At 46.5% G+C, this 118,915-nt stretch overlaps 1 protein-coding gene and 2 long non-coding RNA genes across 11 annotated transcripts in view; all 3 read left to right on the forward strand.

The window, feature by feature from the left end:
- The window catches only part of LOC121232461, a 12,955-nt gene extending 8,588 nt beyond the window's left edge, over window positions 1–4,367 (forward strand). Inside the window, exons 2-3 of the long non-coding RNA XR_005930919.1 lie at window positions 2,945–4,230; window positions 4,281–4,367. This is a non-coding gene — a long non-coding RNA (uncharacterized LOC121232461). The remainder of the gene's footprint in view (window positions 1–2,944; window positions 4,231–4,280) is intronic.
- Window positions 4,368–29,409: 25,042 nt separating this feature from the next.
- On the forward strand, window positions 29,410–36,687 carry LOC121232462. The gene is made up of 3 exons (XR_005930920.1): window positions 29,410–29,468; window positions 33,053–33,348; window positions 36,414–36,687. It is a non-coding gene; the product is annotated as an uncharacterized LOC121232462 (long non-coding RNA).
- A 13,793-nt stretch (window positions 36,688–50,480) lies between these two features.
- Window positions 50,481–93,993, forward strand: KATNAL1 (katanin catalytic subunit A1 like 1). Of its 9 annotated transcripts, XM_030042195.2 has the most exons (13): window positions 50,481–50,784; window positions 55,720–58,475; window positions 59,218–59,301; window positions 60,240–60,415; window positions 69,215–69,375; window positions 71,329–71,497; window positions 78,618–78,742; window positions 79,245–79,350; window positions 84,137–84,295; window positions 85,171–85,297; window positions 86,264–86,398; window positions 88,732–88,858; window positions 90,389–93,993. In XM_030042195.2, exons 4-13 carry the CDS (start codon window positions 60,254–60,256, stop codon window positions 90,585–90,587), a joined length of 1,470 nt encoding a protein of 489 aa, XP_029898055.1. In that variant the 5' UTR covers window positions 50,481–50,784; window positions 55,720–58,475; window positions 59,218–59,301; window positions 60,240–60,253; the 3' UTR covers window positions 90,588–93,993. The 9 variants fall into 9 exon arrangements, with proteins under 9 accessions (XP_029898055.1, XP_029898059.1, XP_029898058.1 ...); XM_030042198.2 differs by lacking the exon at window positions 55,720–58,475 and having other exon boundaries at window positions 50,723–50,784; XM_030042196.2 differs by lacking the exons at window positions 50,481–50,784; window positions 55,720–58,475 and adding an exon at window positions 51,091–51,140.
- The last annotated feature ends 24,922 nt before the right edge of the window (window positions 93,994–118,915 follow it).

Consider the following 118,915-nt stretch of genomic DNA (forward strand, 5'->3'; position numbering starts at 1 on the left):
AGAAGCTGGCTAGTGAGTCAAAACAAGCCTAAAAGACCTGTACATGGCAGAGATTGCTTTATAGGAATGAGGCCCTGCAAATGAATTGTTTGTGAAAACTTTGATACCCAAACTGCTGTTGCTGCAAAGAATTCATGCAACAGAGATGTGAGTATGCGTTCCTGCTGCACTACTGACTATTCCTGTGTATCTCCTCTTTCCCTGCCCTTCGAGGCTTTGCTCTGAATATAGTGATGTATACTGTTCCTGGGGAGTCTTGGGAGAGAATCTAGAGGGTAAAGATTTGCTTCAAAGCAGATCTTCAAACATCTGTTTTTACTTATGGCACAAATATTTAGCACACTACAGCACATAGCTGCCGGTAGCTTCAAGGCAAACGCAAATGCTAAGAGGTATTAAACACTCATAAACATAAACAAGATAGCCTGGAGTAGCTTATCAGTTAGGTGGTAATGGGTGGGGAAAGGGTCGTTGTATATTTAAGGCCCAATCTTTTTCCCACTGATTTTTTTTTCCGTGTTAGTAACGGGCCAGGGAGAGGAAAACTCTCGTGCGTTTTAGCCCAGCAATATTGCTCAGATCAGCGTCAATCCTGACTCGCTCCTGCAGCGGCTCCTGCTTGCTGCGGCATCAGGGCGCGAGGGCAGTCTCTGGCCAGCCACCCTCCGAGTCGGGAGAGGAAAGAGACAACTGGTAATTTCTGGCAGCTCCATTTCTGACAGCAGTGCCACCTACTACAGCAGGTTACTCCTTCAGCAGAACGGAGATTTCGGCCGAAGGGTAAGGGGTAACCTCCCTGGCAGCAGAAGCCTTGCTAGTCGGCCATACAGGAACATCACAGGGAGCCTCTGGCCTCAGAAGACCATTCGGTTGGAAAACAGATGAGCAGATGAAGACATTATCACCTGCCGTTGCTTGATACCACTCTACCACCAAAGGCTAGAGTGGAGCTGAGACACTGGAAGGAGGACACTTGTACCATTGTCCAAGGGACAGGTATCACGATTAAGCTGGTAGAGTTGGTGGTGTTTTAGTCCCCCACACTCCTTCTAGGAAAACGAGGAGATCATTTGGCTGGTTAAAGTCCCCGAATCATCTCCTGTTAGGATCAGACAACCACCAGTTCTGGTGCAAAGAGGAGACAGAAACATGGGGCAGAAGCCGTAAGGACATGAGGCATGGCAGCAGTGCTGGTCTTGATGGGCATAAACCATTATGGACAACATCTCAATATCTCTAGTTCACAGTCTTCTGTCTAGTCTAACCCCACCTCCTTGGAGGTTTCAACTAAAATGCCATTTGGAGCAGCTCTGTCCTGGACATACGGTGTCTTCTGCCAACTCTGCTGCGGGGACAGTAATCTTTGCCAGCCGAGCAGTCATAAACAGCTGGGTGGGTCACCTCTTCAGTCACCTCACCGTCATTTGCTACAGCTCATTTGTCAGAGCCCTAAATCACAACACAAACACTAAAAATCAGCCCGAAATGGATATGCCTAGACCACAAACCCTGCAAATTCTCCGAAAACATGCAGTCTAGCCCAATAAATAGTGCCTTACCCAGGAGAGCTAATTTTGGTTCTCCAAGCAAAACAGTGTCAACAAGAAATGCACTTTTACACCGATATTTTTGGCAGTATGGAAACATCCCTGTATATCACAAGGTACTTACTACATGGGCAGAAGTTTCCAATGTAGGACCGTGTTCACTTCTGCGTTTCTGGAGGTGAAGAGGGCTTTTCAGTCATGTTGAGCTAATGCGACTGAGCCAACAGGAATTAAAGCTATGCCCTTTTCTGCCTGTTGAGACATGGTGAAAGAAAGCAGCCACCTTAAATCAAAGGGTCCAGATTCAGGGAGGTGCTCCAGCCAGAAATCAGAAGACAGTTTACAGATACTTTGATAACTTGAGCTTTTATCATTCCACAGGCCCCCGAGATCAGTTGGTGAGGGCTGAGTTTCCTCATATGGTATTTGAAGGCAAAGTCAATCTACATTTGCTTCCCAACAGGCAAGCCCAGGCAGCTACGGCGTGTTATAAAAAGAGGAGATTAAATGCAAGTTTTGCAGTGCTACTGTCTGAAAAGATACGATCGGTTCTATCATTAGGAGCTTATGAGTTAGGATTTTAAATCTGATGTAGGCAGCTTTGAAGCACCAGTTTTGTCAAGAACATCCCATGCTTTGTCCTATCTTGAAAACTGAATTGTTTAGCTATTAAAAGAGATTAATGTAATCTCTCTGTCTATGAAATTGGATTTTGAAACTGCTTGCTCACTGTACTATCTCCAGCGTAGTGTATGAAACCTCTGCTCCTGTTCACGTCGCTACAAATTGCGGGTCACACCTTGTTTGAGCCCAGCGCGTACTGGCATTGCCAACAGGACAAAGTGCCTGGCAGGCTGCAGGAGGAGGAGGAGGAGGAGGAGGCACACGGTCGGCAGGGCAGGGGACGCTGTTGTTGCCCGGAGGCCACCAGTGACGTACCGTGTTGCTTTGGACCCCTCGGTGCGAGTAAGCCCGGTAAAAGGGACGCTGAGGTGGTCAGGGCAGAGCGGACGAGCTCGGAGCAGAGGTTGAGGGAGATGGTTGGGTTTAGTCCGGAGATGGGGAGGTGGAGAGGTGATCCAACGGGAGCCTGTTCCAAATCTCCTCGATGGGAGCTACGGGACTGACAGAGCCCAACGCCTCCTGTGAGCAGAAGATGGAAAAATGAGGGGCAACAAGCCCAGGCTGGAGCTTAGGAGATGAGAAGGGACATCAGGGGAGAACATCTCCCAGGGAGGGGGTCTCTCCATCCTGGGGGGCTTTCAAGACTTGGCTAGACAACGCCAAGGCTGACCTGACCTAGTGCGACAGTCCTGTGCTAAGAGGGAGCCTGGATGAGCTTGGGCCTTCAGGGGACCCTTCCAACCAACATTTCCGTGTTTCTGTGCTTTTCCTAGTGACGGAGATGAATGCTGTTCAGCTCCGTGGATCCGTGTCCTTTTATGCTAGCTAAGGATCTGATCCTGCAGTCTGAAAATCCTGAAACAGCGTTTAGAAAACATTTCAGAAAATTGGTTTAGAAACCTTCTTTCTTCTGCTCACACATTCAGCTGCGGTCTGCTGCAGAAAGCTCTGGAAACAAATTGTCTCAAACATCTGGCTTAAAAAAAATTAAAAGCAAGCGCAGGATTTTTCTCAGCTGTGAACCACCATCTCCGTGGTGGTGGCTTGCAGATGCAAGCTCTCAGTCACCCGGGGTCGGAAAGCAAGACTAGGCAGTCCCGCACATTTGCGGCAGTACCCGTTCTCAGGGCAATCCCACATCTTGCGTGGGGCCACGGTGGCCACAATTTTGAACTTTGCAAGGTCAATTTGGGCTCCAGGAAGACAAACACGGGAGATGTGCATGTGCACAAGCTGAAGTCCCATGCTTCTACCTAGAGCAAGAGGATCCCTTTAACTTCAAGGGGAGAATTAACTGCGAGGACCAGCTTGTAACAAAAGCTAAAGTGGACAAGCTGGGCAAAAAGCAGCAGAGAGTCAAGCAAAGGACCTCTGACAGTTGTATCACTACATTGTCCCACGGCACAAAGATTCTCCTGTTCCTCCTGTAGGACGGAATGTGCCATCAGAGGTGGGGATGACCACCCACCCCATCCTATTTATGGACTCCTTGCAAGGTATGTAATGGGATCCTCGAAACAGCGTCTCTGAGCTCCACGCTGAGGAGGACGCTGGGACACAAGTGAGAAGTACGAAGAAGACTCTGCTGGCCCTACACCTGCCTTGGGAAACCAGGGAGCTCAAAAAAGCTGCCTTTGCAACCTGGGAAACCAAAGCTGAGGCTGGTTCTAGTGAACCGCGGGCAGCAAGGAAAGGCAAAGCAGCTCTGCTGAGCGCTGCGTGCTTCGCCTCCTGCTCCTCCACCACGTGTTTTTCTTTTCTTGGCGTACTCCCCCACCTTTCTAAGGAGGGTAGTTTAAAATGGGTGTCATTATCCATGCATAGAGGGGGGAAAAAAGCAAGCAAGGTTTCCTTTGCTGGTTTAATAAGCTGGCAGCTTTCAAGAAACTCACAGTCAAGGTTAAGAAATCTGAGCCCCTCCATGTTGCCTCCCCCTCTCACGGCCAGCAGCAGCACGTTGTGCTCCCCTCCAACCCACCCTCCGCCTCGGAAACTGGCTTGTGGGCCCGTGAACATGGTCTAGCCATGAATACTGACAGCCCAGTTGCTTCACCCAGAGGTAAATGGTAGAAGAAAAGAATACTGACAGTCCAGTTGCTTCACCCAGAGGTAAATGGTAGAAGGAAAGATATCCCGGGGCGGGAGGCAATCACTGCAGGGACTTCTGCTTGTCATCAGCCAACCTAGACCATGCCTCCTTGCAGCAGCTTCTGTTCACTTGAGGTTCCTGGCTACAATGACTTTATTACTGCTTCCACCATGGTGTAGCCATGCACACCGCTCCATGGGCACTTCAGCAGGCTCCTCTTCTGCTAACAGACGGATCGTGAAGCGTCCTCTTGTTGTCTGAAGCAATTGTTCTCTTTGGCTCCTTGGTATCCTTAGCCAGAGATTAGCAGCTCCACGCACCAAACTTTGTAATGTTTGCTAGCCCCTTGCATCCTCTGGATGTCCCCTGCCAAATTCTCCTCTCCTGGGAAAAGGAGACCTGTTTGCAGAGTAAACTCATCATGGCAGCACTGGCTTGAGCTTCTGACAAGCCATCCTTCTGCAGTACTGCGGTCTTAGAGCGGATAGTGGGTAAAAATAAAAGCATAGGGTTTTAAAATGGCTATTCATCCCTTTTTGCAGCAGCTAAAAATTGAATTTGTTTTCTGTCTTTCCCAGAAGTATCCTTGCAGTGGCCTGAGAAGCACCCTGGCAGTAGCAAGGTTGTTGTTAATGACTGATTGCTCCAGGGCAGTGGAGGATTTGGTGCTCTTGATACGGGGAAGAGAGCAGCGGAGGAAGAAGTCAAATGAGTGGGTGCCTGTGTTTGGTTATGCTTCTGCTGATGCATCTGGCAGACGCTGCAGAAATGGCTAGATGACTAATGGAAGTGTTTGTATAATATGGAGAGCCCCACACCTCAAAGCACCACAGGCACAGACCATGTCACCACCAGTAGCAAACTGCCTGACACTGGTGGAAGAGACAAAGAACTAGCGCCTGTGTCCTCTGCTTTCAGGAAAAAAAAAAAAAAAAAAAAAAAAAAAAAAATCTTTTGTATTTTCTCTTTCTTTTGGACTTTGAACAGTTTTAGAGACTGTTTATACACAACTTGTTTTGTCCGGTTGGATGCATCTGGGTTACTTGTTCTGTCTGTCTGTTCTCTCCGGTTTCAAGCACTTCTCGACTAATTGCTGTTTCCTTGACCAAAAGCTATACTTCTGCCTTCTGAATTCCATATGGAATCGACAGCACGCGCACACACAGCCCCAATAAGACCCTCAATACCCCCCCGGGGCTCTGAGATGCCCTCAAGGCCAGATCCAAACCTCAAAACGAAGACATGGCACAAGAGTGCTGCCTCAGGGCTTCTCTCCACCCGAGACCGCGCTGGCAGCCTGCACGCCTGCGCGACCCTTCTCCCCCCAAACGATATTCAGCCCGTGACGACTTGCTCCCGGCAGCTCCGTTTGTTCCCCTCGCGTGGCAATCGGCAGCCCCACAACCTCTGCTCGCCGTCCCAGGCACGCCGACGGCGCAGCTCTTCGCAGCAGCGGTGTTGCGGTAGGTATGCCGGTCCCAATTAAAACAGACTGGACGGAGACAAAAGGGATGGCGAAGGCGGCATCGGGGAAGGATGAGGTGGAACAGCTGCAGCTCCCCCGGGGCTGCACCAGCACCAAATACGGCACCTCGCTGGAATGTGCTGCGATTAGAAAGCCCACCTGCATGTGCTACGTTTTCGGCTGGCAGGGACGCTGGCACGAGGGCTGGGGGGAGCTGCTACACATAGTGGGTTGTGTGCGTGCTTTGGAGCCGGAGGAGTACCCAGTCAGTCCTGGGAAATGACAACATTTTGTACGTACACGCAGCTTTACACGGTCTTACTGGTATCTGAACTTCTGCTACTGCTTAAAAGACAGCTCGGTCCTGACGTACCTACGGAGAAGATCTCGGGTATTGTTTTTTAAAGCAGTGAATAGGTCAGAATGCAATGCTACTAGCAAAAAGCCCAAGTGAGCACGATAAGTTACATCTGGCTCTGCCTGCTCCCGGTGCCACGATCCTGCCCATATCCATCCATTTTTTCTTACAGTTAACTCCTTTGGAGCATGTGTGGTTTGTTCCTTGTTCAGAGCCCAATGCAGCATGATCCTGGTTATGAGTATTGGCTCTTGGGGACTGTAGCAGTGACATTAATGAAGTTAGTAGAATCCCTGTGACAAAATACCTGGTTATATTTTTAACCAAAGCCATCCACATATCTACAGAATTATTCGTTAATGCTGCTCTCTCCTTCACTAGCGTAGCGTAACTAGGATATAATGATAGATTTGTATCGATAAGGCTTCTAGACTGAAGCGTTAAATTGTATTTGCCATCAGCAATGTGATCTTAAATGTATGAACTGAAAACTCATTAGCCACCAACCAACAATATTGTCTAAGCACCAGAAAACATGGAAAAGTTCTTGACTCTGACCCAGTAGGGCTGCCACTTAGATATTTTTGAAATTTAATTAAGCAAATGTCATCATTCCTAACACAAACCATCTTGCGGTGAGCATGCTTTTGAATGCTCAGAGCAAAGCAGAAAGGAGCACTGGAACCCTGAGGAGTTAGGAATTATTCCCATATTAGGTACTATTTCCACAATGAGCTGCGTTCCCAGTTTATCCATTTTCATTATGCCAATTTATTGCATATTATGTACTAGGGATGTGTGTTTAGATTAAAACCTCATTTCTGTAGGTGCTACACGACCAAGTCATGAGAGAGTCCCTGCTCCTGCAGACTCCGATGTAGTGTCACAGTGACCTGGAAGCAGAGGATAAAGGATATGTACAACGGGGAGAAGGTGCAAATTGATGTGTCCAGCAAAAAAGCACATTCTTCAGAGCAGGCAAAATCAAGCTCTTCAGGAGGGAACTTGTACAGCATGAAAGTGTACATGGGCTATGCAGACCTCTCATTTATATTTAAGGGTGGATGTAGTGCTTGTGAAATGAGGCAGATGAATAGCCTAAGAAATTTCAGTCCTCTCCATCTCGAGAACAAATGTATCGGGTGGCCGTGTTCCTCCACAGTGACCTGCCAAGTCTAAATTTTAAAGGATCTGGGAAAGAGAGGACAGTTCGTGCTCTGCACCCATTGCAGCCTGAGCTCTCTGTTCCCACTGCCATCAACAGCAGTGTCTTCACCACTGCCATCTCCCCATCCTCTGAAAAAGGGGCTAAAAGAACCAACACTTGCAGACCTCAGATGTGACAACAACCCCCCCCCGCACTGCCTCCAGTGATTTATAACCGTTAACTTGCATTTTCCAAAGAGATTTTGGCACGGAGGAGCCGGAACATCACTGTAAGTGTGTGGAAGTCTCAAGTAAACAACTCTGTTTTGAAAACAGGGCCCAACCATATAGGTCGAAAGCCACGAAGGACGTCAGGACGTACCTACACCCCGCCAAGCGAAGGTGTTCTGCAGAGCCCAAGCTGCCCCCGGGGCTAGGTTCAGCGTAGCCAGGTCGGTCAAAGCCTGGCTAAACGAGCTTTGCTCTTTTGCTGCCACGTAACCCAGACTTAATGCAAATATATACTCCCCTTCCACCCCTCATTAGCACCTCTGCATGGCACTGCAGAGCAGCACATGGTGATACCAGCCGAAAACTGCTGCTGTGGACACATCTGCAAAGCCTTACACCACTCCATCCGAGTGGACCGAGTGGACCTCGGTCACTCCTTACTTCACAGAGATGGCCTGAGGATCCATTTTAAAGGAGCTGGTAGGGCCCACGGGGCAGGTGGGACAACTCAAATAGCTTTAAATCCCGTGGCGGGGAAGGCAGCTGAGATAGCAAGCAGAGGTGAGACCAGACACTGGAATCTGAAGGTGTCAGGCAACAGATTAATGAAGGGACTTGTTTAAGTGTCTTGGTAATGTGGCAATGAGAAACCTCGTATTACTGCTTCAGCAAACAGTGCCTATATAACATGGCATTGTGAAATCTTGAAATCTTTGTACACAAAAACAGTTAGGAGAAGCAAGCGATAAAAGGAAAACTTGGCCATATTTCTGAATATACTCTCTTCTTTGGAAAATAATGTTGACACAGCTGGAGCAGGCCTGCTACATCCAGCTCTCATGCACATGTCCTCATTCCTATGGCTTAATAATCATAATGAACTATGAGGGGAAGGTAAATAGTCTTCATTCCACATCTCCGAGGATAACAAGAAGAAGGAAGAGATTTCAAACATTGGTAATGACTTGTAGAGCTACACATTGCTTAAAACATCGACCGCGAGCCAAGAAATACCCCTCAAGGCTGCAATCAAAAACTGTTTTTGGCTCTGCACTGTGAACAGAAATTTTATTTGATCAACAGAGTTATTGCAACAGACTTGCTGTTTAGAGTCTGGAAGCTTGTCTCTAAAGCGGCACCCCTCGCTGCAGCTAAAGCCTCCTGCACGGCAAAGCTCTGGGCTCGTGAAACGCAGCTCTGGCTAACAGCTTCAGGTTAATCGTGACGACGACCGAAGAGCGTCTTCGACGCTTCTCCCTTTGCTAGCTTAGAAGCCTGCGTAACTTTTAACTTTTCACGGGGAAATAGGAGAGATGTGAGAGCGGCAAAAATACTCCTCTCTCTTTTTTGTGAGTGGATGTTGCTTCGGGAGAATGAAATCAGCTGAACTGGGTTTTGTGAAGAAGTTCAGCCTTCTGCTCTCGGTAGGTGTACAAGTACAGGGGCAATCCCTGGTCTATAGGCCTTGCAGGCTAAGAAGAAAACAGACATGTATGCGTGTCCCCCGCCAGAAAAAAACACCCGCCTGCCAGAGAATACTGGCAGGGAGAAAAGGGAGGAACTGAAAATTATTTAACAGAGTTTCTCAGAAAATTACAGACTTCTGAAAATATTTTAGATTTTTTTGTTGCAATGTAAGAAGTAGACAACATTTAAGTTGAAATTTGGAAAAATGAAGGTCTATTATTCATATATATATACCTGCCATCATAAATGTGTTTCCTGCTGGTATCACTAAGGAAAAAGATGAGTGATCTGAGAAAACCAAAGAATGATACTGGCTACCTGTGAATACCACACACTGAACGCTATCCAGCTATTTACTTAGGGATATATGGACAACTGGCATCTCCATGCTGGCAGTTTGGTGATCTGGCAAAACAGAACCTTCTCCAACCATGGGAATAAGATTAAAAAAAACATAAAATCACAGGCTCCTGCTCAGCAAAAAGAAACCAATTGGGGACAGGGACCCTTACCTGTGTCAGAGGCACAAGAGCTCTGATGCAAACCAGGCATGAGCTCCCTGAGATCCTCGGGATAGAAGAAGGAATTTCCGAAAAACGGGCCTAGGAGAGAGCTCTAGAGCCCAGAGGAGAAACCGGGTCCTCACACAGGCCATGAGAAAAAGGGCCAGAATACAGCAAAACTAAACAAGCTTGAAACAGATGTATTTTGAGTGTGTGATGTGTGCTGACTGGCACCCCAACACCGGAACAGGTTGCCCAGAGAAGTTGTGGATTCCCCATCACTGGAAACGTTCAAAGTCAGGTCGGATGATCCAGTGAAAGACGTCCCTGCCCACAGCAGGGGGGGGGTGGACTTTGAAGGTCTCTTCCAACCCAAACAATTCTCTGATTCTCTGATTTCCTACTTAAGCACTGAAACAAGAAGCCTAAAATTTGCTGGTTCTGACAGCTTGAACTACCATTAAAAGCAATGTGGGTTTTCCAAATATAATTTCTAGTATTTTTTTTTAAACAGAAAAGCACTAACACTACTTTTTTTTACAAAGAATGGGGGAACTGAAGGAGTTTGCAATGAGTTTTAGAGTCTGTGACTTTCTTATACAAATCCAGGCAGTATGAAAAGAGGCGATGATAAATTGTTATGATCAAAGATTTACCTTTCTAAGAAGAGGGAAGATAGAGTGGCAAAGTACAGAACAGGGGAAACTCAGGGGAAGAGGAAAAGCAAGCACTTTGTCCACTGTTGCCTCCGGGCTTTATGTCTGACAGAAACAAAACAAACCACCTATAGGGAAATGGTATGTTTATTTCCAATGAGAAATACACAGCTTAACAACCCAGCTAAAGCCACAGGGCAGTGGGAGAGCACGACGACAGTTCGTATCCTTGTTATATGGCCAAGGCGAGCATCTTGCTTTCTGCAGAGTGGCCTTGGATGGGCAGTGAGACATTTTCTGTACAGGGGAGATGATAGAGATCACAACCGTTGTACAACACTTACTCACACCCGATCCCCGCTGCAAAAACCACGTCGCGTCTCCGCGGCGTGGTGGTGTCGGCAGGTACAAGCACGACCAGCGAGCTGACAGCGGTGAGCCCTGGGGAAAGAGTGGAGCGGCCACCCCAGGCTGCCAGGAACAACTGCGGGAGCAGTTGTCCTCGTTTCGGCTGGGACAGAGTTAGTTTTCTTTCTAGGAGCCGGTATAGTGTTATGTTTTGGATTTAGCATGAGAAAAATGCTGATAACGCACTGATGTTTTCAGTTGTTTCAGTGTTTAGACTAAGTCAAGGATTTTTCAGCTTCTCCTGCCCAGCCAGCAAGAAGGCTGGAGGGGCACAAGAAGCTGGGAGGGGACACAGCCAGGGCAGCTGACCCAAGGTGGCCAAACGGATATTCCATACCGTGTGATGTCATGTCCAGTATATAAACTGGGGGAGTTGGGGGGGGGGGCATGGATCGCTGCTCGGGAACTAACTGGGCATCGGTCGGTGAGGGGTGAGCAATTGCATTGTGCATTGCTTGTTTTGTATATTCCAATCCTTTTATTATTATTATTGTCATTTTATTATTGTTATTGTTATCATTACTAGTTTCTCCCTCTCTGTTCTATTTAACTGTTCTTAACCCACAAGTTTTACCTTTTTTTCCTGATTCTCTCCCCATCCCACGGGGTGGGGGGAGCGAGTGAGCGGCTGCCTGGTGCTTAGCTGCTGGCTGCGGTTAAACCATGACAGCAATTAAAGCCCCTCAGAAAGGCTGGCACCTACTACTGTGAACAAAAAGTTCGTTTGTAATTAAAGTCAAATCCCAGGAAGGGTGCGTGTTGCATCACTTGGAAGCAGAGGCAGATTTGGGGCAAACTGGGGAGATCAGTAACATTGACACTGTACCTTTCCTTTTGCCTCAATAAGCCACAGAGGTGGTAATCGGTAATTACCACCAAGGTAAACACGGGCATTTCACACCTCCTCCGCTTCCTTGCTGGCGTGCTGAGGACAAACAGGGCGGCACTGGTTCCCATTCACGCCTCTGTGTAACCATGGACCTGTGGCTGGGCTCCAGCATCTTCAAGACTTCATCTGAGATCAGGTGCTGGCCTGGTCCCGGGCCAACTCCAGCAGCGCAGGATTGCGAAGGTATCTCACAGGCTTGCCCCTTCTCTTGTAGCAGGGGCAGGCACCGAAGCAGGGGCTCCCTCCGTCATTCATGGAACTATTGAGACCTGAGAAGCAGCTGGGACTTGGCCCAACGCAGCGCACATCGGTCAAAGACAGACACCGCAAGTAAAGCCGCGGTTATTTCTACTCCTTCAGTAAAAGGGTGTCCCCTTGCTACGCCCCGCTTTCCTACAAAGGCTTTGCACGGCCACCTTCATCCTCCGGAGTCCACCTTCATCCATCCATCCACCTTCACCCTCTGGAGTCCACCTTCATCCATCCATCCACCTTCATCCTCTGGAGTCCACCTTCATCCATCCATCCACCTTCATCCTCTGGAGTCCACCTTCATCCATCCATCCACCTTCATCCTCCGGAGTCCACCTTCATCCATCCATCCACCTTCATCCTCCAGAGTCCACCTTCATCCATCCATCCACCTTCGTCCTCCGGAGTCCACCTTCATCCATCCATCCACCTTCATCCTCCAGAGTCCACCTTCATCCATCCATCCACCTTCGTCCTCCGGAGTCCACCTTCATCCATCCATCCACCTTCATCCTCCAGAGTCCACCTTCATCCATCCATCCACCTTCGTCCTCCGGAGTCCACCTTCATTCATCCATCCACCTTCATCCTCCAGAGTCCACCTTCATCCATCCATCCACCTTCGTCCTCCGGAGTCCACCTTCATCCATCCACCCACCTTCATCCTCCCCTTCGCCAAGGAGGGAAGGGGCCTCGTTACAACACGGTGGCTCCCCAGCACAGGTAACATCTGATGGTTCAGGAGAGCTGGAAGCAAATACCAGTCCTGAAGCAAACAGCCCCATCCAGTCCAGCCACGCAACATGACTAAACAGATCCGCACAGGCAGAGCCGAGCAGGCTGCAAGTGGAAATCAAACACAGAGCACGCTGCAGGTTGGCAAGCCCCGTCTTTTTTTCCCTTTTTTTTTTTTTTTTTTTTTTGAGTGGAGGCTCATCCTTCCCTTTTATTTAAGCAGCACTTCCAATGGGAAGAAAGGCTGGAAGAAACTACTGCCTCATCCCGGGGGGCCTCTCACCAAGCTCCATGGTGCAGCTAAGAGGAATTCTGCTTGTTTTCCTAAAAATGAGTACAGCCGATGCCTTTGCAAAAGGACAGAGAGGAGGAGCCGTGCATGAAGGGAGAAAGCAGAGATAGGTAGGCTGCCCTGGGGCAGGGAGAAGCTCCTCGGCTTGTGTAACTTGCCAGGGTAGAGAATTGCTCTGACAAGTTACGCAGGCTTCTACAGCAGCTATGAATTTGAACCTATAAAAAGACCAAGTATCAACAACTTAATCACATGCCTGGGTCACACGGCAGCAAGGGCAACAAACAGTAGCAAATGTTGATTTTTTTCTTTGTTTTGTTTTGTTTTGTTTGTTTTTTAATATAAAGTGGGAGTGAGCAGTGAAACTTAGGTGGGGCTCTCCACTACTCAGTGGGAGGAAAAATAACGTCTTTGCAACAGCTCCTGCCTTGTTTCTGCTCTCCCTCAAAAGCACCGGGCTCTCCGGGCTCTGCCAGGGCTGGGAATGCCGCAGATTTTCCAGGACTCACAGACCCCGGGTTGTTCTGCAGCCCAGACCAGCTTTGACACTGTCTCGCCACGTCTCACGACTGAACCGAGCCGGAGCGGGCTGAGGGCAGGAGCTTTGGCTGGGCGCCCGGCACAACCGTGAGCGGCCGGCAGCGGCGCTCGGCAGGGCTGTCTTTGGGGAAAAAGACGAAGGTATCGGGAGCGGGAGGTGTCGAGGGGAGGGATGCTGGGAGGAAGGCGGCCGGGGGCAACCTGAGTCACGCCAATGTGCCGGCGCTCGCGCGACGGCGCGGGTCTCTCAACCTCCCTGCGGCCGGGAGCACGGACTGGATGAAGTGGTACGCGGCCGACGGGGCTCCCATCCACGCCGACCTCTTCCCAGCGGCGGTAGGAAAGAAATCCTGTCCGGCGCGCGCATCCCGCAGCCAGCGGTGAGGCAGGGCTCCCCGGAGAGGGAGGTCTCACCAGCAGCTCTGCGTCAAAACCAGATCACTTGCTGCCTGGTCGGATTTTACTGGTCACGGCTGGTTACTTCTTTCCAAAGACACACGTCAAAAGCATGTTGTCTGAAAGTGTCTCAAAGTGAAACAGTTTGTTTTAACTCACAGAAGCCTCTGGGTTTCGTACGGTTCTGTCTCCACCTCTCCATTTTCTGTGGTGGCAGAGACCCCAAAGACTCAAATCAAGCAACAAACTACTTCGTTGTTTTGACAATTTTCAAAACCCCTATCTTTTCTTTACTCACTTCTCTCACGCAGTATCTAGTTATAGATCTGCGGGTCATACACTTGGGGTCCGTTTTCAATAATCCTGTTCCCGTTAGACATAGATGACTGCAATGGGCCAAAATGACAGAAGGTCAGCGAACGGTCTACCTGCCTCTTTCACCACAGGGAGTACAGCAAACCAGCCCTCCCAGACAGAAAGCAATCAAAGCTTTGCTGTCTTACACCATGACGTCCTTGTGTAGATGCGGCTTTTCCTGGCAAAGCTAAGCTTTACTGATTAATCCTGTGTGCACACATGTAAAACCAGCGTAAGTGTGCGTACCCGAAGCTGGAAGAGCTGCGTGGGGCCAGGCTCCTGCCTCCTCATACGCCGACCCACACGGCTTGGACACGCTTGGCTCGGCTCTTTCCTTTTAACTCCTCTGGTACAACTAGAGCAGCACAGACTCAAATGTGGCTGCAGTGATGCTGCCAAAAAGATACAGGAAGGGAAACTAGATTTAACAGAGTATGGCACCTTCGTACTAGCATAACTCTTCACACCGGTAGTCATACCAGCATCAGTCTCCTTGTGAAAATACAAATTATCTCCCCAGTTGAAAGTCCTGTACGGGCACGGGCACTGTGGGGAGATAAGACCCCTGCACTACTCGGCAGGAACAGTTTGTGTCTTGCAAAGTATCCTTCTGGTTTAGAGGAGCCAGCACCGTAAAGGAGAGTATTTGTTTTCCTTTTAAAAATAGCTTGTTCTAAGGAATGCCTTTTTCGACCGCAGGAGGATATAAGACTGAGGGGATACAGGACCTAATAACCCACCTGGAAATACTTTGTATGGAAAAGCAATTCAGCGAGTTTGAGGATCGTGCCAAAGAATTATCAGACAGGCCTCACTTGATATGATTTGGGTTTGTGGGCAGCTTTTACAGCCCAGCAGGATTTCCCAAAGCTGAGGTGCTTTTAAGCTGCCCGTGTATGTGACCGGCCCTTACTGCAGCCCTGGCTGTTGGCCAAAGCGATTCTGTTTGTGGGAGAGTGAACGAGTGAGGATCATTACGGCTTGGAAGAAGCTCAGTTCTTGCTCACTGAGGACTCTGGAGATGCAGAATGGGACAAAAAAATGTAGAGAAATGTACCAGAACGTGGGAGCTGGTAAGGAGGTGGCATGCTCCTGCAAATTTTAGCTATTTAGGACATGGTCTGCAGGCTGTGGGACAACTCGTATGCAGAAGTAGGGGAGCCTGGATGCAGGAGAATAAGAGGCTTCCTGCAAGATCTGTGTATATCTCCTGCTCTGAGGCGATCGCACCTCAGCAGATCTTTATTTTGACCATGGAGTGGGGGATTCCAGCGGCTTCTCCACAGCTGTGACTCTGCTTCTCGTCCTTCATGGTCACAAGTGACCATATGGCCTCAGGAGCAGCAGCATAGCGTTAAAAAACGTGACAGTTTTCAGAACTCTACGGCAGAGCGTCTGCTGCACTCTCGTCAAGAGGAGGGAAAAACAGTTCAAGGAAAAGGTAAAGACGGGGGGACACCACCACCACCCCCCCCCCGGTATTTTTTCAAGGTAAAAAAGGATTAGTAAAGAAACCATCCAGCTTCCCACAGAACAGAACAATTGAACTCTGACATCCATGGGCCTCCCGGCTAGCATTTCCAAATGAAAATTTATGGATTTTTAGCAATTTTATTTTGGGGGGGGAAAAAAAGAAAGGAGGAAAGAAGGAAAGAAAAGTTCGTTCCATGGAAAGCTGCCATTCTTCATTGAATCAAAAATAGAACTTCTTGGAAGTTTACCAACCAGGCATTTTTGTGTGGAAAACACTAACTCTGCAGATTGGGCACTGTCCAAGGAAAAATACACACCAGTTTTGGACAGGAATAGAGTTAGGGGTCTAGATGTGTTCACTCTCAAATACCTGCCAAAAAGTCCCTGCTATGGCAGGACGTGAGACACTCGCAACGCCTGTTATTTTTCTGTAGCACGTTGTAGGTCTGGCTTTTGGTCTCTTGACTATGCATCCACAGGGGTTTTGGGAGGTGTCGGTGAGTCCTGGCGTGCAGCTTGCCCATTATAGTCAGTGGAGATCCAGTCAGTACACTTACTGGAGTCCCGGGAGCTTTTTATCCGAGTTTGACACCTGCACTCGGACCGATGACTTACACCCCGCACTGCAGCGAGGGGACTGAAGGGACGGGATGTCGGAGTGTGGTTTCTCAGGGCTGGTAACAGGATCATTTTGTTTAGTTCATGTGTCTTTTTCTGAAGAATAAATCCATGTTTAGTGTGAGGCAAGGCACACAAGGAGCAGGAAACAAGCAGGGGAGCTGGCCATCCCCTGGGCTGTGATGGCATTTGGCGTTTGCTTGAATTTGGGGGTTGCTAAACTGATAATCCACTAAGGTCAGTGTTTCACGCTTGATATTGCTGCTTGCCATGAGTCTTTGGGCAGTGGATGAGGATGGGATATGGGAGCACAGTTTTTAGCCTGAGGAACTTCGTCCTCCCACTGAAAAGTCCCAAACCTCCCCTTGCTCTATATTCATTCAATCTCAGGCATGGTAAAGAGAATTTTGGTGGTTTTTTTTTCTAGCCTTCTTTGAACTTTCCCTCTTTCTTCAATGCTTGTCTTCACAGTATCGGAGCACCCACCTTTTCCACCTGCTTGTCTGCATACACCTGCCCATGCAGTTCCTCTCCCCTGCGTTTCACCTTGCGCTGAATGCGATGCTGTTCTCAGTGAGTCAAATCCAACGAGGCATAGAGATGACCCAACTTTCACCTAGGGAAGGCACGGTGCTGAAACTCCTCTTTAGTTCTGCAGCATGAGCAAATCCTTTATCCGGATGGGTTTATGTTGCCTTGCTCCACCTGTCCCCAGTCTCACATCGTCGCCCTTGGAGCCACACACTGTATATACCCCCGCGAGAAGGGCCTTCCACCTGGGGCTGCATTGAGAATACCTGATTGTTTCACTTTTTTATTTAGAGGGAGAAGCCTGTGTTCATATTCTCGCCTGGGGCGCAGCACAGCTCTCGAGCAGGACTAGTATTTCTGGTTTCTTCACAATACCGACTTTATCAGCCAGAAGAAAGCTGAACTCTTGAGTTTTTTCCAAAGAGGGTCACAACGAGCTTGGCTAGAGCCTTGTGCCAGTTGGCTGTGTCCTCTGAGTGCCCGGGGTTGGGTCTGCACCAAAGAACACAGCCACTGGTGCAAGCGGTCCCCCTCACTCATAAACATATAGAGCAGCTCAGTATCCTCTTCCTTCTGCACTTTCATGCTCCAGTTGCTCGGAAGGATGCCAGAAATTGGACGGGATTCAGTAGACCCAATGTCTATATGTCTGTCTATGTATGTAGGTAGGTATGTATCTGTGTATGAAAGGTGGGCTAAACACAGTTATTACTTTTGGGTAGTATAAAGCTAGCATTTTTGCTGGTGGTAACTTCCACAGGGTAACGAGAAGGCACAGCAGAGCTGACCCCAACACGGCGTCATCACTGACAGGGCAGGAGAACTGGCCTCAGTCATACTCTTATCAGCTCAAAGCTGCATTCCCTGGTGGAAGTCAAGTGAAAGGTTATGTGCCTGTTTGGCAGCCTGTCACTCAGATAGGGATAAGCTCAAGGAAGACTAACCCAGAAGCTAATGAGAAGGAGGAGACTGGGAATGTACTGAAAAATGCCCCGAGAAGGGAAGAAGAGGACACAGGGGAGCCAAACCTGTCCCTCTCTCCAGCTGTTGAAGCATTGAAGCTTGCAGGGACAGGGAGTCAAGTGATCCGTGCAGGAGCGCAGGCAGCTCTCCTGCAGAGCGGGCAGATGCTGCGCTAGGTCGGGACGTCGCATGGCAAGAGGCTGGGTGCAGGGAGAAGGACGGGAGGTTTCCGAGAAGCAGTACAGCCCGCAGCTCTGAGAGGCTGGGTCTGGCACGAAGGTGTGAGCAGACTGGGATTTTAGTTGCTCTGGAAGAGGTAGAACATAGTGACGGAGCAGAAGAGTTAAACTAAGTGTTTTTTTTATCAACTGAGAAAGCACTGGAAGGTGGTGGCTGACCCTTAGGAATAGGGTGAGTGAGCCAGAAAGCAGCTGTGGTAAGGGGGTGGAGGTGCTATTAATGCGTTCTGTCAAAGCCTGGCACGTGCTGCCTCGTGTCTGGGCGTCTAAAGCTTAGGGAGCCGATTCTGTCGTCTTTTTTTAGGCTGGCAACTTACGCTGGCGTAGGCAGGCCTGTCTCAATGTTGTGGTAATGGCAGAGGAGTTCTGGGAGAAATGGGGGGTAGGAAGAAGGTTTGTGAAGCGGCCCATGCATTTCTGAGGTGTGAGGATAAGCGAGAGCCAGTTGGGAATAGGTGGTGTGGTTTTGGGGACCGTGGGTGGGTAAAGGCTCTGGAGGACAGCAGTGGGGTTTTGAGTGATTCTAGGCAGGTAAAGGCATACCCAGATGTACAGAGATTTTGATAGCTTTGGAATTTGGCTGGAAGCAAGGATTCTCTGTCTGTTTCTCTCCTTCCACGCCTCTCCCAACCCTTGCTTGATGCCAATTCCCTTAACATAAGATTTCCGTTCCAACCTACACATCCTTCCCAAGCCTCTTCCCCGGCAAGATCTCTTCTTTTCCCTTTCCCCCTCCCCGTGTAGTGACTCTTTCTGCCCTCCGTGCACTGCTGGGAATAGGCAAAGGGCTGGGCATCTTCCCTTCAGCCGAGGGCGGTAGGCACGGAGAAGCTGTTTACATCAGAAACATCCATTTTTGTCTTTCCAGGCATAAGCAAAATAGGCAGTCTGCCATCTCAGGAGGTGACTTCGTCTATGCCTTGAGACGGCTCTGGGCGAAGGAAAGGGAGCCCTGCTTTTGGGAATTGCTGCTGGGGCTCCTTCTGTGGCCTCGAAGGCACAGCCACACTTGTGGAAGCCACAGTAGCTAAGGAATGCTCATGACAGCCACGTGCAGAGGACCCCGAGGGTCAGGAGGCTGTGCAAAAACTCTAGATAAGACCAGCTTTCCTCCAAAATGCCTGACGTCCAGGAACACAGTAACCAAGAGTTCGTTCATTTAAAGTGCAACAGTACGGGAGAGTACGGGACGGATCCAAAGGGAGATGTCAAGTCTGGGACCTTGGCTGGGACCCACGGGACACCAGGGCAGGCCTGCAGCAGGGCTAACAGTGTCTGTAGAAAACAGACTGGTTTAGCTGGTAGAAACAGCTGGTAGAAAGGGATGCCGCTGCCTGTCTGCCAGCCCCTCACCAGCGCGGGGATGTCGATGCAAGGGGGTCTTGCACGGGCAGAGATGACCAAGCAACCTGAGCTAGGTGTGAAGTGAGGCATCACAGGAGAGCGGTGAGACGGTCTGGCATGTGCCTACGCAACCCCCCCCAAACCAGCAAACTCTCTACCCGATGGATTTGCTGTAGCTCAAAGGAGGATTATTTACTAAGACCACCTTTTTTTTCCTTTTTAAAGGAAAAAGTGGTGCCTCATCAAAAGACAGTGTAAAAGGCAAACAAACCCAATACAGTAAAGCCGCTGTGTCAGGAATTACAGAACAAACCCACATCCCATCAGAACTAACCTGCTTTTAGCTTTGCATCCAAAAGTATTAGTCCATTTATTGCCCATTAAAAATTCCCTTTGTCTCTTCTCAGTTGTGGTGCATGCCTGAGATGTTAAAGCTGGCATTGTCAGTCTTTAAAGTAATGTTTGAGATCTATTTACTCATTAACTTTCAAATGCAGGACACTTTCAAAACCTTTTCCTAAGGGCATCCCTGTGTTCTGTTTGAGAGAGTTACTGTTGTTTTCCCACCTACCCTGAAGGGCTGTTTACGATACCATCTCTCCCTTTTAATCCTCTTTTCCTTTCATGTCTAACAAACAGTGTTAAACAGAACACAGGGGGAAAAGGCAGATCTCACACATTATAATCATCTATAGTTAACTGAAGAAAAGAAATGCTTCGCAATTAGAGGTCTCATTTTGTAAATTAATGCTCAAGAAGCTTTTTCCTATATATTTTCCAGATAAAACCTCTGTTCTTCCAGGCCCTGGGTTTGTATGGATAGTAACTCGGATAAAAGGTTTCTAGAATTGATCCTGTGAGTCGATCTGCACTCTGTACAGTGACTGGGCTGCCACAAAAAGGATTTTTCTTAGGCGACCCTACACAGGGGGATGTCTTGAGATGTACACACGGGAATGTGGGCAGTACTGAGATGTTGAACTATGACAGAAAATGTTACGTTTCAAACTCGGCCGCTGTTTCTGGCGGGTTTTTTTACAGGATGCCTTGATTTCTCTAGCTGGTTTTGCCCTATATTTGAGCACTGGAAGACTGTGAATATATTTATCTTCACAACTTTTCCTGGGGCGGTGTGGGACTCCATGTTACACAGATCTGAGAGGCTATCGTTTGATGAGCTCTTCTTTCAGCAGCAGCGCCAACACAAGCATCCCCTGGTTTCCCCTTCCCCTCTCCCACCGCTCACTCACCCCTCAGCTGTGCCAGTTTCAATGCTGTGTGGGAAACAAATCGCAGAACACATCCAGGTTAAAAATAGCTGAAAAAGAGAGAGAGAGAGAGAGAAATGAATTCCAGAAGCTGGACTGACGTACTACACGTACATCCAAAGCCAATACAACGGAACCTTTTTAGCTCAGATTCAATCTGTCTGTCCGGCTCCATCAATAATTTTTACCTGATTTCACATAGGACAGAAAGGTAGAAGTTTCAAAAGCTATCGATTTCCTTTCTAAATTTTGTGGAAATTGATGGCTGGGTGAGGGATAGAGACCTTGATTAGAGAAATGCGGCCAGCAGCCAACTGGCTAGTGAGTGTGTGTACCCTGGCTGACCGTGTATGCATTAGCTGGTCAGCCAATATATACGTACCTGACTCAACGAGGAGTCTTAGAGCATATAGGGAGGGGAGAGTTGGGCTTGTTGCAGCTATTTTATTTTAGGAGGAGAGGGGAAAAGGGAGGCAACGATGAAGCAAGGGTCACAGACCCACAGGAAACCAAGAGCCATTAGTTCCACTACTCACAAAGCAATTTGTTTCAAAAACCCCCGAAATTCTATAAAATAAGTCCTCTTCTGCCAGTGAGCCTGTAAATCAAGTGAATGGTTTCTCATCCAATTTGGGAGGAAGCTGAGAGCTCAGGCTCGGATTCCTGTTCAGACTCCAGCAACCACTTCTGCTTTTAGCACTCCGAACACCAATGGAAACCACGGATACTGATTTCTTTCCCATACTCAAATATCACTTAAAGCCCTTGTTTCTCCCGAATAACTCTTTTAAGCTCTTGATTAATCTCTGTTCCTACCTGCCTCCTTTCTAATCTACAACAGCTTGCCAAGAGCTTTGCTCCATTCTCTTCTTTCGTATCCTTCGTGCCTCCCCACTGGCCGATCAACGGCTTCAAACCTTGGTACAAAATATTCAGCGTATTGCATCTGAAAATGATGAGTATTTTGGTGCAAACCAAAGTTGGCTCTTCCTGCCCACCTCTTTGCAGGGGAAAGAGACCTTGGGTCTCCTCGTCACTTTTGCTGATCTGCAGAAGGGGCTGGGTGGGATGGGAGCCACAGGGAGGAACAGGAGCCCTAAGACCCCCTGTGAGCCATGGCTGTAGTCCACGGACAGGAGTGGAAAGGTCTTTATGTTCCTGTGCTCATGTCTTCTTTTCAGGAGCCCTCCCAAATGAGGCTCTTGCCATCAGCGCTCCGGCACTTCAGGACGTGCCCTCCGCCACGTCGAGGAGACCGAGTGCCGAGCACGCAGCGTGGGGTCGCACACGAGGGATGCAAGCTGAGCTGTGCGGCCGCTTGCCTCTCTTCTTGGGAAGGGAGTAGTGGACTGTCTCCGTGTCAGAAGCAGGCACCGTCTTTGGTAGGGAAAGCTTTAATCAGAACAAGTCTCTGATAGAAACTAGGTCTATTCCTACCACCCGTGGGTTTCTGTAGCCTTTGCTTTCCCCAGTAGCAGAAATTATCATCACCATAGGCAGGTCTTCTGCTTCTCCAGGTGGGAAACCAGAAGTTTTGGGCAGCCGGGGATTTTCCTGGTGCGGGAAGTCCCTGCGTGGCAATAATCCAGTGTAATGGGCTCTGTGCCATCCCCGCTGCAGACGCCCAGGAACGTTACTGGGAGTTGCACCCAGTGTGATCTGTTTGCAGATATACCAGTCTCACCGCAGGTATGGAGCAAGGTGTGATGGGAAAGACCTGAGACGGCTCCCAGGGGATCTGCCTGCGTTAATTCCCTTGTCATTGCGTACCTCTGGGTCCGCTCCAGTCCGCGCACTGCGGTAGCTGCTAGAGGTCAGCTCAGCTCCTGCAAGAGGAGCGTCTTCATAGACCTTCCTAGCACTGATTTCACTTCCAGAACCAGTTTCTGTAGGGATCTTTTTTTTTTTTTTTTCCCAAATGGAAGAATATAGCCATTATGCAAAGGTGCCACTGGGGACCTGTTAAGGAGATCTATAGCAGAAGCTAGGGCTGCCTGGCTGGAAAGGAGTGCTAGAAGGTCCCATCCCCTCTCCTCACCAGACGCAGGAGCGTAGGAGGTGCTGGTGAATCCTTACCGACACGGAGCAGCCTCATGCGGAGCGGAGCAGCCCTTACATTGCTGTAAGTGATGTTAGGATCTGGCTTTATCCTTGGGCAACTGCAGAATTTGGGGAAGTGGTGGCAGGGGGGAACGATCAGAAAGCTGGCAGAAATTGTGTAATTGGTGTATCAAAGGCCCTTCTTCTCTCTCCCAGTCACATTGTAACAGTACACTATTTTATTCTACGTGTCAGTAAACAACAAAATCATTACTGATAAAACTTGCCTTAAGCAACAAGACACATGTGAACAATAAAGCACTAAGAGCCACATTTTCAAAAGTGTGTGTGCAGAAATGTCTATTGTACAATGTATAAGCAGCATGTGGTCTGGATGTGGCAAGCAGCAACGGGAGAGGAAAAGGGGAACAGATGGAACCTGTACATGAGTGACAAGAGCGGACGTAGGCTCAGATCGAGTTTTGTAGTGTGCAGAGGCTGAGCTTTTGAAAAGCCTTAAATAATAACCGCATTTTAAGGAGGACTGCACTAATGGGGTATGCAGATAAATGCGCTGAATGGTGAAACTGCAGAGGACCCAGCAGTGGAGACAGTGATATATACAGAGCATAGGAAAAGTTCGGTCTGACACGCCAGCCACGCGTACAATCAAAGGTGTGCACATTTTAGAAATGTCAGCCTCCCTGAAACCTCAATGACTTAGCAATAAAACATCAGGAAATGATAAGTCGGGGTCAGGAAGGTCTGAGAATTCCACACAGCTGAAATAAAGATTGAGCAAGAAGAATTAGCATCAAGAAATGAGATTCAGATGTTTAAAGCTGATTGTCTGAACCAAGTTAATATAATGCCCCATGTTTCACTTCAAAACATTTGGATCGTGCAGCTGGGAAGCCCTTCCCATGATTGTGAAATCCAGCAGCTCGCTGTATCTGAGAAGGCTGGGATAGATGTGTCTGCCTGGACACGAGCAGGCTATAAATGATGAATTGGTATTACAGCCTTTACGGTCCCAGTCCAGTTTTACCAGTTCCCTGGGCCACTAGCACAGAAAACAAGCCCGGCAGCAAGGCTGAAGCTCCCACCTTTGCATATTCTGGACTTGCCCTCTCTCCATCCACCTCCCCATGGACTGAAAATGCTCGCTTTCTTTTTCCCCGCCTGCGAAGCGCTCTGACAGTCAGCATCCCTTGCTCTCTTAATTTCAGCATATTCACATGAACACCTATTCAACCCTCCAGCGTTTCCAGAGGAAATTATCCTCTCTCCTTCCCTTCCACCAAGTCTAGTGTTGGAGTGCACGGCTCTCGAAGATTATATTTACAAACCCGCAATGGAATGGAACGATCACATTTTCACTCCTCTTTGCACATGCACAGAGGAAGCCTTTACCCGTGTTAATGCAGTCCAGCACCACAGCCACCTGTGTGGGACACTGCAAGTCTGCAAAAATTGCACACTTTCAGCGCTAAGCTTTTTATTCAGGCAAATCTCAGATGGGTTTGTATCAACTTACAGATACACGTGTATTGCATAAGCTCCTTCAGCCTTACAAAGTAACCCGAGAGTCCAAAAGTGCCCACCCGAAAAACCGCACCTCGTGGGGAATGAGAATCCCACGGGTATGAGGGTTTTGCAGGCTGGCAACTCATTTGGTTCGTAGCTTTGTTAAATTATATTGCTGGTGGGAGCGGCTCTTTCCTGGGACAAGATAACACATTCAGCAGTCCTTGGGTGAGAAACTAATTAACTGGAGAGGAGTGTAGATTCTGTAACAATACTCCCCCGTCCACTATCTGCTCATGGTGACCAGTTCTCAACCGGGGTGATGGTGTACAGAAAAATGAGACAATACAGATAGTAAGCTCTCATATCATAGCTCTTTTCCCCTGCTCTATGTTTTTTCATGGCAGCTGGACATGCGTAATGCTGTTATGGGCCAAAACTCTCTCTGGTACACGTCTAGTGAAGCTAAAGACAAATTGGACACTGTGATTTATGTCGTTAACAAAACAGACCAGGGCGTGTTCTCTCGCCTGTCAGCAAGTGGCACAGCAGAGCTCTTATATATGGCAAGCTCCCCTCCCACGGCCCCCCCCCCCAAACAAAAAAGGGTGGCCAGCCCGGAGGAACAGCATCTCGGGGAGGGCTCAGGGACAAGGGCAGAGCTGTGCCAGGGGATGCTCCAACCCCAGCCTGAGCCTGTCCCCTCTCCTGGCTAGGAACAAAGCTAGGAACAAAGTCACTTCGTTCACGGTATCTCCAGCACTTGCTGATTTCGGAAGACTGCGTAAAGTTCAGCGTCTCCTATCACTTGAAGCTGAAGTGCGCGGCCTGGGTTTTCCATGCATGCTATGGGAAGCTGGTTGGGGTTTGCTCTGCTGCTGACGGCTTGAAATTTCCATTTGCAGCTCCTTCCTGTTTCCTTTTCAGACATGCATCATACGGACCCAGAGAGGCTGCACAAATTTACCAGAACCGTGAGAAGAGAGCACATTGCTCACCACAACGAAGCTGTAAATGAAGGAGCAGAGGTAGACCAGGGCAAGCACTCCCCGATGTCCCGTCAGGTGCGGGTACCCACAGCCTACGGATGCAAACCTTGGTGCTGATGGCTGAAGCCCATGTCCACAGCTCCCATCCCTCCTGGGATGCCACCCGGCATACTCAGACATCAGCACTTAGGGGATGGGAAGCATGCTGGGGCATTTTTTGATTTAAAATTTGCAGCACCGCTGCTGCCTCAGAGAGAGTTGGGTCATTTACTGCTAATGGAGAAAGGGACTGCATGCGTGCTGGGGTGGCAGATATCCCCACGTGGCCCCAGCACGGGAGAAATCACGTGGATATATACCAAACACGTCCCTGATATAAACAGGTCTACTCCCACTTCATATGTGGGCCACGTGGGAAGGCAGGACTTGCTGCCCGGAGCCCATACGTGCCCAGAAGCCTCACGGTCCTGAGACCTCCTAGCCATACGGCACCTAACTGTGTCTGGGGACCTCCCAGCCGTACGGTACCCAACCGTACCTGGCAGGGAGCCGGTGGAGCCCGTGGCACCGTCCCACCTCGCTGCAGCTAGGCACAAGAGCTTTATTTGTGTCCAGCAGCTCCTCTCGCCCCACCTCATCGGCACGGAGAGCGAGTGGTGCCAGCCCCGTCACAGAGGAGCCGGAGATGAGGAGGGATTTTACCCCCCTTTGCTTTCCCCTTGCCCCCCCATTAGAATGACCCAAATTATTCAGTGACATCCCTCATCAGCCATAGAAAAGCTCAAAACAGGCAAGTTCCAGGTGGAAATTACCTGAGGAAACAGGCTTGTCTCAATGCTTAGAAGAGCATCCCTGACCGGTTAATTCTCTCCCAGGCCTGTGATTCTCTCCCCACTCAGCACTGGCTGACTGTGTTTTGGGTGCCCTGGGATAAGATGTTATTCTTTGCCGGGGTCCAGGAAGGCTCTGATGTGCGTTGGAATGTCTCTGGCTTGTTACAATTAAAATTATTGCTGATTTCATGGGGGAGGCATTTTCATGCACTGGCTTTTTTTAGAGGGCTTCAACGGGGTCCACCCAAACCACCAGAGTCACAACACAAAGAAACCAATAAACACCTTGGCATGGTGCTTTCCTTGCCTAAATTTGCATCAAGCCTGTTTACAGCCAGCGGGCCGGGAGAAAAGGGTCATTTAGAATATGTGCCGCGGCATTGCTCGCCTGAATTTTAGGAGTCAGCAGCTTTGATAGATTCTTGACGCAGCTTGCAGACACAGTTAAGAATTGTCTCTTCCGCCTACTGCAGGAAGCCGGTCACTCTATCAGAGATCAAAGTTGCTCACACCAACGCAGGAAGGTTATATACAAGCAAAAAACAGCTACAAATGCTTGTATTTGGATGCAGGGTTTTGCTGCTGTGCATGTATTCATCTCTAAATTTGAGCATAAACCGCTTGAATCAATTCAGAAAAAACCCTGCTTGCTGCAGCACCACCCAGATTACTCACAGGCTAATCCTCCTGTCGCAGAGACAAGATACTCCGTTATCAAGATGTTTCATATGACTTTGAAAAGATGGGTTTATCAAAAATCGTATTAGAGAGTTATTTAGAGAGTGTAATGACCTTAAGGGGCTGTGCTTTAAAAAGGCTAAAAAAGGAGTACGTAACCTGAAATGGGCATATATCACAGAGAAGTAATTTCCCTCTGTTACACACACAGCATCTGCACAACAGGCAAATGTTTATCAGGAACTGAAGCTCATTGAATCAGTTAATTGTTTCACGGAAATAAACTTAAGAGGCAGCTTTTTATACAGCTCAAAAAAAATCACAAAGGTAGACAGGACCTTTTCAGAAGTTGTTCCTGAAATCAAGTGTCCCTGGGATAAAACACAGCTAGGAATTACCGTTAAGAAACTTTTGGTCGGCTCTGGCAGTTTTGATGCAAACCTAACTGCTGCTGGAATCACGTGCCCAGCCGCGGCAGGACTGCCACGGGAGAAAAGACAGGCAGGGGAACGCAACCAAGTGTGTCTCCCCTCGCTTCTCCTCTCTCCTCCCCTCCATGACAGGATAGGAAATCTGAGAAAAGACAAATAAACCAGATTTTTAAATTGTTTCGGTGGCTCTAGCGGGCTCTTGCACACAAACAGGATTCACGAGCATTTTGGGTTGATTTCCTTTCATTTCTGGTCTTTCTGCGTCCCTGCTCTGTTCTGGTTTACTATTCTCCAGCTCCCTGTACAAACAGGATCTTTCCTCAACAATGTTCTGCCACATCATCTTCCTTCCTTTGTATACAGGCTGATACTGCGTGTTACACACCACGCGGCTTCCTAAGGCACCTCATTTCTCAATGCTAGCAAAAACAGGAACCAAAAGCAAAGCAGCAATAAAACACTAAATTCTCGCCGTAGTTTAAAATTGAACCTTTGAAAGTTTCCGATTCAAGATGACTTTTCAGTTAACGGCTTTTTTCTAGTTTAGTGCTTTGGACGCAGCGCTGCAGAATATGTGCAAATGAGGCGCTCGTACTTTTTATCAGATTCAAATGCCTCTCCGGCGAGGTCTGCAACACTGACCCGTGCTTTTCCTCCTTTTTTTTTTTGGCGTTGCGAAGTGAAGCCAGATGAACAAAGTGCGCATTGCTTCACTGTTCACCTCTTTTCTCCTGTCTTGTAAGGCTTACTGTCTGATTTTTTGCTCCGGGGAGATTAGATAGCACGTCTTCAGGGAGAAGAGAAAACCACAGGGCACACTGCACATTGCACAAATGCTCTTGTTATTCTGAGGCCTGAAGAAACAAGGAAGGAAGCTTGAGGCTGGTGGTTTGGCAGGTGTGGGGCCTTTTTTACACAGACATCTGTTTTAAGTGGTAGCTCTGGGCTCGGGGATGAGCAGGGAATGCCCGTCACCCTCACCCCTTCTCTGGGGGTCCCGGCACAAGGGGGTTTGGGCTCCCAAAGAAGCAAAATGTCACCCACTTGCTCAAGCCGTGCTTCGGGACTCTGCTCTCTCCTATTTGTGGGGCAGGGCTGCGAAACGAGAGGATTCCTCCCTGCAAACCGGCAACCGGGTAAGGCAGCTGCTCCTCTGCCGCCCGAGACCGAGGTGCTGCTCCGGCCGCGCCAACAAAACGGATGGGGTTCGAGTACGAAATGGGTGCACGACAACACGACGCCAAGACCCGATGAAAACCGTTTGGATGACACCACGTACACCGCATCAAGTTAAACTTTTCTAATCCCACTAGGTTGTTTCTAGCGGTTTAGGGAGCGCTGCTAGTGATCCCGTTGCAGTTTTGAACGAACTGCTTCCTTTGGCAGGATGTTACGGCGCGCTCTCCCGCTAAGCCTCGCACCACGTTGGAAGGAGTTCATTAGTGCTTGGTGGTTAATTATCTACGGAATAACATATCTGTGATCCCCACCTTACAAACAATCTAGAAAGAAACTGCAGTTTTTAGGGCTGGATCCTGCTCTGCTAAAACACAGGTGTGGGGAGGAAAAAAGGGTTTGCATAATATCCTCTCCGGTGGGGATTCTCTGGGGCCAGTAAGTGTTGAGCCACATTGTTATTTTAAGTGACAATAAGTTCTTTCTCCTGTAGTTCACTGCCGACTTTAATGAACATTAGCAACTTAATTATCCTTAAGACTGCTACTCCTCTGTTACAGATTGCTGAAATTGGTCAGTGAATTCAGAAGGTACTGGGGGGGAAGGGCAGATATGCAGAAAAGGACAGACTGAGACATATGTATACAGCTGGCCACACGATTTCAGACACTCATTTCCATAAGAAATCAAGCTGAAGCCATTTCAAGGTGAGGGACTGTGCTTAATCCCTCCCAACACCCTCATTAATACATCCCAAAATGCGTCTCCTTGTCCACCGACAAGGAGAGTCAGTCCAGTACCGTTTTAGTCGGGTAGGTGAGGAGCTACGGTTTCTGAGACGGGTTTCACGGGGACCGCTGGGCTTTACGGCTCCTGGGGAGGTTTTAAGCCGCGCTGTGCTGACGTGCCTTCGTTCAGAGCTGAGCAAGGGCTAGGTGACACGGTGGGAGAACTCGGCTCCTGTCTTTGCTTCATGTTGCAAAGGACAGAATAAAATCTGCCGATGTCCACACCGGGATGGGCAAAATCCTGACAAAATGAAGGGCTAGGCAGCATTTTGACATTCTTGGAACAGGAGACAGAATTTCTGACATGAAGCATCATGCTGCCGTGCTTAACGTTGTCTCTAGAGCCTCCATGCCATTTGTGTTGGTCACCTGTGAGGAGCACCATTGCAGCGCTCACAGAAATCTGATAAACTTTGGAGTTCGACTCGAAAATAAATTTGTTTTGTTCTGAGGATTAAAAGAAAAAATAAGAAAAGCAAGCCACACAAGGAAGCCTGATGTTCCAGCTTTGGTATCTTAATTTTCTTTTTTTTCCTTTTTCCTATCTGACAAATACCAGCATGACAGCAAACAGAACCTTCCCAGTTCGCACGGCGGCACAGCTTAACTGTGCCGGTAAGTGGTGAATCGACGCTTCGCTCTAGCACGGCCCTAAATTGTACCATTAACATGTGGTTATAGTCAGAGAACACATTCGGTAGGAAATGGCACCTTGTTACTTCCCAGATTATCTGCTCCCTATGGGGTAAATATTTTAAACATCATGCAGGGTTTTAGCAGCAACATTCCTATTAAAGTAAATGGGATTTGAGTGCGGGTAAATCCGAGCGCGCAGTGCTGGGACATTATACCTATAAATCTTCCGTGTCTTACACTCTCTGCTTTATTTGCTGACAAAAGACAAGTGTTTGCTGCCTTTGTAAGGTTCATAAAGCACAAAGGGAGGGTGTGTGCTCAGCATTGCTTCCTGTAGCACTGGCTGCGGCTACAGCGCGACAGCCCGAAGCGGGAAGGACTCGGAGGGATTCCTCGGCTCCCGGGCACAGGCTGCAGCCTTACCAACGGGAGGAACCCGGCTTTCGGGTGCAAGGAGCCCGGTTCACTTCTGCACCGCAGTTACACGGTGATAAAGCTACTTTTCTAACAGCAACTACCTTTAGCCAGGAAATATTTTAGGCAACAGCTACCTTACAGGCCCCTTCAAGGTTATTGAACGTGTGTTAGGCAATTTTTCTGTAAATTTTGTCTTTTGCTCGTACCGATCCCATCACGCTAGTGGTCAGCAAGTGCCGCAGTTTACCTAACAGCGAAGGCTGGGAGAGGCCCTTCTCTTAGGACAGCTACCTTAAAACAAATAACCTGAGTTTGAAAAAAATAGCCTGCTCTCCAGTAGACATTTTTTTGTGGCTTAATACGATAAACGTAACCTACATGTGCACGATATGTCAGGCAGCATTCTTTGTTACTTCACTAGATGGCGTGTGGCCATGCCTGGTAGGGGGGAGAGAAGGAAGAAGAATTAATTCAGCGTGCAACTGGCTGCGCTGCACTCCTGGCTTTGATGCACCTTTAACAACGTGGATCTATGAGTTAACGTGGATCTATGAGTTAACGTTTCAAGGGTGAGAACTGAATTTCCAGGATCGGGGGTGGGATGCCCAGCTGCAAACAGCTTCATTTGCAAAAAGCTGAAACTTTTGCCTGAAGAATACCCTTAAGTCAGCAGTGGGGCAAGACTTGTGGAGAAGAGGTTTATTAGACCCGTTTACCTCCTAGGCAAAATATGCTTTCAGAGACACAAGTTCTTCAAATCTGAAACAGACGTGAAGAAGGTCTTATGTGTCTGCAAGGATGTCTGCTTTCTACAACGTGGTCAGCTGGTCTAGTAAAAGACCTTATGTCTTCCTATAAATTCTGCCTTGCTTATAGCCTGACACCATCACTGCTGCAACACTACGGAAACAACGTCCAAAACTCCGTGTAGTTCTTCAAAAGGCAAGCCATCAGGTTCATTTGTGTTCTCACTCTCCCTGGTGTAAACCACAGCATAGCTGTCCTCTTTTGTTCTTCTATTAACTATTTATGCCTCCCGCTTTGGAGGAGAACAAGACCCAGCTCTGCCCTGAGGCACTTACTCTCCTGGGATAACATTAAATCTCCCTTGCGGGGGCATTCGAAGCGCAGGTGCAGTAAGAGTCCGCTCCTTTCTTGCTTGGGAAAAGGAGCATTAACTCTTCAAGGTCTCCGACACGGATTGCAGAAGTACCTGGATCCATCAGAGACGTTCCCGCGCACACACACCAACAGCGATGCTTGCCACAGCGAGGTTTGGAGGGGTTGGGCGGCCGGCTGGCGGCGAGCAAGCCGGCTCCTTCGGCAGCTCAGCTTGGGGGCTGACTCGAATGTCCAGTTTCACAACTTGGCCCAAGCTGACCTACAGCTGGGCTCCTGCCAAAAAGCAGCTCTCTCCCCTCCGCTGACACTTGCGCTCCTTTGGCTGTAGGGTCAGCGGCGGCGGGGACTGATTGGTCTCGGTAAAATCCACCCCTCCTTTATTTTTTATTTTTTATTTTCCTCCCTTTTGGTAGGGTTAATTTTCAGTCGGCTCCGTTTGCTGAATTGGCTGCCCAGGTGGATGCTGGGGCTGGCATAAGGAGACGGCGGGGGGAGTGCCGAGATGGAAAGTGGAAGGCTGACCTTCCCGACGGCAGCGTGGACTCAGCCGGCAGGAGTCCGTGAGGGCTGCGCACCCACGGTGGGTTTCTGCGGTACCCCGCAACACTCCCCAAATGCCGTGGAGGGGGGGTCGGGGCAGGCAGCTGCCTTGGGATGGGATGCAAACATTCCTCTGCTCCTTTGAACACAGAGAAAAGGGGTTTAACAACCATCTGTTAAAGAATGGTGCCACAAGGAAAACACATCTGATCTACATGTAAGTGAGGGGTTTTCCTGTGGTATTTAGGCCTAAGGTGTTTGCTATTTTACCATCCAGCTATGCACCCAACCTTCAAATGTGTTCAGTGCAACACATGCACCAGATTTAACACCTGCTACACCACGGTTAAAGCTACAACAGCAGCGTATACCCTGGCTGTATCAGCCACCAGTGCCACAACGTGGGCAACACTTTCTCCAAGGAACGAAATGATGCCCAAAATCAAGTGGCTTTCCTTGTCGTTTACGGCCGATGGCTATTTCTGACGGGCGAGCGTATTTGTGGTAGGTGCCTGGCTTGGGGGAGGGAGGCTGGTGAAGTGCCAGTGCTGCAGCTGCATGGGGAGCTGTGGAGAAGAGGACCTAGTGCTCACACTGTGATACGGGAAAATGGGGGCAAACACTGGCAGCCGGTTGAACAAGAGGCCCCCCCGGCATTCCCTGAAGCGAGAGCTCGTTCCTCCCTTGTGCGTCAGGTTTGTGCGGCCACTGTAAGATGAAGCTACACAGTAAGACAAGTTTTGCCGGGGTTAACCCACAGCAGCCTCTCCACTAACCTTCCCCTGAAGCGAAGGAGGATTACAGACACGATGTTAATGGGAGAGGAAAATCAGGGTCATAGGATGGCTTATAATCAGTTCTGTAGGAGAGGCAGGTCGGTACCTAACTCTCTTATTATATATTTCCATGAAATGCACCTTCATGTCTTTGATCAGCTCACTCAGCTACCTTGGCCTCCAAGTGCAGTTGTCTCAGCTAACTCGTTTGGTTCCCATTTCCCCACGCCATCACTCAAATTTACAAAGTTGAAACATCTGGATGAACCCAGAAAAAGCTGCAAGTGACGTCCTTACTGTATCTATTCCCAATAGCCTATGCTTTGAAAATCACCGTACATTCAACACTTCTCTGCATCTAGCCACCGGTTTCCCCTCAGCCTGGGCTCCTGGTTCTGGGTCCTACTCTGCTGTTCTTTTGCTCGGTTGCTATTGGGCTCCAAAGGTTTAAACCTCTCTTACTGTCAGTATTATTTTGTTTGAATTCCAAAATTGTTCATACACTTCTCTCCCTCTAGTAAACTTACAGCAATGAGTAAAGATGCCATTAAGAAAGAACTGTTTGGGCTATAGAGAAATGCTGCCAACTACTGTAACAGGAAAACATTACAGCTCCCTTTTGCCCCAAAAGAACATTTTCTTGCTGTGGGTAAATAGCCATTCCCGTTCTTCTGGGAGCAATAATCACAGCCCTCTCTTTCTCCAAAGGGAGCGTGCAGTCCTCTGTCCCAGAGAGAATCTCATTTCCACAAGGCACGTCCAGACGGCACCGGCCTCTGCCCAGGACTGGGGGGAGCAGAGGATGAGGAGACCGGCAGAGAGGAAGCCGAGAGATGCTCTGAGGAATTCGCTCCTGCAAGAGGATCACATGACAGAAGCCAAAAAAGCATTCCCCACCGGAATGGCACTCCAAGGGCTTCATCTGGGCTCCTCTCTGCCCGGGGAGGGATCTTACTTGGTTTCTTCTCCCCCTGCTCTGTGCCCTGGAACCTGTAATTCTGAAAGTGAGTCTGTCCATTTAGATGTCTGCAGAGAGGCAGACGGCGTCTGGGGATCCAGAGACCTGGGCTGTGTTTCACGCGGTGCCATCTCATTTCTGCATCTTGAGGCAAGTCCCCTTGCCTCTGCCATCTCCTTTCCGAGGTTTATTGCATCTGCTGCTCAGGAATGTCACAGGGCCCCGGGACATTCACTCACGGTGTTTTCAGAGCACCTAGCAGACAACAAGTTCATTTGAGCTGGGGTTTCCAGGTACAAACTAAAATAACTGTAAAACAAGGAAAGTAACGCCGTTTATCAAACTCAGTTATACCATGAAGAGCAGACAAATGGATACCATAATCAGAAGTTAGTCCTCCAGCTACAGTCTGGTTTTAGTTTGTGTGAATTTTGCCCACAGGACCTCTTTCCTCCCCAAAATGCACAGGTCTTGATCTTCCTGACTTTATTAAGGCAATCTGTAGTAATTTCAAAGCAGCTACTCGAGTTCCATTCGTATCAATCTACTTTGAAATGAACATCGGCCTTATCAGGCTTTACCTTGCTTCCTGCCCCACTGTTCATCAGCTAAGGGCTGGCTGAGATAACACCCGAGAAACAACGCTGGTGCTTAAAGCAAAAAATCAGGACAAGTGAATCCAATCCCAGCTCTGCCACCGACAAGAGACGAATCCCTGCCCCTTTTGTTTTGCATTTTCCTACCTGTAATGGGAGTAATACTAATATCTCTTATGGCAGAGGCACGACTGCTACTTCAGTTTGTAGAACACTTTGAGATGGTCAAAGCACATCTCAACAAAAGTACAAAGCGCTACTGGTGTTTCTAAAGTGTGTGATGCGTGTCCTAAACTAACCCTTGCTAACCTGACACTTTGCACGCCTGGTCCCCTCTCACATCTGTACTATAAAATAAGCTGTGTTTTCGGTGAACTATTTATGAAATATGCAACTTTAAAACAATAAAAAAAAATACTTTCAAAAGAGTCTGCTTGTTTTTAAATCGCTGCATATTGCAGATTTGGGCTAATCTGAAAACACCAAATGTATGGCCTCAAGCAGAGTTCATGGAAGACTCTCTAACCTTTCTATAGCTATGCATCATGTTCAGTGCAATATAGCCCAGATCTTTAGTGCTTCTGAAGGCCAAGAAGCTGTGTAAGGTCTTTTGTCAGAAAAACTACTCGTAGACCATGACAACAGCATGAGCAAGCGGGTTACATAACTGACGAGCTAGTCACATCTTGGTAGGCATAAAAACATTTATTTTCTTGTCACCTAGCAATATGACAATGGATTATACCTGCTTCTTTCAAGTCTTGCTGCAAAATGTGTTTTGCCTGTGGATGCTCTTCCAGCAACAAAGGCTGAACTGTAGAAGGGCACGTGGCTCTGGATCCCCACCGTAAGGCCCTGACTCTGAGGCTGCGGACTGCCGCTGTCAGCAACAAAACTCGTTTAAGTTTTAACCTCCCTTCATACCCAGGCTGTGCATTCCCACGTACCGCTGAACCTGACCTCCACCACGCTCCTTCTCCGCCGCATCACTTTCGCAAAGCAACAGGATCTCCGGCACAAGGCAGGTTAACCGGTCAAGCCCAGGATGGGTGCATTTGAGCAGGTCCTCAGCACTGTCTCCTCTCCAGCATTATGGGGTGCCGTGCAGCGCGCATTGCTCCTCATCCCTGACGCTGCAGTGGCTGGGGAGCGCTTGCACGCCGGTCCTGGGCATAGGGTCTGATTCCCCCTCTCCCACAGACACGACTGCATTTACACTAGGTCTTTTGGATGTATAGAAAATGTGTATCACGTTCCTGGCAGACACTGCTGAAGCAGAAAATGCCTTAAATACATATCTGGCCTTGCACCACGCAACGCCAGAGTGACAGTCGTCCGCAGCACACCGAGATACGCATGTTCTCTGCTCATCCAGAACTGCTCCGTGTTGTCTGTGCACGTTACAGCTCAGCCTCTCCAGGGAACGCTGTGTTTGCTGTTACATTTGCACACCAGCCAGCGCTGTGCTTTCTGGTCTATGAATGGTGTATCCAGAAATTGGCTGCTATGCTGGTGCGCTTCAGAGAGGATAATGCTGTCCTTTTCCCTGCTGTTTATTGTTTACCAGAGGTGCCTTATTTCTGACAAACAAAAGAGATGGATTCCGGACAATTTAGCAATAATGAGGAGCAGGATGAGCAGGATGGCTTTACAATATGTACGGCGCTGTGTGTAGGGCTCAACAAAGGCCTGCAATAGTGGGCAGCTTGCTGACGCCAGGCCCTTCCACTGCCACATTAACGGTAACAGCAAAAAACCTTGTTTGCCCTGCAAATCACAGTCAGAGAGCGTAGAAACCTCCAAACTAGCAACAGAACAACCGTACGGGAAGCCTATGACATTAAATACATGAAAGGGAAGCCTTGGGACTATGAGAAGGAATTGAGTACGTTCAGCACAGAATGGGTACTCCTCAGGGGACTATTTAAAAATCATTGACTAGTTTTGCCGGCTAGCGTAGCTCTGTCAAAGTCAATAGAGACATCAAAAGTTTGTGCAGATGAAGTCTACTTAGGTACAGAAGAGCAGAGCAAGACTTTCCACTTCGATCCGTCTCCTGGCTCTGCCCCTCGGTGCTGAAATCCTCCAGAGATCTTTTGGGGTTTCTTTTGTCACTTGATGGTCTTGCCTCTGACCTACGCAATCACGTAGCGGAGCTGTAGGACTGAGGCAGGGCGGCAGTACTAGGCGCAGTTAGGATGCGTGTGGCAGGGTTTCTTTCGTGCCAGAGCCGTAACACGCGGCGTGCTCCCTACCTGCAGCGCAGCCCCGGGTTCTCTTGCTCCAGGACCCGGGTGGAGAACCCGGGTGATCTATCTCTCAGCTGCATTACACACGCAGAGCTCAGGACTGGGAACTGCGCTGCCCCGCAGATGCCTGAGATACAGACTGGGCTGCTATTACTCACCACGGCACATAAAGCACCCTGGCATTCCCTCCCTCTGCATCCTTCCTTCCCTCCACCAGCCTCCTCCGCTCCCGTTCTGTCGTGTCCCCCATCCCTCTCTCCTTACAGATAGCCGTCCCTCAGCCCCCAAACCCAGCTGGAGCGGTGATGCGAACAGGGCTGTCAGCATAATGCAGAGGAACGGTGGCAAGAAAGGGAAGAGGCTACAATAAGGTAAATAGTCTGCACCCTCTAGCCCTCTTGTTACTGTTGGGACATAAGCTAAACTGTTTCAGCTAATTCATCTTAGTCCTAGATGCAGGGTGCGTGAAGGCATAGCCTGAACACAGCAGAGAAACCTCTAATATATGGTCTGCGCTGGTGTAACGCTAGTTGGGTGGGTAGAGTTCATTGAGCAAATGTAGATGTTGAAGCTGTAGGTGTCCATTTGTGAGTTAGTCACCTTAGGCCACCGTTTTAAGTCAGAGAGAAATAGGCGCTTTTGGCATACGACAGAAATTTACACTCCGTTGAGCTAAATTGTGCCTCGTAAGCTCCTGCTGCTCCCGGCTGACAATACAGGGAGTCAGGCACGACTAGCTCACAGGTAAACGTCTGTACGACACACGTCAAATGACAGGCGAGATAACTCGCATTTGGTACGGCTTTGCTTTGACACAGGGATGCTACACGCTACGGGGCTGCTAGGAGGGGGCTTCGGAGGGTGTCTGGTGGGGCACGCTCTGGCACGCAGCCGCAGAGGCCAGGGAGCCAGATTCAGAGGAGGAACAGAGAGACTCAGTGACAGACACAGCAAAACCCCTTGGGAACGTGGCCGCTGAAGCAACCATGACTTCATTAGACTTGCTCAAGATGCCCTCTAGCCTAGACCTTTCACCTCATTTAATGGTTTCTTGGCCTCAATCCCTTATAATTCTGAAATGAAAAAAAAAAATCTCTTTTGACTCCTGTTTTCAAGCCAGGGCTGTTTGATTTGGAACACTGCATTGAAGTCTGTGCTACTGATTGATTTCAGGTTTATTATATTTCCCCCTTTGAAACATGCTACAGTAAAAAAAAAAATCTGTACACTTTGTCGTTTTTCACGTACCCCCCCCTTTTTTTTTTTCAATCTTAGCAAATGCTCAGTCTTTTCCACTTCAATAGCTTGAAATTCTCCCCTGAGAGCCCTAAGCTCTTTAAATATTTTTAGGTTGCCAGATTTCTTATGTTCTCTCTCCAGGAAGCCAATTTTGTTTCTAAGCTCTTGAGAGTAGTCCAGCTACATCTTTTGCGCACTCACTGCATCACAATAAAATGCTGCCTAATTGCTGCCTCAGCTGAGTCCCAAAGGTGCTGGAGTTTGTCTCTAGGCTACAGTTGTGGACAATAAACTCTTCTCAGACTGGAGTTAAGCCTTTTTATTATTTAAATCTGAGTCATGTAAAATTAGTTTACTAGCAAGTAACCCACAAAGATCTAGTATGGAAAGAAACTCCCACATATTGTTTTCCAACACGATGAGAGAATGATCAGATACAAAGATTTGCAAGCAGCTCGTAATACAAGATGTAATAGAAAGACCAACATTTAATTCAGCCAAAAAGACATGAGAATGTTTCTGTAAGCCTAGGAGTTACTCTCAGACCTCGGCTGTTTGGTGTTCTTTAGCTTCAAATTGAAACTGGCGGTATGAAAACTCTCTTTTTTTCCTCTAGCTTATCCATAACCTGAAATACCTATGAAAGAGGAAAGGCAGCTGCAGATAACAGATGCCAGATGAATAAGAGCTTTCTGTTCTCAGTCTAGCACAACAGCCAGAGGATTCAGTGAGCATTTTGCTACAAAATCATCAAGAATATACTAAAACTGGGCGGCTGCACCTCAATCAAGCTTGAGAAGACCCCTGCAGCAAGGGACAAATGGACAATACAGGGAGTGAGAATGAACAAATCCTCTTTTTCTCACCAGGACCATATTCAGCCATCCTCAATAGCAGAAGACTACATCCGTACGCTGCATACACAGGCATTTTCTCCCTTCATGTTCCTTTTTTTAATTTGTATATTTAAGTGCTTATATTTTTGTTGTAAAATATGGCTTCTGATGATAGGGCATACTCCATGGACATTATAGTAGAAAGACTTATTGATCATTTTTGAGACTCTAATTCCTTAAGACAACACTTGCTTTGGGTACATTTGGTGCTCTGCGCCCAAATCCACAGCCTTAATTAGGCAAAAATGAAGCTGGAAGAGACCTCTAGATTTTCTCAAAACGGTTAAGACTGTCCTTTAATTAGAAAAGGTCAGACATGACAGCAGAGACCTGACACAGTCTTTGCGGTGGCGTTGGCAGCGCATTTGCAGCCTGGGACACTCGTGAGCGAGGACAGCACACATCCACATCAGGGCAAGCCGATTCAAATGGCTCTTCATACGGCTCCTTTTGTCAGCACAGAGTGCGTGCGTAACAGGCAGATGGATCCATCTGCAGTAACTGCAAGGAGACTGTTAACCACACACCATCCACTCACTGTGCAGAGACCCCTCCTGTCGCTGGGGTCTCTCATTCCTCATTTAGTTTTGTCTTGATCACTCCTTGAGAACGTAATGGCAGACACGGCACGGACAGCAGAACCTTCATTACTAACTGTGACCATAAGACAGGAAGGATGCACAGGTCTGAAGTCGATTTTGGCAGGCAGCAGTTAGAAAAGCTAGGACGCAATTTCAGCCTTATTCAGATCAATGGGAATTTTGCCACTGATGTCAGTGGGACGAAGACTTCGCTCCACATGTCTGCCTGTAATCTGAGAACATGTATTCTGCAAGTCCTGGAGACTCAGTGAAAACGGGACCCCACAGAGTTCATCTTAAATTCATTGTTTGAAATAAAACTACGTGGATTCTTTGTGCCCTTTTTAGTTATCTGTAAAACAAGTAAGATAATGCTTTGAGTGCTAAACAATACAAGGTGTGTAGGAAGACATAATATCTTTTATTAGGCCAACTGAAATAGTTGGGGAAAAACAGGCAAGCTTTCAGGCTTGTCTGAAATGCTTTGAGATGCTCTGATGAAAGGTGTTCGAGCTGTGCAAGGGATCATTAAATTACATTCTTCCTCTCTCTGGAAATCATTTAGTGATATTTCAAAGGAAAGATGCTGTACAGAAATAACTGATTTCTATTGCAAGTGCTGTCTGGAGCTAAATATCTTCCTTCCTCTCTCTTTATGAACTAATCTAAAGAAAAATATGTTTTAAATTAACATGTTAAGAATACTTTTGTGGTATAATGTACAGTCCTGTTAAATGTTCTGTGTTAAGGGTAACTCACAAGATCCTTAAGCAGATTTCAGTATATACAAACAAAATGGCTGGATTTCTGTTTAATGCATTGCGGAAATTATGAAAGTATCACTGTAAAGAAATTAGAAAGCATGGAAGCTCTGTGAAAATGGCAAGTGAAAAAAAAAAAAGGCAGAAACGAGTCAAAAACTACATTATGCTTGTAAACACTGCTTAACAAGCCCCCACATTTTCACTATTGAGTGTGGGCATCGTGCCTCCAAAAGCTGTGAACCAGTTAGTGTCCATAAAAGAGTGACAGAAACAACCAAACACTTAACCCCCTCCTCTTCCCAGTTTCCCAGGAAGGACGGAACGAACTGGGAGTGCTCACTTGAAGTTAGCCAGGGGTGACAGACTAACAACATTATGGTATTGAAACTGTGAGCGCAGCAAGATATATCAGTGCCATCACGGAATCAGTGGACCACTGAGGTTACTGGGGGCCATGAAGGGGTAGGTGAGGGAGGTTTAACTGTACATAAATCCTACTACCATCACTTCACTAGTACTTCAGTTCAGTGCCAAGACACAAATGATGTCAAGAACAGAGAAAACTGCGGGGGAATCTTTAAATAGGTAAAAAGCAGTTGCAAAGAAGGATGAAAAAAACTGTTGTTTGTGTCTATTAGAACAACAAGCAATGGGGATAAATTGCAGCAAAGGAGATTTACATTAAACCACTAGACAACTGTCCAGGATTAAGGAAAATTAAGCATTGGTATAGACTGCCTAGAGAAATGGTGAAACTTTCATTACTGGAACATGTCAAAAATGGCTAAAATAAACACCATCAAAAGTTTCACTACTGATGATCATCCACTGAAGCTGAGATTAGACTTGGAGATTCATCTGAGAAAGGTTACGATGTATGACCAGGTTTTCCTGGATGTATTATCTTTTTTCCCCCTGGAAATGTTCAAGATTTTCTGTTTGTGTGAGATTTTGAGATGCATTCCTTTGAAAATATTTGTCTAAGACCGGAGGGGCCATTTATCTTCTGAAGTGCCTGCTCCTCTCTGCTGATCACAGATGCAATCACAGATGACTGGCTTGGTGTGGACACCTACTTACTGAATCTGTGAAGTCAGATGAGACAATTACCATCCTTAATGAAAAATTGTGTCCTTTCTAATATATTCCTAGATATAACACTCAAATCTCCATTATTCATTCCAACTATAATTACTTGTTGTGCCCGTATGAGGTGGCACCCATAACACATAATCATAATGTTATTTATTGTCCTGTATTAGTAATTTTGTCACATAATACTTAGATGCCATATGGTATGATGAAGAATGAAATGAAGGTTTCCTATGCAGTGGATAGAAAGCTTCTAGACAACAATTAGTATAATCTATTCCACTTTTGCATTCCGTTCCTACTGAGAATATCACTGAAGTGTATGGTATCTCAGGAAGGAAAATTTTATTTTTAGATCTAAGAGCCAGCCAAAGCTCTGCTGAGTTCCAGGTAGAGTTACTAACTAGGAATGTAAGTGGCTTTATTTCAGCAGTGTGTATGAAACACTAAGGTGCTTCTGATACATGGTATTAACCACTTCTGTTTTCAAAGTCTGTACACAATTAACGCATGTACTCAGCTCATCTGTACGGACCTATGTGTTTATATTGTACTCATCCTACCACAGGACTAAAACTGGGCACTTAAGACATGCCTACACCGTGTCCTACACTGAGGTCAAGGGAAAAAGCCTGAGCACCCAGTTGTCCCCTCTGCTTAATTGTTAGGGCTCTCCCTGGGGACCTGTTTAGGTACATCCCGTGCATTCAAGATAAGGCATGGATCTTGGGTAGTACACTCTCGGGATTACCCCAAAATGGCAATAAGGCCAATAACATTATATTTGGCTCCCTCAGACCCATCTTGTCTTTCAACGCTATTCCCACAGGCTCTGCACTCTTGGAAGTGCAGAGGAGGGACACCACAAGGTGCACATAGGAGACCCAGGGCACAGGGCTACGTGGCGTGGACAGAGCAGTCTGTAGTAGCCCTAAGCAACCTGGGTGTCAGTCAGCACACACCGCTGAGCCTTGGGATGGAAAATTGCTCCCTCTCTTGTGTGGATACACACTTTGGAGCCACTTGCAAATAATGGCACAGGGAGTCCGCCCCATTTCAGCCAGCACTGCACTGAACAGTGGTGCTGGAGGCAGCTTTCGTAATGTAGAAAGGTGCCAAAGGACTGTCTCAGTAAGAGAGGGATTTTTTTGGTATCTCAGCAAAACAGAAACCCAGAATACAAACAGCAAAGCTGACCAGGAGAAACAGCACAGGATCACCTTCCCCATCTTGAGAAAACTGTAGAATATTATTCTACTGTTCTTTTGGAACATTTTTTTTTAATAACCTTTGTTCTTCTTTCGTAACCTGTAATTATGGAAACCCCAACCTTGTATCTTCTTATGCACAAATACCCTCTTCATACATGTATTTCTCCGCTGCAAAAGGACGTGAAGAGTAAAGGCTCTGTACCGGTTTTGGCTGGGATAGAGTTAATTTTCTTCACAGTAGCTAGCATGGGGCTGTGTTTTGGATTTGTGCTGGAAACAGTGTTGATAACACAGGGATGTTCTCCCTACTGCTGAGCAGGGCTTACACAGAGCCAAGGCGTTTTCTGCTTCTCCCCCCACCCCACCAGCGAGCAGGCTGGGGGGGCACAAGGAGTTGGAGGGGACACAGCCGGGACAGCTGACCCCGCCTGACCCAGGGGATATTCCAGACCATAGGACGTCATGCTCAGCATAGAAAGCTGGGGGAAGAAGAAGGAAGGGGGGATGTTCGGAGTGATGGCGTTTGTCTTCCCAAGTCACCGTTAGGTGTGATGGAGCCCTGCTTTCCTGGAGATGGCTGAACACCTGCCTGCCCATGGGGAGTGGTGAATGAATTCCTTGTTTTGCTTTGCTTGTGTGCACGGCTTTTGCTTTACCTATTAAACTGTGTTTATCTCAAGCCACAGATTTCTCACTTTTACGCTCCCAATTCTACCCCCATCCCCTGGGTGCGGAGTGAGCTGTGTGGGGCTGAGCTGCCTACTGGGGTTAAACCACAACAGGCTCATTTTGTAACTTCAATATTATAAAAAAATGCATTGAGCATGAAAATTGAACACAACACTTCCCCTCTCCCCCCTCCCCTTTTTTTTTTTTCTTTTAAGGTGATATGAAAAATTATTTCAATGAGGAAACACACACAAGAAGACAACAGCATATATAGGTTTAGCTCCAGCTTAGCATACAGAAGTTTAGCTACAGTTATGCTTCCTTGTGGATTTTAGCTTTTCCTTATTTGATTCTTTAGGAATGTTTTCATTCTCACTTTTACGGAGAAGGACCAGAAAGAGGTGAGTACTTCATCAAAAAAAGCAATTAGCCAGGTAGAGCTATGGAAGGTCACGGATAAATACAATTAAACAATTTCTTCACAGGTTATTAAGAAGGCTACCTGATGACTACTGAACTTTAAAAAGCAGCACAAGATGCCACGTAAAAATTAATAACTATTAAAAACTATTAACAGTTCTCTCACCTCATTGGGTTTGTGGCCAGCATTCCTAATACATGCTTGTTTTAAAATAATACTGTTTTAAAACAGTATAGTTCATTCTGTAACAACATGAAATACCTTAACTGTGAGAGACTGGAAAAGTGTCCTAGTGGTGGTCACTAGCGGCACCAAATCTCTCTGAAATGGAACAGCTTTTAATGATCAGAAAATGAAGTTTTAGTCCATCGTGTGCAGCTGAGTGTGAGTGGTTTTAGTGGTTAGTACACAAGGCAGCTGAACCTAGCTTGTTGTAGTCTGCATTTCTCTATGTACAAGGAGCAGCCGTGTAGCCTGTTGGTGGGATTCAGCTGGCCAAATGCAGAGATCTAATATGAATATCTCATACAGTTCATATGAAGCACCATCTAAAAGGCCAGATTTTCCAATGATTTTGAAAAGAACCTAAGGCAACTAGCTCATGTGCAGATGTCTACACTGTAAACCACTCAAGTTAGGTAAATTGCATCCAGCATGTCTGTTGAAACATTAGCAGCTCTTGGGGGAGAACTTCTTAAGCTACTCAAACTTGATTGCATTTGCTTTATGTTAGTGGCAACACCATGCTTTTAGGCTTATTTATAAAGTTTAGCATACCTTTTCATGGTATGTTTGTAAATCCTCTAAGTTATTTTGTTTAAATTATGACCATTTTTACATGGATTACAGAGATATAAGGCTAGATTATATCTTTCTTACAGTGTTGCAAACCATAATAAACTTCCACGGTATTTGTGAAACTGTAATGGTAAAAATATCATGTACTTGAACAAAACAATGCTTAGATACAAGACTCAATCTCCTTAACTTACATCCCGAAGTTGAATGTATCTTTTTCTTGGTGGCACACTTGGCAAACAGGTCCCTGAGTTCAACAACTCATTTCCATCTCTTGCTAAAGCTCATCACTTCCTCAGGTATGTAGGTTTAGCTGTTTACAAGGTCATGCGATAAACCAGATCAGAGACGTGATCTAGGTTAAAAGTAACACCTTCTTTCTCGGGGTTCCTTTTAACCCAGATGATTTCACCAACCTAGTTGACAGTGCCACCACATCAACAGCTGTACTAGCACAAGCGACAGAGTGATACTCAAAAGCAGAGGGCAAGAACAAGTGTTGAGGGGTGGAGACCAGTTAAATCAGTTTTGTTGCCAAGGAAAAGATGCAAAGAATAGCACAGAACAGCATTCAAAGTTGAAGAGGCTCCTCCAGATGATAATTCAGAGCAGAAGCCTAAGATAGTCTGAATTGGTCTCTGGAGGAGCCTCTCACTCCTTCAACTATGCAAGGCATCTAGGGAGACACGCCTCCTAATTTAGGCATCTAAGTTAGATGTTCAAACGTAGGCAGTGTATATTCCCCCTGAGAATGTGAATGGGATGTTATAATACTTTAAAATATGTTTAACCAAAGCTGTGATACCAATGTCTGTTCTTTTACGAGATACTGTTCTTTGTGCCACTGACCCTCTACTGACACAATCAAGTTTCTCATTTATTAGATAAAAGAACAACATTAACAAAATGCACATCGTCCAAATACAGTCTAAATTTTGAAGTTCGAAAAAGATTCCCAATTTTACTCTCAAAATATGAACCAGATTAAGTTGTTCACATGGAAACCACTGCATGTTCCCTATAGTAATTGCATTAGGGGACCAGAAAGGGAAAAGATATTTTTTACAATGTTCACAAGCATATCTTATTTACCTTTCTAGCTCTCCTTAAACATCTTTTTTTAAAGTTTTCATTTAGGGACTTCTGCTAAACTTCTATCTGCAATTACATCTTGCCATTTACTACGTTGTTCCTACCTACTCAAAACTTTTTACACATTCAGCGATGGGGGTTTAAGAAGTTACCAATAAATGAGAGAAGTTGTTCTTCCAATGCAGACGCATGGCCTCCGGCGTGCTTACTTCCTGCCCTCCTGCCCTGCAGCATCTTGACGCTTAGGCACACAACACAACTTTTCGGTGCATCTTTCTCCAACACAACCACCTTCATTGCCATTGATCACAGCACCATTCAAAGGACTGTTTGAGACAGTCCTGGAAAGGATTACTGATACATTAAAGAATGCTCTTTAGATGTAGCTATCTTCTGTTCTGGATGAATGTGTTTACAGGAGTGGATTGTTAAAGCCAATTCATCTTCTAATATCTTGTACTGCAGAACTGGAACTAACATGCCTAAGAAATCAAAAATGCTGGGCAAGCCATTAATATGTATTAGACTGTGCTTTGTTTATTCTAGTGGTTTGGGCATCTAAACAGCATGTGCAAAAAGCTGCCCAACAGCTCCCTTATTTGAAACTGCCACTTTTAAGTCAGAGAAATATCTATAGAGGAAGGAGAATAATATATACCAGCATGACTTAAAATTAATGGCTGTGCCTGAGTTAACAGGCTCAACTGATGTGTTTGGTTCAAAGTATCAAAGCCTAGTATCCCACAGTTTTGTATCCATTTCCACTTAGCCCTCATCACTTCAATAAAACAGTTGCCTATGGGTCATACGTGGTATTGCAACTGTGCACAGAAGTAGGTGCTCCAAGTAGCACTAAGCATGGAGTTCTCAGTCATTTTATGCATGCAGACCGGGCAGTTTGGCACCAGATGAAATTTTTAACAGCCAAGTTCTGCCTACCTTGTGTTCAGCACGGGCGCCAGCTGAGCCCATCTTTTCTACCATGCTACTTACCACGAAACTAAAAGGAACTCAGTTACCATTAAGACCTCCACCCTTTTGCAAATGTAGTTGAAATTGGCCAATGAGATTCAAAATTACTGCAGTGGGACAGACAGCGTGCAACTCCAGAAGTGTCACATCTTTAGGAAACCAGCCTAAAATTCACACCCTACCCATGAAAGAGTTATACTGCCGAACATTTTTTTTGCTTAATTGTGCATCATGGGAGATTTCCTCTCAGTTGTCAACCCTAGCAGACAGATTAAGGGAACTTTGCCACTTGATACTGTCTAGTGGTCTGCCACAGGACTGAGATGATGTGAATAAACTTTTCTTTCCCTGTCCCAGTTTTCACTTAACAGTTGCTGATACACAGCTCCCTGGGCCTGACCCTACTTTCTCTGAGGTTTCTGTCCAAGTCTCCTCTCTCTTTGTTTTGACTGCTGTAAGGTACTTTCTTATTCCTTCTCCAAAGAGTAATGCTCGAACATAAGCAAAATGCTTCTGCACATTAAGTATACACAGAAAAGAAACACCGTATCCTAGTTCCTGTTAATTCTTCTAATTTCTGTCCACAGACTCAAAGCAGAAGAACTGTTTATTTCAACATACCATGGGCTTGCTTCAACCCATCTCAAAGACCTGTCCTCTCTTCTACTTGTATTTTCCATTTATCTGGCATTGGCTTGTTCTCCATCATTTTAATCAACCTAGTCATAACTGCAATGACAACTTTCTCTCTCTATGGCCCTAACAATGCAACAAACACATTAGGTGGGACTCCTCCCACCTACCTTCAGGCATCTACAGTGCAAACACTTATATTTATGCTGATCAGCTAAGTCTGCTATAAGCACTGGAAAAAATTAAACACATTCAGGGCACAGTCCAGCTTGGTCAAAGCGGGAATTGTATCCCTGAGTACCCCTCTCTCTATATATATAATGAAAAAAACTTAGAGGAAAGCTAACTCCAAGGCAAAGGTCTACAAGACATATGTCTACATGACAGATGTCTACATTTGACCAGATAAATACAAACACCCGTGTCGATTCCTACTCTCACTTTCTGGCTTAACTGAAATCTCATTTGAAAATCAACTGCTTTCCCTTGAACTGTCCTCTATTAACAATTCACAGCATTTTGAGATGTACCTTGTGTGAAAGATATTGACTAAATCCTTCTGTGTTGCCACTCCATCACAATTTCTCAAGGTTCAGACTCCGAGGTTCTTTCCTGGGAGAGAAATTGGTGGATGTGTCAGACTGATAAATATCATACCATAAAAATATCTATGCAGAAGAACAATTACTATGTGTGTATGAAAATTAACAGTGTGTGTCTACTGATGCCTTTACCGAGTTGTGCATAACTTCCCTCGGAAGGTTAATGCCCATGAATATGTAACATGCACCTTCTTTTCCCTATTGCTTCCCTATCGTTCTTCACCTTCCATTATTACAGCACTTCTGAAAGTAGCCTGTAAGACCGTTGGTAAAGAGTTATGTCTGCATGTGAGCATTAAAGATTATTATGAAGGCACAATAATTCGTGTAGTCTAGTTAAATATAATTGCAAGGGGAAGGGAAGACAAAAGCAAAGGGTAGTTCATAATTCATAGACATCTTGTATGTTTTCAACCTTGTCCTGCAGAACTTTGTGTGTGGGAGGAGGTTACAAATGAAGCTCTCTGCTACTTTGTGCTAAAAGCCTGTGTCAGCCATCAGAGTTAGACACAGTCTATGGAATTTATGTAACGATAACCAAATCAATTCAGAAACCAGTTTTGTTAATCTGACACAGACCCTAAGAGCAGATAGCTTTAAACTTATCTGACAGTGTCTGCAATTACTCTAGCTGAAGAGACACTTTTGAACCAAATCAAATGTTCACGGCAAAAGAGTTACATTAATTTATATCATCTTCTGATTGAACTGACTAGAATAAATCAGAGGGAGAGGGCACACAATCAGCTCTGCTGGCAGATTTGCAGATCGCTGGAAAGGGGCATGTTAAGTCTCTGGGGTTTGGCGGTGAGTAATGCTCTCCTCCACCAACAAAGCTGGAGCCTGCCTAACCACACCCACCAACATCATGTCTTACCCAGAACTGCTAGGTTTATAGCCTCTATCAAAAAATAAGATATAAGCTGTGAGAATATACTCATAGCAGAACAAGTTTCAGTGGCTTAAGTGTCACACCCCCTCCCAGCAATTTCTTACCTTCTCTTTGCCTGAGATTACTGCCTCACAGCAGAGTCAGTGGAATGAAACACATGCAGTAGTCCCAGCTGCTTCAATACGAGGTCCAGCAAATTAGCTTAAACTGCTGATAAAGATGACTTTAATGCCATATTTTGTATTAAAATGGACGAGAAACATTAGTGTTTTCCAGTCTGGGACTGTTGTGGAGGCAGAAACCTTCAGTAAGGAGGCAGAATAGATGGTCAGGGAAGCAGTATGTTTTGCATCACTCCAGTCAGATTTGCTGGAGTTTGTCCGATTGCAACAATAGGAAAGGCTATGAAATGCCACAATCATGGCTACCATTCTTTTGCCTTATTAACAAGTTTATGAACTTCTGATTATCTGGCTGGACTAAATGACCTCCTGAGGTTCCTTCCAACCTGAATTATCCTGTGATCCTTACCTATACCTAGCGTGCAGGGCTAGGAACTTGGAGATGCGGTCCTCTTCCTGCCGACTCAGTCACTTAGCAGATCTTGGCAAACTGTGTAGACCAATGCTTACCAAACTTTCCCTCTGAGGGGTCCAACTAGGGTGACACTGGTATTGTTCTGGTGTTGAGCAACTACTTTTCAAAGGGACGTCAGCAGTAGTATGGGTACCCTCTGCCACTAGGAAGCAGCCCCACTGGACTCAAGAATCACTAAAAAAAGGGACGGGCAAAAAAATCCCAAACCAAACAAACAGAGATTATGACTAAACAACCGACCTCCTCTGTGTCAGTTTCCTAGCTGGAGGATATGGTCCTCAGACAAAGCAGTTAACGTGTTGCCTAATGTGATAAGAAGTATATAGTCTTGTGGGAAGGGATATTACGGTGGTGCTGGGAGCAGGCTGCTTATGATCTGCTCTCCCCGAGAAGTATTGGGCTCTGTAAGGTCTGGACAGCATCTATGCTTTTGGGTATATGAAAAGCCAGCAGGAATTGATGTCATGGGCAGGCAAGTTTGAAGAAATCTGGAAAAAGGGGAAGCCAGAGTTGCAGCTGTTATGAATTCATCACGATTTTGGCCCCAGTTCTAAAATACTCACAAAGGCATAAGACTCTCCACATGATTTTGAGGGAAGCAAGATCTGTAGATATACGAGTGACACATTCAGACATGCTGTATTGTTTAAGAGGCATACTGAGCTTTTAGTTTCAATCCCTGCTCTTTCACTTGTGTCAGTTAACATTTCTGAAAACCTTATTGTGAGATACAACCTCACGCTGCTACCTTAAGGTAACTACAATTGACATTTTCCAGAGAAATCACGTGTCATTATCGGGAGCGATCATCAGTGGGACACTCTCAGAGCTGTCACAAGGCAGCTCCAGCAATAACGAGTCACTGCAGTGGTGCAGCTGCATGCAGAAACACGGCTCGGATCTGCTGGCATCTCAACGGGCTGCTCCTGCCTCCGCGTCTCCTCTGCCTTCTTGCGCCTGCAGCAGCACTGCAGGGTCAGCTAGTTCAGGAACTTGATCCAGCTGAATACTGGTAATTTTTTGGAGAGGCATAATTGGCTTTCCACCAGATCAGATCCCAGGCTTGCTTTGCCAGATGGCTACATAAGCGTTATTGCCGTGTAAATAACAAACAGGGAAGCGTAGCCACCATCAGAGAGGAAGGCAGGACTGCCCCTTTTGGTGGCAATACAGACAGAGGCTGGCTTGCATTAACTGAAACGACATCCTCAGCGAGGTTTATAACCGCATTACTCCCCTCGCAGGGGCCAGGCTGTTCGCATTAACTGTGAGATGCACAGTTCAGAAACGCTAGGTAACCTTCATTCACCCTCAGCAGACGATACAAACTGGGTGGTGCCGTCCTGGGAGGCTGCCCGTGATCAGCAGGCATCGCTTTGGTCCGAGGAATGGGCAAATCCCCAAATCTGTTCCTTTGCTGTCACATAAAAGCAACGAAAACCCGCTCGCAAAGACGGTGTCGAGTCCCCCGTACGGGACAACCGCACGTTTTCCCTTTCCTAGCCGCTCCTTTGGCTGAAGCGGCAGCAGACGAGGTTTGTGTTCTGAGCAAGCGCGTTCACCCACTAGACCCTGAACACAGACGGCCCACAGAGCACCCGAGGAAGCCGCACCGCAGCCGGCCGGGACGTCGTGGCGTTTCGTTCTCGCACTTCCACCCTCCTCCCTCGCCACTTCAGCTCCCGCTCCCGCCCTTAGCGGCTCGGAAGGGGGAGGCTCTCAGCCCGCCTCATGTTTTAAGACAAGAGATCTTCCCAAGGACTGCCAAAAAGCGGGCTGGGGCGGCCGGCACCCTCAGCCATCCCCGGCCACGCAGCGGGATTTTTCTCCCTTTGTGTTAAACTCGCCGGGAAAACCCCCCCCTTTCCCCCCCCCCCCCCCTCCACCCCGACGGGCCGGGGCCGAGGCCGCTCCGCAGAGGCCGATGCCCGACCGCTCGTTCCGCAACGGGCCCCGCACCGGCCCCCGCGGGGACCCGGCGACCTCCCGGCGGGGGCGGAGTAGCGGGATGCCGCTCCGTCCCCTCGCCGCCGCCGCCGCCGCCGCCATGGCAACCACCCGTCGCCGCCCCCCCGTGCTTCTCCCCCCGCTCCTCTCCCCGGTCTGACAGAGCAAGAAGGGCTGCGCCCCCCTCCCCGCACCGCTCCCGTCCGCGGACACGCACCCCGGCTCTCCCAGGTAACGGCAGGGCCCGGCTTTACAGGGCGGCCTCTCACGGCGCTGCCCGGGGCGGGCGGCGGATCGAACCTCGACCCAACGGGGCCGCCCTCCCGCCGCCGCCTCCCTCAGCGCGGCGGCGGGAACGGGGGGGGGGGATAGCAGCGGGGAGAGGCTGGCGGAGGGCAGGGCCCCCCCCCCCCCACACACACACACCGCGGAGCCTGCTGGGAAGTGTAGTCCGCGCTCCCCCCGCCGGGCGCTGGGGGCTGAGGGGAGAGGCGGCGGGTGAGGACTACAAACCCCAGCGCGCTCGGCGGCGGCGGGGGGGGGGGGGGGATGGGTACCGCGGCTTTGCCCCCGCAGAGGACACCGTTGTGAGGCGGCGGCGATGGCGGGGGGGGGGGGGGAGCGACGACGACTCTCTGTGAATGAGGGCGTTGAGGCCACTCGTCTCTCCGGAGCCGCCTGTGAGGGCATGGCGGGGCCGGAGCCGCCTCTGAGGGGCCGGCGGGGCCGGAGCCGCCTGTGAGGGCATGGCGGGGCCGGAGCCGCCTCTGAGGGGACGGCGGGGCCGGAGCCGCCTGTGAGGGCATGGCGGGGCCGGAGCCGCCTGTGAGGGCATGGCGGGGCCGGAGCCGCCTCTGAGGGGACGGCGGGGCCGGAGCCGCCTGTGAGGGGACGGCGGGGCCGGAGCGCTGTGGACGGGGGTGAAGGGTGCCCGTTTACCACTGCCGGGAGCGGGAGGGAGGGACCAGTGTGGAAGGGGAACACGGTGTTGGGGTGCGGGAGGAGGAGTATGAGGGGCGGCCTGCGGTGCTGAGGGGAGGGTTGCGGCGGCGAGGGAGGGGTATGCGGCAGGCCGGGCTGGGCGGGAGGGGTGGGAGCGCGGTGGGTCGATGGCTGCGGGAGGAGAGGCGTGTTGCGGGAGGAGTGAATTGCCGGGGTAGGGGGGGGATGCCGTGAGGAGGCACGGCCCGGGGGAGGGTGGATTGGGCGGCGTGTGGATGGAAGCGGGGGACTCTGCTGGAGGTTGAGGAAGGAAGGAGTGCAAGGGAAGGGGCAGCTGGGAGCGTAGGTGGATGGATGGGAGAGGTCTGCTGGAGGAGGAGGAATGGCTGAGCAGATGCAAGGGGAGGGCTATGCGGAAGGCAGAGTGCATTGGAGGGGGGGTGAATGGATACGGAGGAGGCAGCGGTCAAAGAGAGCCAGGAGCTCGTGGCCCTGGAAAGTTTCCCCAACCAGTTTACTTTATAGTTTGCATTTTCACGTGTCCTACCACGCTTTGGCTCTGTTGAGCTTGTTGCACTAGGTGATCTTTACATGAGCAGACACAGCGTTACTTTTTTCAATAATTTTGCTTCATCTCTATTGTGCCCACATTTCTGTCATGATGTCAGTATTGGCATTTGTCTCTTTTCCCTCTCCGTTTCCTCTGATGACAGTTCTAGTGTTATCCTTTATCTTGTATTCTCCAACGGGCATGAGGGGGAATAAAATTACAGTTCTTGTTCCATATCATATTTAAAATATACATATTTATGACTGGTATATTAGAGGGAGTTGTTTTTTCTTCCTGAAAATCTGCGTCTTAAAAGCATCAGTACTTCCTTGTATATGAATATTGAATGTCTATTCCTAATACAGTTTCAGATGTCACAGAGGTGGGCTTCTTTCCAACGGATGTTTGATTTTTATTGCAGTTGAGGGGTTTTGGGTGGTTTCTTTTTCTTCTTTCCCTCCACCCCCATGTCAGATACATCCTAGGCAGGCTTAGGCTTCTTGCATCTCCTGGTACTTAGCAGACTGCAGAAGTGAACATCGCTGCTGCAGCACGCTTCCAGGGTGCTTTGCTCTCCGAGACTTGGGCTTTTGAGCAGGTAATGGAGAGGAATGGATCTTGCCCTGAGCTAATCACAGTCTCAAGATAGAAAAGTAAATGGAAGACAAGGAAACAACAATAGGCCTTTATCTGGTTTTCTGTGTAAATAATTGCAAAGAAAAAAAAAAGCTGATTCTTCGGGGGATGAGCTGAGAAATCTGAAGACTTGATGTCTGTAGCACTAACAGCAATATGCATATAAATGTATATTTTAAAGAATATATACGATTCTTCAGAACAATTTAAAAAAGCAAAAGTCTCATTAAAAAATACATACTCATAGTCCTAGAGAGCCAGTTCTTTGGAATTCAGAGGGGAATTTGAAAGGTGGAAAAGTATTCAGGCCTAAATTCTGACCTTATGAGTCAGGGTTATAAACACATGTGTGAGTCCATTAAACCTGCAATTATTCATGGAAAGTTTATCTGGGTTGCAGATTGGCTGCGCTAGGAATGTAGCAGCACCAGAACTGAATCTTTGTGGAGCTGACTATGGTCTGGCAGGGCTCATGAGCTGCAGCGCTGTGGGAACATGGATATACGCTGTATCCAGGGCCAGGTGCAGAAGCAGTTTAACTGCCTTTCTTGGCACAGAGCCCGACCTAATAAACACTTTGAACCCAAGCTGGCTCTGCACAGACCCGTCTTGGGAGTCTTTGGGGGCATGTTTGCTCTACCAGAAGTGCTTACACATGGGATGTGCAGAGAAGCAAGTGGCTCCACAAAGGGACAGAGGGATTATTGCTTTGGGCCGAGTTCCACTTTGTTGAGCTCCGGACAAGCCCTGCGGAATCCTTCAGGTATCTGAGCCCTGCATCCTGTCAGAGGAGGGGTCGGTCACCTCAGGGCTGGTGCCACCTGAACACTGGCTTGGGTTTGGTGTGGTACTAATGCCAGAAGCCCTGGACACTGTGCTGGAGAGAAGAGAGAGGTGTGGAGCCAGACCGGGTCCATCAGGGCTGAGGAGAAGAAGCTAGCAAGCTTCTTGCTGCCTAAACTGTTGTGTGTATGGAGTTGCGCTCCCTAGAGTGCCCCGTAGTGTTCATGTTAGCTGTTTTCGTTTCTGATACCCAGCCTAGCTGACGAACACTTCGTTACTCTGCATAATGGTGATGTGACTCTACAGATATGCCTGAAGCGGGTACATGAGCTGCTCTAGGGAAGGACACATTTTGCTGTCAGTTTTAGGAATAGCACAGCCATCTCTGATTCTGTTCCTTCTAGTTCCTCAGAAAATTGTAGTTCAAAGGCTTTGCAAATGGCCATTTCATTCTCCAGGGTGCTTTCTCTTTGGTGCAATAGTATATAATCTCTAATTAAAACACTGACCAACTGTTTAGTGTTTCTTACGTATTCGTGTTTACTGTTAACTTGTGGTGAATGTCTTTACTTCATTTGAAGATTTTTTTTTTCACTTGCGTTTAAAGTAACATTCAACTCTCGCTTTCGAGTTAGCTCTCAGAAGATTCCACACAAAAATAGTTTGAGACCTATGTGCATGCTCCTTCTCCTTCCCACTTCCATACACATTTCCCCATAAACTCCACATCTGCTATTTCAAAACAGAGTTTCAGTGCAAAGAAGCCAAAAACCAGTTAACAGAAAGCAGTTAACTGAATTGAAAGATCCCTCGGTGCTGGGTTTCCTGGACCACGGGGTGTGTGTATGTTTTCTCTGGTGTGTGTGCTGCTTTGAATTGACATCTCGAACGGGGAGCGAACACTCCAATAGCATTACCTGCTGCAACTCCTGGTGCCCCTGCTGTGGTTGTAGCCATTCTTGTCGCTGCTGATGCACACAGCAAAAGGAAAAAAAGAAAAGCGCACTTGCGTAGCACACTTCTCGTCTTTGATTCAAGAAGCCATTTAAATGTAGTTTAAATCCAAATCTGCTGGAACTGAGCCACGTTCTTATTTATATATATATTTTTAACAGGAGTTGTGATCCTGTGAGGTAATGATCGTTCGCTTCCACACCAGTCCATGGGACCACAGCTGCAAGTTTAAACAAAGCCAAGTTAACAGGGAAGGACAGATTTGGCTGTGGAACTTGGCAAGCCTTTTGTTTGTTTGTATTTTATCTGACAATGATCAGTTAAAATGTTGTTTTTGTCATGCGAACGTAATGCCTGCTAATTGTCTGCAGCATCAGCGATTGCTTCTGAACAGGGACAGTTAATTATTAGAAATGAAGACCAGTTGTTCTGCACCCAAGTCAAAAGAAAAGGGATAATCTTTCTGATAAAGCAGGCAAGATTTATTTAAATTTTTTTGAATAATTACATTTTTAATAACTTAGCCTTAAAAATAAAAATACGTCAAGCATATGAAAAAGAAATACAGCCTGTATTTCCGTCAGAAATAGACTTCTGTAGGCTTCCAGTAGGAATTGCATGTCATGCAGGGAAAAAATGCTTTTTTTTTCCTCTGATAATGTTCCAGTTAGTGTTGCGGTTTATTCTTTTCCAGGTAAGGTATTGTCATATTGTTATATGTCTCTATTTTAACAAGTTTTAACTTTGAAGAGAAAATGGAAAATAGGATTGTTGTACTGTTTTAAGTGAAAACATAATCGAGGGAGAGGAAGCTGTTTGAAACTGGTCAAAGCTGGCTTACAGAAACAATATGGCCTTAAACTAAGAAGGGCGGGTTTAGATTAATTGTAAGGAAAAGCTTCCAAACAGTAAGAAGAATTTGAGAAAGGAACAACTTCAGTTCACTGCTTAGACTCTGGTAACAGAAATGGGTGCACACGAAAAGTGGAAAAATCCAAAAATCAAAAGCTCTTAACACTGGAATTCGCTTCCTTGCTTTGCTCTGTGTGGCAATTGGCCTGTTCTGGGGTTGTGCAGCGGCAGAGGGCCATCCCAGCTCTATTTTGTAGAAGTGGAAAATGTATAGTCGTACCTCAGCACTGGATTTCAGAAGATGGTGCCTAACAGCGTGGCTTTCTGTCTTGTGACATTAGTCGGGTCTCTTACCCTGCATTTTGGGATGCCTGGCATCATGCTGCACGGCTGATTTACAGAAAATGAGAAACAGAATTAGTAACCAGTCTTCATCTGTGTATGTCCAGGCCTGTCCAGATGTTCAGCTGTCCATTCAGCAATACTGCACAGCTGCTGTGATGCGAGACCATATGTCCAGCAATCTCAGGGAGCTGTGGAAAATTTTTGGTCTGCCTGGCTAAAGTTTCGGTCAGAGCAAGACACATGTCCAGAAAAAAACAGGTATATTATAGCCCTATCAGTGAGGAATTAACATTGATTTGAAGAAAAAAAGTCTGATTAGTATGCAGTAAATAAGGCTTGATGCAACTATTGAAACAATGAGAGTAAAGCAGAAATGAGTAACTGCTCATTTAACGAGTGTCAATCCGCCCTGTGCAAGAGTCGAGTGTCTGTGGAGAAAATGGGACGCAGTTGTGTAACTGGTTGTGTCAAAACACATAGGCATAAAAGCGACATGTAAAGATAGCAAAGATGCCTTTCATTTTGGCACTCGCAGAGTAGAATGTTCAATATCAAGCAACAGGAAAACCCCTGCTACAGCCCCCATCTATAGGGGAAGGCATTTATTGCCTCTGGTAGCACTGTGGTGAGGTTAAGTGGGAGGTGGGCTGAAGGAGGGCAGTCGTCCTGCATTCCCACTGGTGTTGCTCACAAGTTTGGAATAGTGTGCTAAACAAGCTGTCCTGCTTTGCCCACCATTCACACAGCCACTGTATCTGCCTGTGGATATGTTTGTGTGTGTATAATGCTTTAATGTTAAAATAGAGACTGTCTTTTGGATCTTGCTCAACTGTGCGTTGCTTTAGTTCTGGGAGAAAAATTCTTTTCTGACCTCAGATAGGGATCAGCTCAGCTTATGTTCCAAAGAAGAGAGATTAATATCCCCTGTGACCTTTTAGCCTAGTTGCTGCAGGGTTTTTCACAAGTGGGCTTAAGACCCCATGTGTGGCAGCTATGCCGACATGAATGTCTGTAATGTCTCTTCTTGTCAATGATCCGTGAACTAAGGAATCTCCAAGGATATCTTGATGTGCCGTGGAGCTGTTATGGTCTAGTGCAGGAAAGAACCATGCAATGATAGAATGAAAAGCTGGTGTCACAAGTAATGTGTAAGTTGTTCTAAATGTACCTGACAACAGTTGTCCCTGGCTGTGTATTTACTTAAAAGATGTGGCTGTGATATGGTAGGAAAAACAAATATTTAAACAGAACCCCAAGCAACAAAAAACAAACAACAGAAGTGCTATTTATGACTTCTGTATTTCTGGTTCCTTGGATGTTTGCAATGTTGTATGAACTCTGTAATGTAATGTAGAACAGATAATAAAAAATAAGTACGTAACATGAAAAAGCCCCCTCCTAGTTCGAGTTATTTCTTCCTCCCCACCCCCGGCGCTGAAGAGTGGGGTTGTCCAGAAAACAATCTAGGAAGGAATTCTTTCCTAAAAATAATTTTTCCTTAATTTTGGCTTTACTTGTTTTGACTTACTTTGGCTATTCTGAACGAACATTGCCATCGCTGGTGCGTGTAAAAGTTTTGTAGTTTGTTTAAAGTATTTTTAGCCATTAGTTTAAAATAGCCAGTCTTTTTGCAATAGGACCTCAAAGAACTGCCTGGGGGTCAGGGGCAGCACTGATTTAGGACTGAGGTCTGCAGCTGCTGTTTCAAACATGTCTGAGGTATATTCACCTTCTCAAGCTATATTACCTGATTTGGTGTCTAGGGTAGGTGATAAGTAAAAATTAAAGTGCCCAAATCCAAGAGAAAGCTCCAGAGGCTTTTGTCAGCCTAGCTCTGGAGGCATCTACTGCTCACTAGGTACGTACACGTACATCCACCAACCTCCCTGTATGCTCCAAGTTTCAGTGCCTGTCGATGTGTAGAAGCTCTCCAGCATGACACGCTGGGCATCAAGCTCTTGCTTAAGCTTCAGTGTCACCAGCATGACCAGCTCTTGGTTGCTGGAGGCAATGGGAGACTCTCCTTTGGTTTCCCCCCGCAGTTTTAAGACCACGTAAATTTTTCTGCCTCCCACTTCCCAGCTCCCTGCGCTAACCACTCTTGTGACGTGAGCACGTGTTTGTGTGGCTGCTGTGCCTTGCCTCCTGCCCATGGTTGGCCCAGCTTCCACTGGAGACAAGGAGGTTGTCTCCTCTAGTGATCGGGGCACTTTTCTGGGATTAAGGGGAGCTGGATGCGAGTGTCAGCCCTCTTAAGGCAAAAGGGAGTTAAACATGCCTGCAGGGTGGGAACTAGCTGTAATAAACAGATACGAGAGATTGCTGCAGTAAGTGCATGTTCTGTTTAATGGATTTCTAGGAATTGAATGCAGCAGTTCCTTAGAAATATTTTATTTACTCTCTCTTTTTTGCTACATGTGGGGAAAACCTCCAGAGATTTGAGGACCATTTTCCTTATGGGGACAAGCTGGGTGCGCAGCAGATCCTAACCTGGATGTGTTTGAAGACAGGGCAATGGATTCTGCCCCAGGTGGTGTTTTGTTCGTTTGTAAGTTGACTCATCAGACCTGAATGGGTTGTAACCTATTTTCAGCTCCTATCGTTTTATCAAATTCCAGTGCAATGCAAGTGACATCACTTTTTCCTATCAGTTATCATCTTCTGTATTTTAAAATTAAATGGTCTTAATTGCGACAGAGCTAGAGCTCTCCAGCAATGTATTCTGCCCTTCCTCAGCACCGGGAAAAAACAAAATTAGGGTCGTCGCCCTTTCCACCTTAGTTCTACTCCTGCCCAGAAGTTTGTAACAGCTCTTGGGAGTGATCTGCAGGCTGAAACGTGTGGCACAGCACGAGGACAAGTAAGCCCCAATGCGCCTTGCTGCGCTTGGTGAAGTGCCAGCCGTGGGGTAGCAGCGTGTTCTTGCCATCAAAGTCTTCCGCCACGTGGAAGCTGTGTGGCCCGTGGGTTTAAGTGAGGGGTAGCAGGTTTCCACAGCTTAATTGCAGGGAGCAGGGATGACGGGGTGGTGGAGCAGCCCTGGTGCGCAGCTGCAGGCAGCAGGAGGGACCGTCAGTTTGGCACTCGTGAGGCAGAGCGTATGTTTGCTATAGGCAGCGTTCAGGGAGGGCAGAATGAAGGTCGTGTGGATATATGTTTAAATTATTGTCAGAGGTTTGACTTTTGCCAAGCACGAGGGAATACAAAGGCATAAGATACATCCTCCTTAATGCCATCTTGATCTTGTCTTGTCTGTTCTATAAAAACTACTAACGTTTTTATAACCCGCTAGGCTGTGAAAGGTTGTTTCTCCCTGTTCTGGCTTCTCTCTGCTACCACCTGCTCCTACTGCACGCACCCCCGTATCACGGGCTGTCTTCAGCTGTGCAGCCTGATCTGTGTGCTGCGCCAGCCTCCGCGCCTTGCTCTCTCCCCGTCTGGCTGTATCCCTCCTTCCCTGTTTCTTCTCCACCACCTTGGGCTTGCCAAAACCTCGATGCAGCTAGTGGATGACCCTCCTGAGCCGGCCTCCTCCCCCTTGGTCAATGCAACTCTCTGCATTGGGTTGCTATGAATCGTAATTTTTTATTTTTGATTTCCAGAGGTTTATATCAGGGTGAATGTCAGGGATGCCACCCGTCCCGAGTCAGAGGACAAGGGAAAGGAACTGATGCTCTTTTTGTGTGGTAAGGACCTAGACTTTGGGTCATGTGGGATTCAGATAAAGGGGTAGGCACTGCTTCGGTCTTGAACCTTAAATACAAACCTAGCTGTACAACATAGCTTACTTTTGAATGTGTGGTTTAATATTGCTTTCTTGAATGGTTACTGGGAAAAGTTGGACTATGAGTTTGCCTTAGAGTCATGCTGCGATTTACTATTTGTATAAAAAAGTTAGTAAAATCTGTAAATCTTACATTGTTTTGGGGACTAGGGGAAGGTTGTACATTGGGAATCGCTGCTTTAAGAAATCTTAAATTTGGATTGCTAACTCTGCCATAAATCCCAAAGTGACATGTTAAATTTAATGAAAAAATCCAAGTCAGCATGTAGATGTTGGAGTACTTTGAAAGAATATTTAAACAGAATGAGGCTCTCAACTTTGTCTATAGTAGAGCTGTCATTCAACCATATCGTAATCTCATTAGGGTGAGGGCTCTTGAAAGTGCTAAGTGCAGACTTCCCTGATGCTGGCTGGCACATTTAGGCACGTATGTAGTACAACAGTATAAAAAGCAATTTTATGCCTCCTGTGATTTGTGATTCACGGGTTGATGGCTGCCAATATATTGTGGTGATCTACAAATTAAAGTTCGGCTTGTTAGGTTCAGTGGGAGCAGGGCATTTAATTTTCTTGCATTAATTTAACAGGATTGGGGCCAAAGGCAGCAAAGAAGTTGTGTTTTTTATCACTATAAAAGAGTTGTGATTCATGATCTCAAACCTTAGGCTAGTAAAGAGATACTTCAGGGCTAAATGGTGGAAAATGAGGGGGACTGGACAGGCATGGGTGGCAGAGAGGCATAATTCAGCTATAAGAGGAAAAACAAAACTAAAGTGTCATGGTCTGAATTATTCTACAGCATGTAAAATTCATTTTTCTGATGATTATGTTCTCTTTTAGACTTTTGAGTGAAGATGAATTTAGCAGAGATTTGTGATAATGCCAAAAAAGGAAGAGAATATGCACTCCTTGGGAATTATGACTCTTCTATGGTATATTACCAGGGTGTCATCCAGCAAATCCAGAGACATTGCCAGTCAATCAGAGATCCAGCAATTAAGGGCAAATGGCAACAGGTAAGGTGAAATATGGTTGCCTTTATTCTATTACTTGATATTTGAAAAACACACTATGCTTCCCAAACCTTTTAAGATGTAGAGGATGTATACTTCAGTTAAGTTTACAACATTTCTTTTACAATATTTTGTTGATATTTATGGGAAAATAATTTTCGTGGTGCATTCAGAAGGAATTCTTTTGTTCTAATTGAATCAATTTTTTTGTTGTTTTCACTTAGGATGTCTGGCTAATCACTGGTCTGTTTGTGTGTGATTGTCTACTTTGGAAAAACTGTTTTGCTGAGGGCTTCCTTTTAGTGTTCTATCTTTTGACCATCTAATGTCCAGTAAACTAAGATGTGAGTGGATGGGTTAGCATCACTAGAATGGTTGTCTGAGTAGCAGTTAACTATAATGCTACAGTGTGCAAATTCAGATCAGGTTTCTAAAACTCCAGGTAATACTCTTAGCCTGAGTCTTGCACACATGCATCTCCCTACTAAGCGGAGTACTGTTGAAGCCAAGGAAGTAATCTGCAGGTGAAATGTAAGAGCTCTCTTTTAGCACTTTCAGTATTTAAGTCTTCCTTACATTTTGTGGTCCCATTTTTCATTGTACAAAATATGTTCCATCAAAAATAAAACAGGAGGATAAACATATAAAGGTGTATTCCAGAATAAAGAATTCATATTGCATAAATATTACATTTTGAAAGAACATAGCTCCTATAAAAGGTATAATTTTGCAGTAAGTAGCTGAAGAGATGATTACAAGAAGAGTTTTTCTGAATATCATATGTTTAAATGGTGTCACTTAAAAACAGAAGCAAATTTTTCCTTTTTATTACAGCAGGTGCTTTGTTACGGTTTTGTGCTTGAAACATCTGACACTAACAAAGTATTTTGTGTACTGATAGCTACAACACTGTTAGCAATCATTTTGCAATGACAGTACTATTCATAGGTATTTATCATAGAACCGTAAAAGTCTGCTTATTAAGAGCTTGCAAAGCGTGTGCGTGTACAAGCAGCAGTGATAGTGCCTAGCTTTCCTCGTGGTGTAATAAGCTGAATGTTGTATTCAAGCTCCTCCCCACCCCAGGGCATGCTGATAAAAGGTGTTCTTGCCCCAGGTGTGTCCTTAGTTGCTGTCAAACTTGTAACTGACATGAAGGTAGAGCATGAAGCTTTCCTTGTTCTGCAGCTGCATCACCGCATTGCCTTCACTTCTAGTATTTAGTGTTTCCTCGGATGACATTGATTCTTCCATTAAACTTTTAACAGCTCTTATCTTGTGAAGGTTACTTCAAGTCTCGTGATGTTGTGTGTTGTTTGAACTGCTTCAGAGAAGCCTGTGTACCATGGAATGCGTGCTGCACATTGGAGACAAGCCTCAAGTAATAAAGGACCATTAACACAGTTCACAGGATTATTCCCTGGGGAAGGCAGCTGGCTCCTTAGCAGAGGATCTGAAGTTGGCACCTTCTCAGAAATTATCCCTTTTAGGTAAAAACAGAATGGCCCCTGACCGTGTCCCATAAATGCTTTAGAGAACTGTCCCCAGAAAGATCAGCAGCAGGTGGGGTAGCGTCTGTCACGCTGTGCGCTCATGTTAATTCTGAGACTTCCCAACACAGCGGTGGCAGATGAGCTTTGTCAGACTATCGCTTTGCTGTTGCCGGTACCAGTCTCAGCTCAGGGACAAACACCAAAAAAGTAAGAAGTGTGATTAAACAAAAAAAAAGGAAGTCCTTCATCCCCAGGCAGTTTGCCTTCTCAGTCATTTATGGGACTACCCATAGCACTGGGAACAAAATGGTATAGCCCTGAGAGCAAACGATGCAGCCTTGGAACCACTAGCTTTTCCATACCTGCACCTGAATGGTTTGGTGAGACCTATAGAGGTAGACCTGCTTTCTTACCCATTCTTGATACATAATTGTTGTGCTTTTGCACTCCTTGAGACAGACTAAGAGGGAGTCTGATGATCTGGATGTTAGCACCGCTTTCCAGCTCCAACAGCAGCTATATCCAAGCTGTCAGTCACATTTAGTAGCTGTCTGACAGACAACCTGTTCTGAAAAAAATTAACCCAAAAGTCGGATCACAAAAAGCACTCATTCTCAATATTAAAATAATACGTAAATATTCTTTTTAGATCATTCTCATGAAAGAGTTATGCCATACAGATTATGTAGGTTTAGCAAAATTCAGGTCTAACCCGCTTGGTATCAGTAATGTGCAAAACCAAAAGATTCCCATACCTGTATGCTTCTTGCAAGCGGCACCAGAAGTAAAGCAACCCTTAGGTCATGGTTAAGGGGATGAATGCAGTTGATTTTTACCGGAAATTCTGTCTCTTCTGGCATATGGAACTAGCCTGTTCTTTAGGTTCTTCGGTTTCTCCATGCTCTGAGGAATCTGAGGAGGATAACACCATTGGTACCTTTTGGAGGTGGAGTTTAGCAATCTCTAGCAGACACTGGGTTGGTAGAGCTTTTGCTGTTGGGAGTGGTCCACAGTGTGAACCTCCATGTAGATAAGTGCTCAAAGGAGAAGATTGTTACTTAAACCAGTTCTTCTCCAAGATGTACTGTCTGCATGCACATTCACAATCTTGAATGTCCTGAAGGATTCCTGGGACACCGATGCTGAGGGGATCTGGCAGTAGGAAGCATGTCCTTCCTTTCTGTACTTTTGTGCGCAGCGCACGAACAGGGTGTTTGTCCTACTGGTACTTCTGAGGCAGTGAACTCAATTTCGGGTGTTTGTGTACATGTTCACTCATAAAATAGGAATGTTCATATGAGTACCATCTCAAAGAATAGCTATAGCCCTGGCTCTGCAGCTGACCAACTCATACCTGTTACATGAACCATTGTTCTCCCTATCTGGTCATTTCTCTATAGTGGGTGCTCCATCCTGAATAGGTACCTCGTGCTAGGTGGATCTGTTTTGTTGCCTTGTATACTACATGAGATTTTTTCCAGCAGTTTATTAAGCAACGTAGACCAGAGGTGAACCAGAAATAGTTGGGATTTTGGGTTAGACTCCCAAACACTCTTGATCTACCTCTCTTTGCTTAGGTGGTGGTGTTTTCAAATTTCTGCAGGTTGGTCTGGACAGAATGGTATTCTGTGCAAGTATTTGGTGTCTTGTATTTCATGTCACACAGTGAGACAGCTTCAGCTTTGCAACTGGGCACCCTGATTTCAAGGGTTCCTTGGGCTTGGTGCTGGTAGTTGGGAGGAACATGAACACGCATCATCTGCTCCCCTGGGAACAACTGACTGGCTCAGTTCCACTTGATGCAATACTGCTTCTGGGACTTCAAAATCAGCACTGACTGGGGGAGATGGATTGTGTTATTAGTTTGACACGACCTGCAGAACTTCAAAAGGGCAAAAGATGCATCCTGGAGGGTCCACGAAAGCAGTGATGTGACAACGTAAGAATTCTTCTGACCCTTTGGAAAATTCATTGTCATTGATAGTCTGATAACTAGCTTGGCTGGGGGATATCAAGGGTGACGTTCTCTTGAGACCCTTATTTGTTTTGCATCCAGGGAGTTCCCAGCTTACTCTTGGGTGGCTGAGAGTAGCTCCATTCTCATCCTCGCTCCTAGGCCTCTGAGCTCATTTGAAAAAGAAAAAGTTACTTCTTTGCTGTGCTTTGAGATTTGGCTGACATGTAGGCATATTCTTCCATGTAAACGCAGGCTGGGACTGGAAAGATTCAAAATCAGAAGCAACTCATCTCTTTTTCTACTTAACAACAATAAAAGGTAGGTTTACTCTCATGACCGCTACTGTGAACTTTACTTGTGTTGACATTCCCCCTGTTTATTCTGAAAGAGTTTCTTGGCTGTTGCAGTCTTTTTACTAGACAGCTGGCTTGTAGGAAAGAGCTGCTTCAGTGACAGTTCAGCAGCTGCAGAATGACAGCAGAACGTGCCCCCGGGAGACAGTACTGGCTTACGACAAGGCCAGCGGCTGTCGAGCAAAACCTGCTGCATGTTATAACCGTGTGCTCTGTGTTGCACAATATCTGAGAGCACGGGAGCCTCAGCCAGAGCTGAGGCAGGAGTTCAATGATTCTCAGAGTGCTTGGAGCAGCCAGCAAGGCACCCTTACAGACCATGGTCACTGGCGCAGGTGATTGGGTGCGCTGTATTCTTGCTTAAAGAATAAAGGATGATTTTGACTTTTTTTAAAATTTTAAACACATTTCAGTCAATCAGTGCTTATGTTGTTTTTGCTTCATGCCTGTTTTATTAACACTTTGTAGGTTACTCCATAAGTAATTAAGGAATATTCTGCAGGTAACCCATGAAGAACTGTGATTACAGGAGCTATACTTTGACTCCATGCGATCAGACTGGGTTACAGGGCATCCATTTTGGGTATGGTTTAGGGAATTGTTATTTTCACTTTTTTAAAATGGAACTTGTTGAATAACTAACACTACTTGCAGGCAGTAATTTCAGGTTTGGAAAACACTTTTATAGAAACTTGATTGGTTTTGTTCCAGCATGATATAATTTAAAAAAAACCCAAACCACATTATTTGTATTTACCAAGGTACAAATACCCGTGCTTATTGCTGTGGCAAGTTGTGTAGAAGTACAAGCTCTAGCATCGCAAATAAAAGCTGGTGACGCCAAAGGTACAACAGTTGCCAGATTGTGAAATACAAAGGAAGTCCCTGAAATGGTTTTTGGAACCACCACTAAGAAAGAGCGAACTCAACTCATGGTCACTGTGTTATATACCCATGTGTTAGGATGTGTTTTCTGCTTAGGTACTGTAAATCGTTAGGGCTGGAATGTCAAAACAAAGCTGTGGGGCCATCCCCTGGGCTGAAGGGCTTTTTATCAGGCTTCCCAACATCACCCAATGCCCACGATGCTGCTTCTGTGGAGGAGGTGATGTGTCTGGTAGGGGCGGCTGGTGGAGTGTGGCTCTGGGGAGCAGGCAGTTTCACACGGTAGCTGAAACCCAGTTACCATCCTGCCGTGCCTAGCGAGGCCAAGCTCTTCCCCACCTAGTCTTCCCTCCAGCTGCACCAGCTTCTCTCCCTCCTCTGCACCCTGCCATTCATTCTCCTGGGATTCACCTGATCACAGGGTAGCAAGCCAGTGCAGTTTGCTAACCCAGCAAAAGTGTCCTTTATTTTTTTTCAGCCCTCCTAGGCTAATTTTCTGCCATTTTACCAAGCTGGGTTACTGTATTGAGATGCCAGCATTGAATCCAGAAGAGTGGCGGCAGAGTGTGGTTGGGGAGAAGCAAGGAGAAGCAAGATCTTCTTATTTGGCAGTGATGAGCTGCTAACTTGACCCATGCTATCTCCTGAAACTGCTTAAACATAAATAACCTAAAAGCTTTCTTCAGGCTCTCTACAACCTGAGCTGAAGCCCCCCAAGGGCACTGGCACCCAAGGGAAGGGTATGACAGGAGGCAAAGAGACTGGGGGAGTCCAGACCAGTGATTGTCCTGTTTGCAGCCTTCCAAGGTTGCTTCAGAGTAGCACTGACCACTCAAAGGTGCTGCTCAGTCACCTCCATAATTACGGCACAGCCCTTCTTGGCTCATGTCTGAGCTGTTTCTCAACTGCAAGAAACTCTTTCTGCACCTGTTTCATCTGACTCGGTTTCTTTAAGGCCCCTAGGAATTTATCAGTTGGTTTTCCTTTGTGGTCCTGTTCTTTGAGTACCTTGAGGGTTTTTTGTTGGTTGGTTTGCCAGGTACTGTCTAAGCGGTAAGGGTGTGTATTTCAGAGTTTGGTCTGCTCAAGTCTGGGTAAGAGATGGCCAGCAGTTGTTATTCTATTTTCAGCTTCCAGTGCATCAAAGGCTCACTTTCTTTCAATTCTCAGATACCATCCTCCTTGCTGGTCCAGAGAGCTGAATGACAGCACTCCGGCCCTCAGTGCTAGCAAGTTGTTTTCCACCAACTTTTCCGCATGTGTTGGAAGGCTGGTAGGAGGAATCCTGTCTGTATTCCTGGAGCACTGGAGTAGGAAGCGGCTGTCTCTCATGGAGCAGTGCCCTGGAGGATTTATGCTGTATCATTCCTTTGTACCTCACAGCAGCTGTTTGGCTGGATTTATTTTTGGACAGGAGGGATGCGTGTTAGACAGTTTGAAGGAACCAAATTAGTAATCAATCACATTTGTAACTCAGCTGGAAGTTCTTGCATTGGGGGATGTGTCTGCTGATTGTGTGATGAGAAAGCAAAGAGAGCAAAGCAGGGCGGGGGGGGGGGCATGTCAAGCATTGACTGTCTTTACCAGAGCAATCCTGCCTGAGCTGGATGTTCTGTGTCTTTGGAAAGATACAGCTACCTCATCTGAACAAGCAAGAAGGCTGCTTTGCACTGTGAAGTGATCAAGTTCTTCCCATACCCAAGGCTCCTTTTGTACAGATGCACATAGAGGTTCTAGTGAAGTAAATGCAGTGTTGCAAGAACTGTGCAGGGCCTTGGGGATTTACCCTTCACTTTGCTTCTGTCCTTGCTGGTATCTTGCTGACAACAGTCATATATATTTTTCTTCTTAAACAAGGTTTAAGTGTTAAACCAGAGAAGAATTTCTCTGTGCTGCTGAAATCTTCTATTTTGTCCTTTTGGTGGGAGAATTGCTGGAAAATATTAGAGTAGGACAATACATTACTGTGGGATGTATCTGGTAGTATTTTAGGAGAACTGTAGGATCCAGAAAGGGGTGATGTATGTTTGTTACTGAGTGCTGACCACATAATCATTCAGTCTTTTATACACCATACCCAGCAAATGGTTATGTCAGCACTTTCTGTCTTGAAGTTGCCCCACCAAAAGTGGGGGGGCTGCTGCTGCTCTTTTGAATATATAGAGCAGGCTGGGTGAGGAAAGATGCTGTTCTGAGAGGGGAGATGAGAGTCTGTAGAGAAAAATGGGATGAGCAGGTGAAAATAAGGCTGGAAGAGGCATGCTTCTGAAGGTGTGCTGACAAGACACCTCACCCTGCACATACCCATCGCAGTTCCTTTACAAGCACCCAGGGAGATGGGAAGATCTCAGGCTAGTGGCCACATCTTTTCACCAGTAAGCACCATTAGCAAGAACAGTCATAAGATGTGATGCAGTTCAGTAGTAGTTCCCTGATCTGCTGTTGCTATATTTATAACCTCAGCAGACAGTCTGGATGTGCAGACTTCCATTCTCCTGATCCTGTCGATTACTCGCAATCTGCTCAGGATATGCACAGCAAAGAGAGTCTGGATTTCAGGCAGCGTCATTGACATCTGTGGATATTGTCCTCAGTTGCCTTCCTCTATTTGCCACAAAGTGAAGCCTGGTTGCAGCATTTCCAGGCAATATTTTTCCCAGCTTTTTTTAACGTGGATGCATGACATGAGCACAGCTGGATGCCTGGTGTCTTTCCTTGGCTTTCTTGTAAGCTGACTTCAGATCCTGGCTTTTGATTCAGCCTTGCAGGGTATGCTAGTTGCAGCCTCACTCGGTAGTGTGCCTGGTGGCAGCCTGCAAATATCCTCACTGTAGTGTTTCTTCACAAGAGCTTTTAGAGCCTATGTGCCTTTCCAGTAGGGTCAGGATGCCTCTAGCTCCAGCTGTGAGCCTGTAACAGGCAAGATTCACATTGGCCTAAGGTAATCTTAGCTGCAGAGTTCCAATACTGATTTCTAGGCATGCATAGCAATGCATGAATTAGTTTTAGCTGTGCACCAACACTTCAGTGAAGAGGTGACATCTGGGTGTTATGACCCTGAAGTAGGTAAAAACCAAAGTAAGCACGGAGGTTGATCCTACAGGATGGAAAGCATCGTTGAGTGTAGGTGGAAAACTGGTAAGATGCAGTACAAGTGCACTTGGGTGAATCCTAGTACATCTTAAGCTAATGCACTGAAAGCTTATGCTTCTGAGCAAGAATGTACAATGCTGGTTTTGGCTGCTGGTGTGTGCTAAGAACCAGTGACCTTAGCATACAAAACTTGAGCTTGTAACAAACCATATCACTTAAAACTTAGCAAATTTCTACACAGATTTTATTTTTCCTAGGTTTCATGGAAGAAAATTGAAATGAACAAATATCAAGTAAATAATCTTGAAATTATTGCAGTAGTTCTAATTCCCTGACTAGTGGCAATAGAAACATCAAGTATAAAATTCAGCTGCATAATTCTGCAACCTGATTTCTTTCTGAGACATCATTTCCTCTAATTTTTATATTACTTACTCTACTTATCATTTGAACTTATGCTATAGGGTGTTAAAGTTCCCATTTTCTGTTCTAATCTTTGCAGTCCACCAAAGAATTGGCTTGTGCTTTGACTGTGTGATGATGTTGTGCCCCTCACAAAGTTAATTTTGTAATACTATATTTTAATGGTTTACCAGTTTTATAACTAGGACCTTGGAGACTGTAATCAGAGAAGTTTTTTTATGCCAGAGTAGTAGCAAATATGTTAAAGATCTGCCAACAGCACCCTTACTAGTATAAAAGTGTGCGTATGTGTGCATACGTGTCAACATGCGCACATAAATCTAAGCATCGGCACATGTTATGGAAGAGTGATTGTTGCGTTAGCAATCATGTCTGGTCATGACATTGACAGGCAGGAAGATGAACTCAACAGAGATTCAATTGTTTATGCTGTTGTTAAAGATCTATTGTCAGCCTGGTAGGTCTGGGGTTTGTGAATGGAAGGGCTTCCGAGTCCCTGCTTTTGAGGGTGGCGTGTGTTTTGAGGTACTTTCTATGGGTTTAAAAAAAAAAAAGTTTGAATTGTAACAATTTTTAAATAATGTGTGTGTTTCTTAAGGTCCGACAAGAATTAGTTGAAGAATATGAACAAGTTAAGAGCATTGTCAACACTTTAGAGAGTTTTAAAATGGATAGACCTGCAGATATCCCTGTATCCTGTCAAGATGAGCCTTTTAGAGATCCTGCTGTTTGGCCCCCTCCTGTTCCAGCTGAACACAGGTAATAAGAGGCTCAAGCAGCGTGGGTGGAATAAAGTTGGGTTGCCATAATTTTATGTTCTTTTTTGAATGCATCCGTAATGTGAAAATCACATTTCATTTACCCCTTAGTCATTTGTAATAAAGAATAAATATAATTCATTGGGGAAAAAAGTAATTAAACTACAGTTGCATTTATTGCTGACGTTCTAAAGAAAGTCTCTCCTTTATTCTGGTAGGAGTGACTAGCTAAGTGCCTGGAACTAGAATCTGCTGGAGAGTTGGTGACTTTCTCATGTGCAGGGAGAAAACTTTTCCGTTTCAGTTTATTTAAGCAGTTGAATTCACTGATGGCTGAGGAGTCGGTAAGGGGCTGGAACTGAAGGATCTTGAAGGACATGGTGGTTAGAAATCACTCCCTCGCTACAGATAATATGACCTGTGTTTAATCCATTAGTTAGTTTTATTGCTAAACATGTTCTGTTATACATGGTGTTTCTCTTCTGTAACCACCTTTAAGGTAACTTTAGTTAGCTGCAAGTTTTCTCAAAATAGATGCTTGTGCATTTTCTGAAATCCCTATTTTCACCCTAATAGAGCTTGACACAGGTTGTTGGAAACAACAAATCTGATTTAAAAACAAGAATAACATTTATCATGCCAACATTTTTCTAACATTATAATAGCAAAGAATTTTAATGTGTGTATACTCACATAAGCAAAGGAACAAATTAAAATGGGAGACCTTGGTTGACAGAAAGAAATGCCAAGTTTACTTGTAAATTTATGTGCTTTATGATTATCAGACAAATGGATCTTCACTTTTCAAAAAACCCTAAGAATGTAAGTGTAAAATAATATTAACGCTGATTACTTTTGTGAGTGAAATGATTATCAGAATCTTTGTGGTAATGTTACGTGAAGTGCCAGATGTATTTATTCTTGTATCTTTCTTAGAGGTAAAGGCCCAATAGTTTATCCACTTTTTTAAGCTGAAATTTAAATCTTGTGCAAATAAGTAAGGAAAATTAGCCACTCTTCTATGCTGTTAAGTTTGATGAAAATGTATACAAAGCAAAATGTAACAGTTGTATCCAGCAGTGCGTTTAAGTGTGTAGTCTTTTTAAGCCATATTCCAGGAAACTGTTTTTGGAGTTAGCAAATTTTGAGTTACTCAAAACAAGAATCAGTAGAAGGTTTCATAGGGGGCACTAATTAAAGTCGGGTGACATTCCTGGACATTTATTTTAGTTCTATATTTCAAGTCCAATCCCTAGAACAAAATGACTGTGACGTTTTGTCTTAAAACCAAATCCTTTCTTCTCGTGCCGCTGCTGAGTTCTCTTTGACATTGTGGGTGATGCACACAAGTATAGGTGGTTGCAGTTTGGCTCTGTTTGCTTTTGCTTTCTAGGCAATTCTTACTTTTTGACATTTTCACACAGGGGAATGAAGTCAGAGGTAGGACGATTGTTTTAAAATTCTCCCTCCTTTGTTTGGGGGCCTGTCAAAGGTATTAGCCAGCTTTTTTTTCTTTTTTTAAGTTTTTTCACCAGGAATGTCATCTGGTTGTGTAGAACTTGTGCATATGAATGTAGCCTAACATAATCTCCTGGTCTGGAGTCAGAGGAAAATACAGTTTGAAGACTTTTAGTAAATTGTTTCCTCTTTTGTTACATGCGTGTTGGTTTGCTGTAAGATTGGTTAGGAATACTGATCTAATAGTATTGGTAATCTTGTTTTTTTTCCTCTGTTGAAACTTTTTTTTCCTTGTATTTTTTTTCTTACTTTGAGTGTCAGACAGAACCAGAAATATGTTGCTGGATTTGCAGATACAGGGAGATAAGACTTAGGGGCTTGTCAGCTTTAGTAATAATGCACTAAGGGAATTAATGAAAAACTAGAATCCTTCCTTCTTAATGTTGCTCTTTTTTCACTGTTTTTAGCACATTTTGTTGTGGTTGCTTGTTGTTAGGGCTCCACCTCAGATAAAACGTCCCAACCGAGAGGTAAAACCTTTGAGGAAAGAATCACCAGGACTGCAGCCCCGTGGGCCTGCGGGCAGAGCGCACGCGGTATCCAAGGGTGAGAAGTCTACAGGCAGCCGCGAAAGGGAATCGAGAGCTAGAGGACGAGATGACAAGGTAAGAAGTGGGAAAGAACGTGGCGGGGAGGAGTTATGATGCGGCAGGTGGCAAAGGGAAGCATTATTAGTTTTAGGTCTTTAATACAGGTAATAATAAAAAGCCACAATAATCCCATGCAAGAAAACTTGGTGCTTTCCTCTTGCCTCATGGACAAAGCGTGTATCATGGGGATATATAGTAATAATGACAGCAAATTAAGGAAAATTCTGTCTTGTTTGCTCTGTCTTGATTTGAGAAGATTTTTTGATAGGGAGGAAGCATGGTGGCCTGTTGCTTGGGGGTTTCTTATCATCTCAGACCATGGGCTTGACTCTAATCCGTCAGTGTCAATCAGGAGTAAAGTACCTTCTCCTCTTTCTCCCCCACCCTTTTTTTTTAAAAAAGGAATCCTATTCAGGTCTTTTGTAAAGATTTGCATGTAAAAAGTGCAAAAGTGAAACCAGTGCCCTTCTCTAGACTTTAAGCATTATGAGTGGAGTTGCACAGTTCCATTGCCTCTGCCACACCATAGTAAAATTTAGGTATGCCTAGAAGTTCAGGACAGTTCTGTAAATGCATTGATGCTAGGTAAATCTGTGGCAAATTATTTGAAGTTAAATATTTGAAAATGATGTGAGGGAGACATAGTAAAAGCAAACTTAGCAACTTTCATTTTCTCTAGTTTGTGGAAAGGGTTTTGTACTTATTATAGTGTTTAGGAAGATGCTTCTTGGAAAGGCTTTGTTTTAAAAATAAGAACAATGAAATAAATTAGAAGAAGTTGGAGATTCTTTCCTCTCAAGACCCATGAAAAAGGAGCAGCACTGAAGTGAAAGGAAAGGAGAAACAGTGATTCGCTATCAAGTAGTGATGTCAAAGGCAGGACTGTTTTGTGGCTGAAAAAAAGGTCTGTGTGCAAATTGCTGTTTCTGACACACTTCGATTTTTAAATTTAACTGTGGAGTCAGTGCCAGGAACCCAAGGAATCTGTGGTATAAATGATACAAGTTAAGAGTGTACTGAAGTGGTTTTACTTTCCTGACAGACAGAGATACAAGAAGCCCCTTCCTATGGGGGCACACAGTATTGTACAGATCTTGATAGATGAATAAGAAAATATTTAGGCCAGTTTTCTTCCAAATGAATTTGGATAGTCCCTTCATGGCCTTTCTATTACAGGTCGCTTTTTCACAGTGCAGAAAGAACTCAAAGATACTCTTTTTCCATCATGAATTGCTTTTCTGATACACAGGGAAAGTATTAAGTCATCCCAGCCCTTATTACCATCTGTAGGTAGGGCCAGGCAAATTTTCAGCAGTGCCACTGAGTGACTGTACAGATCAAGTTTAATCACTTTAGAAATCTCTCTACGCTGGATCAGTAAGATTTAAAATAACAAGTGTGCATCCTGCAAGCTATAAAAATCTTGTGAAGATCTGTGAAATTATTTACAGTTCTCCCAGCTATACGGGGAATTGGAGCTGTGGTGTGTGACAGGTTCACCAGATGTGCTTGTGTAAGGCAGCCCTCAAAGTCTTAGCTCTAATGAGAGTGAACTCTGCTCTCAAAGCTTTCCGGTGATGAGCATTATAGAGCTTTACTATAAGGAGCCCACAACATGACTTGTACAATACTTGTCTCTGGGAATAATGCGATTAGCAACACTACTGCTGTCAGATGGAGGAAGAGTCATGAAGGTGTTCCATTTAATATAGTACATTTAAACGCTACTCTTATCTGAATAAATTGGTCACTAGGTGGCAGAAGGAAAATATGTCTACTCTTCAAAAAATACCAACACATGTGCTCTTGGTTTTGCCTTTGGTTACTTTCTGGTTATTTGACTTTCTTTGTCTGGGGTATATATGCAAAAATCACACCAGGTTACAAATGCTCACGTGTTATATGACCATTTTTGCATGGCATCCATGATTTTCTTTTGAAGAAAATTTTGAATGAAACAGGAAGTAGCCAGGTATGGGAAATGAGAGAAGTTAATGCAACTTTCCATATTTTGCACACAGGCATGAAACTTCCCTTGCAGTTTTATCCTTTCTTAGTTTGCAAGGGTTTATGTTCTTCAGTTTCTGAACTAAAGCTACAAGGAGCTTACCTCTGTAGCCTAGTATGTTGAATCAAACAGGTTCGGTAACTCTTCATGTTCAGTTAAAAACAATAGGGCAAAACTGAAGCCTTAAACTAGGTAACCAGATACCTCTTTACTCATAATAAATGTTTCAGCTGTGTAGTTCTTCTGTTTGGGTAGTTGGTTAGGAGTACTTAGAACATGTAATGAACATGGATGCCATATCCATTTCCTAAGATGTTGGTTGCAGCGTAATAGGTTGTACGCTGTCCTGGCTATAATATCGCAGTGCAATACGCATATTTATTTGTGATAATTTTTCAAGGTAAATATAGCTATAGTATGTATGTTTTAGAAATGTTTTGTCTCACTTTACACGTTATGCCTTCTTTCACCGTTTCTCCTTCTCAGACCATATAATCTTTTCATTCTGACTGTAACCATCTTGGGATAAGGACTTTCAACCTGACTATGCCTGTAAAATGACCTTTTGTAGTGCTATATAAAATAATTTTGAACTGCAACCCACTGGATAGTGTTTATCCACCAAACCCTTATATTTATGTGTTCCTTTTTCTAAAATGCTGCTTTCAAGTGCTTCTTCCTTCTTAGTTCCACTGGAAATTATTAGGCTTGTTCTCAAGGTACCTTCTGCTGTATCATTGCCAAGAATTTTAGCTTCTGTTCAGTAGTTCAGCTTAAAGAGGCAGCATGAATGCTACCTGTATGTCTTTTAGAAATTGTATAATACCATATCTAAGCACTAGAACACGTTTTTAGGAGTACTCTTTAGATTATTTTAGATTGCCAGTGGACAAGGACATTAGATATTGCGAAGGATGTGAAATAGCCGAGGGCTGTGCTGCCATATCAGTGGATATTAAAATTGATGAAGATATGACTTTAAAAATGTAATTATTTTTGCTTGATTATTCTGATGTGCATCATCAGAAGCAAAGGCAAGGTAGATTACAGGAATATGGATGTGAGATGAGGTAGTCGTATTTAGGTGGAAGCATAGACCTCCATGCATTGGGACTGGAAGGCTGCATAATCTCTATCCAACAATGCTGAAAGAACTGGTAGGTGAAATTGCAGGGTTGGGAGCAGAGATTTCCAGTAAAATCTATGAATGGTGAGTTGTGTTGACCTGCCTGTATTTAGAAGGGGAAAGGAAAAGTCATTCAGGCAATTGGAGTTGTTAATTTTACCTAAACAGTGTGCAAAGTTTTACAACAAATTTAGAATGGACAAAAAGTGAAAGACTTGGGACTAACTGGAAAGTGATTTCTTAAGGAAAAGGTGTTGCCTTTGCCAGCACTTTCTTTAGAGTTCCAGTTAACGTCTTAGAGAAAGAAATTAATCTACCTGTATGCCACATGGGAAGCAATTAGTTAATCTAGTGAGTGTATGGTGTAGAAGAATTGTAAGGTGGGGAGGAATTAGGCAGCAAGGAGAATGTTAAGTGGTACTGAAAGAAAAAGTATCAGTAAACTGGTAAATCATTTATGGATTTCCTCAAGACTAGAGATTGACTCTTGTTTTATCTTTATTATATATATATATATATATATGTTTTATATATAATTAATGACCTTGGCACAAAAAAGAGGCATGCACTAATTAAATTTGCTGGTGACACCAAGCTGGGAAGCACCATCACCAAAAGAGGAGATTAAGGCTCTTGTACAGAAGGAATTGGATGACGCTGTGCTGGAGTCATGGAAATGGGATAATGTTCAGCGGTGCAGAGCAGCGGGCCCTGTACTTGGAGACAAGAATTTCTGCTAGGAGCTGGGAGCTCAGCAGTGGAGGAGAAGAAAGACTTGGACGTATCAGCAGAAATCGGATCAGGCTGAACTTTCATTTGGCACGTCACCTTTTCCTGGTGGTGATGGGAAAGGCTGGCGGCCGGAGTGAGGCGCAACCAGGTGCCACCTTTGGCTTTGGCAGCAAGAGGTGGAGAGTGCATCTGGCAATTGTTGCTCCGTGTTCATGTGTAGTGGGAAGAGTCTGCAGGAAAGTAAGATGTCTACAGGACCCAGTTCTGGTCATTTAAGCCGCCAGGGTTATCCTATGTGATTGATCTGTTTGAGGTTGCGTCTAAGGCAGCAGTATGATACAGCTGTGGAAATTAATGTAAATTAAATCCTAGGCCCAGTTTGTTGAGGTGTTAGCGGCAGAGAGAAGACATACTATTATTAGGAGGCCCTGGTGAGACAGAAGCTGGAGTATACTCTGTGCATTTCAACAGCTGTGCTCAAGAAAGATGTATTCGTATTAGGAGGACAAAAAAAAAAGGGTTGCCAAAGTGAACATGTAGTTGTGTTCAGCTTGTGTTCCAAGAGGAGACTTAACTTGGTTTGGTAAAAGAAGGCAGAGCACGCCCGTGCTGCAAGTACATCAGGGTGTTGGACACATCAATGAGACAACTGCCGAAACTAATGCACAAACTTACTTCAAGAGTAGAAATAGATTCATTTTGGAAACAAGGTTTTTGTTCCAGTGGAGTGGTACAGGTCTGATACCCCTTCCTGATGGAAAGCCCAGCCAATTTTTTAAATGTGTTTAAGTCAGAGTTTTGTTGGCCGAGGAGAAGGTTACGTGATGGGATTGCCAAGGGGACTGGGTGGGAACAGTCCTGCGTACCTCTGTCTGTTGGCATACCTTCTTAAGAGAGAAGCCATCGCAGCAGCTTTATTTAAAGCTGTTTTGGGAAAGTAATTCCACAAGAAAAGATGAGATTATGACTGGAAAAATTATGCTTACTCCTGCTGCCTGGATGCAGGTGACATTTTTTAAAATTATTTTTTTCTAGTCTCTGCTCACTTACCTGCTCACTGAGGATTGCATGTTGCATCAGTTTGGGACCAACACTGATAATCTTATTAGATATGAAAACTGTAAATACTTTAAATCTTGGTTTAATTCTGTAACTGAAAAACTTGAAGCATTCGGTGTCACTAAAATGATAGCCAAGGTGATGCTGAAAGCACATCTCCCAGTTGGCCGTTCTTTCCCCTCTGTTGCCGAGACATGCCGCAGGCAGCAGGAAAAATAACTGTCCCAGGAAAAGTGGTATCGCAGGACCTGGCCGCAGGGGTTTTGGGGCAGGCCAGGCCCTTTCTTTCCCCCTTTCTTTCTGTTTTTTTTTCTGCTTCTTTGAGCCACATCACACCCACGCCTGGAGTCGCCTGCATTGCCTGGTTGGCATGTTCACCGCCTTCCTGGCACAGCAACCAGGCTGTGCCCAGATCTGCCAGCCCAGGCTCGGGTACGGAGGTTTGATCTGCTGCTTCAGCCTCCTCCACAGTGCGCTGCAGCGATCCTCCCTGCCTTCTCCTGCTTTTTAAAGCCTGCCTTAACTCTGTTTCACCCAGAAAAAAACCAAAACATCCGATTTGTTTTGAGATGTGCAGAAAAATTCTTCCACTAGGAAAACCAGTCCATTGCAGAGGGATAGGAGAGACTTGCATAACAAAGACAGACAGCAAATACCTTTCATTCATTGTCATTTTTTTTCCTTCTTTCTGTTTTTATGGTTACATTTGGATTCCGTTTTCTCTCTCCTGAAATCTTCCAAACTCTACAGGGCTTTTTTTCTCCGTTTCCTTTTTACGCCAGACCATTAAATTTTTGACACCAGCTTTTTGTCTAAACACAACTTTCAGCTTTCTTTCCATTGCAAAAAACTGATCTGGGAATACTAAACAACACAGAGTTCACTTGGAAGCAAGAAATAAAAATAGTGGGAAGATAAGCTGCTTCCTCACAGGCCTTGTGGGCAAACGGCAACTGGGAGGGGTGTAATAATCGCTACCTTTTTCTTTTTCCACTGCGAGGTTATTTGTGTGTTTCCAGCTGCCTCTCAGCCCGCCTTTGCCTAGGCTGCTTTTGTCCAGCCAGCTGGGATTCTTGCTTGCTGATAGTGTTTAGAAGCTGAGTTAAGAGTCCTAAAGTAGCTCCCTAGTCAGCCTCCTTCATTAAAACAGCACAGCTGCTTTTCAGGCACCGCAGAACGCTGCCGTGGATCTGGGAGGGGAAGCAGTTTCCTTCTGAAGTGGGAGAGGAGGAGCGTGAGCCCTGGTGCTTGAAAGGGAAAATGTTACTTCACCCCTATAAGCTTAATGGCACTGTGGAGGTACTAACCAGAAACTCCGGGCCGTTTGGGGCAGAGGCAGTGTGTGGCTTGGTCACCGAATGAGCATTGGCACACTGCAGAAATTGTTGTAGTTCAAAGAAGCCTGGGTGACTTGGGAGCTTCTTCAGGGCTTTTGGTGCAGCCTTTAAATAAATGTGACCTTTTAGAAGCTTTTTAACTGTTTGTGGAGCTGGCCTGTGAATGAGAGGAGGGAAATAGATAGTTTGCTGGTGAGGAAAGGAGAAATTGCTGGGCAGAAAGGCTTTAATTAAACAAGGGGAGGGGATCTTCTTGGTTTTCCTCCATCAAAGACAATAGGTGTAACAGCTTTTGTGTTCCTTTTCAGTGATGGTGCGGAGCCAGTTGTTTAGCTCTGGCAGGTAGTGTGGCAGGTGTAGCATCTTCAAAATATGCTTTGAATACTCTGGTCTTCAGCCAGGAGTTAATGTAGCATTAAGTCGTGACGCAGCCTGCTTTGTGAGGCTGTTTCTGCATTTGTGCCTTCAGCTGGCCAGGAAGAGTGTCAGTTGTCTGAAGAGTGGTTTAGCACTGTTAAGAGAGTCTGGTTTGCTGCTTTAAAACCAACCGACTGACCCACCAACCAACCAGCCAACCCGCCATGATATGTGGTGAGCTCTGATGGGGTTTTATCACTATGAGCTGCATCTGTGAAGGAAGCGTAGTGCTGTTGTGGTGGAAGCAACCACAGATGTTTGGGGACTCTTTGTGGAGTGTAGGGTGTGAACATGTTGGTTTTGCTGGCCATCATGGTGCTGAGATAGCTGTGTTAAAGCTTGATACCTTCTTGTGGCTTCTGCAGTGGTGAACCAGATGATTTTGTTATATATTGCTAGTAAAGGATATGTTGAAAGAATAATGTCCTTATAAGCCTGTGTGATTTTCACTTCTAGGGAAAGAAAATATCCCAGGAAGTTGGTGATGGGGAAATTCCAAAATTTGATGGAGCAGGTTACGACAAAGACTTGGTCGAAGCTCTTGAAAGGGACATTGTATCAAGGAATCCGAGCATTCATTGGTATGAGGATTTTCTTAATTCAAGTGTTTTTGCTAGTGTGGAGAAGGAGAGAAATTATCCTTCTTCTAACTCTTAAAACAGGGAGCCATCATAATCTTCTAGAGAGCAAAACAAGGTCTTTTGGTTTTAACAGTTTATTAATTTGATTACAGTTAAGCTTTTGTTGCTAACTGATATTATGTGCAGTACATCCATTACAGGTACTGCTGCAATGAAAGTACACTCCAGAGAACATTAAAGATACCGCTGTGGTGTTCACATTGTCCAAAACAATTTTTAATTAAGCAGCTCTGGGTAACTTGAGTTGAAAATAATTTTTTCCCTACCTTCCAAAAGTGGATTCAGTTTTAGGTCACAGGATTATAGGAGTGCTCTCATGAGGCATGTGCTGGCATGCTAAAAGAGATGGTACTAAGTGAAAAGCTTTTCTATTTTTCTTGTCTAAAAATAGAAGAAATACTGTTGTATAGGAATCTTATACAAGTTTCTTCATCTTGCACAGGGATGACATAGCAGATTTGGAAGAAGCCAAGAAATTATTAAGAGAAGCTGTCGTTCTTCCAATGTGGATGCCTGATTTTTTCAAAGGAATCCGAAGACCTTGGAAGGTGAGAATTTATTTGGTGTTTTAGTAAATGGCAAGCTGTAGTTATGTATGTCTGCTGCTGTAATGTGTGTGGATGCCTGCAGCAGAAGGCCTAAAAGGCAAATGGGAAAGAAAAGGAATTTGTTCGTGAAATTCTTTCATGACAATTCATGTAAAATGCACTGAAAGAAACAGCTGGAAGTGTACACGGGCTTTACAGTAAATAATAATTCTTTTGTATTTAGTCAGTCATAGCTTGTTGACCTCATAATACTTTCTCTATGTCAGCCTGTACATGTGAGCAAGCATGTAGGGTATATTGACAGCAGCAGAAATGCTTAATAGACAGCTCTGCTTAGGATTATGTTGGCCACTCTTCAACACTTCACGGAGGAAAGCAGTCCTTGGACTGTTTTATTCTGCATGTGCCAACTATCTCTCACTCAGACTGCAAAACTGCAGGCTGGATGGTGCAAGGAAGCAAGGAGAGAGAGGGGGCTCATCTGAGTGATGATTTAGCTTTGCAGTTACACTTGCAGCTGGGCATAGTTACTGCTGGAGTGGGAGAAATTCCAGGTGGGAGAATGAGCTGCAAGTGGGGCAACAGGAGGGATATAGGACTGAGCTGGCCTGGCTGGTGGACAAGAGGTGAGACCAATCTGGGCCTTGCTTAGAGCTAAAAGGAAGAGGAGGTTGCGGACCATTTCTGTAAACAGAAAATAAAATTGTCTTGCTTTTGTTGTGGGATGGATTGACACTTGTTTTGGGAATAACTAGTCCCAACACAAGGGCTTTCTGGTTACTGAGAAGGATTACTGGGGAAAAGAGACTGTTGCAAATTGTCTGTTATTCTGAGTCTGCAAGGCAATGGCATGTGTAGGGAATGCTGTGTACGTGAGTAGTTCCTGTGGTTTAGTACGCTGGTTCAGCAGCCTATATCACATCTTGCGTTACTAACACTTGCCCTGTCTTTTCCTGCTTGGTCCTTGTACTTCTCTGGCTTATACTTGGGTCAGACCCTCAAAGCTGTCCTTCTCCAGCCTGAGCCAGTCCTAGATCCCTATTATTCTGCTTATTTACAAAACAAAGCCCTTCAGGAACTGATGAGTGGAAGACTTGTCATTCTTGGAGCTTGTGTCTACAGACAGTAAAGAGGGGAAGTCGGAAAGAGTGGGAGCTGATGATGGGAGCTGGGAGATTGCTGCTTGAGGGCTGTTCATGGAGGTTTTAGTGAGTTGCAGGGGGGCAACACAAACCTAGAGTCAGCCCAAACCTAGACCCAGGCTATATGGCCTTTGGGGTTTAGAGTGCTTGTGGTCAGTACCAGTGGCCTTGAGGTTAACCTTAAGATTTACCGAGCTATCAGCTTGGACAGAGCCTAGATGTCGTGCGTTACAAGTGTAAGGTGAGATTTTAGTGTCTTTTGAACAGCTGAATCTCTCTCTTTTCCTCTCGGCATAGAGGAAGTTGATCCATACCCTTATTATAGACTACAGGGGCCCTGTCTGTCCAGTCTTCAAAAACTTTTAAGGGAGTGAAGAGCTGCTGTGCTTTTTTTCACCTATTAACATGTCTAGAGGATGTAGTGGCCATCTGTCTTTAAGGCAGGTATCTCAGCAGAGTGCGGGAAATGTGAAGACTGCCACTGGCCTTGTCTCCAGGTGGTGTGGCAGTGGATAACAAAACAACAGCCTGGTATTTTAAAGAGTTACAGTCTCCATCTCTTTGCCTGAGATTATCTTTTCCTACTGAGCAGTGTCGCCTCTGAAAACTAGGTGGTTGTAGACATGGAAAAAAATTTTAAGATTATTTCCTCTCTTCAGTCTGAAATGCAAATTGATTTCTGACGAGTCCATGAAGAGTCTTCATTGTTAGCCTTTTCCCTGGTGACTTGTGAAGCTGTAACTCTCCTGAATTTATTTTTCACACAGAACAGCATGTATTTTCCCTACTGTTGACCTCTGACTGTGCTACAAGGATGAGAAGTTTTGAAGGGAAGACTGTTTCTTGCAGTAATCAGTGTAGCAGCAGGCATTTGTTGAGCCTGGGCATTCAGGACAATAATTCAGGGAAAAGGCAGCCAAATCTGTTTTTGGATGCTCAGACTCTCCCGAGAACAATTCCCAAGACAGCCCTCACAGTTTGTGCCTGCATTCAGAGGACGGTGCTTGTATGAAGGAGCCAGCTGTCTTCCTGATTCAACACAGGTGCTGTGTAGTTGCAGCCATGGGCTTCTGAGCGTTCCTGGGCTTGCTCTTTCTTCTTCTCCGAACTGTTTTGTGCCAAGAAGGCCCAGTTGCTCACTGTGCTTCCCACTGCTCTGCTAGTGATTGTTACAACAACAAGAAGTCACCCTGCAGTGATTTCATCAAAACACTTACTCCCTGCGGTGCATTTCAGCTTCTTATTGGAATACTTTGGATTAACAGAGCCTTAGAGGAAGAATAAAGAAGTCTTTGTGTTTGTCAAGGATTTTAACTAGTGAGTAAGTGGCAGCCTCCTAGTTTGCAGAGAGAAAGAGCAACTTGATCCTATGTGTTTCTGTTTGCAACCATGCACATCTTGTTTTGCTGAGAACTCAAGTTCTTTTATTTTTTAACTGATATTTCTATCATCTTTATCCCCAGAAAGCTTGGTTTTCCCCTGGCTTTACACCTGGTGTGGCTGCTTTGCACCTGTGTTATGCACATATAAAATGCCACCAGTTTCACATGCAAGGTAACACTCACTATAATAGTTACACAGGAGGTGCAAAGTGATGGGCTTCGATTTCGGCAGTGAGCAGCACGTGTGACTGAAGCCAGAATTCGACCTTCCATAATAATGGAGGACCAAAGCAATATCCAAAAAATAATGTTAGTCCCTTGTATCACCAGGTCCTGCAGTAAACGCAGTTTGTCAAACAGAGGGGCCAAGCTGATTTAAATTGAAGTGCTGCTTCTTTTAAAATAGTAAATAAACACATCTCAAGCTCAGAGAGAACAGTAAGTCATCTCTGACCTGCACATCACAGGCTGAGTAATTTTCAGCCGGTCACTCCAGGGTTGTACTTGCAATATTATTATAATATCAGTATGACTATGCGGCGACTCAAATCACAGTATATGTCTGAATGTTCATGGGGAGAAAAAGAGTCCATTTACTTTTTATGCTTGCTGCTCTGGAGCTTAGGAAACCTTGGGCAGCCTGAGGAGTGACATTGGACTGTTAGCTGTATGGATGGTGTGTGAATGTTTCTAACTTAATTTACCGATGAATGTATGTTGAGCTTGCATTAGCTAAGTGTTAAATGGCAATAAAGGTATTAAGAGTTAATGGAAAATGGAGTACAGAGAGGCTATTGCTTTTGAATAGTACATTTTTGAATAATTGCATTCCCGGTTGATTTGTTTTTATAGATCTCTTCCATGTCATTCGTTGTGCTTTTAGAAGTAAATTTTTGTGAGGAACAGATGAAATCTAATTTGCTATGTGGCTTGCATTTAACAGATATTTTATTGCTGTGGCATTTTATGTAAGTTATTAATTGCAAAGCACATTATGATGTGCAATTCTAATTCTAGCTAATTTGATTACCCTTGCAACACAGTACAACTTTACTTTAGGAAACTTGTTAGCATGTAATAAGATCTTGCAGTTGGGAGGGAAAAAAACCCAAGCTGCTTGAGCACTACATTTTCATAGTGCCATGCTTAAAAATCACAGTGCCCTATTCTGGCGCTATGCAGGCATGGAACAGTGTGTTGTCCCTCTCCAGCACTGCTGCTGAAAGGGTTGGAAAGACTATCCATAAAGATAACTGTATTTAGAAATATTATCAAGAGTGATTAACCAGTCTCAGTGCTACAGTCTTAATATGGGTCCTGAGATCACTCTGTGTCTAGCTAAAAACCTGTTTGTATAATGACGGGTAAATGTGCTGAGCTGCAGAGGCACGTGCTTCTTACTCTCTCTTTCAGATAGACCACAGATGGAAAGACAGTCTGATGATGTGGATGCCAGCCTGGGACTTAACAATTGTAGTTCAGTTTTCTAGTTTAAAGCTTTCTGAATAATCACTGAGGTTCATATTAGGCTTTTGTGGGACTGAGCGGTAGTCCCCATAAGCCACGGTTGCTTATCTGTAAAATAGAAATAGCAGTGCTCTTCTGCCATCCAACAGTCTGGTGAGGATGGCATTTCATCCAGGAACTGCTAAGATGCAGCAGTATGGCCACAGAAGTACTGAGATGGAGAGATTAAACAGTATGACAAACCATTGTATTCAGTGCATGCTCTCGTGCATACTTAAATGTAAAAATCAACCAGATTTGTACATATACATCATCAGGATTTTCTGGCAAAATGTTTTTGTAAAGAAAAATGCTCTATTGAGGGAACCCAACTTTCTGCAAAAGTGTTTTGGTTTCTGTGCATCTTTCTTTGTGAAGGGGCCTTTGTTCCAAAAAGAAGAATTCACTGTCTTCATCTGCCTGTGCAGCCCCTCGTGAGCTGGGAAAGGCCTAAGTTCAAGTCCAGGCTCTGTCTGATTCAGAGCAAGGCTGTAAATCTGTTGTCCGCTTCCCAGGTGACAGGTGCAGTGACAGTTACTGGCTTTTGTGATTCAGACTCCAGTGGAGTGGTAAGAAGAGATCAGAGAACACTTCCACACTGTTCTCGAAAGCAGGATTTTTGTCTTTTGTTTTCCACTGATGACGATTATGTTATTAAACAATTTAAATACAGATCTTGGATCATATTGAGATGTAGTGTAAAGTACCAACTGCAAAGTTTATTTGTTGTTCATTACCTTTGTTTTCACCTTTCAGGGCGTGCTGATGGTTGGTCCTCCTGGCACTGGCAAAACAATGCTAGCGAAAGCTGTTGCTACAGAATGTGGAACAACGTTCTTCAATGTGTCTTCCTCTACCCTGACGTCTAAATACCGGGGCGAGTCTGAGAAGCTGGTCCGCCTCTTGTTTGAAATGGTATGTCCTCAATGATGTGATCTGGGGATCACTAAGGTGAGAAAGGACATCTCTCTTGGTTTCCTGCCCCTCCAGTAGCATGTTGGAAGCATGGAGTTCATTGAACTGACATCCCTTCAGCCAGTTAGAAAAACATAATCTCTGTGTGTCCAGCCTTTTCTGGTATGTTGTTGAGGATTAAGAAGGAAATGGTTCATCACCCATGTTTAGGATAGCATTTTCCAGACTAAATGTAGAGTTGTGACCTTGACAGAAATTCAGTTCTTATCTGGTTATGGGATAACAAGCCCTTGGGAAGTAGATTTGAAATTGGAAGGGATTTGGAACTGTTATTCTAGAAGCAATACATGTTTTAGTTCTGATTCTGTTCTGAATGATGGACACAGGCTTCTCAGTGAAGTGTGGGTGCAGTCTGTCATGTGGGGTACGTGAAGGACATGCCCATGTGGACCTATACTGAAGAGTCATTCACCTCTTTGGGATCCTCATTGCACTTCTACAATACTCTCAGTTAAAACCTGTCTCCGTTGAGATAGGCTGAGCTCCCTTCTGTCTGCTATGCTTAACCTTCACCAGCACAAAAACCTGGACATTAAAACTGCCTGTATTTTGATTGTGTTCCCTTTCCCCTTTGCAAGACCAGTTGCTGAGGAAAACCAACCAACCCTGAAAGACCCCTTACTCAAGAAGTACAATTTAAAGTGTATAAACTTCAGCATGTGCCAGACAGTTTGTAAATCAAGATCTTGAATTATTTTCTTGTGACAGGCAGGGAAGATATGTATGTGGTATGTCTAGTGGGACTGGGTCATGGTCTGATCAGAGCCTGTGCTTGCTGCTGCAGCCTTAATAGTGATGTTTTCATTTGAATAAAGGCAAGGTTTTACGCTCCAACAACAATCTTCATTGATGAGATAGATTCCATTTGCAGCCGCAGAGGCACGTCCGATGAACACGAGGCGAGTCGCAGAGTCAAGTCAGAGCTGCTTGTGCAAATGGACGGTAACAAGTGTTTAGATCCAAGTTTGGGGCTGGGGTGCTGTTTCTTTACAGGTGGGAATGTAAGCACTTCAGTAATCTGCAAAACCTGGCTTTATGGGTAGGGGAAAAATAGGGCAGAACTTGAGAGTAGTGTATTTTTGGAGTGTTTGAAGGCAGATAACTGAAAAGGGCATTCTGCTTTATTTTTTCTAAAATGGCCATTTTGATGGTAAATTGAAAGCTCCTATTTAAGAGACACAGACTCTAGGAGAAGCAGATCATGCAGATTTGTGCAGTTTAATACAGGTCTTTAATTTTTATGCAATTTGAACAAATTTCTCCCCTTTGCCAGAGTCTCCAGCTCGGGGACCCCAGTGTGAGATCTGATTTTGCTGTGTTCTGTGGTGGCAGCTAATATTAACCTTTTAGTCAGATTTAGTACCTGTTCAGTGCAGGTGCACATAATGAGAATGACCATCTGAGAAATACTGCATGGCGTAGTGGTTTGATAACCACCTCTGTATTGCGGCTATTGTTTAACTACTATTTATGATGTCCTCAAATGTGCAGGTTCATTGGGGTAAACTCAGGGTAGGCAACTTTTTTCCCCCAAGTGATAATTTCTTTCCAGTCCTCATTTGGGAGGCCAAGGAGTGATTCTTATTTCTTCCATTGCCAGATTTGACAGATACACCACTTTTGGTGGGACTAGTAGGGCTATACTCACATATGACTGTGTTATTAGCACTGTCAGAGAAAGCTCTCCCCTGACTCAGCAAAAGAACGACCTGTCCCCCTCTCTGTGACAATGATGGTCTTGTCACACCTAAGCTATGGGAATTTTGGAAAGGAGCACTAGGACTCTATAGAGCTGTTGCTTAGCTTTGTCCAGGCTTTTGCAATGTTTGTCTGTGCAGTGTTTCTTAGCAAGCATCTCAATCAATAAGAGCTGTGGAGTGAAATTGCTCTAAACTGTTGTGCTTGCAGGGGTAGGTGGTGCTCTGGAAAATGATGACCCTTCCAAGATGGTTATGGTATTAGCTGCTACAAATTTTCCCTGGGATATCGATGAAGCTCTCCGACGGAGACTGGAGAAGAGGATTTATATACCTTTGCCCACAGGTATGTTTGCTATGACCATTTTCCTTTAGAATGGCCTTTGCAAGATGAGCTTAGGATTACTGCAGGACTGTTGGGTTTGGGAGGAGAAGCTTGATGTTTTTGTGATGAGCAGTGAAATTCAGGGGTTAATCATTTGGCTGGGTTGCTTTAATTTTAAAGAGAGTGAGAGAAAGAAAAAAAAATACTACTTGCTTGGGGGCTTAAAAACAAAGAACTGCGGCATTTCATTGCAAGCCCATTGATGGGTTCTTACATTTTGAAAGAGAGTTAGTTTTAATGAGCTTGGAATTATTTTAAATGTTTAACAGTCAATCCTTGAGTGATCATCAAAGGCAGCCTTTGGACATGTTCAGAAATATTGCAAATGCACTCCGTGCCCTTGCAGACAAATGCAAAGAAGTGGATCCATGAATTTTCACTTACAGGCTCAGTTCATTGTAAATCACTGCTTGCTCGCCTTTATGACTGTGCTTCGAGTTACTCAGAATGCAGCAGGCTGATTACTTTGCTGCCCTAAGACGTCTCGGCTTGTATTGTCTTTCCTAGCTGTCATTCACCTGTCCTATTAATTTTGAGATTCCCATCACTTGAAGTTTGCATAGCTTCGTTTCTTCTTGGTACAGTGGATGCCTCATCTCCCTGCATGAGCACTCAAGATAACAAGATGTGTGTTCATAGTGACAGCAGTTGTGATTGAGTTTAGCAGGTATAAGGACACTTAATAGTTCTACAGCTTGTCTTTGCAGCTTACAGGCAGTAACAGCTCCTAACAGGATGCCTGTCTTTATGACCAATTAGTTTAAAATCCTATCAGCTCATGCTCTTGTTTCTAATTAAACCAGATTGTTTTTTGACACAGTGTATTACACCCTGGACAACATATGAGATGTGCTCCGGTTTTATTTCCAGTCTTATGTTCTGTTGCATGTATTCTGGAAATAAGAATGTTGAGCTGTTCTGGGCAAGTCTAAATGATGCATTTATAACTGCTGTGTGATTTGATGTGGTCTGGCATTTTAATTGAAAAAGTGACAAGATATGTCATATATACACCTGTATATTGTAGAATTTGATGCAAGTATATATTCTACCATGTTTCATTTTCAAAACACTGCAAGGGCTTGCTTAGCCCCATAGCAAAGATTAGAAGAATGTTCTCCGATACAGGATGCTCTCTGCAGGTATCCCATATGTACCTCGTGCTCTGTAAATAATAAATCCCCATTTTATAGCTAGTGCCAGTTATGTGTGATTGATAACTATATTCTTGACAGTTCTGCAAAGCACACAAAACCAGCAGATTTAGACAAGCTTTCTAATCTCTTTTATATTTCCCCTCCCCCCAAAATTTTTAAAAAAATTAATTAGGGATAGCAATAAATAAAAAAATAGCGTGGACATTTCCTTAAGACTTTTAGCTTTTCCTAGTGCTACTTCTGTTGTGGTTGTCCTGTTTCCTAGGTCATAAAAATTGGTCACTGTGGAAATAAAGATGCTGACCTGGTATATTTTTCTGTACAGTAAAAGCCAGGAAAGCATTCGTCCTCTTTTTTACCATCCTTGTGCAGAGTAACACTGAGGCCTAAGCTGTCAAATGTGAATTCCTTCTTATAAGCGTAGGCTGCTTAACATATGTACCCAAATGCACATATGCCCATGCCCTCTACAAGAAAAATGGTTAATTTGCTGCATAAGTGCTCATTTACACAGCTGGTTATCACTGTGTGCACACTGCATCTAGCTCTGAAAGTGGAATACCAGGACATTTGTATTGTAAATATATTAAATATGTTTACTGTATTAATGTATCTGTTTTCTATCAGGCTTCAGCGGCTTTCTTGGGTCCCAACTGAGTAAAGTACTTAAACATATGCTTAAAGTTCAGCCTATTGTTAAGGGGTTTGTGCTATCTGAAGCTCTGTTAATAGAATCCTCATTGTGGTTCTAATGAAACTGTGAATAATATGCAGTCAAACACTTGAACAGCGAGTGAATCCAAAGGGATGTGAGAAGAAGCAGACATTTGTAGGATTGTGCTTTTGTGCCCTTGGGTAGTATGTGACCAAATGCTTTGTCACCTGAGACATAACAGACATTTTTAATGACGTTTGACTTTGGAAAATGTCTCTAGAGCATGCTGTTTTAATATACTGCTTTTAACCATATACTTTACTGTATTAGATTGCACACTTTACTATGATTTGTTCTGTCTCTTTCCTTTTCTTATGTTAAGCCCTTTTGTTTGTACTTTTCACTGAAAAGTCTAAGTTGTATTTATATCTCTTTTTAATGTTACTCTTGCAAGTCTTCAAATAAATATTCTTATGTTCTAGCAAAAGGCAGAGCAGAACTACTTAAGATTAATCTTCGGGAAGTAGAACTGGATCCTGATATCAGCCTTGAAGAAATTGCTGAGAAGATTGAAGGCTATTCTGGCGCTGACATCACTAATGTTTGCAGGTATCTCATTCCCCTTAATTTGCAAATAAAACTGCATGGAACGTCATTGTTTGCATTATGTGATAAAAGGCAATACCCACTACAGCTGAAGCCATGCTAGCAGAAACTATGTTTGAGGCCCAAATCTATGTACTGGAACCATGCGTTACTGTCATATGGAGGGGTCTAAAGACCATGGAGTAATATGTTGTTAAGTTTTCTTGGATCTGAAGAGAAGAAAATTCTCTGAGCAAATCTCGTGTTATTATTGGCTGCATTTACTGCATTTGTCTGCATTTGTTAATGTAGTGCAAAACAGGTTTGGATTTTTTTTTATTTTTTTTTAGATTCCATGAGTTTAAGAGCTAGAATTTTGTGTTACAAAGGAACCTTTCACAGAACACTTCTTTGGGGCTTCTATATGCTGTATGTTTGGACAGCCCCCAGTGCAGCATGGTCCTGATTTCTGCCTGAATCCTCTAGGTGCAAGGGTGATACAGATAGTTTATAGCATTAGTATTGGATTTATTTCTATCCTTTTCCCACAATTTGTTCCATTTTTTGACAAACTAGTCTTTTCTGGTGGAGGATAGGTATTTGAAAAAACTTATCGGAAGGAAGTCTATGTGCCTTATAACATTAGGATCCCTGCCAAGAGAAACCGATCCTTTAAGAACATGGCTTGGGATTTTTTTTTTTTTCTTCCCCTGCTGCTTTGCTGAAATTGTGAAATGACTCCATGGTTTTGAAAACTTGGTGTGTGTCATGCAGTGCAATAGTTAAATTACCTGTTCTCCCTGAGGCCTGGGTTATCCCTTGCTGGGAAAAACCTGGGGAAAAGAAAATGTAATTTCAGACTGGATGCGGGCCGTGGTGTGAGAAATGAGCAGTGTTCTCCACGCCAGTGGGCCACGCTGGCAGAGTCCGAGCTGGGGAGGAGTCGCAGAGCAGGTAGAGCGTGAGGAGCCACGGGCACCGATGCCCTCAGCCCTGCAGGACCGCGTGACGCTAGTGTCTGATGCCTCCTGCTCTGCCCTTTACAGATTCAGGTGCTATGTCCGAGCAGGCAACAGAGCTGGGCTGCGCTCTGAACACGTGCTGACCGTCCTTTTGGGCTACATGGTGGGGAGAAGGTTGAATTCTGAGCGGATGGGGGTGCAAAATCCAGACTACTTTAAAAAAAGAAAAAAAAGTCTTTGAGTCTTTGAGTGCAGTTCGTCTCCCACCCTGCCCTTTCCTGCACTGAAGTTGTAAAATTTCATCTCTATGAATCATTGTAAAAGGTTTTCAGTTTTATAGTTTTAATTATCTCTGCACATTTACCATATGCTTAAATGGGTTTTGGTGCCAATGCATTCTTTACGTTGAATTAATGTAGTGATCTGGGAACATGGAAGCTAAGAAGGATGTGAACCGCATCTTCTATGGTAAATAAATGCTCTCTTAAGTGTTCCTGCCAGTGGTTTCTAGCAAGAGAATACAATCAAAATTCATAGGCTTACAGCACATGCTGCTAGCAATTAGCTCCCATACATTGTCCTGTATTTCTAGGGATGCGTCTTTAATGGCAATGAGACGACGTATTAACGGCTTAACTCCAGAAGAGATTCGTGCACTTTCTAAAGAGGAGCTTCAGATGCCGGTTACCAAGGGGGACTTTGAGCTGGCTCTGAAGAAAATCTCCAAATCTGTTTCTGCTGCAGACCTGGAGAAGTATGAAAAATGGATGGCGGAGTTTGGATCTGCTTAATCTCAGTGACAGTTCTTCTTTGCTAGAGTTTTATGGCTTTTGTTGTTTTCACTTGCAAAATGAGTTAGAAGTCTTTTTAAAGGTTTAATAAAAGGTCTGCCTCTGCCTCCATCCCACCCCCTTCTGGTGACAAGATCTTTTAAACTCCATTTGCCTTTAAAGGGAATGAACACAATAATGAGCTGGTACTGTAAAAGATATTTTTATCTCTGAAATAGTAAAATAAGACAAACAGGAAGGGAAAAATTACACTTGTGAGGATAATCTTTTTATTTTTCCAATGAAGAGCAGTGTTACTTAACCTCCTCATAGTCATCTTTCATGGCTGGAATCAATAAATCAGCCGGGGGATGTGACTCCAGAGGAGCTAGCAAGGGCTTGCTGTGCCCCCTGCTCTTAAGTGCTACATTTCTGTTGAGCTGCTGACTCTGCCTCCCTTGAATGTGGCATCGAAGTTACTGTTCTCTCTCTGCTCGGATACTCAGAGCGAAGCCTGTGGATTAATTGGCAATACACAGGAAACAAGGATTAGTTTTCCATCAAGGCATGGGCTTGGCTCTCCTCTCATGTACACCCATTTGGAACTGATGTCACCTCAGACTGGATTGGTGTTACCTGTGATGAATTCTGATGGAAATGAGAGGAAAAGAAAAGGGCCTTGATTGCTCTTAGTCTGGTTTGTGCTTGATCTCTGAACATAGTTTGTACCAGTTTGACCAGTAATCTCTTTGAAGTTTGACCAGTAGGCACTTTGACTTAAGTTACATCTTGCACTTCTATGCGTATGTATCATCCTATACTTTGTCTGTGCTGTCTATATATTATTATTATTATTATTATTATTATTATTACTATTATTATTGTTATTGTTATTATTAAAGTACCAAGAGTTTAATACAGTAAAGACACTAACATCAAGGCTGTCTTTAAAACACAAGGCTGTCCTTAAAACACATGGCTGTGGACTTTCACTTCTGATTAGACATGAACTCTTTCCTAGCTTTACTAGGCAATGGGATTTGCACCTGTTTATGTTGTAGAACTGTTCATGCTTATTTTTTTTTTAATGAAGGTTTCTTAAAAATGTATAAATGTTATTGATTTGGGGGAAATAATCTGTATGATCTCATTTATGTTCTTATCTGTTACTTCTCTTCCCACGTACAAGTGCAGGGATGAGAAGGGTTGTGTTATAAAGTCTGGCATGAGAAATTCTCTCTCTAGAGTATAACTGTCATGCTGACTATGTGAGCTTTTCACAGACTCGGGCTGTGAGTCTGACATACGAAGGTGTCCCATGGTAGGAATGAGAAGGAGATGTCAAATTTATGGAGGAATATGCAAGCTCTCAAATTTTGGGGGATTTTGTGAGCTAGGCCCGAAGTATCTTGGTGGATCTGAGCTGCTCTGCGGTTCTGTAGGTATTCAGCCCTTCAGCTCTCTGCTGAGACTTGTAGTGGCATAGCCAAATGTGGGAAATTGGAATAAGAAACAGATAATACCTCCTCTTGAATGGAAGTATATCTTTATTTGCTCCTTTTTGCTAGTTCTTGGAAGTTCCCAATAATGTCAGTAATTCAGCACACTGGTCTCTTGGGCCACGACATGTGAACCACTAAGGCAAATGCTGCTCAAGTCTGTTTACTGTTCAATAGCAAGGACTGTCAGGATACGTGCATGACAGCTCTGCAGCATCTATTTGATTACGTGAGTGACTTTTGAAGCTGTTTTACCATTGCTGCTTTGTCTGTCAGTATTCCTTTTTCTTTCTTTGTATGTGAAGACCATGTCTCAGTTTGATCCTGTCATAAAGGGCTGCCCCAATTTGCATGGAGAAACACTATGGAGATTCTGTCAACCTTGCATTTGACATGAAACTCAGTCAGGGCTTTAGAAGCATGTTTCCATGTGGCACTCCAGAAAAATATCTTCTGGGGCCCCCAGACCGGTTGAGACACAGCTGCTGTTCATATCTTTCCAAGGACAGAGCATCTCTGCTGCCTAGCGTTAGGCCCTGTTACACTCCTGGACAGGGAGGTTAGTGCAGAAAGAACACCAGCTTTTACCATCTTCAGCTGCAGGGAGAATAAATGCTTCTTTCCTGACCAGTTTGCACTAAGTGCACAGCAGAGCCCTTGGGATTCACAGTACCTGTGGCTGTCAGACTAAAAGGAACAGTTCTCTCTGCATTGGAAGATGAGCAAGCAGAAGCCGCGTTGACTCTTTACAATTTTTGGATAAATTCCTACCAGGGCTAGTCTGTTCCTCCCAGCGAATAACTGGACCTCTATAGAGAGAAAGCTTTGAAAACATGACTACAGTCTGTCATTTCTTCCTTACGAAAGCTGTAGGCTGCAGCCGTTACTCTTGTTTGTTTGTTTTACTGCAGTAGAAATCAGTAGAGCTACGCGAATCTTTTGTGGCCAATGCCAGATTAGCATTTCAAGTTCTCTCACTAGAGAGGCTATTGCTGCCCGAGGAGCTTAGTCTACACAAGCAAGATCTAGAAGGGAATAGACATGAATGCCAATAACTTACCCTGTGCAGCTGCACAAGAGCAGTGCTGGGATACAGCAGTTGCTGCTTGGAAAGGTCTAAGTACGAGTTTTCTCAGTTTCATATTGCAAGCAGCAGTGCCCTTCCTGCAGATGAAAGCACAGCGTTTAGCAAAAATGTTGTTCCTTAGCTCTTTGATGAACATTCTACCTTAAGGCGTTAAACTTTCCTCTTGGATATTAAGCAAAATTCACTGTAGTGGGCATTCCCTCTAGCAGGAATTATTCAGGTGCTGCAGTCTTTTTCTCTAAAGGTCATGATTTCTGCCCCAAATACATTTTTCCCGTACAGGTCCATTCATCCTTTACTGCTGCAGAACAGAAAAGTGAAAGTTTCTGGGCTGTAGATGTTTATGTGTATGATGGTTGTGCCCAAGCATTACACTCGTGACTTGGGCCCCTGGAAGACAGAGACCATCCCCTCCCTGCTGAGACTTTTCAGGATAGGGATCTGACCCGGTATGCTGACCCTTACATCTTTACCACGTCACGCTGGTGCACTCACCTAGGTGGGCTTGGAGATTGGGTTTTTAATTCAAGAGGGGAGCCAGCGGCGGGGTGCAGCAAGGAGCAACCAGGGAAGGAAAGCCAGGCCAACAGTGACAGCAAGTCAAGGACCTAAGGATGAGCTTACGGCTCAGCGTAAGTCCAATTCGTGTCCCACTGGTGGAAACCCTTGTGTAGGGATGTTGGATTCCTCAGAGCGTGATGTACTTATCACAGCCTGCTGTGACAATTTGTTCAGTCTGTGTCTGTATACACGCACACACGTGTGTATGTGTATATATACGCACACAGTGTGTGGTGCTTCAGTAGTTTGTACCTAAATTACATAAAAACCATGTTTTAAAGCTGTGTTTACGTGTCTCTTTCTAAACATCTGTGAAGGCCCTCTTGGGTGGCACTGTTAGTTTTTGTACAATAAGCAATCTGGTTGTATGAAGTAATAAATGTACGTGTAGAGTCTGTCTCGCTCAGGTTGGGCTGTGAATGCTTTGCTGGTAACTGTTTCCAAAGGCTGCCATGCAATGGAGATCTTTTCAGCGTGTCAGGGTGGTGTTGGACTCACCAAAGTCCTGGACAGAGGGCAGTTAAAGCAGAGTCTGGTTTTTTTGGATAATGCTGTCAGCAATGCTTTGCCTCTTAAATTGGCCTTTCATTGCCACAGGCCATAAAATGGAGAACGCTCCAATGCCCAGCACGTTGAAGGAGGGTGGGGGAGAGGACAGCAGAGGCCCCAGCAGATGTTCAGTGTTAGCACCTGATTCACACCTCACAGAGCCAGGCAGGCTTTTTTTATTACTTGCCTCTGGCCTGGAAGTATAATCAGGCTCCAGAGAAGCTATATCATCAGCTGCCTGCTAACCAGAAGACTTTCAAGAGCAAAACTTCTGTTAGGAAAGAGCTTTCAAACTTGGAAAGAGACCCCAAGTCTCCTGGGACTGAGTTGATTATTTGAATTTTCTCACTAACTTCCTTATGAAAGAATGTGTAGTTTCTAGCGTTTCATAATGCCTCAAACATGAAAGAGCGAGCGAGGGAAATTGCTGATCAAGGGATTTCAGGAGAGGTCAAATCTTTGCATAGAAAGTTCAGCTCACCCCAGTTTAAAAGAGACTGTGAAATAGCAAAGGTGCACTGACTTGTTCTGATCATGGTAAAGATGAAAGAGCTTGTGTGCTGTAAAGAAGTCCTCCAGCAAGCGAGCAAAGACTTAGCTGCACAATCCAGGCATGAGGTGGAAGCAGCAGAGGAAAGAATGAAATTTTTTTTGTCTGTTTTTGGAATAAGCCACCCTGAATCAGATTGTGGACCGAGATTTTTTTTCGGATCTGTAGTGACAGAAAAGTACACGATGAACGTACAGGTGACGCTGTGCTGCCAGGGAGCAAGCAGGGAGCCTGGGAGTGCCAGAGCAACACGCTGGTGTAAAGTGGGTGCCACGCTGTGTGAGCTGCCCACCGAACAGCACTGTAGGTGCAGGCTGCAGCCAAGCTGGGCAGGAGTAGTCTCAGTAGCCCCTCTGATGGAATAAAACAGACTGCATAAAGCCAACCACGTTGGTGAGAGCAAAGGCAGAGAGATGCTTCGGTTCAGAGAATGTGGCGCACGGTCTTTTTCCCTGCTGACGTCAAGGGTTTCATGGGAGCGCCGTGCAAAAGCTTGGCCGTGGCTGCGGATGCCCGAATCGCCTGTGTTTCAGAGCCCAGCTTCCACACGAACCTTAGCCGCAGAGCGGCAGCAGCAAGCGATGTTCCCACCTCCCACAGCACAGGGGCATTTGACCTTCTCTGCTTTCTAAGGCAGCCTGGTTTTGCACGCTGGTTGTGACCTGTTCTTCTGACCCACTTACCTCATACACGGTTGTTCAGTACCTATAGCAGAGGAGCTTCTTTTGTACAATACAGAGCTGGGTTTTGATCAGCTAAAGCGCCATGCTCCTACGCGTGTCTGCACCTAGGTGTCTTGGAAAAATCCAGGCAATTTTCCTCTTCTTTAGAAGGCCCCAACTAGCATTAAAAGCGTATGGGATGAGATGTCTTGGCTAGCCTGGTTGCCCGATGCAAGAACACTTACCTCAGCAGCGGAGAAAGTGCCACAAGGAAAGTTCTGGCTTTATTAGGAAGAGGCAAAGTGTGGGGATGTTGCCATTCCTACTGCGTGGGCACAGTTAGGGTCGTATCGTGTCCGAGCTCTGTTTTCTGGCTTTTGTGTATTTGTGACTTCTTTGTTGTAGTAGGAACGTTTTTCTCAGAGTTAGGGGGAAGCCATGGGGTTTTTGTTCGGTGTCTGGGTTAGGGTTTTGAGGATCCCATGATCCGGTTGGTACATGGAGCTGCTGAGCCCATTCCCAGCATGCTTACTTTTGGAGGAAAGCACCATGCATCCCACTTGGCTGTCTGACTGTACAGTAAGCAGTGTCGCTTTGTGCAAAGTCATTTATATATAATATTTAGAATATTAGTTTGAAAAAGAGAGACATTCTTACTACCAGTTTACAACTGTGTTGCTCCTATTCATGAGCAGTCTCTTGCATAAGTTGTTCAACTGATGTAAAAGAAACTGTCTTGGAAGTAAGAGTTTTTTGAACTTGACTTTGGAGAGCAAGAAAGGTAGAAAAATATTTGCCTAGAGGAAGATACCGGAGTACCCACGACGTTGAGAGCTGAAATTTCTTCTTTTTGTGGTTTTCCTTTTTGTCTAGCAGTTACACTGCTGGGTTGCACTTTCTGGTTCCAATTTGTTTTGAAATAATTACCATTGTTTATCCATCTCTCAGACAGCCTTTGCAGATGAATTGGTTCCACAGAGCCCTCTTTTGCTTAGCAGTTGGTGTTCTTGCACAGCGTGTTGTGTGACATCTAATTGAACGGGCTGATGGCATGAGATCTTCCTTGTGAAGTAAAGGTCACCCAAATGGTGAAGGTGAGAGGAACTGCACTGAATACCAATTGGACTGGCGGTAACAGAAACCATAGCAACTCTGCACAGGGTTTATAAATATAACCGAGAAGAAAAAGGGAATAACCTTAAGGAGCTGCTGACAACACTGCAATATGCATGTTGATAAAAACAGTGGTCTTTGCATGTTTGCCAGTGTGGAGAATGTATGTAAGGGGGTGGAAGTGGCTTGGTGAACAAAAGAAGCCAACCGCAGGCACTGCCGACAAGTTTCGTTGCCCAGCCTTGCTGCTTAAAAACATGCCAATCTCCAGGGCCGGTTTGTTACGGCCACTACAAAAACTACATTTTAGGTAATCAAATTTGACTTCCTAATAGCTTGCTTCCCATCTTGAAATGTCATCAGACTTTGGGATGTGCTGGGGCCAGAGTGTTTTTGGAGGGCTAGAAGAATAAGGGGATGTTAATAGCGATGTGTTTCTGTAGGGTCCCGGGGCTTTGTTGTGCTGGGTACCGTTCAGGTGCGCAAAAAGAGATGCTGCAAATGCTTATGGGGAGTTGAGGTGGTAGAAGAACGAGGAGAGAGGTGGAAGTGAAGTCACTCACCCAAGGTCCTGGGATCAGTGGAGGAGACAAAGCTGTCCCTCTGACTCCCAGTTCCTGATCCTAAAGCATACAATAGTGTTTTTCAGTTGCTTTTGATTTGCAAACCCCTAGCATTTTTTCTGCTGAGGCTGAAGATCCCTGTATTGTGAATTAAACACAGCAAGTTTGTTTTTCTTAAATACCTTCTGCAAGCCCTTAACAAATAGCCTGTGGGGCTCCTGGGGGCCTCAGATGATAGTCTGGAAAGCACTGGCCCATGTCATCCTAAGCTTGCCTGAATTTCTTGTGGAAGGGAGTCTATAATGGATGCTGTTGATTTTATTTTCTTCTTGTTAGTTTGCTTGGAAAGATGAAGCTCAGTGGATGTGAGGTGCTTCTGGGGAGTTTATTTACAGTGTGTTTTTTTCTGTGCAGATTAGCATTTCATCAGCATATGGCACAGCCATTTAAAATAAATATTTGGCTTTCCTTAATTTATGCTTGTGTAGAAAGGTCCCCGAGTATGCATATCTATCCCTCTGTTGTACCTAATTAGACATTTCTACCATGGTGCTGGGGGACCAGGCTCCTTCCCCCTCGCCGAGGAGCTGAGAGCTGATTCACGCGCTCCTCCCCTGCGTGATGGATCCGCGCGCCTCGGCTCGGAGGGGAGCGGGGCAGGCGGCCGGCGGCACTGCCAGCTCAGCCTCGCTCTCTAGATCCTGGGAATTTTAGATTTATTTAAACTGGGAACCTGCCCAGCTTAAGCAATGCTTGGCGCCCCGTCCGCGCTCACCTCCTTCACCCGCCGAGGCAGCTGCGCTTTTGCAAGACGCGAGCCCAAGCGAAGCGTGTGAGAGCGAAGGGCTTCGGCCGGGGAGATGCTTGGGGAGGAGGTCGGGCAATGGCAGGGTAGGACGGCATGCCGGGCTGCGTCCCTGTGTGCCCACCCGCTCCGGGCAAGGGGAATCAATGGTGAGGAGAGGGAAAAGCACTCCCCCAGGCATGCAATACAGACACGGGTGGGAGAAGAGCAGGAAACTTATTTTAAAACAAAGGAACAAATGAAAAACTAATCAGTTTTAAGATGGAGTGGAGCGCGCCACAGCCAGTGACCCAGGAGGCCTTTTCCAGCTCTGTGCCATATCCAGATGTTTTGTGTTCTCGCAGATGATTTGGAAACTTTCTACTAGTTTCCAATCTAAATAAGTTCACACTTGATTTGTACCCATCTCGTGCTAATGTCATCTTCTAACAAATAGTTCTTTGTCCCTGATATTTCTCCTAGATCCCTGAATGTATTTATAGACTCATCATATAAAGCAACACCTTGTGTTTTGTTAGACTGTACAAGCTCCTTCAGTCTCTTTTGTAAGACACATCCTCTTCAGCAACCTTTTTTGCCATCTGAGCCTGTTTGTTTTCTTAAAACAGATCACCAGAAGTGTACATGATGGGTCCATAAGGCGTACACAGCAAGTTACCCAGTAAGGCAAGGAAAAAAAGAATTTGCCATCATGGTATGTTGCTGTAATCAAGCAAACAAACCGAGTCTCTGGTTGTATAACCTAAAGAAGGGCAGAAGGGTTAGGTATATTGTTGTTGCACAGCAACTAGGGCTCATTAGTTAACTGAGACGATGGTAGGCAGTAGGATACGCAGGGAAGGGGGGGAGATGCAGGAGCTCTCCAGGCGATGGCAAGAGAAGAGATTTGGGTATTCAGTTCACGGGGGATGCAGCTAGGTGCACCCACGCAGCTTGAGACCACAGCGTTTCTGGGGATGTTTGAATGCTGCCCAGACAAAGAGGAAGAAGAGATTTGGGACCAGCTAAGAAGCTTCAGGGGTAGCACAGCCACCAGTAACCAGGGATGAGGGTGAGTGTGGATGGATCATGTGTACCTTCTGCCAGTCTCCTTGTCTCTGCCTTTCTCCTGTGTATGCACAGAGCCCAGCCAGGGCCGGGTTATCCTGACACTCGTACTCAGGTCCCCACTGCCACGGGTACCCAGTCACTCTGTGCAGGACCCTGCTGGTACGTGGTTCTCCAGGGCATGCTCTTTCCTCTTGAGCTGTCCAGAAGCAAAACCAAACTGCAGCCTCCCAAAGGGAGCCGTTAAGCATTTGGCACCAGAAATCCTATTATGTGAAAAATGAACCCGCTTAGATTGAGTCTGTTCAGCAGATTCCCTTCATATCTGGTGGTGGTTGTTACAGCCAAGGTGGGAATAAAGCTATTGCGCTTCTGCTCCTCAGTGATGAGGACTGTTTTGTGGTTTTTTTGGTCGTGTTGCTGTGCTGGGACTGTGCGTAGGCATGCCTGCAGCCTGCAGCAGCTGCGCGTAGACATCCATAGCTTTGCTGCAGAGGGTTTGGGGACCCTGGGAATGTGAAGGCTTCGGCTCCCATTAGAGACCCAGCAAGTCTGCTTCTCAAAGACTTCTTCCAACTAGAGGTATTTAATGCCTTGTTTCAGCTCTCAGACCTTCTGCTAGGAGTTACCTGCAGGCTGCCTGGCCAGTGTTTTCCTCTAATGGTGCAGAGCAGGTTTAAGAAGACAAAAAAACTCTGTCACACTTAAGAAAAAACGGCTGGCCAGATTCGGTAAAGGACGGGAACAAGCTTGTGTCTGAACGCACCTGACAGAGCCCACCGCACAGCTTCCCAAAGGGGAGTCACGCTTGCCTGAGGCGGTGTTGAGTGCGATCAGGGAAGGACTGTGGGACAGGATGAGGAAGAGGTTGGTGGTACGAGTTCCTGCTGCTGGAGCTAGTCCTGGGATGATGATGCAACTGCCCAAGTTAGGATCCATGGCTGCTTTAGGGGGCTGAGTTTGGAGCTCCTCTTGTCCAACTGCAGGGATTCGTGTCTGAGCTGGTGACCCAGACTCCCTGTAGAGTGGGTGGAGAGAAATGGGCAAGCTTAGGACAAGAGTTCTCTGACACATCTGAGGTGCCTGCTCCAGGATCAGATGAGCAGCACCTCCAGAGTGCCATTTCTTATACAGGGAGTCAAGGAGAAGCAGTTTAGATGATAAATTTTGGGTGGGAAGAACCTCTCCGTGCTGGTCTGTATCTCCTCAGTGCCCCTTGCCCTCACTGTCCCACCAGCATTACAGCCTGGTGGTTACCTACCTTCAGATGTCCTGTGATCCCTCAGTGTTGGGTGCAGACACAGAGCACACGGACCCTTGACCACCCTGGTATCCAAGTCAACCCCAAGCTCTGTCTCACTGCAGTTTTCCTTTGCAGACAGTTAAACCCCCTCCTCGGTCCCTGGAAGGCTCCTGGTTTTAGTTTTTCCCGAACCAAGGTTAGCTCGGCCTGGCCAAGTGGGACCAACACACTGGAAGTAGTGAGACCGAGTTGGTAGCATGGAAATGTCGAGGCTGTGCACCTTCATCCTGGTCCCTCCTGGCAAACACCATGAGATGGGACAGGACAGAGACATTTTTCCAGGGGAGCTGTAGATACTGGTACTAATTAGGCAGGATCTGCCAGGAGACGGCAGGGGGAATTCTTTAGCAGGAGAGAGGAAGGCATGAGAAATTTGGGAGTTATCAGGGGCCTAAAGAAGGCTGAACACCCGGAGCTCAGACTGTTGTACAGATGCTTCCTCTTAATTTCTGCAGCATCTTTCCCTCAGACCACAGCATCCCTCGGATGCCGAAACAGAGTCATCTTTCCCTCAGACCACTCTTGCCCAGCAGTTGCCAGTGGATCTACTGTGCAGGTACACTGGGCAATGGGAAGGGTGGGATACAGCCTGGCTTCCACTGCGCCTCGGAGTGATTCCTAAACGTGTAACACGGGCATGGACTGGTCAGAGTCAGCAAGTGGCTTTCTGACAATACTCTGCAGCGCAATGACCAGGCTAGGAGAGGCGATGAGAGATGGATACTGCCCGTGTCTGCTCCTTCCTTAACGAAACTTAATAACAACAAATCTGAGCCTCAGGAGGGGAGGACAAGGGAGAAGGGGGTGTTGGAAAGAGGTGTTTCTTTGCACCATGCTATATTTTATAAATCTGTTCTGCATAGGTTCCGGTTGTCTTTGGGGCTGGGAAGCCTTTTTTCCCTCTTTGATATATAACTTCTGGCTCCTTCCTCTCAAGCTGTGGAGATTTAGCAGGATATAGGCAGGCTGCACTTGTGCTCCAACCAGCATTAAAATCATTGGGGTTCTCATGTCTTCTCATTCACCCTGGCAAAGGGGATGAAGATTCAGGAGAGGAGGTGCCAAGTGGTGCACTTGAGGTGATGCATGAAAACAGCCGGGTCTCCCCATCCTTCAGGATGGGGTCAAGTTCATTTCCAGCCTGATTTACCCTCCACAGGGCTGAAGGCGTTCCTGGAGAAGGTGATTGGACATACTGTTACTTACACCAAATGCACTAAAAGGGAGATGATGAGTGTGATCTATGCTCTGAGAAAAGAGATTCATAGTTTATATGGCTTCAGTGGTTAAATCATGGTTTCTCATAGCTGGTGAGTTTTGCTAACACATGCTAAAACCAAATTCCTTGATTTGGGTCGCAGAAGGACTCAGATGCCCTCACCTTCTCCTGCTTGGATAAACGGTTGTGCTTTGCAGCCAGGGTAAGGTAGTTCACCCCAGAAATCCCCTGCTGCTGCAGAGAATTGGTTGCCCCCTTGTCTCTCAGTGCAGCACACTAGATTTTTGTCTCTTAGAAGAGGTTTGGAGCTGATTCAGAAGAGCGCTCGAAACACGTTTATTGCCAGGCTGCCCACTCTCACCCATCTTCTCAGGGGAGGGGCACAGAGGGTCCCATTACAGGGGCATTGCTAAGAAAATTGATCTTCCTGTGGGCACAGCATCTCCTCAGAGATGGTGGCAGACGAGTGGCCTGGTTGTGCGAGGTGCTGGACAGGCACGCAGGGAAGGACCCCCCCAGCCTGAACGAGAAACCTGGGACACCAGCGAGACAAGCCGAGGTAGGCGAAGGAAGAGGCGAGGGCGGCAATGGGAGATCTATCATGGACGCGGCCAGGGCGTACTGATGGTTTGTTGCCGTTGCCGATGTTTGTTAGCAGACCGATGGATGATGTCCTCCCAAGAGGCTGCGATCAAACACAGCCTTTGCTGAAGGAAGCTGTCCAGACCACTGCCATGGGACGGCTTGTTGCTTGGCCAGGCAGCTCCTGGACCCAACTGGGGCACTGCGGGGCGCGGGCAACTGGACGGGGCTTTGCCTACTCTTTGTGAAGATGAGGCTGGGACCGTTTCCATTTGCCCCTGAAGAGAGATGGCAACGTATCTCCTGGCTCGGCTACCTGAAGGATTTCTGCTCCCACCAGTATTTTCCAGCTGCTGTTGCTACATGGCACAAAGCTGGACCCCTTGCGTCTGTGGGAAGCTCTGCTCTTCACGTTCAGTTTTACCTTGAAACAAATTCATTTTTTCCTCAAAAATGAGTTTAGCACGCTACAAATGTTTCAATATCTCCTCCAGTCTCTCAGGACGCATTATGAATTTACATTTAAGCCTTGTTTTTTATTTAAGCCTCAGAGTGTTCTGTGTAATTTTCCTGTACAGAGAGGAATATGCAGCTATTGAGTGTGCAGAACCCGCTTGCTCAGCCAGCACAAATCCCTCCAATGGGGTTTTATACACTGTGTATGCAGAGCCTATAACCCCTTTGATTTAGGGTTCCTCAGGATGTGTGCTCGCACCAAATTGGTAAATATTGAAATTTCTTAAGCCGCGCAGAGGCTGCAGAGCACAAGAGCTCAGCTGGAAGGGATTCAAAGTCCTGCTGAGCTCTGAATTCTTGAAGACCACTTGACTCCTAGAGCCAACAGAAACCTCCCAAATGCAGCCATCTGCAGAAATATGTCCTTAAGAGAGCACAAAATCATCAGGGAAAGAAAGGGTTCGAACTGCTTTCGAGATTCATAAGCACTCGAGGAAGTTTTAAGATCTAGAATAGCTTAATAGTTGCTTTCCATGTCCAGCAGCTTTCCATTTGTGTGTCTAGCAGCTATAGCTGGGGGGCTGGACGCAGTTCCCAGCCTCGGGGATGGGTTCAGGGCACACGGCTCTTGCTCAGAGCAGCTTTAGCTTTAAAGCAACTGCAAAAGTTTGTCTGCAAAGTGCTGACTGCAAACACGCACCTCGAGAAAAACCAAGAAGAATGTGTACGCGCCAGGCTTGTTTAGAAACCGCAGATGATTTACAAAGTGAGCTTAATTGGAAGTTTCTCTTTGCGGCTTTCTGACGTACTGTTTTTCTGATGCAGACATGTAGGAGCTGTTTAAAAGGTCCATGTTTACTAATGAGGAATTGCATAGTTGGGGATATATTTATTAACTGTACGTGTGCAGGATGGGGAAATGACTTGAGCAGGAGCAGCAGCAGTGCAAGGAAGGGTCTGGGTGTCTCAGGGCATTACCAGCCAGCGTGAGGGACCAGCGTCCTGCTCTCCTGGTGGAAGAAGGAGCCTCTTGTCCTCGTCCCCTGGGCATCTGTCCCCAGTCCTGGCACTGCAGTTAAAAGAACAAGTAAGAAGCAGAAGAGGTGCGGAGAAACATAGTCTGTGAAGGAAGGTGCTCAGAATGAGGGTTGCTTCATTCTAAGGGAGAAAACTTTAAGGGGGTTCCACTTGATAGTTTTTAAAAAAATCTTTTTTTTTCTTAAATGTCTTTTTAAAAAAAATCTTTACAAATCTAAAAAGGAAAATATACTAAAAATTTGTAAAGAAGGAGAGGGTATACCGTGCTTGGTGTCCACTGTGGGTAAGGCAGAGGGAAACAGGCTCAAGTTAACACACGGGATATTTGTGTTAAACATCAAGGGAAAGAATACAAACATCCCCACAGGAAAAACTGAAAGTGTTGTGGAGACCCCATCCCAGCGAGATGTGTCTGAACCACAAACTGTCCCCCACGAATGGCACTGGAGGACCCGTTCTGCCTGTGAGCAGGGGAGTGGACTAAGTGATCCTCCAGACCACGATTTGGGCTTTACAACCTTTATCTCCTTCCCCTGTACACTGAAATCATGAGTTTATAAGCTGCTTCATGGAGCTGCTGCTGGCACCCAGCGACAGAGGCAGTGGGAAATGTTCCGTTTCAAGAGCCTGATGACATTTTTCTCACCAGACTGGATGAGCATCTCTGGGTACGACCATGCTGCCCAGAGCATTGCTGTGTGGAGATACTGGGCCAGGCTGGGGTGCTGGCATTCACCCCCCGGCTCCACGGTCCTGAAGGTGTTCACATGGGAGCAGCCTCACAGCATCCCTCCTCCTACCGCTGTGTGTCTGAGAGCCCCAGTTCTCCCTCCCTGTATCCCTCCCCAGCCTTAAAAGTGACCACTTCTTAGCTTACTAACTGTTTATTAATACGTTAGGGGACTGAGTTGCCTCCCCAAGGATTTTGTCCAAGAACGTGACGGGCAACTGGAAAAAAGGGCATACGAAATGAAATGTGGAATTTTGTTTCCGTGAAGCCGGACTCTGTCACCTCCCAGGTTGTAATTCAGGCAAATTCACCTCAATTTCCATCCTGCAGTAATCCCTGCCTCTATCCTGACATGCAGAATTAGCATCCAAACTTGTCTCGAACACCTCAAGAACTGCAGTACCCATCGCTCACTTTGCAATTTTCTTCTGAGGGTTAACATCCTTATGGTTAACAAATACGCCTGATTTCTAATTCAGCTCAGCGTGTTCTCCAGTGCCCATCACTGTCTATCTGTGTGCCATTCTCGGTCTAAATTTTTAGTACCCCCTTAGCATCCTGTATTTTCTCTCCACACATGTACTTATACACATCATCAAATCACTTCTCAGTTTTCTTTCTGACAAGTTACAGAGGCTGACCTCTAGAAGTCTCTCCCTGTAAGTGGTTTTCTTCAGCTCTCAAACCATTTTTTATGGCTCTTTTCTTCACCCGCTCCAATTTTTTGATGTCCTCTTTAAAATATGGCACCTCAGCAGGATGCAGTATTCTAGTGTCAATCTGACCAAGGACGTACACAGAGATAAAATCACCTTCTATTCCACTTCACAGTCCTGTTGCTAATACACAGAAGGACCAAATTAGCTCTTTCTGCTACAGCAGACAGAAAAATAGGTCCCACATTTAAGAACCAGAAGGCTAGATAGTGGTATTAAAAAGAGAAAAATGGAGCCAACATGAAAGCAGAATTACAAACCGGGGCAGCATTAATAGCACAGTGTGATACTAGCCCGAACACATTAGTTGAAATAAAATGCTGAGAAAACAGTTTCTTCCACTTCAGAGCCGATCGCAAGGCTCTGCCGCTGCGAAGGCTCCCATGTGGTGGGCAGGCTGTGCGCCGGGGCGCGGGGCCATCGGCCGGGGGGGACTGCAGCGGGGAGGGCGAGTTATTCCTGCGTTGGGCTTGGGAGACCCTTGCTAAACCGTGCCGTCAGGCTCTCTGGAAGCGTGAGGCAGCCTCGGAGCTTTCCTGGGGTCAGCCCAGAGCTGGGTGCTGATAGATCAGCCCTGCGAGATGTGTGGTACCGCGTACATGAAGGCACCCGCAGCCCTCTGTGCTCTCTGTCTTCTCTATGCAAAATCTTTCCCAGGCAGGAGGGTTTTTTCTAAATTCCCTAATTCCCATGCCTGGTGACACTTGCTGAACACAGAGTCACCGTGTCATTTGCAGATACGTTTTCAGTACACGTTCTCAGCATAAGCCTTATCTTCCTATAGTAGAGACAGTGACCTGACCCCGATTGCTCTAAAATCTCTGAGGGATTCCCTGAGGCAGCTCAAGGGTAGCGTGCCTTGTGCCCAGCGGTCAAGTCTCCCCGTCTTTGAAGGCTTTCTGTGAGAGAGTTCCTTAGTCTCCTTCTTCCTCATTTCTATATCTGTAAAATACGCTTAACAGTTTTGGGGGCTGCTAAGATGCTCCGATCCCATCCTAAGCTTTCTTGTCGAGGTGGCAGTTTGTGCTGTTGCAAACCCAGTCGCGCCGCTTCTGCTCTCACAACAAGGGTGACGAGGTGTCTTCTTCATCCCTGCTAACTGGCTGGTGCAGTGCTGGGGTTTGACCCCTGCTGCTCGGACTCCCCAGGAACCTGGACGCTGCGGGCACTCTCAGTCCTGTGCTTGCTGCGTGGACTTCTCGTTGGACCCGTGTGGAAGGGTGTCCTTCCCTCAGGGGAGGAATAAAAGCCAGGGAGAGGAGCACTGGAATAGAGAGACAAGTGTTGGAGGACTGATGGACTGGAGAGAGTCTGGTGGAGGGTCGTCAAGATGGCTGGAGCCCATGAAGTACCAGGAGATGTTGAGAGAGCTGAGCTTATTCAGTCATAGGAGGAGAAGGCAAAGGAGAGATCTAATTTTTGCCGACAACTACCCTATGGGAGGTGATGGGGAATACGAATCCGGACCTTTCTGGGAGGTGCAGGGTGAAAGGATAAGACACAGCACAGGAAATTCTGTTTAGATATAAGGCATCAGGTTGGCACCATGAGAGTGGTCAAACACTGGCACAGGTTGCCCAGAGAGTTGGTAGTGTCTCTGTCCTCGGAGGTGTTCAAACTCATCATGGCCCTGATCAGCTTGCTGTAACTGGACCTACTTAGAGCTGGGCTGGTACCTGATGACCTCCAGAGGTCCCTTCCCAAACAGTTATTCTGTCATCCTCTGACACATTTGAAGTAACCTGTAGGGCAATGGCAGCAAGGTGACAACAGCCATGATCTCTTGAAATCCAGGCTGTGAAGATGGCTTATTGGCATAGGAATAGGGTAAAATCCCATTCTCCTGCAGCACCACTTTTATTAAAGCAAGCGGTGTGATCTCAGCCCATCAAGCAGTGTTTCACTTTGGACAAGGTCAATGCCCAAAGGAGCTGACGGGGGAGCTGTGCTGTTGACGGCTCTTTGTCCAGGGATGCCGCGGTGCCCTACAAGCACTGCTGGGAGCTCTTGTAGAGGCAGCAGTTGCACCAAGGCCCTGTAGTCAGACCTGGACACTGACGCTCCATCTTTGCGACCTCTTGGCCCGTGATCCTAATTAATGCTCAGGTCACTGGCAGTGATGAAAAGACTAGCGAGCATCATTAGGCAAGGTTGGGGTGATGTGAGAGGGTGTATGAGGTGGGAGTCATCTCACCTAACTTCAGCTCTCCGAGGCAGGGCATCCATCCCAGCTGGCTGACTGGGCTCTCCCAGTCGTCAGTGGAAGGAGCTGTACTCCCCTGGGATGATTCAGCTCATCCTGAGGTGTGTGTCTAAGGTTGACGAGTTGATAGTGTTGATGATGGTATTTGGAGTTCACTGTCTTTCCTTACTGGCTACAGAGTGGGACTCTAAGCAGGAGATTAGAGAGGCAACCAGCTTGGACTTGGCCAGTGGAAACAACCCATTTTGGTGTTTGATTACCGGTGTATGTTAAGAAGCCGCATGGCTCCACATCGCTGGGAAGGGACCAAGTCCCTGTGAGTGCCAGGCTGTCTTGCCTTCATGGGATCAGGAATCAGAGTTTTAGATGGCTAAAGCTAGGAAGGAAAGTCCCATTCCTGATGCAACGTGCCACTATCCTGAACTTCTGCTCTTTCAGAATCGTTTTTTTCATACTGGGGAGCTGAAGAGTTGTGCTCCCTGCTGAAAAAAGCAGTCACTTTTGGTGGAAAAGTAACACCTCAGCTTGATTTGCACTGGCCAGGCTACCGCAGGCATCCGTGTTCCTCATTGTCTCCCCATTCCTTCTTCCACTCCCTGATTCCAGACACCTCCCCAACGCCCTCACATTTCTCCAAAATGGTATTCATCATTTTGTTTGCTGACCCTACCTCCTGTGCTAGCAGAGGCTCCTTCTTCCTCTCCAAGCACAGCTGCCACATTACATACTCCGGAGACAGTCTCACGAGACTTCAGAAAGGCTTTCCCCTGCTATTCAAAGAGAGGAGGGCATATCACTACTAGACTCTCAAGGGCAACCTGTGTTTTGATCAAGAAAACAACTAGTCTGGCCTATCAGTGCAATAAGACTGAGAATAAAGCCAAGAATGTTGGGCTACGTCTAAAAAAGATGTGCTCTGTCAGCACAAACCTGGCAGGTAAGTTTTGTATCTGTGGAAATCTCAAAACAATGTTTTGGAGGATACCTACAAGTCTACAGACAAACCACTGTGCAGGAGTAGGCTGTTTCCAGGGGAGGCTCTGTCTTCCTCAGTACTCCTAGCAAAGCAGCAACGCTGGTGACCCTGACACCCAACGCGCTTTAATTCGTTGTAAAATGGCACTGATGGAAAAGCAGACTTGAGCTTGTCCACAGGGTACACGAAATGATATGTTACATACAGAAATTGTTCCACCATTGCAAAGCTCTTCCTGGTTTTTAAATTTATGTTTATGCACTTTCAGCCCTGCACGATGTCGTGAAGCATGAGAGCGTTTCATCTCTTGTTCCGTTTCTCACGTCTTTGTAAAAAGGCAGTCTGTTTTTAAGTCATAGGGATGGAGCCAGTGTCCTCTACCCATGAGACTGCTTGAAGGAGGACAGATGTTAGGTTATTTAGTTCAGCTACTAGGCTGTCTTCACCAAGATTTCCTATTCCCCCATCATGCTCCTCCCAAATTGCTACTCAATAGCACTTCAGCCCTAGGGCTTCTGCTCCATACCGATCTCCTAACTGAGATGCAAGACTGGAGAACTGGCAGGTCCTAAAGCCACAGGTTACATGGGGACCATCGGTTGCCAGAGCCCGGGAACTGCTCTGGAGGTGGTGTCTCAAACGTGGAGCCTAACGAAAAACCTCTCTTCTCGCTACCATAGAAACTGAACAGACTTAACACCAACTTGTTACTTCTCTCATCTCCAACAGCTCAGCATCTGAAGTGACTTGACCTATGAAGAAATTTGCATTAAGTGTCACCTGATAGCTGGAGAAGTGAGATTGAAGGAAAAAAAGAAGAGGAAACTCCCAAAGCTCTTGTGAAAGCTGCTGGGCGAAGGGGAGGCTGCTGAGAAGTGGAGGCATTTCTCTGGGATGAGAAGCAAAGGAACAGAGAGGCCAAGAAGAGATTGTTGGCCGAGAGGAGTTCACTATGGACATGGAAGAAACCCAGCAGGGTGGCTCTGAGCTTTGCTGTGACCCAGCAGAGCCGCAGGCTTCATGGGTACATTGCTGCTGGACAACATTTTCTATCCAGCACTCCCTTTCTTGCTGATAGCCACACCAGTGTGAAGCTGCATTCCCCAGGGAGCACTGGTTGTTGATGGAGTCCCATCTCACGAAGAGCCTGTGGGAACCGAGGGCCCTTGGTCCCTCTCGCTCCAGCCAGCCCCACCATTCCCAACACCTGCGAGAAGATGAGGCCAGCCACAATGAGGGAGGGCTTTTGCAGTGAGTCGGCAGCTTTGTGAGCTGAAATGTCCTCCGTCATTCAGCTCAACCCCCTGCTGCTTATGCTTTCAGGAAAAAATAAATATCTGCGTATTAATTTTGTTTTTTTTAATGATTTTTGCCTGATTTTGCAAAGCGCCTGATACAACAAAAGCCTGTCTGCTGTTGCTTTTAAAGCTCTGAGACCTACAAAGGATCTGCAGAGCGCTCAGACTGGCCAGGGACTGGAGCAAGTTTTATAAATTCAGAGAAATGCAGGCAGCAAGAACAGGCTCTGGCAGGCTCCACGCTCCGCGGGCAGGGAGAGCAGCCACGCTGCAGTTTAATTCTTGAAGATACAACCATTGTGCAGAATAACCCAATGTGACATCAAGACACAGCCCCATCGGTGCCATTCAGGTGCTTTTTACTGCTCCTGGCATCTCCCCGAGAGCATCCACCACGCTGCGTATCACAGATAATAGTTTTAGAGCGTTTTTACAGGTATGTCCCCCATTTTAACTAGCCTTGAACAACCTATGTAAAGAGTTAAGACAAGCAGATTGTGAAAAACTAACAGCGCGGAGTAAAAACACCCCTTGAAACCTAGAAAACCATGGCAACGCCAGAGTTTTACCATGCAGCACAAGCCAATCGCAAGCAAGTGGCAGATGAGGTTTGTGTCCAAAGCATTTCCTTCTCCCATCAAACAGCTGCACAGGGCTAATACCGCAGGGTGACTGTCATTTAGGGGTTGGCATCTCGGGGGCTGCTGAATGTGTCCTGAAAATGGGTGAACTCGTGCATCCTTTGCACCGTGCTCTCACGGCTGTGGTGCAAAGCTGCTGTTGTGGTGGTTTCATGACGCACCTGCCCAGTGAAAAGCCAGAGGAGTTGAGGAATCAGGGGAGAGGAGGCGAAGTCAAGTCTCCAAGGCCAGAAGGAACGATGACGCTTCGATGCCCTTGTTGACAACCATCCTGTCAAACAGGACATTTCGTTCACTTCAGAGAAACCAGGTGAAATTTCTAGCATCAAAACTTTTCCAGCCCGACTCTGCTGACATTGGCCTTGCTAGCTTCAAGGGCATGGAGCATGAGCAAGGAGCATCCCTCCTGGTTATCAACGCTCCCCGTACGGCGGGTCGCAGGCATTTGGGTTTTATCAGCGAGGAGGTCCTGTGCATGGACACAGAGCCACCGACAGCTTCCCAAGCAAGCCTTTACTGGGCACGGTGACGGTTCCTTGCTGTGGTGGTGGTTATCTGCAGCTCCTGCGATGCAGCAGCTTAGGCTGCTGAGCGGAGAGCAGAGCTGCAGGTGTCTGGCAGCAATGGTCACACGCCAGTGACAAAGGAGGGACCTTGCCTGCAGACCCTGTCCCGACATCTCGCACTCACCGCTGGCCGTACCAAGCTGCAATCCTCTCCGCATCTGCTTCTTCAACCTAAATTCAGGGCCACGCAGAAGAAAGTGGCGTCAAAAACCCCAGTGTTTTGGCAGCAGCTGCTCCAGCGTGAAGTCTTTTCCCATTATCTGCTTTCCTTTTCCTATCTCCGTGCAGCTACAGGGTGCAAAGGGAGGACATAGATAGCCGTGGCCACCGCTACCAAAACCAGAGGTGAGGGCCCCCACGGGCAGCGCTTGGTTTCCAGAGTCACGTCACCTCCCTCCGGCGTTTGGAGGGTCACATCACCTCCCACCCTGCGCTGGTGGGTCGGTGGGGAGCACCGAGAAAGGCCAACGCGCTGCTGGGGGTTGAGCTCTGCGGCGGCCAGCGAGAAGCGGGGACACGTCCTGGTTTACCGGTGACGTGCCACGCTCCCGCAAGCCGCTGTTCCCTGCCAGTAATCGCAACCCCTTCTTCCAACCTTTGCGCTGGCTGCTTTGAGGAGCAGGGATCAGCAGGGGTGACTTGGGGCCACGGGGACCCCCGAACCCAGTCGGTGCCCGACCACCCCCGTGTTACGGGATGTGCAACCCGGTCATCGTGTCACCACGCCGGGAATACCGCAGCGGCACAGGCGGGATGGGGACGAGGCGGTGGTGGTGGCAGTGGCAGGAGAAGGTGGAAGAAAGTCTAAAGGCGCTGAGGGTCAACACCGCGCAGCACCGGTGCTTGCCTTAGCGTGATGCCGGGGGTCCCGGCGCTCGGTGGGGACCGCGTGCCGGGGGGGAGGTTGCCCGCCGGCACGGTGGGAGCGAGTGCCTGTCACACCGAGGTCGGCTTGGAGAAAACCAGAGACGTGGCTGCCGTGGTGCTGGCACGAGCCTAACGTTTGTGGACTGTGGGTGCCGCTGTCTTTTTGGCTGGAAGAGCTCTTGCAGTGAGATGTCTGGCAGTGCCGGAGTAACCTCCAGCATTCACTGCAGCTCTTGCAGGATGCTGCAACAGCTTAACCTCCCCTGGGAGAGATTATAAAACAATAAGTTGTTGTTTTATATGTTTAATGTGGTAGTAAATTAGATGAGGAGCACAGCATTTAATTGTGAAGCTCAAAAAGCCAGATATTATCCACAAGCCCTGACATCTTCCCAATGATATTTTGCAACCCCATGGCACAGGCTGGTCAGAGCCGATCTCTTCCCTCCCAACGCATCTTTCTCATAACCGGGGTCATTTTGCCTGCGGCAAAGCCTCCAGGAATAACCCTTCCCACCGTGCCCCGCTGGCACCAGACCCCGCTTCCCACTCCGCCGGGGCTTTTTCCAGCAGGCACCGCTCAGGGCTCAGACACGTGGAGCCCGTCAGAGGCCGGGACACACGACCTCTCGGGCTGGCAGCATCCCTGAGCACTGCTGCAGCTCAGCGCACTGATGACAGCCTGCAGAGCGGTCCGCTGCGCAGTACGGGCAGGGCTTTGGGCATCCCCGTTCGTCCCTTTTAGTTTTCCTCTTTGCCCCGGCTGGGTTCACCCATCCATGCCCTGAGTGAGCCTGGCCGGGCGGGAAGGGGCCGGATCCGGAGGCCGTTGCCTGATGAAGCAACAGCATTTATTTGGCTGAAGAAGTTGCCCCACTTGCTCGGCTGGGTGCCTCCTGCCAACTGCGTGCGAGTCCCGTCTTTTTGCCAAAGACCATAAACCGGAGCCGGGCTGTTTTGGGTGGGACAGCCCAGGCGGGTGAGAATTGTTCACGTACACGGGGTGCCTTCGACAAAGTCACTGTTTACTCTGGGTGTCACCTTTCCCCCTTGCAGGTCTCACCCTGCCTCTTCGCAAGCACGGTGTCAGAAGCAGCAAATCCCACCAGCACCTCGGCATGTAGCCATCATCCTTGTCCCCTTCCCTCCCTGGGCTGTCACACCAATTTGGGCAGCATCCCTGCTGCAGCAGGTGCTGGGGGGCTCAGCTGTGATACCCTCGTTCGGTATCACAGCTCCCGGACCCGCTCTGGGAGTTTTGGGGGTTTGGGTTTGTTGGGGTTTTTTTTAAATTTATTCATTTATTATTTTATTTTTAGTTTTTATTTATTTATTTATTTATTTATTGGTTATTTTTCCTTCCTCCATCTTAATGTGCATTTTAATCTCATGTTGAACTTGTTGGCACCTGTCCACAGAGGGCTCAGCATACCTGTAACAGAAGAACCTGCTCCTGAGCAACTCCCACACAGACTCCATCCTGAAGCAAAAGGATTTAATTCTAAATAAATAAGTTTTGGACTAAAATTGTTTTTACTCTCCCTGTTCAGCCAGCCGCTCTGGAACAGTTTCTCTGGAGGTGGTTATTTTGGTCTGGTTTTCCATGGAGATACTGGATGCACGTGCAGTTTACTGAATATTGATGCTGGCACCATGAAATGGTCTCCTCTAAAACCCCTCCAAAAAGTTTGTTTTTACACGACAAATTATTCACAAATTATTTCTTGGTCTCCGAAGAAAGTGCCTCCCAAGACAGTGTCTCCCAAGCATTAGATGCTTGGGAGACCCTGTCTTCTGGCTGGACTGGGCTAGGAGCGTAACTGTAAGTGGTTTTACTGTTGTTGGACAGTGTCTTTGTCTTGGATCAAACATTAGGGGTTTGGGATGTGTTTTTGGCATAGCAATAGCACTTCATAAAGAGGAAACAGATGACAGTTCTTTTTCTGTGTTAGCTTTGTCATGGGTCGGTCTTCCTCGCAAAATAACCTTTAAATTATGCTAACAAGGTTTCAAACTAGACAGGCTATCACGGCATGGAGCGGAGGGGAGGAAGAAGAAGGTGTGACATTGGCCATGCTCAGCGGTGGAGAGGGGTACGTACCAAACAGCTACACCAACACACCACAATTACACGCAAAATAATCAAGTCCAAGTTGTCCCTGCCAAGACCCCCCATGGCATTCGCCCCAAAGCTCCTGTGCCGGCATGATCGTGTGGGACCGGTTGTGGACAGCCTGCTGTCTTGGGTCAGAGACCCTGCGGGGACCTGAAAGTAAGTGGGGAACTGCCCAGAAGGGGATGGGAGGTGATCTGTGGGCAAATGCCACCCAAACACACGTCTCTGCTTATCCGGGCAAGGAGCTGACATCAACCCGCTGAGGGGAGGTGCTGGGGCGCAGAGCCGAAACCCGTGGCTGGCTCCTCATCGGATGCTTGCCGTGTCGTGGCTGCCACCCGAGGAATGGTCCAGATGAAGAACCACAGCCCTGACACAGACGAGGGTGCAATATGACGTGCTGGACCTCACACGTGCCTGTTTTCGGGGTCTTCAGGATATAGGACGTGGCGGTTGTATCTCCATCAGTGGCTGGAAGGTGCCGTGGGCTGTTCTCTGGCTCTGCAAGCAGCTAGATTGGGGGGGCCCACACCTGTGTGATTGAACTCTCTGTCCCCCAAAACAGGGTGGCTGCACTCAAGCTACCTCCTGGGAATGGTCCTTGTCCCACGCTAACTCCCAGGGCATCCCCAGGAAGGGTTTGGAAGAATCATGGTCAGCGTGGATGAGCCGTAGTGGGCCACTGAGGACTACCCCTGGGGAACGCTGCCTACCGTGGTCACGATGCTAACGGGGACATAGCTAACGAGTATAGGGCTGACAGGATATTTGAAGGAATATTCCAAATTTCTGTCCGGCATAGGTGCATTTTTACTTGTTTTTGCGAGAACCATGATGAATGCTAATGTGTATTTGCAGAAGAGGTGCAAAGGGGAGAGCTGGTTGCTGGATTTAACCCGGCACCGCAGATGCTGAGAGGGGCTGCTGGAAGGAGCAGAGCTATGGCCACACACTAGATAAGAAGCTCTGCTTTGCCTTAAACTGGGCAGAATCAGACCCCAGCAGACTGTCATCATTATGTGACGGGGAACCGGCCATTTGAGCAAACCGCCCATTAGCCCATGAAGCACATCAGCCTGCCAGCAACCTTGAAGGCAGCCGAGTCAGCCCGTGCTGTCAAGCGAATGGTGCCTGAATCCAAAGACATCGCATTTACCAGCCTGGGACCTTCATTCCACATGCAATTTTTTTCTTGGAAAGCACGACCGACTGCTGCCTCCCCAGCAGCATGCTGGTTCGGAGGGCGGCAGGGGCTGGGCGCTGGCAGGGGCTGAGGCTTCAAGCACGTTGATTCATTTGTGGCAAATTAATTAGGGAAAAGAAGGAGACCGCAAGGGGCAAGCGACAGTGCCAACAAACTTTACCCATCGCTCTGCCCTACCTCCCCAGCAGACCTTCTTCTCCGAGGGCCTGGGAAGGGCTGAGCTCAGGCTGCCCCGTTTGAGGCATCCCCACAGCACTGGCCTGCGCCTCACGCTTATTTAAAAGCAAACCAGACAGGCAGCAGAAGTGCTCGAGCAAAAACCCGAAGCATACATAACAAAGCTTGGGAGCTGCTGTGTTCCACACGCCACCAGTTACGTAGCCAAGTAAATAGCCCCGAGGCGCTGGTGACTGGAACGCTGCTTTTTCATGGCTGAAAAGTGATTCTATTTATTGAACATTCGTTTTACACTTGAGAGCTAAAAACCTTCCTTTTCCCACCTTCTGTTGGAGACGATGCACCTCCAGCGTGTAACTGAGAGCGAGCTGCTTCTCGGGGGAGAGGAGCTTAATGACTCATGGAGATTCGCTCTTTGCTCAGCCCGTGGGCTGTGATGTCCGTGCAGAAGCAGCTTAGTTCTTCAGGAGTAGAGCCCCTCTAAAACCACAAAGGTCTCTGACTCGGGCCCTTCTGGCAATTGCATGAACAGAAAAGCTCAAAAGGACAGCAAAATAAAAATGCGTGTCAGACGGCAGCAGCGGGCGCTCGGGCGAGGCGGTTGGTGGGTGCGTGGTGGCCAGGGGAGCGTCAGTGGGGACTTTGGTTTGGGTTTGATGATGCATAAAGGAGCCTCCAAGAGGCTCCAGGGCTCCTCCGACCTCAGGGATGGGATTATAACATTTCAGCCGACGTCCGCGTCCCCCCCGGGGCTTGTTCAGTAAGTGCCTGGTGATGGTTTTTGGCCCTTCTCCAAAAGCGTGCTGACGTTTGTGATACCTGGTTGCCCCCGCTGCCCCATGGCAGTCGCACCAGCTGGGCAGCGCCTGCCTCGCAGCAGCCGTGAGCAGACCCCCAGGCTCCGGCACACAAAGAGAGGGCGACCTGGGTTGAGCGTGTCCCCTCGGGTAAACCCGAGCCGCGCAAACCTCTATTAATGGACTTGGGGCCGTGACTGTGGGCGGCAGAGACAGGTGCAGCCGCCCCTTAGGGATGGCACATGTCTTCTCACCACCCAAGGGGAAAGGGCATCTTCGGTGGGCCCATCTGCCGAGGAGGGCTCCCGCTTCCCTTTCTGTTTTACTTTCCGAGTAACTACAATGTGTGCGATACCACGTGCGAGACATCCTGACAGCACGGCTCCGCAGAAGCCAGCCCGTGTTACCGTCCCCAGAGATCCTCGTCCCAGAAGAGGAGGTGACGGGCACAAACAGAAACAGGAGGCTCCACCTCAACATCGGGAAACACTTTTGCACTGTGAGGGTGACCGAGCGCTGGCACGGATTGCCCTGAGCGGTTGTAGGGTCTCCATCCTTGGAGATGTAACTCACGTGCCGGTCTGTGTTAGGAAAAGCCGTGTTGCATCTGCCAGGTGACCGTGTCGCCGGAGGGGACCCGACGGCGTTGCAGCTGAGCGAACTCCTCTTGCTGTGCTGCACCCGGGCTCGCTCGTGGCCACGCTGCTCGGCCGCAGCCCGGACCAGGAGCGCGCGTGTGCCGTGCCTCTGGTCCCACTGGTGGGCACAGCACCTCTGGGACGAGCAGCGTCTCCTTCCCCCGTGTTTTCTTATGAACACAGTGGAGAACCAATGCAATGAGCTGCAGGCGTTTTCCTATCCTGGAGGTGCAAAGTAGCAACGGAGGTTGCCAAATTAATTGTCATAGTTAATTATTTTTCTCAGTTTATTCATGCTTCAAGGGACCTCTTCCCTGCTGACTTTTCAGAGTGGAAACGTGGGCTGTCTCTGCCAGCCTTCGCCAGTGCTGGGGGAGTTAGACTGTATGTTGCAGATGGAAACACGATGGTTGTGGTCGCTGTTTGCTGTCTGATTGCTTCTAGAGTCAAACCCTCCTGGGAAGTATCACACATGCAGATAAAGGGTGGTGGAAGCCAGGATTTAAATTCTAAAACAGACCTCAGGAGAAGGAGAAAGAAAACACCTGTGGCAGAAGATGGACTCTGGTGGTACGTGCCCACCTTTGCCTTTGGGAAAATAATAAAATTACTGCTGAAGCAGGAGCTTCCAGTCTGAGTTTGTTTGCCACGCACGGGTGCTGGTCACCTAACAAATCGTCTGGGTCCCGGGTATTGGGAAAGAAAGATTATAAATCATTGCTGGGCTAAAATTTCTGCCACTGACCCTCTTCACTAATGTTCCGGTAAGAGCCAGGGCTCCTCTGATCTATTTACTGAAGAATGATTTGCAGAAAATACATCTCTAACAAGGTCGTGCCCTTCCTTGCGGCTCTGTGATGCACGCGGCGATCCTGTCCCAGTTCACCACTTCATTTCAAAGTGGCAGTGGGTATTTGGGTGGGGGAACGGGATGGGGCAGCCTCACCACATGAGGGAAGGTGAAAGGTGTTCACCTGATTTTTAGCACAGCCTGCACGGACTTTTTCCAGGAAGAGTTCAAACCATCCCCATCAGGGCCAGGATGACGGCAGCATCTCTGCTGCCCTGTCACCCACCCTTGGGTCCGGGTGGGGTGGTGAGGGCAGAAGACGGTGTCTGCCACCATCTTCCCTGGTCCTTTCATGATCCCGGTGTGCAAAACTCTCTGCCTCACCTTTGCATGCAGCATGTGAAGAGTCTCTACTTGCAAACAGTATTTTCTGCGTTAAGCAGGGTGGAGCTGCCCTCTACCGTCGCCCTTCCATACAACTGCCCGCTTGGTTATTAGAAAATAAAAGTGCCAGCACGGATATGCTGCTCTGCAGTGAGTAGGGCTCTTGGGAATGAGCCAGGCTTCCCTGCGATGCCACATCTGCTCGTGGAGGTGTTCAGAAATGGTATTTCTGCCGGCTGGCAGTTTCCCCAGGCTCAGTCATCCATTGTACGATGAACAAGAAAGCAAAATCGGAGCCGTAAGGGCTGGGGCACCTGTGTTGCCTGGGGAGGGTGAGAGGACGGAGGCGCTTGGTTCTGATTCTCAGGTGCTTCAGTGTCCCTGGATGCTTCTGAGGCTTCTGGGTTTTCTGATGTTCCTATGTCATCCCCAGCCATTTCTGCTCCCGGCAGAGGAGATCTGATGGAGGGCTGGTTTAGTCAGATATAAATCCAAAGTCCCTTGAATAGAATGTAAAAAGCACATTTAAATAGTAGTTCTTAAAGCAAATCTCCTCTTTTGTCACAGAGGAGAATTGGTAGTGTCATGCTGGTGCATTCAGCAGTCAATGTTGCATTGCAGGTGAACACCAGAGAAAGCAGAAGAGATTAATTCCCTTACACTTACCCTGCATCGCTGTTAGCATTTTGGGGTCTGGAGGTTCAGTGCAGCAAAACAGCATCAACTACGGGCTTGTGGTCAGCAGAGCCTCCAGCCCCGGTGTCACCACCCCGATGACAAGGCTGTTGACTCCTGTGGTCTGCATTCAAAACAGCCGGCGGAGCTGGTCCTGATAGCTCACACATATTGCTTGGGTGGTGGCGGTGGGTCTCCAAAATCAGGGTTTATTTATTTCCTATGACCAAGAAGCAGGAGGACAAAGTCCCATGTCCATCTGTTTCTTCCTGGCTTCCTGAAGACTGCTAGGTCTTCTCAAGGGATTCCTCAAAGGTGCTGTGAGAGATGCTTTAGCCATCCATGCCGAGGCGTGAACACCGATGGGGAACAGAGGGGACAGCTGTGACTATAAGCTGGGTTTTGAAGTTGCATCGCTATTTAGCTTCACCTGGCACAAGGATGCAGTGTTACCCCAGGTTTTCTGTAAAGCCTCTTTCCAGACAAATGTCAGTGAGATAGAGAGAGGCTGGAATGAGATATCAGGTGAAAAAATAT

Source organism: Aquila chrysaetos, chromosome 19 (assembly GCF_900496995.4).
Source record: "Aquila chrysaetos chrysaetos chromosome 19, bAquChr1.4, whole genome shotgun sequence".
Lineage (NCBI taxonomy): Eukaryota > Metazoa > Chordata > Aves > Accipitriformes > Accipitridae > Aquila > Aquila chrysaetos.

What these genes read in the sequence shown, in the direction of transcription:
- KATNAL1 (XM_030042195.2), top strand. Translation starts at nt 60,254, where the DNA reads ATGAATTTAGCAGAGATTTGTGATAATGCCAAAAAAGGAAGAGAATAT. An exon ending in TCCGCCTCTTGTTTGAAATG is followed by an intron (nt 84,296 to 85,170) that starts GTATGTCCTCAA and finishes ATTTGAATAAAG; the next exon opens with GCAAGGTTTTACGCTCCAAC. An exon ending in TTATATACCTTTGCCCACAG is followed by an intron (nt 86,399 to 88,731) that starts GTATGTTTGCTA and finishes CTTATGTTCTAG; the next exon opens with CAAAAGGCAGAGCAGAACTA.